The sequence below is a fragment of the Callospermophilus lateralis genome, chromosome 6, assembly GCF_048772815.1.
Source record: "Callospermophilus lateralis isolate mCalLat2 chromosome 6, mCalLat2.hap1, whole genome shotgun sequence".
Taxonomy (NCBI): Eukaryota; Metazoa; Chordata; class Mammalia; order Rodentia; family Sciuridae; genus Callospermophilus; species Callospermophilus lateralis.
The window spans coordinates 119,913,032-120,051,588 of NC_135310.1; the positions used below are offsets into that span (position 1 = coordinate 119,913,032).

General features: G+C 59.4%; 1 protein-coding gene across 3 annotated transcripts; it reads left to right on the top strand.

Moving 5' to 3' along the window:
- Positions 1 to 14,685: 14,685 nt before the first annotated feature.
- Grm4 (glutamate metabotropic receptor 4) lies at positions 14,686 to 108,357 on the top strand. Of its 3 annotated transcripts, XM_076857719.1 has the most exons (10): positions 14,686 to 15,204; positions 50,309 to 50,525; positions 74,640 to 74,775; positions 77,523 to 77,677; positions 79,608 to 79,748; positions 91,720 to 91,920; positions 92,121 to 92,257; positions 95,241 to 96,176; positions 102,138 to 102,384; positions 107,506 to 108,357. In XM_076857719.1, the coding sequence occupies exons 1-10, from the start codon at positions 14,686 to 14,688 to the stop codon at positions 107,553 to 107,555; spliced, it is 2,739 nt and encodes a 912-aa protein (XP_076713834.1). In that variant the 3' UTR covers positions 107,556 to 108,357. The 3 variants fall into 3 exon arrangements, with proteins under 3 accessions (XP_076713834.1, XP_076713835.1, XP_076713836.1); XM_076857720.1 differs by lacking the exon at positions 79,608 to 79,748; XM_076857721.1 differs by lacking the exons at positions 14,686 to 15,204; positions 50,309 to 50,525; positions 74,640 to 74,775; positions 77,523 to 77,677; positions 79,608 to 79,748 and adding an exon at positions 88,215 to 88,282.
- The last annotated feature ends 30,200 nt before the right edge of the window (positions 108,358 to 138,557 follow it).

Consider the following 138,557-nt stretch of genomic DNA (forward strand, 5'->3'; position numbering starts at 1 on the left):
TCCTCCTGCTTCGGCCTCCCAAGCAGCTGAGATCACAGGCGTGGGCTACTGCTCCCAGCAGTCCTCAGCACAGGACGACCAGTCCCTGCAGGGTGGCATGCGACTCTCCGAGCCAGGGGGACACTGTGCTCCCTTCGTGGTTGACTCTTTATCCTGGAAATGCTCTGCCAGGGGACAGTTGTTGTCTAAGCCCCACCCCCGCTCCCGTCCCCGCCCCCCCCATGTCGCCATCTAATGGCCTGGTTTAGGGGAAGCCAAAATTGAAACCCATCAGGCCTACAGGCAGTGGCTGGGTCAACTCAACGTGGGGACGGTTTCCAGGTCTGCAGTCTCTCCCAGGGGCCTTGCACCTTGAGCTCACTTTGATTTATTTCAACAGACGCTAAATTCAGAATTTTCAAAGGCAATTGCCCTTTCCTATTAGGGTTCTTTTGAAATGGAGCAGTCACAGAAGCAGGTTTGTGGGTATGAGTTGCCACACAGCGGGGGAGTGCGCCGGGCGACTTGTTTTCCCTCACTGAGAGGCCAGAATAAAAGCATGAAGAAAGAATCTGCTATAGTAGGAAGGAGTTAGGTCAGATCCCAGGAAGAACTTCCAGGTTATGGAGGTCTGAAGCACAGGCATGGGACTTGTATTGTTATTTTCTCCAGGACAGGACGACCTGCCTCTTCTTCCCTCAGCTGTCTGTGCTCCAGGGTGGAGATGGTGTCTCCATTTCCCCCGGGATTAGCCTGTGCATGAAGGCCTGGTGGATTAGAATCTCCCACCCTGCTCACCCACCGATAGCAGGTCAGCCTCTTATAAAGTTTCTGAATAAGACTCACCACTGAATTCCAGAGTCCTTAGAGAAATCTTGGTCCAGTGGATCTCACTGTGGGGAAACCAATGCTCAGAAGGATTCCTGGGTCTTAGGCGTGGCTCTTGACCCAGGGGACAGGCTTCAGTCCTGTGACCTTCTTTCTGTGTGCCCTTGGGCTTGTTGAGAAGGACAGTTTGGGATTCAGGCCTTGGGGAAGCTGATCCAGGCTGGGAGCCCTGGCTGTGTGACTACTTGAAGTCACTTCCAGTCATTCTTCTTCCACAGTGGGTGGCTACCTGGTCCCCCAGAGCAGGGGATGCCCATGGAAGTTCCATGAGGTGTGTGTGTGTGTGTGTATGTGCGTGCACACCCGTGTCTGTCTGTCTCCACGGTAAGTCAATCAGTCATGACCTGAAAGAGACTGCCCAGGGGCAGAAGAGGGTGTCCCAGCTGGATAAGTCGGGGCCATTGCTCAGAGTCTTGGCTGAGCACTGTGGGTCTGTGGAGGCCTGGGGTGGCCCAGGACAGCGGCCCAGAAGAGCCAGGCCTCCGGCTGGGAACCTGCACACTGGACGCATCCACAAACTCAGCCATCTGCCAGCCGACAGCATTTCTTTTTTTAACCCCTGAAAAATATAGCCTGCCCAGCCTTCTGTGACACAGCTGGTGGCGGGTGGGGGCAGGATAATTATGGCCAGAGTGAAGGCAATACCGCGGCCAGGGGTGGGAGCGAGGTTCGTTTGGACTCTCAGTAAACCGTGGCCTGTGTTATTTTCAGTTTAACTAATCCATTCATCCGGCCATCCATTCATTTATTCAACAAAAGGATATTGAGGATTATGTTGTGTTAAAAATCTCCGTGGCTCTCGCTCACAGGGACCCAGACGCTGCACACATCAGCTCATTCCCTCTCACGGCCACCTTGTGAGGAGGGCCCAGGCCTTAGTTGGCCTATGTGGCACTAACCCTGGAGAAGCCGAGAAGGAACCCCCTCTTTTTAGCAGACACAGCCTCAAGAGAGGACTGATCCTTTGTCAAAACCAAGTCAGGCTGAATCTGAGCATCCCCTGCCCCTCAGCTGGGTGGCCCCTTGCAGTGAACAAGCCCTGCTACTTAACAGTCCTGCTCTGAGGTGAGCACCATCATCCTTGGATTACAGGAAACGGGTCTGAGCCCAGGAAGACGGTTCCCAAGGACATGGCCTCTCCAGGGACGAGAGTCTCCTGCAGGTCCAGAACAGTGCATGCTTGGCTGGGCAGAGCTGCTGGGCAGCAGGAGTCCATGGCCTTCACTTATATTGCCATAAAGAGCTTCGTGCTGAGGTCCAAATGGCCATGGTGCACGCTCCTCAGGGCAGACTCAGTCCTGTGTGTTTTCTCAGTCTGCAAGTGGAGTGGGGCAGGATCTCTGTCAGCGTTGGTTACATAAAGACCAAAGGTGCCCATGAGTGGAGAAACAATCTGGGCCCTTCCATGAGAGACTTCAGACTGACTTGGTAAGTGAGACATATATTTGGGTCATCACATGTGACAGCAAAGACAGGGCATGCTCTGCGAGCAGTTCTTCAACAACTAGGCACTCCTGGAGCTCAGTGTGGTCAGGTGTGGTACCAGGCCCTGGATGAAGGCTGGTGAACAAGCAGGTGGCCTGCTCAGGGTGGAGGCTGGAGGAGGAGCAGCCTTGTGGGAAGGCATGGGCCGTTGGTTAAGGGGCGTGGAGGGGGAGAAGGTAGACCAGTGGGCTGGCTGTTATTCTCAGACTCTCCTGACATTCCTCTGACCTATAAATGGGGTATCTTTAGGGGTTGGGTTGGGAGGATGGCTGAGCACTCCCAGGGCTGGGCACAGTCAAGCACAAGGTGGCCCTCTGCAGGTCAGCTGGGAGGACGAAGGTACTGATCGGAAGGGAAGCCACCAGCTCTATGTTGTGCACCCTCTCTGGGACAAGGACAGTCACACGTCACATCATGACTCTAACTGGAGCCACTTCTGTAGTCTGGGGTGATATGCTCTTGCAATCCTAAAAGGACTGCGCGGCTGCCTCCCTTGCTTCCTCCCCTGCCCGCCTCCAAGGCCAACCCTCTCCTGGGCTATTCCAAAGGCCCCTTGGGAAGGAGGGAACTGAGTTCCAGCTCTGCGGGCTGATGGAATCTTCTCTGGGTTACCCTAGCCTGTGACCAGCCACCTGTTACTCTTTGCAAACCGTTGCTGGAAGGAGACCTTCCTGCTGTGAACCGGCTGGCGCATGTTCCCTTAGCCTGGTAGGGTTCTGAGGTGGTGGAGGGCTCCGTAGAAGGGGTCTACTCCCCCACAGGCTTGGAGACCTGGGACACTTGGAATTGCTTAACTGGGCCTCAGTTTCTCCCCTCCTCATATGCCTGAACCAGGGTGTGAAGATGAACATGCCACATGGGGGCACACACCACGTGTGCGGATGTGTGAGAAGCAGCCCTGCAGATGGGGGTTCTGGTGACGCAAGGGGTCGTGGTAGCGCCCCCTGTGCTTCCCCATGCTCTGCTGTACTTTTCAGGGTGTCAAGAGGGTCTGTTCCCTGACCCTCCACCTCTGGGGTGAGGAGGGGTCTCTGCCATATCTTTGGGGCTGGTGGCCAGGCAGGCGCACCGGGAGGTGTGGGGAAAGGGGGCTTCCGGGAGGGGGCGACAGTGGGATGTGGTGCAGGGGAGCCTTCGGCGGGGCAGGCGTGGCGGGGCGGCGGGGCGCGGCGAGCGTCCCAGCCTGCTGGAGGTGGAGGTGCGGGTAGGGGGTGGGCTCCCAGGTGCTCTCTCTTTAAAAGGCCGGCGGAAGCGCCGGGCGCTCGACCCGCACTTGCAGCGCAAACTTGCCGGGCTGGGCTCGCGCCTCCCGGGTGCGGCAGCGGCCGTGGGCGCCGGGGCGAGCGGCTGCGGCCCCCTCGCCGGTTCGCGCTCCCGCCCCGCCCGCAGCCTCCCCTCCGCGTCTTCCTCGCTCTTCCCGTCTCTCGCTCCCTCTCTCGCTCGCTCGCTCGCTCGCTCTCCAGCGCGCTCTCTGGCTTGCTCTCATTTTTTCCCTGCTGCTGTTGCTGCTGCCGCCGCCGCCGCCGCCGCCGCGGCGCCGCTCTGCGCCCGCACCTCGGCCGGCTGCGCTGGCTGTTCTGCTCCCGCTCCGCTCCCTTCCTAGCCCGGAGCCCTTGGCAGGACCCAGCTCCCTGGACCGTCTCGTCAGCGCTCTCGGGCTCGGACCCTGGGCTCCGCGGCCGCGGGAGTCGGGCTCGCCGCCGCTCCCAGCTCGCTCTCTCTCGCCGGAGCAGCCGCCGAACGCGGCGCGCTTGGCGGCGGCTCCGGCCGAGCGGCTGCAGGCTCATCCCCGCTGCGTCCGGGACTCCGGGCGGCTCCGTGCCGGGCTCGGTCCACAGCGTCAGCGCCGCCCGCCGCGGCCGGGCTCCGGGCACCGCAAGAACCGAACGTCCGGCCGCCGCCTCCCTGCGCCCCCAGGGCGGGCGGGCGCTACCGGACCCCTCGCCACGGCGTAAACCTCGCCGGCTCGGGGTGAGTTGTGGCCCGAGGGGAACGAGCAGAGGGGACTGTGCCCTCCGGCCTCCTGGGGCGCGGGCTGCGGTGGAGACACCGAGGCTCGGGGAGGTGGCCTCCCGCGAGGTCCCGCGCTCGGGGTACCCCGAGGAGAGCCGGCGAACCGAAGCCCTCGTGGCCGGAGGGTGCGGGACCCGGCTAGAGGGTCTCCCCTCGGGGCTGAGACACCCCCCTCCGGATGCCTCCGAGGGAAGGAGTGGGGCAGCGGGTGTTTTGAGGGTCTGGGGGAAAGTAGTGTCGCTGTGGTCAGCGGCTATGTCAGGTTCCATCGGATGGAGGGTCGTGCCAGCTCCCCGGTGGGGGCGGCGGCATTAGCGCGCGGCTCTGCGGAGAGCAGGGCAGGCGGGGGCGCGGGGCATTATTTGCACCTCTCCTCCGCGGTCTCCTGGAGGGAGGGCAGCGCCAGCCTCGCGCGCCTTGGCTCCCATGCCAGGCACCGCGTCCGGCTCTGGTGCCCGCCCCAGCGCCGCCTTCGCCACCGGCCAGAGCCCGATAACCGCTGACCTGCAGCGGCTTAGGGCATCCCCGTAGGTCTGGGGTCTCCCCGAGGTCCCGGGATTTCGGGGTCAGGCTCTCTCCGGACACTCAGGACCATCCTTCCCTGAGACCCTAAAGAACCTGAGTCTCTACGCTGCAACCCAGCGAGGGGAGCGCCCGTGTGGATCTGTGTGTGCATGTGTGTGCGCGCGTGTGCTGGGGGGAGGCCCCTGCTCAGGGGTCGGTCTTCCCCGGCGCCCGCAGGCTGGAGGCGTCCCCTTCCCGTGCGGGGGCGGGGCCGGGAGGTGGAGGACCCGACTGGGAGGGGCGCCCCCGCACCCCGGAGGTCTGAAATCTGTTTGTGCTGAGATGGGGCAGCGGTGGCGGTGGCAGGGAGTCCTGAGCCCGAACGTACGAGCGCCCCCTGCCCCTAGGCTCTGATTGACACCCTCACCCGCTCCCGGTGACTGTCAGTCCTTTTTGGAGGGGCGCCTCGGTTCTTTACCTTCTCTCCTCACCATGCCTGCTCCTGGCAAAGGGAGAAAACTGGCACTTCGGAACACAGACTGAGCTGGGTTTACCGAACTGGAAGACACATGATTGTCAGAGTGGTGGCTGCTCCTCTGTCAGTCTGGAAGGAAGCTGGAGGTGATGGGGGAGGGCATGTTGTGTGTGTGTGTGTCCCCATACTAGATTCACCCCGTCCCTTCTGGGAGAGAGTGGAGGGTTAGGGCAGGCCGGGAGGCCAGCGCTGGAAGGGCGTGGGTAAGGAGCACTCTGGTCCCATAGAGCACTATCTGCAGAGCTCCACCTCACATCCCCAGGCCAGCCCATGGTGGAGGCAAGGAACCTTCATGCCATCTCTCCACTGCTCAGGAGGTGGCCCAGGCCTGCCCCACTTTCTCCCTGGGCTCAGGCTCTGCGTGTGCCTGGAGGAAGAGCTTCCACCAAGAGCCGAGAACTCTAGGGCCTTCCTGAGGTTCGGGAAGTGCCCCTCTGGAGGAGCCTAGAGACTCCTGGGTGGGGCACCCGGGGCAGAGGTACTCTGTCCGTCCTGGGCAGGCCACGGGGCCTGCAAAGAGGGTCTGGCTGCAGTGGGGAGGGGGTTGGAGCCTCTGTTCCCTCTCCCTGTCCTCCTCCCCTCACTTAGCCCTGGGATAGATGCGCCTGCTCACTTGTGAATGAGGAGACCACTGTCTTCACCTCCTCTGGCTTTCATCCTTTTAGACATAAGCTTTCCCCACCTGCCATCACCTTCACATCTTTTAGGCTAACCCCCAAAAGTTATCCCCTCCCCGGAAGGAAGCCAGCAATGTTTAACTTAAAGGATGTCCTATGAACGGTGCGTTTCAGGAGAGGCATATGAGCGGGGAGATGCAGCTTGTTACAGAGCTGGTCCTGAGCAGGCAGCGGGGAGGCGGGGGCCTGTCAGGAGTTGAGCTGCTTCTTGGCCTTAGTGGTCTGGTTGGGGCCGCTCCTCCATCCCCCTCCCTCCTCATCCCAGAGCCTGTGTCTGGCGGTTTAGCTCTACTCTGTTGGAGGTGGGACATCTCTGGGAGAGGAGGTGGTGAGCCAGCCTGTGAGTATGCTATCTAGAAGGGTCAGGGGGCCAGGCCCACCCCTTCCTGAGCAGTCCACGACTCAGCCCCCAGGATGTTTGACCACATGGTTCTAGCCCTGCTGCAGGGGACAGCTGGTAGGAAGAGATGGGAGCAGGACCCATGGGCTCCTGAGCTTTTAATTATAGCTAGTAGACACGTCCTCTCCTTAGACAAGCGTGGAGCAGGCAGCCCCTAATTACCACCCACCCCAAGACATCTACCCACCCTGCTGTCCTCCTCTGCTCAGCCTAGAACCCAACTTTCAAGTGGGCAGGCCACGCTGGCAGCCTGGGCAGCTGGGCCTGCCGGCTGCCGGCTGGAAGGTTATCTCACTTCTGCAGAGTGGCCGCCGCCGTGGCCGCTTGGAGAAGGCTGTGGGGGAGCTGGCATCTGGGCTGGGGCCCTGCTCGCTGGGGCTGGCGGAAGAGATGCTGGCTGGGTGGGCCCACCTGAGGCAGGAGGCTGAGAGGCAGTGGGGGCTTCTCTGCTGGGCAGCTGGCCTGGGGCAGGGGAACCCCAGCTTCCTGTCACTCCCACCCAACCCTAGGAAGAGTGGGGAGGGCTTATTTCCATGAGTGCCAACTCTGCCCTTGTTGCCTGGGACCCTCCAAAGTCCCAGGGGTTTCACTCCTTTGGCGTTGGAGGGCTTGGTGGCGCTCTGCGGGGTTCCTCTGTCTCCCTTGGCCTCCATCTCGGCTCCTCTCCCTCCCCGGGCTGGTGGCTCCTCATTCCCAACCAGCTTCCTTTGTCCCTGCCAGTGCAGGAGTCACAGGCTCTGGGGACGTCTGTCCCCTACTTCCCTGCCTCTCTCTCCTGGCCTGGGCCTGCAGGGATTTGGAACTTGCTTAGAGAAGTGGCCAGCTCAGCCCGCCGGCCGCCTCCTGGCCTTGCCTCCTAGCCTGTGGGCCAAGAGATGCTGTTCCAGCCTGTTCCTGTGTCTTTTGGCTCCTTGGAAAAATGAATACCACAAGGATAGTAAAAACCACCCCTTAAATTAGAGCTGATGCCTCCTGTCGAAATGTTTATTATTAACCTCCCCATTGAGCAATCTCAAGGCTGCAGTGAGGCATAAATATATGTGTACACACGGACGTTAAATAAATCGGGGAACGCAGTGCATAATGACATTATGGGGACCCCATTCAATGAAGGTAGATATTATCAGCAGTAGTTGGGAAACGACAGCCCCTAATGACAGACAGCCTATGCCATTTGGGGCCAAGCAACATGGGTCAGGTTAAGCCACTCAGCTCCCTTGGAGAAGGCCCTGGCCACCCTGGTTGTGAGGGGGCCCTTTGATGGCAGAGTCCAGGAGCTCTCCTGGTTTGGGTCATCTGCATTGAGACCAGCAGCTCTGGGTTCCACCTGGTCCCCCATACCTGGCCTCCCATAGCACCCCTCCACTCCCCGGGCTGGACCTGCTTTCTGTTTGGGGCAGGACTTCTAGTAAAAACACTGTTCTCGCTACAGGGTTATTTGAGGTTTATATATAGAAATGGAGATTGGGACTTGACCTGGATTCTGCAGCTCTGGTGGGTGATTGATCCTCAGATGTCACTCACTGCCCCATCTTGGTGCCTGGCTGTGGTGTGGCCCCTGGGCACTGTGTTATATCCATGGCTGTGCAGGACAGTAGAGCCTGGATGTGGGCGGGGCCAGCCAGCGGCGCCAGGGGCAGTGTTGGGCTTGGGGAGCTCCAGTTTAAGGAGGGGGACAGGAAGGGGAGGAGAGGAGGAGGCTGTGGGGTGGGAAGCTCACAATAGCACCAGCTGCAAACAAAGACGCTTGCCCACTTGGGCTCTGTGTTGGAAAACGAGGGACACTGGTGTCACCAAGGGCTGGGGGAGTTGGGTGGGAAGGAAGGCTGGGGGTCGACGTGGACAAGGAGGTCTGCTAGTTGGTGGAGACCTGGGCAGTCTGAACGTGGGGGCCGGCCCCTGGCTCTGGGAGCAGAGGAAGGCCAGTGCTGGTGTGCTCTGTGCTGTTCTGGGGGACAAGGGCCCGTGTCCTGTCTGACCTTGCGGTGCTCCAGTGCTGGAGCAGTGGGTGAGGCTCGTTCCCACTGTCCTGAGCGGCCATGCCCACACAGGTGGCTGCCCTTATGGGCCTCAGGTTTCCAGAGAAGCCCTGTCTGTCACTATGCTCAAAGCCCTCAAGGAACCCCTTATTTCTTCATCCACTTGGTGGCCCATAAGGGCCTGCTTGGTCTTGGCTAGGTGGCGTTTCTTGCCTTACCCCGTCTGCAGTCCTTCCCACCGCCCTCCAGGTAGCCAGACTCCTTGCGTTTCCTAGCCCTGAAGCTAAGCCCATGCCCACCTCAGGGCCTTTGGACTTGCTGTTCTATCTGGAATGCACTTCTTCCAGATTTCTATCTACGGGGCCCGTGCGTTTCCTGCTCTTTGTTTCTGGTCAGTGTCACCTCCTCAGAAAAGCCTTCCCTGATTCTTCTCTTGTGAAGCAGCCCCTCTGGGTCGTTCCTTCTTCCACTCTATCTTCCACAGCCTGGATCCCCTGAAGAGTCCCACGCAGTGCTCCCCTGGGCCCACGGGTGTGAGTGGGCTATGTCACCCCCAGAGAACGGGGTCACATGGCGAGCGCTCAGCCCACATTTGAATGAAAAACCGCATGGTGGTGGCTGAAGGGGTCACATTCTACATGGGACCACACCACAGCCTTTGAGAACTTGCTGTGAGGCCCGAGCTCCCCTTGGTGGAGTGGAAGCCGCACCGCGGCAGGTCCCCTGCCATGGCCTCCATCTCATGGTGCGGCTGCAGTGCTGGCGCTAGGCAGGGACTTGACTGTCATTCATTTTGTGTTTTCTGTGTTCTGGGCCTTGAACTGGGCCCAGGGAGTGCAGAGATGAGGAGGGTGCTTGTCACATGACCCTTAGTGTGTTTCCAGGTCACCAGGGTCAAAAAACAACATGGCAGGCTCTGCAGGGGCCCGAGGTGATGGGAACTGGGGAAATCAGAGCAGGCTTCTTGGAGGAGGAGGGAGCTCAGCTGCCTTTTGAAAGGAGGGAATCACAGTTTGGGGCACGGCAGGGACACTCGATTCCAAGTCGCTCTCTCCTTAGTTTCCACTGGCATTAAGCTAGGGAATTAACCCCTCCTCCCGCCCCTCCTCCCTTCCTTTCCTTCCATGCATATTTCCCCACCATACCTATTTCTCTAGGGCATCTCTCCCCGTGGCCAGCACAGAACCGGTCACCTCTGCGTCAGGCCCTTACTGTGGCAGAACAGGGAGGGGGCTGCTGGAGTGGAGTCTGGGTTTGAGAGCTCAGAGGGGCTCCCAGTCCAGGTGGGGGAGACCAGTCAGCCTGTGGGGGGCGCAGGGAAGGAGACTGGGGAGCCAGAGCCCTCTTAGAGCAGGGCTGCTCTTCAGAATGAGTCCTTGCTGGTCTGGGGGGTCCAAGGTTGCACCTCCAGCCCATCAGTCCTGAGTTTACTGCCCCAAACCCTGTCCCCAGCTCCACCACTGGAACCTGGCCCCTGTGGTGAAGAATTGTCCGGAGAAGACTCCTGTAATAAGATGGGCTACCTGGGAGGGCTGGTCGACGTCACCTCCCCTCACGTCCCTTGTCCACTTCACCCTGCTGGGGATGCCAGCGTGGGCTGTGGGGGATGGCTGTGCTTCTAGGGTTGGGAGGTGCCAGCTGGTCACACCGGTGGGGATCACACTGGGCCTGGCTTGCTGTGCAGCTGGGGTTGGGGGAAAGGCTCCAGGTGACCAGGATCTGAGCCCTGTCCATTTGGGATGAGACTGTCCAGCAAACCACACCTCTGCCCAGCCAGAGGGTGACAAAGAGAGGCCATTGGTGAAGGAAGGGGAGAGTCCCTCAGTTCCCTGTCACCGTCCCCACGAGGTGTCTGGACAGCTCAGGAGACCCAAAGCCCGCTCTGCCCACCTTCCCGCAGTCCCAGAGCTTCCTGAGCCCCTGGGCAGGCCTGGGCTCTGCACAGGGAGGGTGACTAGAGGTGAAAGGTGCTGTGGGATATGGGTAAGATGGGAGGCGAGAGGATGGGGTTGGGTACCAGCAGGACAAAGGAGCAAGGTGCAGGGAAGGAGGTGTGGGATGTGCTCCTGGCCACCCTGACGGCACCCGCCTGTCTCCTGTGGGAAGGTCCTCAGAAGGCCAAGTGCAGGAGACAGTGACTCTGGCTCTGGCCCCAACCCCGAGGAGCAAGGTGCAAAGCTCTTCCCTCTCTTGATTCTACTGTTTGGGTTTTGTTCTATTTCGTTGGTTTTTGGAAGAATAAAAAGCAGCTCAGTGAAAAATAATTGGAGGTTTAGTAAGTCTCGGTGGTTCCCTTCAGATCTGGTGTTGTTCTGTGGCCTGTGGTTCTGCCTGGCTCGGGCCTGGCTGGGAGGGCAGAGCTACTCCTCGGGGCAGCAGCGATCCCCGAGGCCCTCCACACAGGCCCTCCCGCAGGTGCCAGGGGCCCTCAGCTGGCATGGCTGGGGACTCCCCTGCCCTGACTGTGGCCGAGGGGTAAGGGGCAGCCTGCAGCTGCTTACCAGCTCTCCCCATTCACTGAAGAGAACGTTCTGGAAAACACTGTTAGCCTGGGAACTGTCTCTGTGTGGAGAGGGGAGGATGGCCTCCCTTCCCCTCTGCCCCTGGTCCCTGCTCTCCTTCTAGGCCCTCATCCTTCAGGGGAGGAGCCAGGGAATAGAGGGGGGGGGAAAGAAAAGGCGGGTGAGGCCCCCCTCAGGTGGGCTTGGCTGGGATCTGCAGCCGTCCTGGGGGTTTCCCTGGGGAGGCCCCCCACTCACTGCCCCAGGCTTGAGCTTCCCTGGCTATTTTGGATTTGGCCAGGCTGGTGGGGAGAGTCTAAGGACTGGGGAAAGGACTTAAAGAAGGACCCCCTCCTGCCCGGGCCTGCTCCCCCTCCTGGGCTGGTGGAGGCAGCGGTGGGAAGGAGCACGGGGCGCCTCCCCCGCCCCTGCTCTCCTGGCTTCTTTCACTCAGGGTATTTTTACTTTCCCCTTGTTCCTGTTACATGATCAAAGGCAGGAGGGGAGGCTAAAAGAGGCAGCGGTTTGCCCGGCTCTCTGGAGGAGCTCAGAAAGGCAGGCCCAGTAGGACCGAGGGCTGGAGTGGGCCCTGCTGCGGGCAGGGGCTGGCCCCAGGCCCCAGGAGGGAGGACTTGCAGGGATCCGAGGGGCTTGGGGCAGGGCCTGGGCCTCGGGGCTCTTGGTTCTGACCCTGCGGGTGTCTGCCCTGGTCCTCTCCAAGGCCTCCTGTCCGTGGGTCCCCGTGTGCACCCGCTGCTCAGCTCGGATGTGCGCAGGCCTCACAGGGAAGCCAGCACCGAGCCCCCATGAAGGATCTGGAAGCCTGAGCAGGGCCCGACTGTTGAAGCGGCTGCGCATCAGCCTCCTGGGCTGAGTCTGCCCTGCTGTGGCACACTCTGTCACCATGCCAAGATCCCTCCATTTGAAATTCATGGAAACCAATCACGAACTCACAGGGCATTGGGCTGGCAGGGACTGAAGGACTGGCCGGCTGGTCCAGTGCAGGGAGCTGCAGGGGTGCGGGCACCCTGCACACCCTCACATCCCCGGGTTCCCTGTCACTTGAGTGTGAGATGGGGACAAAAACACCACACGGCTCACAGGGCGGAAAAAACGTAAGGAAGGCACCGAGAGTGGTGCCCGGCAGGCAACTATGCACAGCCATTGGCTCCCTGGGCCCTGTCACTGGACAGACAGTGTCTCCTTGAGCAGACTCTCTCCTACCTGCAGCAGGAAGTCTAGTATGCTTGAATCCTGCCTGTACATAGATTTCTTGATGATTCTATCATCATTATGACGACAGAAAATATGCCCAAGGGGAAGTATAGCCCTTAGACTGAATTTTGCTCCAATTCACCCATTTTACAGATTTTGAAACTGAGGACCAGACAGGCTGTGCCTTGCCTCCAGCACAGTAGTAACAGACTGGAGTTGTGGAAGGGCTTCTCCAGTTTCTCTTTTCTGAATTGCCTGGTGCTGGCATTAGCAACCCAGCGCCCGCCTCCTTTCACTCTGTCTAGGAAAGAGATCTCATAGGCTCATCCACAAGACGGTGTGGGCTCCACCTACCTGGCCTCCCCATCCCCTGTGTTTTGGAAGCATTGGCCTTCAGCCCTGGGTCACTGGTTCCTGGAGATGGTGGCATTATGAAATCATCTTTGGACTCTCTCAGAGCTCCCTGGGTGGCTGAGCTGGCTTCCACACCAGCTTTTCTTTTTCTTTTCTCTGTCTGGCGCTGGCTGGGGATTGTAGGGGAGCTCTCCAGCTGAGCCACATTCCCAGCTCCTTTTATTTTTTGTTTGGAGACAGGGCGTTGCTAAGTCGCCGAGGCCAGCCTTGAACTTGCTGTACTCCTGCCTCAGCCTCCTCAGTAGCTGGGATTACATGCATGTGCCACTGCAAACCTGCCCACATCTTGATTTGCTGGGTGACATTGGAAGAGCCATGATTTGCATTCGGGCCACTGGTTTGCCCGCAGAGTGTGGCTAGAGGGAATTAGTAGCCATACTCTTGGCTCCTGAGGAGCTCAAGTAGAGGGACCATTTCAGTGAGTGAGGTGAGGGTCTGCAGAGGCCAAAGCCCAGGAGCTGAGGCTGGCTTCTGGGATGTCACACCGTGTCCCTCCTTCCTCTTGGCCCGGAACTGGAGCAGTCAGGGCCTCTGTGGGGGGGATGTTGGTGGGGGAGGGCTGGATCCAAGACCTCCACTTGGCCTTGGTGGAGGTGCCATGTCTCTGGGGAAACCTCTCAATCCAAACACGAATCCTTTTTCAGCTCTCTGGGGAAACTGAGGCATAGAATGGCCAAGAGGCATCCTGGTCTGCATTTGTCCAACCCCTGGGGAAGGGGACTCGGGAGCTGGCCTCGAGAGCTGGCCTCCTAGCCAAGCCCTGACTCCCTGACTCTCTGGGTGGAGGGAAGGAGGCTGCTGGTTTTGAGCAGGGAGCCTGGGCGAGGGAAGGAACCCCCGGGGGAAATTAGCCCAAATTAGCAGTGAGAATGAGGCAGAGCTGGTGTTCTCTCCTCTACCCTTGCAGATAAATATTTAATCACAACAACAATAATAATGACGATGATCAAAATAATGTGCAGTAACTCAGGCCGTAACCTGAGCCTCACTCACAGGGAGGGGCGTGGGGAGTGGAGAAGGGTGATCCAGAAAGGAGAGAGAGAGAGAGATCAGGAAGGGGTGAGGGAGCAAAAAGGAGTCGCTGGGTTTTACCCTCTGCCTGGGACAGTTGAGCCGCTGGGTGGGAATGTGCCAGTGGAGGCCCCCCCATGTCCTCATGGATCAGGAGGAAAATCCAGAACCCCGCATCCCTTTTCTCCTCGGCCTTCCCCGGCCTTCGGCGTGAGCTGGGCTCATCTGGGGAACCACAGCCACCCCTTGTTGCCTTCTTGGTTTGTAAGTCCCCAAAGAGTCAAAAGTCTCCGATTCCAGAGCCTGGAGCTGGGAAGCCTGGGGAGTCTCTCTGGGCCTCAGTTTCCCCATCTCTAAAATGGGTTTGGGCACGGCAAAGCTGGCTTCTTTCTTTGGCTCCTGCAGGCATGTTGAGGAAGGCCTCCTCCCCAGCCCTTCCTGCGGTTCCTAGGAAGTGTGCTGTCTGACGCCTGGGCCTCTGATGGCCGTGGGCACTGGCCCTGGGCAGTCCTCAAATGTGACCTAATTTCTGTCTCAAACTCTCCCATTTCAACCAGAGTTGAGCCGCAGCTGGGAGGAAACCCAGTAGAGGAGATTTATGGAGTCTTTGGCGATAACCTCCAGCATCTCCCTCTCCCAGGCTCCTGATGAGAGATCAGAATAGCTAATGTCTTCTCTGGGCTTGTGTTTGATATTCTCTCTCTCTCTCTCTCTCTCTCTCTCTCTCTCTCTCAGGTTGGTAGGAGAGGACTGGAGCTGGTTTCTCCTTGATGCCAGGATACACAAGCTAGGACCTCTCCACCCTTCCACAGTCATCCATGAAGATCCGGCCTGCAGGACTTGGGGATCAGAGCGTTCCTGCTGCCCCGTCGGCCCCTGCCTGCCATCTGTGGGCCTGGACTGTGTGGGCCACTGAGCACTGCCCAGGTGACAAGGAGGAGGGCAGAGAGAGCCCCAGCATGGCTGGCCACCCCTGGCCACCCTTCTGCTGAAGCAGCCTGCCCCTGCGCACCCAGGCTGGAGGACCCGGGGCCTGTGAGGGCTAGGAGGGGCCACCGTTCATGGGTCTCTAGGTATTTCCGAGATGCCTGGAAAGAGAGGCTGGGGCTGGTGGTGGGCCCGGCTGCCCCTCTGCCTGCTCCTCAGCCTTTACGGCCCCTGGGTGCCTTCCTCCCTCGGGAAGCCCAAAGGCCACCCCCACATGAACTCCATCCGCATAGACGGGGACATCACCCTGGGAGGCCTGTTCCCGGTGCATGGCCGGGGCTCGGAGGGCAAGGCCTGTGGAGAACTCAAGAAGGAGAAGGGCATCCACCGGCTGGAGGCCATGCTCTTTGCCCTGGATCGCATCAACAATGACCCGGACCTGCTGCCCAACATCACGCTGGGCGCCCGCATTCTGGACACCTGCTCGAGGGACACCCATGCCCTGGAGCAGTCACTGACCTTTGTGCAGGCGCTCATCGAGAAGGACGGCACGGAGGTCCGCTGTGGCAGCGGTGGCCCGCCCATCATCACCAAGCCCGAGCGCGTGGTGGGTGTCATCGGTGCTTCAGGGAGCTCGGTCTCCATCATGGTGGCCAACATCCTGCGCCTCTTTAAGGTTAGTGTCCGCGGTGGGCCCCGGGGGTGTGCTTCCGCCAGCTGCCCTAGTCCCCAAGGCCAGGGGACCTAGCCAGCCCGTCTCTCTCCTCTCCTCTCCTCTTCCCTTCCTGTCTCCGTGGGAGTCTCCCCTGGAGCCGTGTCTGGGGGCCGGGGTCAGTCCTCTGGCCTCAGCGTGTTGTCCTGTCCCGTGATCAGAGCGTGGGCCCAGCCGCTAGGGCCACGCGGAGGGACCCGGCTCGCCGGCGCTCACCATGGTGCTGACCATGGTGCTGACCATGGTGCTGAAGCAGCGGCCAATGGCAGCCCCGGGAGGGACTCCGTGCCTCCCCGGGGAACTTGGAACCAGGAGGAACACAGAAGAAAGGAGGAGATGGGCAGACAGACAGATGAAAAGACAGACACGTGGGGAGAAGGAAGGGCAGGCGGATAAAAAGAGAGCGGAAGTGGGAACGCTGGAGATTTGCAGGGAGAAAAAGCAAGACTTTTGTTTTGACATTGTTTTCAAATAATTGCAATTCCCAGGGAAGGGATGTTTTCTTCTGGGTAGTTGAGGAAGCCCCTGGTGGCCTCCCTCCCGGCCCGTGATTGTGTTGGAAGCCGCGTCCTGGTTTTCTGGAAGGGTGTGGGGCTGCTGAGCCTGCAGAGCCTGCAGAGGAGGCCGCGGGCGCCGGGAGCTGGGTCTCCATTTCTGGGCCCCGGGCCCTGCACCGAGCCCCCCCTCTTCCAGGGTCTTCCTTCTGCCCTTCCTCCGCACACACCTTTCTCCCTCTCCTTCTGGAACCCCGCCCTGCCCCCTCCGTGCCGCCTCCCTTCCTCTCTACCCGGGGCAAGAGCTGCTGATTTGCAATTCAATTGGAGCCAAGTGCTTCGCTAAGCTGCTAAAACAACTGAAAGCTACCGGGGAGAGGGAAAAACATTACAAGCATTTTACCAATAATTATGTGCCCGCTTCTCTCCCTCAGCCTGCCTCGTTTGCTCTGCGCGCTGGTGTCGGTGTGAGGGTGGAGGGGGAGAGGCTGGGGGGGAGGGGGAGGGGGAGGGGAAGCTGCCGGGTCCCTCCCTCAGGCGGCTGTCAGATCTTGGCCTCTGCAGTTGGCCCTTCCTCTCCCCTGTCTCCAGAGTTGGCAGAGAACTGGGAGAAGCTGCCTGGCACCGTGCAGGGTGGGAAGAGCTAAGGCTGGGTCCCTGTCACCCAGACCCTTCCTGGAACCCTTTGACCTAACTCCCAGGATGCATCAGTACCTGGGGGCATCTCAGGGTGTGGGCCAAGAGGGGTGATGAACGGAAGGAGGGTCTGTACAGGAGGTGGGAGTGGGGGCTGGGAGGTGGCGGCAGAGCAGGGGGTGGGGTGCGGGTCAGGGGAGAAGGAGCAGGCTTGAGTTGTCCTGTCACCAGCTCTGGCTGAGGTAGGAGTTAGCCATAGGCCAGCCTCCCCGCCCCGCCCTCACACAGCCATCAGCAGTGTCCCCGCAGAGCCATGTGGTCCTCAAGTACGGTCCTTTTTCCTGGACTGTTGGTTTTATTTGATGATCTGGATGAAAACATGATTTTAATTTTAAAACAAATGGATGCATTATGAACAATGCCAAATTTGCATGTGGTTCAAAGAGGAAGCAGGGGACTGGAAGCAATTCTGCCCCTGCAGTGGGCAATCTGAACAGTCCCTGGGGACTGTGTTGCCCCGGGTGATCTCTTAGGGTTCCTTGGGGGACAGTTTGGGAATGGGTAGCCGGATCATTCCTGGGATGGACGCAGGGGCAGGAGGGCCGGGGCCTGGTGATGCTGGGCTGGCACTTCAGCTGCCCCACCCAGGCCTGGGGAGGGGAGGTGGCCTGGGGCATCCAGCAGAGGGTCAAGGCCTGGGCCCTCTGTCCCCCTGTCAGGCACAGACCCCAGCCTCCAGGAGGCCATGCTGCTAGGGGCTGCTGGGGGGTCCTTACTTGATCTTCGTATTCAACACCTGAGTCTCGCAGAAAGATGGTAAAGCGTCTGGGCCCAGCGCTTGGAGCCGTGACATCAGTGAAGGTCCCTCCCCTGTTCCATAGGGTGGCCAGGCTCTCAGGAGCTGAGAGGTCAGGTCACTTGATACCTGCAAAAGCTCAAAAAACGGTCCCTCCCAGTGTGAGGCTTTAGAGCGTGCTCCTGGGAACCCAGCTGTTTGGGGACAGGTGCTCAGGACCCCAGACAGGCAGCGACTGTGATTCTGTGCCATCCTCTCCCCATGGCAAGGTGGGGTGGGGGACAGGCCGGAGCCCCTTGGTGTTTGACCAGCCCAGGGCTCCCAGGGCTCCTTGTCCTGTGTCCATCTGGTCAGGTATGGAGGGGGCCTGGCTCCGTTTGGCCTGCGCTTCCTCAGGTCACAGGGAAGGAGTGGGTTGGGGCAGGGGACCTGGCCCCAGGCTGTACAGAGTGAGATGGGACTAGAGGTAGAGACCTGGGGGGAGAAGGATTGGGCAGGGGGGCTCTGCTGGGAGGGGGAGGCAGGGCAGGAGGGAGCCCGAGGAGCCAGCCGGCTGTGGTCTGCATTCCCTGGGTCCCTGGGTCCCTTTTAACAGACTTAATGTTCCAGGCTGGCGACAAGAGTCCTCCTCAATAATTAAACTGGTAGAAGGAGAGGCTGGGTGAGAATCGGGAAAGCCACTCACAGAGGCCCAGAGATTGAACTCTGCAGAGGGCGGGCCCTGGGGGGGCAGTGGGGTCTGCTCCAGGTGTTCCTGCCCCAACCCCTGCTGCCCTGGGCAGGAGGAGGCCCTGCTGGAGCTTGGCCAGAGCTGTGACTGCGGCTTTGGGTTTCTAGTGCCTGGCCCCAAGGGGAGGTCTGGGGTGGGGCAGAGGGGTGCTTCCCTGCCTGGAGAATGCTCAGGGGGTGCAAGCGCCAGAGCTGGACAGGGCCACCTCCCTGTTGAACAGATGTGGGGACTGGGCCCTGATGAAGTGACAGGGCAGGGCTGCATCCAGTCCCCTGCTCCCAGGCTCGGCTCCTTGCAGACAGCCTGCGGAAATAAGCTGAGTTAGAAATGAGGCTTGAACCCAGGCTCTCTCTTAGGGTCTCTTTGGGGACCCGAAGCCTTGACTCTGGAGACCATAGTTCTGATAGTTGACATCCCCGGTCTCACTGCCCCTGCCTCCTTCCTTCATCCTCATTTGGGCCCCTTCTCCCGGGACAGGGAGTAGTGATGGGTGTGAAGAATACCTTGCTGCTGGGGGGGTGGGGTGGTGGCACCTGTCTGTCATCTCACCGGCTCAGGAGGCTGAGGCAGGAGGATTGTAAATTAGAGGCCAGCCTCAGCAACCTCATAGTGAGTTTATGAGCAACTTAGTGAGACCCTGTCTCAAAATAAAAAATAAAAAGGGCTGGGGATGTGGCTCAGTAGTTAAGCCCAGCTGGGTTCAATCTCCAGTACAAAAAAAAAAAAAAAAATTAACCAGAGGATGTGGCCTTTGTGATGCCATGTTTGGGGGACAGCCCAGGTTCTGGAGCCAATCAGACCTGAACTTGAATCCCTGCTCCATCCGAGTTAACTCACCTCTGCGTATCATATCAGTCAAGGACACCGTAGTATGAATGAGCCAACAGGCTCTTTCCCTGATAATAGCCATTATTCCAAGGTGGAGGAACAGAGTGCAGACCCCTCAAGGAAGCACTTTCCAAACTCTGGACCTGGAAGAGCTCGGAATCCAGAAACCATTTTAGCCTCTCTTCCGTCTTGCGTCTTACGGCGGAGGATTTGGGCCGGGGGCTGGCCGCCTGACCCGCCTTCCTCTGCCTCCTGCCTCATTTGTAAGGTGAGACTCGAATCTGTGCACCCTCAGGCGGGGGGTGGGGCGAAGGTCAGGTCTGAGTGCACCTCGCCCGCGTGGTGTCTGGCACACAGTCAGCCCACGGGAAATGTCACGGCGCAGCTTGTAGCGGGGCCTAAAGTCAGCGTGCGAACCTCCACTGATGCGGAAGAGGATGCAGCCAGGGGGCAGTGACAGACGGTGACCTTTGAGGCTGATCCTGGAGAGTCCCCGCCATCTGCTGGGCCTCTTGTGTCTTCCTGCCACGGGCTCCGCACTCGGGGCGACGGACTCAGTGCCAGCTCTGCATTTGGCTAATGAGCATCCTTGCTGGCGCACAGTGGGGCCGGGAGGGGCGAGGAGGCAGCACGGGGCTGGCCGGTGGCTCTTCCGGAGCAGGGACTGATGTCCCAGCCCTCAGTGCCGGGCCCCAGGCTCCGGGGGACCCTGAGAGTCCACCCAACCCTCCCTTGGAGACAGCTGGCCTCGACACCCCCTTCCCCCTGGCCAGCACAGGCCGCAGGTTCTGCTTTTGGAATTCTGAGCTCAGATCTCATCGTGGACGGGGCTACATCTCCCGCCTCCCTCCCAGACTCTTACCTGGACCAGGACTCTCCCGAGACCTCCTCCCTCCTCTGCCCACTCCACATGGCTTCCCCTCGGCCAAAGCTCTGCTCAGGAGCTGGAATGATCTTTCTAAAACCCAAAGGAAATCTGCCTTGTAAGGACTTCCTAGCAGATTAAAATGCAAACTCCTGCCTGGTCCCCTGTGCCGCCTGCCTGATGGCCTGTCCTGGCCGGACCTTTGTCTCTCTCGGCACCCACACCTGTCATACAGGCCTCCTTATGTTCCTTGAGGCCGTGCTGTTGTTCAACCCCAGGGTCTTTGCACCTGCTATCCTCTCTGTCTGAAATCTTCTCTCCCTCTACTGTTTGAAGGTGGATCTTTCTCATGCAGCCTTAAGCTTAAAGGCCTCTCTTCAGAGCCCTCCCTCCCAGGCCCTAGTTATTCCATCTCCCTATTCTCTCCCTTCAGGGCCTTCATCACAGTTTGCATCCATGTACATATTTGTTCCTTTTTGTTTGTCCTTGGCTTCTCTTCCAGAGCCAGGTTAGGGAAGGGCTGCCCCAGGAGCCAGATCCGTGGCCTGCAGTCCGTTTCTGTACGGTCCCCGGGCTGAGGAAGCTCTGTAGGTTTCGCTTTGCTGTTTATTTAGTGGTGCTGGGGATGGAACCCAGGGCTTCACCTGTGGCCGGATGTGGCTCCATCACTGAGCCACGTGCCCAGCTCTATTTTATTTTATTTTATTGTTTTATTTTGAGAGAAGGTCTTGCTCAATTGCTGAGGCCATCCTCAAACTTGCAGTCCTCCTGCCTCAGCCTCCTGAGTGCCTGGGATTAGAGGTGTGCACACCTGGTGCTTTCTATTTTAAATGGTTGGAAAAAAATCAGAATAAAAGGTCATGACATGAGAAAGTTACATGCAATTAAACTTTCAGGGAGTTTAAATAAAGTTTTATGGGAACACAGCCATGCTCACCTGTAGCTACTGGGGGAGCTTCGGCGGCAGCCTTGAGTAGCGGCCTGCTGAACTCAGGTCCACTTCAAGGACACCCTGCGGGCGCCAGGCCTCAGTGGGACTTAGACAGTGTTCCTCTGGAGGGACTCATGGAGGGACAGGGAATGCAGGGAGGCGTCTTCGGCTCCCGGGTCTCAGCAAGTGCAGTACAGCTGGGGTCTTGGGGGCTGTGTGAGTGCTGCCCGATCTGGGGTGCATGTAGTTAGGGCCACCTTACCATAAGGTCAAGCCAGTGTCCCCTCTGGTGGCCCCAGAGTCACTTGGATGTGTTTTCTTCCTGAAAATCCCTTCCCAGCCACCCCCAGAGGCAGGTGTACATTTATTATCTCCATTTTACAGAACTGACAACTGAGGCACAGAGAAGCTAAGCATTGTGGCCAAGGTCACACAGCTAGGAAGTGGTGGAGCCTGGACATGGATCCAGCCTGTCCAGCCCTGATCTATACCCTTCTCTTCCACTGTTCTGTCTTACTCTGTGGGGCCTCTATGAGCCTCAGTTTACTCACCTGTGAAATGGGCATGAGGATATTCACCCAGCAGAAATGGTAGCACATACAAAGCCCTTAGCTTGGGATTTGTTGGTGCTGGAACATATTTGGGTAGACATCAAAATGGGATCTGATGGGAGAGGGACAGCCAGAGCCTGCAGCTATGGGGCCTCTAGACTCAGCCCCACTGGCCCCTGACAAGGCCTCACCTCCCCAAGGCCCCGAGGCTCCACCCACTCCTGTCTGCTATGCTCCTAGCCGGACTCCTGCCCCCTCCACCCCAAACCTCACGGGGGAGGGAGGGGCTTCCGAGGTCCACGGCCCCTTCTTGCTGCAGGGGCTGCTGTGGGAGGAGGGGCTCTTGTGACCCTGGACAAGTCACTGGGCTTCTCAGGACCGCGATGTCCTTGTCTGTAAAATAGGGCCATCTGTGGCTCCTACCCCCTGGGGGAGGCATTGTGAGGACTGAACGAGGGTCCACAGGACATGCCCAGGGCAGGGCTGACCCAGGGGAGCCCAGGCTTTGGAGGCAGCGCAAGCAGGAGGCCCAGACCCTGGCCAGTCGCTCAGCCTCTGGACCCCGCCCGTCCCAGCTGTGACTCGGGCAGAGCCTGGGTCTCTTTCAGGGTGTGAGTGACAACGCAGTGGAGCTGGTGGCGTGCCAGGCACACAGTAGGGCTTCGTGGTGTTGGGCCTCCTCTCCTGCTGACAGAGCACCCAGGGGTGGAGCCAGACTCCTCCTTCGAGGCCCTGCTCAGGATCCAGGAAGACTCTGCTGACCCTCCACGGGCGTGTGGGGCCACTCACGTCCTCCGCGGCCCGTGAGCATGTCCAGGGAGGAGTGGGCTGGACCTCTCTTGGTCTTTCCCCGGCCCCCAGTGCCCAGAGACAGGCAGGCAGGCAGGCAAATCGGGGAGCCAGTGACCTTGGGGGCCCCAGGTCTGTGGGTGCGGGCCAGGCCTCCCCGCTCCTGCCTCCCTTTAGTGACCTACGGGCCCTTCATTTCCCCCAACTCCCTGCACTAGCATTTTGATGACCAGACATGGGGGAGGAGGAGAGAGGCCGCTGCCACTCTGGGTTCCAACTGACCTTCCTGCTTAGGCCCAGGTGTGGAGGGCAGGCAGGGCCTGCACCCCAGTTCCAGGGGGACCTGCGGCCCGGAGCCACGTTGGAGGAGGAGGAGGTGCCTTTAGTCGCTCCTGCTCCTCGGTGTCCCCAGCCCCGCCATCTGTCTGCCTCTGTGACTCCCCCGTCCTCTTCCTCCCTTGGAACCCTCTTTGGTTTTCTCGGGGTGGCGTGGCACGGCCTCCTTGCCCGGGGACTGTGGTTAAGGGCCTGACACCCTCGGTGCACCCTCGGGCCGCCCACCTGTGTGTCCACTTGCCTTGCCCCTTGACTGGCCTTGGCATGGCAGTAGCACTCCCTGGACACCCAGAACCTTCCTCCCATGTGGCCCCTGACCTAGGGGGTCCCAGCACAGCTCCGAGCTCTTCTTGACTGGCCGGGGGTGGTGAGGTCGGCTCTGAGTACTTCCAGGGACGTGGGGGCTCAGGCTGTTCGCAAGGGTGTGAACTTGTTGCAAAAAGGGAAATCGAGATTCTGGGTTTGGCCTGACTGTGAGACCTTGGGCAGCTCGCTCGCCCTCCCTGAACCTGGTTTCCCGTCTGTAAAGTGGGCAGGTGAGATGTTAATGGAATCAGCGCAGGGCAGCGCGCAGCGGGCGCTCAGGAAACCGTGGCTGTGGAAGGTGTCTCCGTGAGGAGGGGACTGAACTCTCACCCCTGTCCCCTCCTTTGGACCTCAGTCTTCTCCAGGCCTCTGGTCACCTTCCAGGTCCCAGAGTGACCCAGGACCAGCCGTGCTCTGCTCAGCCTGCCCCTGGCCCAGCCAGGGTAGAGCAGGCCTCGTGGAGGCCACTGCCTGCTGGGTCGCTGTCCCCAAGGGCCAGCAGGGGATTTCAGACAGCCTGGCTGAGGTCGCTGGAGGGGTCAGCACTCGCCTGTGGGGCCTCATGGGTCCTCCGTGTCTCCTGACCGTCCACTGAGTGTGGACAGAGCTCTCGCCTGGTCCTGTCCCTGGGGCTGTGGTGTAGGGGCAGCTGGAACTTCTGCTGGGGCCTCCAGAGCCCGTGTCCTCGCCGCCCCCAGCTCAGGTCTGGAAGCTCTCAGGATCAGTGGGTCCCCCCCAGACAGCGCTTTACCCCAAGGGAGGATCCCAGGAGGGGGACGAGCCAGGTCTGGGCTGGGGTGTGGGTGGGAGGGGACCTCACAGGGAGTGGAGGCCACCCTTCTGTTCTGTGGAAACGGGGTGTCATGGCCAAGGTGAGCCTCGCGCCAGGGCCTCCTCACGGCCACAAGGCATGCGTGTGGTGTTTGTATTTTTTCACTTCTTTTTTTGGGTACTAGGGATTGAACCGAGGGGCACTCACCCACTGGGCCACATCGCCAGCCCTATTTTTTTTTTTTTTTTTTGTGGTGCTGGTGATTGAACCAGGGCCTTGTGCCTGCAAGGCCAGCACTCACCCACTGAGCCCCACCCCAGCCCTATTTTGTAATTTATGTAGAGTCAAGGTCTCACTGAGTTGCTGAGCACCTTACTGTTGCTGAGGCTGGCTCTGAACTTGTGATCCTCCTGCCTCAGCCTCCTGAGTTGTTGGGGTTACAGGTGTGTGCCACTGTAACCGGCAAAGCTTGTCTTCATTTTAAGAAAGGAAACTTTGCAAGTCTATTGGAAGGCCCCTGGGTGTGTCGCCTCATCCCTCTCCTTTCTCTTCCTTGAAGCCACTGTTGCCTTGTCTTGGATGTGTGCAATTAAAAAAAAAAATTCATCAATAATACTCAGTTCAGGTTTTCGTGTTTTGAGCTTGATAGAAAGGGGGCATATCATGTGCTTTCTGCTTGCTTCTTTTCCCTCAGGCCTGTTGCTCGCTGGTTTGCTTTGTTCCTTTTCTTGGCTGCATAGTGCTCTGCCGTGGGACTCTGCCCCTGTGCATTCACTCCTCCATCCTCCTGTGGTGGTCACCCAGTTGTTCCCAAGGATCTTTCTGGTGTCACAGACGTCTTTGCCCATATTCCCCTGAGCAGGGGAAGAGCTCCTTGCTGGTCATGCCCAGGAGTGGGATTGTAGGCTCCTGGGGGTAAAACCTCTCCCCGGGGGCTGCCAACTCACCCTCTCCACGTTCTGCAGGGGGCTCTCTGTCTTAGAGACCTGCCCCCTGTTGGAGTCCCCCTGGGGCCTGTTCAGGGCTTCCCCAGGTTCGGGGCCTGCACCAGCCCTCTCTGGGGAGCTCCCTGGGGGTTCTTATATTGGCATTTAGTGGCCCGAGGGTCCCGCCCTTGCCTGGGCTCTATGGAGAGCCCCTCCTGGCTCATCTTTCCCTTGCGGTGGGACTTTGGAAGGCGCTGGTCTCTGTGAGGTGGGGGCTGGGGTGCAGGGAAGGCCTCCTGTGGGACACTCGGGGGCCACATTAGCGAGGCTGAGGGGAGCTGGCAGCTGTGGAGGGCATTTCAGGGGAGGGGACAGCGAGTCCAAGGCCTGGTGGCAGAGAGCACGACTGGCTTGTGTGTGGCTCTGGGAGGCTGCTGGGGCTCAGGGGTGCTGTGGCCAAGAGGGTGACAGGCGGTTGCTGGGGACAGGACAGGCATCCAGTGGTGGCTCCTGACAATGAGGCCCGGGGCTGCTGCTGTTGGGGGTGGGGCGTGGAGGGAATGTTAAGTGCCTTCTGAGTACTTTGATTATCTTAATTGCTTAAGTGGTTTCCTAAGAGGGTCCTAGGTATCCTGGGGACACAGACACAAAATCAATTAGGAAAGTTCAACAACCTCTCACCTGCTCCACCCGGCCCTGCCCCGCCCGCCTGGCCTGTCGCCTGGGCTCTGCAGCCTGCTGTGGTCAGCTTCTCTCTCCAGCACTGAGGCCTGGCGGGAGGGAGAGGGTGTGGGGGACTGGGAGGGTCCTCTCCTTTGAAGAAGCAGCAGCAGCAGCCCTGGGGGTGCTGAGTGTCCCCAGGCCTGGCAGTCTTTCAAATCATGGTGTCATCGGAGCACCCACGGCCTGGGGTTCCCAACGCCACAGGACCTGGCCCAGCCGCGGGGACCCTTCTCAGGCCTGCGCACAGGGCCGGAGCCTGAGTGGCCCCTTTATTGAAGTCTTCAAGCGCCAGGGAAGGAGGAGGCCAGGGGCATGTTTACGTCCTCCCTGGCAGCTAGCAGCTGGCTTGGTGGCCTTGCAGTGCTCCTGGGGACGGTGTCACAGCAGGAGGCCTTTCCCTTTGACTGGCTACATCACACTCCCTGGTCCCTTAATGGCCCCAGGTGGTTTCCAGTCTTTTGCTTTTACAGTAAAGCCTCCTGGGTGACTCTGCCTTGGCCACCACGCACAGCTCTGGGGTGGCCCTGACCTGGCGTGGGGTCACAATGCACTTGTGCGTGTCATTTCTGCAGATGTGGCCACCTTGCTGTCCCATCAGTGAGGGCTGAGGGCTGGGCTTGGTAGTGTCCTGCAGCCGGGCCACCGCCTCCGCTGCCAGCCAGGCGGGGGAGCCTGGCCGGGGACAGCCTGTGGCAGGTCCTGACCTAGTCTCTGTGTGGTGGCCTGTGTAGCTCATCGGGAGTGGAATTGCCTCTTTCTTTTGTGAATTCCCACAGTACCCAGAGGGAAGAGGTTTTAGCAGAGAGGTGACAATGTGTGAAAAGCCGTCTCTGCTCCAAACCCAGGCGGGCTGGGGACACCGGGCAGCAGACCCCTGACCCCCAGGAACATCTCCCTGCTCTGGAGGGAGCAGATGGCCTGGGTTTGCTTTGGTTTGTACTGTCGTGTTCCTTTGGTAAATGTTCACTGAGAATCCCCCAGGCCCCTCCTTTGCTCTAGACCAAGGAGGTAGTATTTTCCCTAGAATTCCGTCTATTATTTTCTGGTGCTGGGGATGGAACCCAGGGTCACTTTACCACTGAGCTACGCCCCCGGCCCTTTTAATTTTTATTTTGAGGCAGAGTCTCCCTGAGTTGCCCAATATGGCCTTGAACTTGTCATCCTCCTACCTCAGGCTCCCGAGTCACTAGGATGACCGGTGTGCATCACCGTGCCCAGTCCAGGCTGTAAGTGTATTTTATGTGCACCTTGGGGTCCAGTGCCTGAGTGTGGCCCGTGGTGTTTTGGACTCTCAGAGGTCTGCCGCAGGTGGCTCCTGGGCATTTCTTAGAAACCGTGGTGGGGACATCAGGCCTGGCAGAGAATGTCAAAAGGAAACTCAGGTTCGATTCCAAAAGTTCACAATTTATAACCGTGCGGTCACTTTTTGGTCATTCCATAGGATCTACAAAGCAGTCAGTACAGCTGCTCTATTTTTTTTTCATTTTTTTGTAGCTGTAGATGGACAGCCTGCCTTAATGTTATTTGTTTATTTTTCTGTGGGGCTGAGGATGGAACCCAGGGCCTCACACATGCCAGGCAAGCGCTCTGCCACTAAGCCCCAGCCCCAGCCCTGGCCGCCCTATTTTATAGATGAGGAAACAGGCCCAGAGAAGTCAATGTGTTGGGGAACACCCAGAACCACAGGTGGGCTCAGAATCAGGGTCCCAGCCCCCCACCCCAGAGCTCTGCCCCTACCTGTACCTGAAAGTCACAAACAGGTCCTTCTAGTGGGCCCTCCCTCGGTCCCTCGGAACACAGACAGTCAGCTTTGGGTCCCTATGTGTGAGCGTGGCCCCATGTCCCCCGACTCCTTCCTGGTGTGGTTATAAAAGCCAGTGTGTCTGTGGCAGGCTTGGAAGTAAACAGAAACCCATAAAGAAGCGAGTAAAAATGGCTCAATTACCCCGCTCTCCAGGGTGATAACCTTGATGTGTTCGCGTCCCTCCTTTTAGCCCTTCTGTATAATTTAGCAAGTTGAGATGGCATCCTCTCGGTTCGTAGCCGGTGTCTGCGCTGGGCTCTCGTGCTGAGCATCTCCAGTACCCTCAAGCCATCTCTGGAACGTGGTGTCGAGTGGCTACGGAGTCACCCAGGGGCCGTGGCATCTACGCCAGGGCCATGGAGGCTGGTTGGCTGTGGGTCTGGGGGCTGCTTCCCCACAGTGGCCTCTCCACCAGGGGACATGCCGGTGCCACCTGGGGGCCCGGTGGTGGGGCAGGAGGAGGGAGGGCCCTGCTGACCGGAGCAGCTCCTGAGGGGGTGGCAGGTGCTCAGGTGAGCTCCCTGGGGGGGGGGGAGGTGGCCATGGCAGGTGGCGCGTAGGAGGAGAGCCCGGCGTCCTGGGCGATGCCATGGACGTGGGACAGGGGCCTGGAGAGACATGCCCAGCTGAATTGCTGGCATGGAAGCTGGGGACCATGGTGTCACTTATGCCTGCTCAGGATGAAAGCCCCAAACCCTGGAAATTAAGTGCAAGGTTGTAAATGGAACATGTTGGCTGAGGGAGGTGGCGGGCAGGGGACCATGCGGGCAGGGGACCCAGCTGGCAGGGAGGGTGGTGACCTCCCAGGCTCCTCATGGTGGACAGGTGGCATGCGTGGCGGGGGCCGGGGAGAAGGTGGGAAGGCCCTGGGGCTCCCGGCTGGCATTGTTTGGAAGCCCTTTAGGGCCTGGCCCAGCTTGGCTTGTCACCTCGTCTCCATTCTCCTCCGGGGTCCTGCTCCAGGTCCCTGGGCTCCCGGCTTCCCATCTGCTGGCCTCTGCGTCTGATGTGCCCTCAGAAGACTGCCCCCGAAGGCTGCTCTGCCTCCTGGTTTTGTTCCTTCCCAGTGTAAAAAGGTTGAGGTGTAACTTGTCACCAGTAGAATATTCACGTTGCAGAAGTACTGCCTGAGGAGCCCAGGGCCCTAACTGCTGAGCCACACCCGCAGCCCTTTTAAATATATTAGATTTAGACCCAGGGCCTCGCTGTTGACTTAGGGCCTTGCTAAGTGACTGAGGCTGGCTTTGAACTCACAATCCTCCTGCCTCAGCCTCCTGAGCCACTGGGATTACAGGCGGTGCACCACCGTGCTGGCCCTGATAAGCTCTTATAAATGCCGTGTTTATCTGACTTATCAGCACAGAGACCATTTCCAGTGCTCCGGAAAGTTCCCTGGAGCTCCTCCCGGCCAGTACCCCTCCCTGCTGAGGATAATCACAGCCTGATTTCCGACAGCACAGCTTAGCGCTGCCTGGCCTGAGCGATACTTACAGGGAGGCAGAGAGCGCGTCTTTCCTCCCCGGTTTCTTTGTTCACGTTGCCCGTGTGAGATCCACTTGAGGGGCGGGGGTGCTGGGGGCTCCCTCTTTTGTATTGTTCTGTACTATTCCATTGTGTCATTATGTGGCTGGTTCATAATTTATGTATCCATTCTGCCACTGCTGGACATCGGCCTGAGTCCAGTGTTTGCCTATTAGGAATGAAGCTGCTCCTCTGAACATTTGTGTTTGATTTTAAGTTTTTGTTCAGGGATTGAATCCAGAGGTGCTTAACCACTGAGCCACATCCCCTGATCTTTTAAAAAATATTTTGTTTTGAGTTAGGGTCTCACTAGGTTGCTTAGAGCCTTGCTAGGTTGCAGAGGTTGGCTTTGAACTTGGGAGCCTCCTGCCTCAGCCTCCCAAGCTGCTGGGATCAAATGTATCTTTAAGTGGATGTAAGTGCTTACTTCTTGTGTGTGTGTGTGTTTTAGATAATGCCAGTCATTTTCCCAAAGAGGTTGGACCTTCTTGCCACTTTTCCTTTGCTTTGGAAATCCTACCTGTGCTTTGGGGCCCATCTCAAATGTCACCTCTTCTATCATCCTCATGGACAATGCTGGCCTCTGGGGCTCTGGGGCTCCAAAGGCAGGACTGTGTCTTTCTTCTTTCCTGCTCTTGTCTACAGCACCTGGAACATAGTAGGTGCTCAATAAAAGACAGCATTGGATTCATATGCTGGCATGTGCTGGTAGTTTTGCAGAGGTTATCTAGTGTACATCGCCAGCTAGGAAGTCGGTATCTCGGGCTCCGTTGTTCAGGTGGGGAGACTGAGGCTTGTCCCTAAGGCAGCGGAAGCTGTAGCGCTGCTTGTCCCCGGAGCCCGTGCTCCTTCCACAGTGCCAGGCGCCATGTGTCTGGCGTTTCCTGCTCTTTTCCAGCTCGCCCACTTTAATTCACTAGCCCCGTGTTCTAGTCTGGGGGCTGTTGAAGTGAATCTCGTGGGTGACCCAGTTAGCTGGTGGCTCAGCCAGCTCCCCGAGTTCCGTCAGCTTCGTAGCCATCCTCAGTCTGTGGCCTAGAACTGGGGACGTCCAGGTTGGGCTGGAGGCCGGGAGGCCACAGGAACCACCTGTGTGCCCTTAAAGCTCTCTCCTGCCGTGTCCGACACCGCACCCATTGCCCTTCTCAGAGTCCCTTTCCCTTGACGGTGGCCGTCCCTGGAGGCCTGAGCCTGGCTGCTGAATTTTACCTTTTCTGAGTGAGGAACCTGTGGCCTCAGTTGTGATGCATCTGGGTTCCTCCTGGGCCCTGGGAGGGACCCCTGGAGGGACTTGGGGCTCCTGCTCCGGCAGGTGCTGTGGTGTCTGGGGAGGTGGCGGCAGGCGGAGGAGCCGGGTGGGCCCCACCCCGGCAGGGCTGTCCCAGGGCCCCCGTGGGAAACTGCAAAGGCAACTTCAGGCCATTGATTTCTAAATGGCCTTGGAGAGGCCTGGGCTGGCAGGTGTCTCGGGGCCTGGGCTCTGGACTGAAGTTCAGGGGGCTCCCGAGGCGGCTGTCCATGGTCCTGGAGCAGAATCCGCCCGGGAGGCTGCAGCAGGCCGTGGTGGCCGGGCGCTGGTGGCTGCCCTGCGGTTCTCTGGCAGCTCGTCGTGGGGGGAGCTGGGCGTGTGGCTGGGCAGACGGCGCGGGCGCCTTGATATTTTAATTGAAGCCTGGAGACACGGTTGCTCTCTCTGTTGCGCTAACAATGTAGGACATAAATAATTCAGCGGTGGCTGTGTGGTGGCTGCTGCCCTTGCCCATGGGGGTGGCCACATGTGCGCTTGCCCACACAGCTGGGCAGGCCAGGGACTGCTGCTCTGGGCTGGTGGCCACACCAGGGCCGGATGTGGCTGTGGTACAGGGCCCTGGCCACCTCTCCCCCTGGTGAATGGCTTCCTTCCAGGCAGCCCTGAGGGGAGGCGAGCACACCAGGAGGCCCGCTGCTCCTGGGTGCAGCGATTAAGTAGCACTTAGAGGTCCCTTGGTCCTCGGAGCAGCCCCCAATGCCAGTGACTGAAGGAAAGGACCCTCTTAGTGGGGCTGCTCCCTGCGCTGAGTGTGAGCTGGATCCTTTGATTCAGCAAATATTTCTGGAGCTCCAAGGTTGTGCCAGAAACCGGAGCAGGTGGTGGAGGGGAGGGACTGCCAGAGTGAAAATCTGGGTCCCTCCTGGGCGGGGAGGTGTGACAGGCACGTGATCAGTCACGGCTCCAGTGGGGGCGGGAGGTGGCGGTGGAGGTGCAGGTGAGCGCTGGGAGCTAAGAGGGGGGGGCCAGTGGTTCTGACAAGGTGTGCATCCGGTGGCTTCCTGGAGGAGGTGGCTGGTGTCCTGCAGGCAGAGACGGAGCCATGACAGTGCTCTCAGCAGAGGGTGGCTAATGACAGAGTGTCTGGCCTGATGGTGGCATGGGGGGGAGGTCAGGGGATGGGTAAGTGGTCAGGGGACTGGGACAGATGGAGGAGTGGGGCTGGGGCCAAGGGTGATCTTGACCCTGCAAGGTGGTGCCCTGCTTGGATTTTGGGGCAAGAATATTCTTTTGAGGGTAGAGTGGGGGGGTCCGTTGGAGGGTGAGACCTGAGGCTGAGAGGGTGACCAGGAGGCTGATGGAAGGGTTTGGAGTGGAGGTGACGGTCTGCAGCACAGTGACGTTCATTCATTCCGACACCAGAGAGTTGGTAAATGTCTGTTATGAGCAGATGTTGGGCAGGTTGTGAATCCAGCAGCGAAGAAAACGGAACATACAATTCTTGCCCACATGGAGCTGACCCTCTAGAGCCGGGAAGAGACAGTAAACGTGGTAATTCAACTAGTGACAGGTGCCATAGAAGAAAATTTCACGGGGTCAGAGTTTATAGGGTGTTGCAGCAGGGGAAGTATAAAAGGGCCATCAGGGAAGCCCTGGGAAGGGACGTTTGGACAGGGACTCAGGTGTGTAAGGAAGGGAGCTGGTGGCCGACTGGTACTTTGGATAAAGGCTATAACTGAGGCAGGGGTGTGCTTGACCTTCATAAAATTGCTGAGGCTGGCCTCAAACCCGTGATCGTCCTCCTGCTTCAGTCTCTTGATTACAGGTGTGCGCCACTGCACCTGGGACTCAGTGCTTAGTGACCAGAGGATGGCCCTGGCTAGAAGCACACCTGGGCTCTAAAGCAACAGGGAAGAGACATTTGGGGAGGTCCAAGGAGCTGCCAGACAAAGTCAAGGGTGTGGGTGCAGCCCTGGCTGAGAGGGTGATGCCTTGGGGTGCCGGGCGCCCTAGGCCAGGGAGACGGGGTGGGGTGTGAGGCACGTGGGGGGCGACATTCCTCAGCACTTCCTCCCACCAAGAGGTTGGGGCCAGGACGGGGCTTCTGGCTGGGACTTCCATGGGCACCACCGTGTCCTGACTGGTCGGCGTCTGGGGTAACCAGGGCCGCCAGCCCCGTGCAGCTTACAGAGCCGTAGCAGGGCGGGGAGAGGAGGGGGAGAGGGGCCTGTTTAATTTAATTCCGTGTTTTGTCGCTTGTTGGATAAATAACCTCCATTAAGATGGAAGGTGGGGGATGGACAGGGAGAGGTCTGATCAATTTCGAGCTGGTCTCCCATTTGTTCATTTTCTCCAGTTCAGCAGGATTATCAAACAAACCGCAGCACCCTGTCTCCTCCCTGGGCAGCAGCTGGGCACGCAGGGGTAACCTGGGGCCCTTCACCCGTTACTGAGCCTCAGCTTGGGAGGAGGGAGGACCCTTCCGTGTCCCCAGGTTTCCGGGGAAGGCCCCACTTCTTGGTAAGGGCCCTCGTGTCCCCGAGGCCTGATGGAATATCTGGACACACAGGAAGTGGAACAGGTGGGGGCCTCGTACCCTCCCCAGCAATGCCCGTCCCCTGGGTGGGCTGTGCCCAGGGAGAGGGCAGGGCTGCCAGCTTGCCCTGGGGGTCGGTCAACAAGCCAGGACACAGCCCTGGTGTCCCTGCTCACATCCTCAGGTCACCATGCCCCCAGCAGCTGCCGGCCCCTCACACTCTGCCCTCATAGTCCCTTCTCCCCTGGTGGAGCCCAGCCCTGCAGAAAAGCCACCCCTGCTGGGGTCCCCAGGGAGGGCGGGTCAGCCTGCCCTGTGCACAGATGTCCGCTGCGTTCCAGCTCCTCGCAGGGCAGAGGGTGGGCAGCGAGACCAGGGAGTTCCACGCTCTCCCGTGTCCCCAACGCGCCTGTCCTGAGGGCGCACGTGTGGGTGCTGTCAGGGCGCGTCCCACCCTGCAGCCTGGGAGTGTGGGACGTGGGAGTGCCCCCAAGGTGGTGTCGCAGGTGTCCTGTGCTCCCTGAGGGAACGCGCCTGCCCTGTGAGTTCTCTGAGTGCAACTGAGTGTGACTCACTGTCTGCCGTGTGTGTGTGTGTGTGTGTGTGTGTGTGTGTGTGTGTGTGAAGGCCCTTTGGTGTGGGGACCCACCTGGCGCCTCCACTGGCTCCTGGCAGGTCGGCCTGTGTCTCCCTCCCTGGCCCCTGTGCGTCAGCTCATGCCCTGGAGTCTGAGGTGGGGACGTCTGGGGTGTCCGTCAGGCCTCGACAGCCCCAGGGATCCCCTGGGAGAGCCGTCCGAATCTGCTTGCAGCCCGGGGACCCAGGGCTCCCCCCACAGAGGCTGCTCCCCGAGGCCCCTGACCCTTCCCAGCCGCCTGAGTGGGACCGTCTTGGTGTCCCCAGCCCCAGGCCTGCGCTGGAGGAAGGCTGGTGGGGAGCTCAGGCAGGACAGGTGGCCCGCAGCCCAGGCCGGGAGGGCACCGTCTTGGCCTCCAATGTCCCCGGGAGTCACAGCCCACACCCAGGCACAGCAACGGGGAGGTGTGTCACGGAAAGTAGCAGAGGGACAAGGGCTGTGGGTGGGGGCATGGGGAGCGAGGGTCTGCTTTAGGTGGGATGTTCAGTGTCACCTGCCTGAGAAGCCGTGTGTGACCCGAGAGGTGATTGGAGAGGACGGGTGAGGAGCCTGCGCGGCGGAGCTGGCACGCGCCAAGGCTGGGGGGCGCAGCTCGGGGCCCAGGGCTGTTCCCAGGCCAGTGGGCAGGGGCAGTGGGTGGGGTTGGTGAGCGGGGAGGTCAGCAGGCGGCAGTGTGGACGCAGGCCTGGGCCTTGCTTCCCGATGGGGAGGGTGGCGTCTGGTGAGTGGCGCTCCTGCCTGGGCGGGTGGGCATGTGGCCGTGGGGAGGAGGTGGCCAGTGGCCGGCAGGGCTGGAGTCGGGAGAATCCAGGGGCCCGGGGCCTCTCGGTGGGCAGCACGGGCGAGGTCTCCATGGCTCCAGAGAAGAGCCCTCAAATCCCACGAGGGGGACAGGGGGCAGATTTCAGTCCCCCAAGCCCAGAAGCCACTGGTGCTGAGTGGGCTGCTGCGGGCAGAGGCAGGCCACCTCTCACGTGAGGCCCCGTGAGGGACGCCGCAGGGGAGACCCTGGCCCCAGGCCTGAGGGTCTGTGGTTAAGGGGTGCCTTCCAGGTGACATGGGTGGCCGACTGAGCAGCTGGCTTTCAGACCTGGCAGCCAGAGCAGGAGGCCGTGGGGACCCGGCAGAGCCTGGCTCCTTCTGAACGGACTCCTGGGTGCGCCCTGGTGCGGGCCTGGGAGGCCCCCCAGCTCTGCTCTTGAGCCTGCCCCTGCAGGGCCCCCTGGGGCCTGGGTTAACTGGGGGGAGGCCTGGGGCGGTGGTGGGACCGGGGGAGGGGCCAGGACCACTCGGCGCTTCCCTCGAAGAGGAGTCACTTAGGCCACCGGTTGCTGGAAACTGGACTCATGGGCCTGGGCAGGAGCCCGTGGGCCCCCTGTCTCCCCCCTTGGTGTCTGGACAGTGTCCAGATGTGCTGGTAGCCCTTGCCGCGGGTGGAGCGGGCTCGGCCGTGGGGACACGTCTCTGCCCTTGGCCTGGAAGGGCTTGGATTTTAATCAGCGACGGAGTGAGGAGCCTTTGAGTTCTCGCCTGGAACTTGGGGACGGTGATGTGCACTGGAGGGCCCTGCTGGGATTGGTGAGGGGACACTGGAGGGGCTGTGGCAGGGCGGGGCCCCAGGGGCACACCTGAGATGCAGATTGTGGCCCCTCACCTGGGACATCACCCCGGGGCCAAGGGAAGGTGGAGGAGGGAGCCGGAGCCCCTGGAGCAGGCGTCTCCCTGGGTGGCCAGGGCCAGAGCCACAGGAGACCTTCCGGGTACCAGCAGGGACTGTCCTGCCCCTCGCCACGTCCCAGTATCTGGCACACAGATGGACGGTGACCACCGAGCCACAGGAACGTTTGGAGGTGTCTGCAGAAAGTGGGAGAAGGAGGGGGTCCTGGGCAGACCCCCACCCCAGGACCAGCTGTGCCCCTCAGGGGAAGCTGGGGCCTTCTGGGCCGGGGCAGGGCGTCTGGGCTGAGGTCCCCAGGAGCAGCCCAAGGCGTCCACGCTGCTTCAGGCCCGTCCTTATTTCCTCTGTGGGGGCAGCATGGTGTGGGGCTCTGCCAGCTCTGAGGCTGTGACCAGGGCCACTGTCCACCTGAGTGTCTTTGGGTCTCGTCTGTCAGCTGGGCCAGGTGCTCCTGCCCGCGCTGAGAGCAGAGCCCAGCACACAGTAAGTGCTCACTAAACGCTGGTGATGGTCAGAGTCGTTGTGCCTCCGAGGTGAAGCGCCTGGGCTGCAGAGGGAGGAGGGTCTTGGCAGCGCTCAGGCCATGAGTGACGGACGGACCAGGCCTCAGGGTCTGTCCACTGTGGCAGCCCAGGGAGCTGCGGAAGGCTCCGGCAATGGTGTGAGAGGCAGGGTGGCCTCCTGGGGAGCTGAGGAGCCCTCGGAGCCTGGTTATCTTGAAGAGGTGGGTGGCCCCCAGGGGAATGGGCAGCTGGCCCTGGAGGACTTTATAGTTTAGCAAGGGTTCACCATTTTTGTCCAGGGAGGAGACACCTGGGGGCCAGGGGGCTTGTGGGGAGGGTCCTGCTTCTCTTCATCTCTGTGGATATCCCTGGTCCAGGCCACTGTCGCCTCTTACCTGGACCAATAAGTACCCTCACTGTCCTCCCAGGGCCCCGTCTTGCCCTGAGGTCTGTTTTCTGTACAGCCCCCTCTCACCCTGGATCTCCCTCCCCTCTGTGTTTTGCATTACAGTCCCTTGAATCTGTGGGCTGTTGGCCTCAGGGCCTTTGCACTAGCTGCCCATTCTTCCTGAGATGCTTTTTGAGCCCTCTTCACTGGGTTATTGCTCATGTCCTTCAGATGTTAGCTCAGTGTCCCTATCCTGGCCACCCTGGTCAGATTTGGGTCCTTATTCAGGCCCTCACAGCTCCAACACTTCCTGGATGTGGTGATTATGTGTGTGTCCTTGTGTGCGTCCGGTTAGAGGCAGTCTGTCCCACTGGACTCAGCTCCATGAAGATAGGGATTTGTCACCTTCTGCCTGCTATGACACCCGGTGCCTGCTGTGGAGCCAGATGCCTGGGGACACTCCATAGGTATATTTTCAGGGCACGCATGATGGGGTGGGGGACAGGGCCGCCTCCCTTCCCGGGGCCCAGGGGCCCTCATTCCACAGAGATGGCCTTCTACAGCGTCCCCCAAGGAGGGCCTTCCTGGGGGCCTGACAGAGCAGGGGGCTCCTGGAACCTGAGGGCAGTGGAGGGGTGACCTGAAGGGAGAGAAGCCCCCGGTTCCTCCTCCCCTGGCTCCAGGTGAAGTGCCTCCGCAGGCTGGATGCTGGGGGGGCAGCCCTGCCCCGGGGCCACGGAGGTGGGAGGGACGGAGGGAGGACCCGCTCCACGGCTGGTCTTGCTGGCCTGCTGCGCTGGGCAGGTCTGGGCTCGCTCGCTCGCCCTGGACAGGGCCAGTGGTTTCAAACGTTAGAAGCTCAAACTTTTCTCCAAGAGAATCGTGTTGGAGACCCGCTGTGGGAACCGGGCAGAAGCAGCCTGTGTGCGGGTCCGCCTGTCCCCAGTCATCATTCATCTTTACGGGGAGCCTTCCCAGTGAGGGCTGTGGCACCAGACACTGTCCTGAGTCCTGGGGTCATAGCAGTGTGACGGACATTCCACGCTGTCCTTGTTGGGCGGACGTTCTAATGGGGAGGCTGACCATCAGCAGGCTCTGTGAATGAAAACCACTGGTGCAAAGGCCCTGGGGCGAGCTCCTGCCTGGTCAGCTGGGAGGAACAGCATGGAGGCAGGGAAGGTAGAGGAGGTGAGGTCAGGGCCCCAGCTGGTAGGTCATGCAGGGCCTCGTGAGCCATTGGCAGACTTTGGCTTCCAGTCTGGATGGGACGGGAGCCTTTGAGGAGCCGAGAGACTGAACTAACTCAGGTTTTAGCTGGGTCCTCTGGCTGCCCTGTGGGAATGACTCTGTGTGTGTGTGTGTGTGTGTGTGTGTTGGGGGGTTGTGCGGGAGGCAGGAGGCCAGTGAGGAGGCCGAGGAGCTGTGTACCAGCCCAGTCAGAGGAGCCGGGGCCGGCCCTGGGTGGCTCTGGCTGAGTCAGTGAGTCGTGGCTGGATTCTGGTCTATTTTCCAAACACAGCCAACATTTGCTGATAAATCAGATTTTGGGCATGTGAGAAAGAGGGCCCGAGGACGTGTCCAGCGCTTTGGCTGGAGCAGCTGGAAGGACGAGGGCAGCTCCCTGGCTGGGCAGGGCTTCCCGAGGACCCGGGGCTCAGCAACGCGGCCTTGGACCTGCAAAGTCCAAGACACTCCTTAGAGGACCCAGGGGACCCGGCCGCTGGGTGGGGCCTGGAGGGCTGTCAAGTGGGCACCCTGGTGAGACTCTGGGCTCTAGGTGGCCTGTGAGGCCGGCAGGTGGCATGCCTTGCCCCAGGGAGCCAGTGGAGGGATCACAGAGGGCAGTGGGCACCGAGCCCTGGGGGTGCTGGGTCAGTCGGGAAGGGGCAGGGCCAGAGGAGGAGGCCGAGGGGGAGCTGCCCGGAGGAGGAGGCACCCGAACCCAGGGAGGAAGGACCACGTGGGTCATCAGCTCTGCAGGGCTTGTGGGGACGGGAGTCCCAGAGCACAGCGTGGCACCTCTGGCGCAAGGGGACCACCTGGCCCGCCCGGCTGCACCTCCTTCCCTCCCCAGGGCTCAGGTCCCCTTTCCCTGGTGGAAGCTCCCAGAGCCCCAGTGGGACATCCTCTGAGCCTGCCTGGGCGGCCAGCGGGCTCTGAGTGGCCGTGCTATAAATCGTGGCGAGCGATGGCTGTGACTTTTATCGGCTCGTGGGCTCAGCAATGTTAACACGTCCCATTATATCACATTACACCAACGCAGCGCGATGTATTCCACGCGCAGCGCATTAACTGGACTTGGCGAGCCCTGGGCAGACGCTGGGGGATTTTCTCTGGGCTGGCCACACCCACATGGCTGGCGCTCTTTGTGTGAATGGTCATCAGGCACAGTGACAGCTGCCCTGGCTGCCTGGTCCCCGGCACCTCCCACCCCTGCCCCTGTGTCTTGCAGCCTGTGGGCTGAGTTGCTGAGGCTGGCTTTGAATTTGCGATCCTCCTGCCTCAGCCTCCTAAACTCTGGGATTGCAGGCGTGTGCCACTGTGCCTGGCTGGAAGAGGCTTTTGCAGGTGCGTCCCACCTTGTGGAGGCCCCTCCCTCTGTCCTTACCTGGGCGCCAGGCGGGGTCATCAGCTCCCACTGAACAGATGTGGGGGCTGAGGCACAGAGACCCCATCCCTGAGGAACGGGCTGGGGGAAGGCCAGTGGGAGGACCCCTGAGGGCCCACCCTGGCTGCTTCCTGGGGGTTGGGGTGGTGTGGACACTGGGCAGGAAGCTGGGGTGAATGTGGGCAGAGCCAGGCAGGGAGTGGAGGGGCAGCGCTCAGGTGATGGAGCAGACAGACCCGAGTTCAAATCCCACCTTGCCCCTTGCTGTGTGATCTTGCTTCTGTTTCCCTGGTCCTCGGTGTCCTTGTCTGGAAAATGAAGGTGATGAATAGCGTGTGCACCCAGGCTGTTGTATGAGGAATAAAAGAGATAATCCATGTGAAGTGCTGGGCATGCAGTAGGTGCTCATTAAACGCCAGCTACTATCCTGTTGGCATCACCACAAACATCCGAGCTGCCTTTTACCTGCTGCCTGGAGCAGCCTGCACAGCCATCCTGAGCCTGGGCCCTGGTCCTGAAGCCTCCCTGGGCGGTCCCCAGCCCCCACTGCCCTGGGTCATTTGGACGTGGCCTGGCCCCCAGCAGCGTGTGCACAGGGCAGCCACAGCTTGGCTATCAGAGGGTCTGGGGGTCCTGGAAGTCCTCTGCTCTCTGAGAGGCAGCTCCTCCTCTGTCAGTCGGGGCGAAGGCTCTCCACCAGGGGCCTGGTGAGGGTTAATAATGGGACACGTCTGAACCAGCCGCGAGCACTGGCCTGTGCCCCAGGTCACGTCACCGCTCTGTCCCTCTTGGCGCACTTCTTAACATCCATTGTCCTGTGTGACCCTCACAGTGAACTTGACAAAGCCCAGAGTCTGGTGCCCACTTGACAGATGAGGAGACTGTGGCCCAAAAGGTCAGTGACTTGCCCAGAGTCACACGGTGACTGCTCCTCAGCTCTGGGAGCCTGGGCTTTGAGCCCTCCCTGGAGAGGGTGCAGGAGGTCCCCCAGCCACCCGGTGGGGCCTCCCCTCCCACCCCTCCCCCTCCCCATGGCCCCCCTCCTGCCCCCCCACCCCCATGGCCCTCCCCTCCCGCCCCTCCCCCTCCCCATGGCCCTCCCCCCCTGCCCCCCCACCCCCCATGGGGCCTCCCCTCCCGCCCCTCCCCCTCCCCATGGCCCCCCTCCTGCCCCCCTTCTTGCTCCACTCTTGACAGGTGCGGGGTCAGCATGTGAGGCCTGCGGAAGCGAGTGTGATGTATTGATCTACATTTCGCTTATGAAATAGGACAAGTGCTGATTTGAGGATCTTGTTTGCTCCCTGCCCGCTCCTATCCGCGGTCCCCTGCGCCTGCCGCGGCTCCTCTTTGGCCCAGCGAGCAGCTCCCCGCCCCCCTCCAGCCTCGCAGGGCCGGGTGGGGCCTTCCCGGGCTCCTAAGGAAACCTAGGGTGTCAGGGTGAGCTGAGGACTGAGCTGCGGGTGGCCTCGGGGACTGTGAGCGCCAAGCCCTGCAGCCCTGCCCGATTCAGAAAGGCCTGGAAATTAATCCAGGCGTCCCTCCTTCTCCTGATAAGGGGCCGTGGGCATGGGCCGTCCCGATTGCTGTCCCGGGGCCCCCTGGAGGCAGGGATGCCAGAGGGAGGGTCCCGCTGTCTTGGGGGTGGGGAGACGGGCTCGCAGAGTGTCACTCCTGTGCTGGTGGAGGGGTCGCTTCCCTTCGGCTTGCCCAGGCACAGCCTCAGGCCCCGCAAGGGTGCGTCCAGCTCTGGGAGGTGCTGAGCCCGGGCTCCTCGCCTGTTCCAGGACTGAGTAGCCCGGTGGAGCTGGTCCACGGCTGGGTGCCGTTCACTGCGCATCCTTCCCGGGCCCAGTGACACCACAATCCTGGCCAGGCCCAGATCCTCAGAGAGGGAAGTCAGGGGCCACCAGCCCCCTTGAGGCCTGGGGTGGGATCCGTGATCCTAATTAAAAGCCTGGATTCAAAAGGCTTGGTGATGGGATTTCTAATTAAATCAATTTCATCTCGTCTGGGAGACAGAGGTTTGCATACGATAAGCATGAAATTAATAATTATGTTTATAAACTAGCTGTTGCTCAGAGCAGAGCCATTGAGACACCCCCTTGGGGTCCTTGGCCCCCAGCCCTTTGGGTTGGAGACAGATGGGCCACTTCAGCCAAGGTGACAGGCAGGCGTGGAGGTGGGGCTTGAGCAGGGGGAGGAAGTTGGGCTGACTGTCCTGCTGCCACCCTAAGGATCCGCCCCACAGGAGGGGTGGGCCGCCCTGGTCACTGGAGGCTCACCCTTAGCCTGTACTTGTGTGTGTGTGTGTGTGTGTGTGTGTGTGTGTGCATGTGCGCATGCCTGTGTGTGTGTGGGCCCATCTATGGAAGGGGGGCACTGAGGTTTCACATGAAAATTAGTATTATGGGCTCTGGAGTTAGTCCCCTTGGATTCAAATCCTGGCTGAGCTGTGTGACCTTAGGCAAGTTGCTTAACCTCTCTGTACTTCAATTTCAGAAAAATGGAGAGAGCAAGGAGACCTACTGCATAGGGTTATTATAAGATTGGAGGTGTTAAGGTCTATAGGGTCACTTAGGATAGTTCTTGGCATATAGGAAGCATTTATGAAAAGTTATGATGTGGATGCTGATGGTAATTGTGTGTGTGTGTGTGTGTGTGTGTGTGTGTGTGTGTGTGTGAATTTAATTCAGTTTGATTCATCCCCAACCACCCTGGCATGATGAATACGAACCTGACACATCCAGGCTCTGAGGTGGAGATAGATCAGTCATTCCTGGCCGTCCCAGAGCTACAGCATCATGTGTATAAATTAGCTGTGTATAAATTCTGGCTATATCTGTCAGCACAGGTGAGGTGATGCTGCTGTAACAACCAGTCTGCAAACCTCTGTGGCTCATCAGAACCTAAACTTGGTACTTGCTGTATTACTCGTCTTCCCAGGTTGGCTGAGTGCTCTGTCCCTGTTTCCTTAGGGACCCAGGTTGGGCTTGAACCTTGCTGGTGACAGTAGCAGGAAGAATGTGGGCCCTGCAGGGTCTTGCACCTGCAATTGAACGTTCTAGCTCAGAAATGACATGCATTTTCTGCTCCCAGCTCTCTGACTGGAAGACCACAGGGGCAGAGAGTTGTAGTGTGGCTCACGTGTGCCAGGAAGGCGGGGCTGGAAGTGCTCAGCCGCTGCCGCGACTCCCCAGTGCTCATCATCTGTGGTGTGTGTTCAGTTCTTATTGATGGTCTCTCTTAGAATCAGCTCCACGAAGGCAGGGGTTTGGCTCTGTGCTCACCCCTGTGCCTCAGATAGGGCGAAGCCCACAGTAGGTGCTCAATAAGCCACTACTGAGCGAGTCCATGCACAGGTTGATAGGGCTACTGAGCGGCATGGGAGTTTGCTGAGAGTGTGCTCAGCGGATGGGCAGTCGCGGGAGCAGCCGGGGTGAAGGGATCACAGGGGTCTTGTGGCACCGTGTATTGTCTCCTGTGATGTGTCTGCAGTCTGGCGCTGGCGTGTGCTCTTGGCCACAGTGGTCTCGCTGCAGGCCTGGGGTGAGAGAAGGGGCACTGGTTACAGGGGCAGAGGAGGGCCAGGGTCCCCTCTGGGACCAGGCTGAGTGGAGGCCCAGCTTCTCGACTGACTTGGGGAAAAGCAGGACAGGGAAGGCTCCGTGCCCCGGGGAGGTGACAGCACCAGGCTCCCAGCAAGAAGGCTGCAGCAGAGTTGCTTGGGTGGGCCTGGGCGGCCTGCGTGATTGTGCTGGCTCATGGCTGCCCGCCCAGGGCCAGGCGGGGCATGTGCCAGACCCAGAGTGGCCAGAGACTCAGGCTGGGGTCCTCAGCTGGTCGATGTCCACAGAGCAGAGTGGTAAGCTCTGACTCACGATGGGCTGAGTCCCTAGCGCACCACCCAGGCTGGCCTGGCGCGAATGCCTGGGGACTTGGGGAAGGTGGCTGGTGCCCCTCAGCTGGCGCCAGCGGGTGTGGGGCAGGGGAGGGGAAACCCCAGTGACTGGCCCTGGAGGCGCCCTGGGAAATTTCCTCATCTGGGGCCTGTCCTGTTCTTCCCCAAGGCCACCAGGGGTGCCAGTCCACCCCTCTGCCCAGGTGCCCCATCCCCCGGGCCCGGGACCCACTTCCCGTGCTTCATGAGTGCGCGAGACCCCCTTGGGTTGTCCCACACCGTGTGTCACTCTTGCTTGAGCCCCAGAGTCCATGTGGGAGATGGCTTGGTCAGTGCAGGGTGGACCTGCTGCCCTCTGCTGTCCCCTGAACCCTCCCTGCTGTGTCCCTCTCTCTCTGGGGCTGCCCTTCCCAGTGCCCTGGCCCCCTTGGCCCCATGGTGTCCTCGTCACACCACCTGGAGCCCTTGGCCCCAGGGGGAGTCGGAGGATCAAGTTTTGGGACAGGCCTGTCTACACCGCCCGCCCTCCCTGCTGTCTGTGCCGTGCCATGACCCCGGGGGCTGCTCGTCCCTCGCTGCCATGCCTGGCCCCCTCGTCAGGGGCACCCACTCTGAGGACTTGGTTCCAGTGCCTCCCTGCCCTCTGGCTTTCCCCCGGCCCCTCTGCTGCCCCCCAGGGCCCAGCACCCAGCCCTCCCCCGGGAGTGCCCCAGCTCCGTCCCGGCTGCCTCTTCTCCTCCCCCCTCCTGAGTTTCCCTGGGAAGTGTCACCTGTGCTCGCCCCTCAGCCACACAGCCCCCGAGTCACTGTGGCCTCCTACCCCCACGTCCCTGTTCCCGCCAGCTGTGGTCCTCTGGCCCCCGTCCCTCCAGACGCCTCACACCCTCGTACCTCAGAGGCACCCTGGGACCCCCGTCCCCCATCCTGCCTGTCCCTCCTCCTGGACCCCTCCTCAGGCCTGTTTCCCTGCCCTGTGACCATGGTCCACACCGGGGTCATCTTAGACCGTCCCACATATGAAGGTCCCCGGTGCTGTGAGTCTCCCTGCGTCACCTCCTGAGCTGCCCGTCTCCCCCAGAGCCTGCTCTGTCTCTAGTGTGCCCATAGCCCCCCGCCCCGGGCTGCCAGGTTTGTCCCTCCAGACGGTCCCCACTGAAGGCCAAGGGCTGGTCCTGCCACCTGTTTTCGGCTCGATCCCCCCAGTCTCCCAGGGCCTTCCTTGGCAGGGTCCCCGAGGAGGGGCCTGTGTTGGCAGGCCAGCTGGCTCCCGGCCGTCCCCCACTGGCCCCTGGTCCCGGGGCCCTCCCTCTCCCCTGGCCGAGGGAGGACTGTCTTGGTCAGCAGCACAGAGTTGGCTCCCCGCCGGGTCGGCTCTCTGAAGTTATTTAAGTCTCTGTGCTCAGAGCCCCAGGGGCTAGGGCTCCTCAGGGCAGGCAGGAGGGGACAGGCCGCCCTGCTGGGGTTTAGGGGGGGGTGGCCGTGTGGCGGCAGGAGGGGCAGCGGGCGCTGCAGAGCCCCTCTGGGCCCGGGTCTGGCGCTGAAGCCCCTGGGTGGGGGCTGTGGGTGCCACAGGCGGAGGGCGCCTGGAGCTGGCCCTCCCCTGGCCGCTCTGAACACGCAGTGGCTTTCATGTACCTGAAAGTCGCTGCCTTTCATCTGTGAAGAAAATAGCTTTGCTGGGAGCCGGGATCAGGCGGGCGGCCGTGGGCAGCCACCCAGGCCCGAGCCAGCCCAGGCAGGGTCCCCTGCTCCTTAGAGAGGGGCTGCAGCCTCGGGGATGGGGTTCCCAAAGTTAGCTTGGGTCCTGGGTGGGCTGGGCTGGGCTGGTGGCTCGGGGTGGTGGCTCATTCTGTGGCTCCCTGGCCTGGCCTCTGGGCAGCAGAGGAAGGCAGGCAGAGGTGGCCGGGCTGGGCCAGGCCAGGGCCGGTGGACGGGCCAGCCAGCAGCTTGTCTTTGATTTGGTCTTGCTGGGGATGGAACCCAGGGCCCCGCCCGAGCCAGGCAGGCGCTCCACCACGGAGCACCTTGGCTCTGCTTCTCTGGGTTGGGAAGCTCAGCTCTACCGTCTCTCTGAGCCTCAGTCTCCTCATCTACGAAATGGGCACTAGGGGCCTAGCCCTGCCTCCCTCTCTAACCTGAAGGTCTGGCATTTGCCGAGGGTCCCCAGGTGCCAGGCTCTGAGCCCTGCTGGCGTACTCCACAGTGCAGCCTCTGTTTCTGTGATAGCCTCACAGAGGAGGGAACCGGGGCCCAGAAAGGTCGCCCACTTGCTTCTGGTTGCACAGGTGAACAGCAAGACTGGGCTGCGACCCGCGCGGGCTCCAGAGTGCGCTGGAGGCTTAATTATGTGCCAAGCACCGGGGAGGGGGAGGGGAGGCGCCTTCACGCTCAGGCTCACGGGAAGAGCAGTGTGGTTCCTGGCAGATGGCCCCTGGGGTGTCCACAAGGCAGTGGCCCTGGGTGTCGGGTCACTTGGCTCTGGGCCCTTGGGGGGGTCAGGGTGAGGATTTGACCCTTACTGCTCTGGACGCTTTTGGCTAGAGCCTCAGCCTTCTGAGACCAGGGGACTGTGCCCTGGGTGGGCTCTGGGACGCTGTGCAGGCCCCTCCTGTGCTGGGTGTGGGTGTGGACTAGCCGCTCTTGAGGGCCTCAGATTCTGCTGCTCTGGGAACCAGTGACCAGAGCCTGAGCTGGCTCTGCTTGTGCGTCTGTCCTGGTCACTTGCTCGGTCGGGGCAGGGGGCTGCTGGCCAGGCTGGTGCAGCCTGAGAACAGATCTGGTCCTACGCACAAGTGTGTGCATCCACAGTGTGCACACGTGTGGGCCTTTGCACGGGCTATTCCCTGTGCCCGGAACCCCCTCAAATACCCACGTGGCTCCTGCCCTCCCCCTCCTGGGATCTTGGTTCCAGTGTCACCCGTCAGAGGGGCCTTCCTGATCCCTCCCCCTCCCCTGCTCCTCCTTACCTCATTTATTTTCTCCCGGCACCAAATTCCCACCCAAACCCTCAGGATCTCCTATTTCCACCCTTGGGCTGCGTCTAGTCTGGAGCCCTGGTGGACAGGCGCCCACAGGGCCCGGCTGTGCTCTATACCTGGCGAACTATGCCTGGCGGGCCGGCGGTGCTGGGGACGATCGTAGAAGGAAGGAACGAATGTGCCGGGCCCTCAGGCGCTCGGGGCGCACGCTTGTGCTCACGCACACGCGCACACGGATGCGCTGGGTACCCATCTTCACTGTGCCCAAGGCTGAAAGCAGCTTCTGTCTTGCCCACGTGCAGGGACCTCCTTCACTCCAGACGAGAGGGGGGGAGAGGGGAGGGAGGTTGATATACACGCCCTCCTCCGTCCCCTGTCACCCCGCCCCACGAAAGTCACTTGGCATCCAACTCTCCCTCCTAAGGGGTCCCAGCCCACAGGGCACATTTTTTGGGGGGAAACTGGGGATTGAACTCAGGGCACTCGACCACCGAGCCCCACCCCCAGCCCTGTTTTGTATTTGATTTAGAGACAGGGCCTTCCTGAGTTGCTTAGGGCCTCACTATTGCTGAGGCTGGCCTTGAACTCGAGATCCTCCTGCCTCAGCCTCCTGAGTCGCTGGAATCACAGGCGTGCACCACTGCGCCTGGCTCCACAGGGCACTTTTTGCACAAGCACTTTCAGCTCCCTGTGTGGGTATCTCCCAGGATGCAGTCGGGGTGGGACGAGTCCAGTTCACCTTTGCATCTCCCAGTGTGGCCCGGCCCAGCACAAAGGGGAGCTCAGAAGTCCCGTCGGATTAACAAGTGGCCAAGAATTGTAATGTCGGGCCGCGCCTGGTGCCCCTGGGGCAGGGGCACTTGGTGCTGTGGGAGGCCGAGGGCAGGGCCCTGGGCGGACTGCCTTGAGGTGGCGCTCTGGAGCTGGGTCTGGAGTGTGGGGAGATGAGGTCATGGGCTCAGGGGTGGAGGACGACGGTCGGAGAGGAAAGAGGAACAGACAGGAGGACGTAGAGCAAGATGCCCATGGTAGGCACATGCTGCTGGGCTCTTGCCCCACGAGGGGGTGAGTGAGCCACGGGCTCTTGGCGCCTAGAACAGCAAGCAGCACACAGTAGGCGCTCATTGTGGGGCTGGGAGAGGAGCCGCTGCCTGGGGTGCTCTGCCCCCGCCCTCTGGCGCTGCTGTCCTGAGAGCTGGGGCGGTTCTCTGAGCAGAGTGCAGACGGGGCGTCCCCTCCCTCGCCAGCTGGGCTGCAGGACGGCCGAGTGCAGGGCGTGGCGGCACCCCATACGGACCAGTGTGTCCCAGTCACCAGGTGGCTCCAGACCCACAGTCGGGCACAGTGACCCTAAGGCAGTCCTGTCCCCACGCCACTCCAGGATGGCAGGGTGCGGGGAGGGAGCCCTGGAGATTCTCCCAGGATGTCCCCATGACGGTGACAGAGAGCTGGGCTGGGAGGGCAGGCGGAGAGGGAAGTCCTGGGAGGAAAGAGGCCCAAGAGAGGCGGGGAGGACAGCACCAGGGACTGGTGGGGCATCCGCTGCAGGAAGCAGCGCGGGAGTTTCCAGGGTGACCCCGTGACCCTCATGGCCTCAGGCCACGGCTCCTGATTCATCCCATCTCACAGCTGGAGAGACGGAGGCCTGGGAGGGAGGTCGCTCACCTGTTTCCCTCCTGGCGAGTGGAGGGGCCGGGATGTGAACTTGAGTGGTTTAGTTCCCACATCTTGGCTTGAAACCGCCTCCGCAGGGAACGGGGGAGGCTGCAGGGGAGGAGCTCAGGCATGGCCGGGGCGGCTCAGAGCCCCAATTCCCGCAGGCCGACAGCAGACTGCAGGACCCCACGCTGGGCTCCCGTCCTGTGTGGGAATGGGGCATGGGCAGGGGGCCGTCCACCTGGGGCCCCGCTGAGTGTGAGCCTGGGTCTGAAGCCACTGACCACCGTGGATGCTGGGAGCTGCGGGCAGCTTGACCAGAAGAGGGAGGCGGCTGGGAAGGAGGAATGTGGGGTGAGTGAGAAGCAGCAGCCTCTTTGGGATAGGGCTGATCCTTGAGACCTGGGTCCAGTCCCGACGCCTGAGTGGGCCTCCCACCCCTCCATGTCCCGGGCCCTCATTGGCAGAACCCCTCAGAAGTGGGACAGGCTTCTTCAGGAGGCCGGTGGAGACCTAGGTGTGTGATTATCACTCTGTGCTGAGGACCAGGCAGATAGATAGTGGTCAAGTGAGAAAGTCAACGCTCTGCCGAGGCCTGGCAGGGCGCCTGCAGAAGAAGCTGGGCAGGGCGTCTGGCCTCCTCCGTCTCCACCTCTTCTCCAGCTTCAGCTCCACATTCAGGGCGTTTCTGTGGGGAGGGGCGGCCCAGGGGTGCATTTATTTTGATTTTATTTAAAAAGTCTTTGTTTAGAAGATGGACATTTCGTCGGGGCCTGGTGGCACACTCGGGGAATCCCAGTGACTCCGGAGGCCGAGGCAGCAGGAGCACAAGTCTGAGGCCCTCCTGGGCGACCTAGCGAGACACCCTCTCAGAATAGAAGGGGCTGGGGTCGTAACTCAGGGGTAGGGCGCCCCGGCTCCAGCAGCACTCGGTGTATATACAGAAAGACACTTCAGACACCCAGGGAAGTTCAGCAGAGCCACCAGCCCCTCGCTCCCGTCACCGGGCACGGCCAGCCCTTGGGCGGGTGGTATCCTGTTCATCCCGCCCCCGCCCCTTGCCCTGGTTCCTTTGAGGTGGATTCCAGGCCCCTGCATGTCACCTCATCCCTAAATATTTCAGCACAAGCTCTGGGACAGTGACTCTCAATTGGGGACAGTTTTGCCCCCTCCCTGGCGTCACTGGGCCTCCTGGAGACATCTTCAGTTGTCACAGCGGGGGGGGGGGGCAGTTGCCACTGTCACCTAGGGGGTGTAGGCCCAGGATGCTGCTAAACATCCCGCAGGGCGTGGGACAGTCCCCAACAAGGAATGACCCTCCCCTCAGGGGCCAGCAGTGTGGAGGGGGAGAGGCCCTGCTCTAAAAGGCAGGGTCCCCGAGAACAAAGAAGGCCACCATGCCACCCCTCCTTCACCCTCTTGATGAACAGCCTCTGCATTCATCACTGAGTAGCTGGCCAGCTCACCCCTCAGAGGGAGCTGTTTCCTCGCAGAGTGTCCTTGGGCTGAGGGTGGTGTTTTGGGGCACTGCTGACACATGTCCAAAAGGTGACATGTGTACTCACATTTATTTGAGTGCGCTGCTCTCTGCACCGGTGATGTAGGTGCCTATCCTGTGCAGGAATGGGGTGCGCCTATCCTGTGCAGGAATGGGGTGCGTGTGGGGGGCTCTGCATTCTAACAGACACTGGGTGTGAGGTGCATGGTCCACTCAACCCTGCACGCAGCCACCTGGCATCTTCCCCTGGCCATCTAGCCTTTGTTCCAGGGCAGTATGAGTACATACGCCTCCCCTCCCACTCATTAAGCACCTGGCTTCCTCGCTGCCATTGTTTTTACCTGGCCATGCCTTGAAGAACCATCCAGAGCAGCATAGGGAAAGTGGCCTCCTCCTTTTTCATAGCTGTATAGTTTTCCTTGTGTGGCTAGGACTTCTCTTAAACATCCCCTCTTGATGAACATGTATGTTGTTTCCAAAGTCTTGCTCTGACACATGGTGCCATGTGAATAGTGTTGTGCATACTGTTTTACCTAGACCACAACAGCTCTAGGGAGAGGCCTCAGGAGTTAACTCTCAGTTGCTCAGAAAACCCCCCAAAACCCATCAGCTGTCTTTCCCCCCCTCCATCCTCCTCCCTGAAGGTCCCAGAGATCCAGACCTTTCCCACCAGGCAGGGAGAGGGGAGACAGGGTGAGGAGAGGCTGTGGGGGCCAGCAGGGCCCAGGGAGGGCGCCTCGTGGGCTGTTGGGCCAGGCCCTTTTGGTGATGGGCGTCCCCAGTGCAGGATGGATCCTGTCCATCTTCCCTTTAGCCATTTGACCCTTTTAATGACAGCTAGACCGACTGTGTGTTGACGCTCCTCTTCCTGCTTCGCTGCAGCTGCCCCAGCCTCTCCCTCTGCTGCCCACCACCCAGCTGTCCCCGGGCCCCTGTCACTCCCTGACATGAACGCCTTCCTCAGCCTTCCTGGGGCTGGCTCGACTCAGCCGTCACCTCCCCCTTGCTTCTTGCACACCAGCTGCCCTGTCCTCTGTGCCCTTAAGGGTCCTCATCGCTGGGGTGGGGGCTTGCTGTGTCCCCCTCCCTCCAGGATGGAAGCTCTGTGAGTGTTTTGGTCATTGCTGTGCCCAGCACTTAGCACATAGTAGGTGCTCAGGAAAGTCTCTGTTGAAGTGAATGAGGTGGAATGGCTGGATCTCGGCGTGGGGATCCTAGGTCAGCAAAGCCTCTGCCTCCACCGGAGGGAGGGGAGCTGTCTGATCTGGGAGGTGGTGCCTGGGGTTAGGGACACCCCAGGCATTGGCCAGGTGGACAACCACTAGTCCAGGATGCTCCCCCAATCCTCTTACCCCGGAACATTCCTCTGCTCTGGGTTTCCCAGGACCCAAAGTTCTGGCCCAAGTTTCTTGGCCAGGACTGGATCTTAGTGATTTCTTAGGGGGTGGAACCTTAGGTTCAACAGCAGCACAGATCAGTGTGGCCACTCCCTCCACCTGTCACCTGGACACTAAGAGCAGGGGGGAGGGCACAGGAATTGTGAGCACAGACGTGGGGGGGGGAAGGAGTGGGGATGCCCTGGGACCAGTGGGCTGGGGCCTCTGGGTCACTGGGGCAACGGAAGGTGGCAGGATGAGGTGGCAGAAGAGGGTGGTCCACACTCCCCTTCTGTGTCTTTGGGGACATTGGCCACAACTATAAGAGGAAAGGGCCACTTAAGGGGCCCGAGTCTCACCCCTGTGTGGGGAGTGCCAGGGGGTGGTGGGGCAGGAGGTGCTCTGTGGCTGGGAGGGCTGCGTCTGCCCTATGGCTGGTGGAGAGGCAGGCCTTTGCCCTTCTGGGCCCTGCGTCCAGGCTGTGGGGAGAGGACTTCTTGGAGTCCCCCTGCCCTGGCCACCTGGGCTTCCTTCTGTGGGGTGGGTGGGGCTCAGAGCAGCTGGAACCTGGGCCCAGAGAGAGCTGTGGGGACGGACTGTGGGTGGTGACCAGAGAGGCTGCCTGGGGACAGGGGACGGAGCAAATGACCCCTTAGGGCCCCTGAAGGCTAAACCATGGCACCCACCTGGGCACATCCCTGGGTCGGGTGTGTGTGGGTGTCTGGGGCCCTCAGTCCCAGCACCCCAGGGAGGCCGGCTGGGAGAGTTTTGGGGGGAGGGGTTTTGGGTGCTGTTGTGACAGTCCCCTCCCACCTGGGGTGGACAGGATCCCATGAGACACGCAGGAGCCCGCAGCCCCGGGGCCCCGGCTGGAGCCAGAGGCTGGGCTGACTGAGCGCTGGCACAACCTCTCTGGGCCTGTCCCCTCCTCTGTGGAGCCGGGTCCTCTCCTGGGTGAGAGAAGCAGTGCCGGTGGGGCGAGGGGCGGCGGGTCCCGGCGGTGGGGACGGGAGGGAGGTGCCAGCGCCCTCGTCAGCAGTCCCTCTCGCCCCCAGATCCCCCAGATCAGCTACGCCTCCACAGCCCCCGACCTGAGTGACAACAGCCGCTACGACTTCTTCTCCCGCGTGGTGCCCTCGGACACATACCAGGCCCAGGCCATGGTGGACATCGTCCGCGCCCTCAGGTGGAACTACGTGTCCACGCTGGCCTCGGAGGGCAGCTACGGCGAGAGCGGAGTGGAGGCCTTCATCCAGAAGTCCCGCGAGGACGGTGAGTCACGTGCAGGGGTGTGGGATCCTGGCACCGTGTGGCCCTGCTGTGATCTCTGCCCTCTCCCCCCACCCCGGCCACTCCCCCAGTGCCTCCGTCTCCTGGGTGCCTGGGTTTGGGGGGCTCCCTGGCGGGTGACTCCTGGGTGAGGTAACGCCTTCTGCAGACATGGCTGTGCTAGTGAAGGACGGTGCGTTCCTGGTGTGGACGGTGGGACAGCAGCTGTCCTCACAGGCAAAGGACAGGAAGGGGCAGGTAGGCATGGAGGGCCTGGCTTAATCAGGTGCCGGGGACCCAAAGCTGGTGGCCCCTGTCAGAAGGGCGGGGAGTTTGGAGACCTAAAGCTGAGCTGCCTTGTTGTGGTGCTGTGCTGCTCGGGCCTCCGTGACAGCGGTGTCCCTCGGGTCAGGAGCTCTGGCAGGTGCTTTGCATCACCTTCCCCACTGAGCTCAATGCGTCACCTAAACTGCTGTCCCCACATGCTGTGACAAAGCTGTCAGGAAGCCCCAGCGTAGGTCAGCGGCTGAGATAACAAGGGTGACACCTGGGGGGGGCCCCAGCCTGGACCCTGACCCACCCTGAGCTGAGTGGGGCACTGAGGGGGCCGCCTGTGGGGCATGCGTGGCAGGCAGGTCCCTGTGTCAGGACAGCCAAGGGCCGGACGCTGGCTCCTAGAGGCTGTCCCGAGGGGGTGGTCCCCCTCCTGGCAGCCCAGGTCCCTAAGAGAGGCCCTCTGGCCCCTCCTGGCCTCTCCCTAGGCCTGTCTCCAAATAGCTCACCTGGCGCTCTTGACCTTGGTGCTGGTATCTGTGCATTGATACGCGCGGCCCAGGACTCTGATTGCTTTTCCTAAGGACCCGAGTGTCTGGAGGCTGGCGCTGGCTACACCCTGCGGGCATAATCCTGCTGTAAATCTCCGATAAGCCCCTTTAATTGCAGGGCTGAGGTTTGCTTGGGTGCCTGCGACCTGGTGCGGGGAGCGGGGAAGTGGGGCAGCACGGAGGGATGGCAGGAGGGCTCCAGGCCACGCCCACCCGACCTCAGGCCACGCCCACCCGGCTCCAGGCCACGCCCGCCCCTGCTCGGGGCCTCTCCCACCCCACGCAGGCAGAGGGACACAAGGCACTGGACCGACCCCCTCCCACCTCCAAGAGGACTGGTGGTCAGCACCCTGGTGGAGCCACAGCCCTCACGCCCGGTCCCTGTCCTTTCCTCGGCTACTGGGATGCGACTCTGCACCTCCCTCTGGCCACCGCTCTGTACAGACCCCTCCCCTCCCAGAGCTTGAATTCTTCCCCAAAGGAGCCCACTGCCTTCTCTGTTTAAGGGACAACCTCTGCAGGATTTAGAGACAGAGGTACTGTCTCAGGGGCTGGCTGTGTTCTGTCCTTGGCCCAGGAGACCTAGAGGTCCCCCAAGGACTCACATAGCCTGTCCCCGCGCATATGCCCTGCACCGCTGTCCTGGATGGTCCTTCAAGGTAGGCACTGCTGACCCCACTGGGCAGCAGAGGAAGAGCTGGGGCACAGAGAAGCCAAGAGGGATTTGACCCTGGCCACAGGGCCGGAGGGCTCACGTGGTTTTGTATCCTTGTCTGCCCCCTCTTCTCCCTCCACTGTCCCTCTTGCTGAGACCCATGTGGACCAGCCTGGGTGTGAGTGCTGGGGTGTGACGGGGACACACACATTCCAGGGTGGGAGAGCCACGGCAGGGTCGGGGTCCGGGCATTGTGTGGCTAAAGGTGAGACTGCGCGGCATTTTTCTTTCTTTTTGTCCTGGGAATTGGGAAGCTTTGGCCCTGGGTGCTTTGTCACAGAGCCACCTCCCCAGCCTGTTTTATTTCAAGATAGGGTCTCTCTAAGTTGCTTAGGAACGTGCTAAGTTGCTGAGGCTGGCCTCGGAACTTGTGATCCTCCTCCCTCAGCCTCTGAGTTGCTGGAATCCCAGGTGTGGCCTCCTCACCTGGCTGCTGTTTGATTCTTCCACAAGCATCTAATCAGATGCTGGGGAGTTAGAAAAACTAAAGCCCTCAAGAGTTTTACAAAGGGCCCGGCATTCGAGATAAACAAGAGCGCGAGCTACTGCGCCAGCCCCAACGTAGCCCTCCTGCCCTGGAGCCCCTCCAGTGCCCCTCCCCTGGGGACACTCCCACCTTGCTGAGGGCCTGTTTCCCCAGTTGGCTGGGCCTCCCGTGTCCTCAGACCCTCCTGCTGCTCCCTGTGCCAGGGTGAGTCATCCTGGAGCCCAGCTGGGCCTGGCCCCGTGGATGGGCATCCAGGTCCCCCATCCCCACCTGCTAAACGAAGTCTGATTTGGAAGAATGTCTTTGGGTGGGTGAAAAGAAAAGGAGAGAAAGCGGCGCTCCAGCTGGCCAAATTGAAATCAGAATTGAGCGGCTGGTAGAAAGAGGCCGCTGCACCTTGTAGCCTAATCCCTGCAAAAGATTAAAGATGTCTTTGGCCGCATATGGTATTGATTCGTCCTCTGAAGTATAAATCATCTGTGAGTGGTTCAGAGGAGCACGGGAGGGGAGGGAGACAGGGAGGGCACGTTCAAGGGCTGGCGTTGCACATCAGAGTGGTGGTGAGCAAGTCCCAGGGTCTACCTGGGCTGGGCTCCGGGTGTCTCAGAGGAGCGTTTTTATGATCTTCTCATAGGCGAGGAAACAGGCCAGAGAGGGCAAGTGGTTTTCCCAAGGTCACACAGCCAGAGTATGGGGGATTTGGAACAGGAACCTCGCTTTGTCCTTTGCAAAGGGAGTTCCCTGATGGCCCCTGGGATGGCTCGGTGCTGTCATGAATCCTGTTGACAGCCGCATGCACCCTATGTATTTATCTCCACTTTATAGTTGGGCAAGCAAAGGCTCAGAGTGCAGTGAAGGCTTTGAGCCAGGCCGACAGACCAGGCCCTTGGCCGCACTCTGCCTTCCTACCTCGTATCACAGAGGCCGCGCTGTGTGGGGGTTCAGGCTCCTAGGACAGGCCTGCGCTCCAGGGCAGCTACTTATTGGCTGTGTGCTCCTGGGGAAGTCACTCAGCCTCTCTGAGCTCAGATTTCTCCTCAGGAATATGGGCTAGGATGTCAGAAAGAGATGAGCACCGGGCACCTGCTGGTGGGGACTCGGGGATGAGCCCTGGGGCTTCGTTTTCAGGGTCCGACTCCCTGGGTCCCCGCCTGCCCTGATACCTGGCCACTGCTGGAACCAAGGGGGTTGCATGGGGTAGGGGCACCGGAGGGGGCCGGGCGGTGCTCTCACCAGGGAAGCACACATGGCCAGGGGTGGGGACGAAGCCACAGGAGCCGGGCAGAGCTGGTCCTTACTGGAAGGGGGTGCAGAGCCGCTAGCTTCACGGTTGGGCAGGGCGGGACATGTGTGGGCGTGTTGGGGACGGTGTGACTAGGGGCTGCCTCCACGGCATCAGTGGGCACAGCCGTGTGCGCCTGCGGGGTGGTATGTGGTGCACCTCCCCCGGGTCTCCCCTGGGTGGGCAGAAGCCCCTGGGGAGGGGCTGCAGGCAGAGGTGAGGGCCCGGCCAGGGCTGGGGTGAGAGGCGCAGAGCGGCCTGGGCTCCCCAGACAAGGCCCGTGAGTCGCAGGCGGAGGAGAGACAGGTGGAGAGGGCCTGTGCAGAGGTGGCTGGGTCCCTGAGGCCCCTTCCTGGGCACCCTGGGGACGGCAGCATGCACACCTGCGGCTCCTCAGCCCTCTGCATCCCCGGGCCCTGCTGTGGGCCTCAGTTTACCCGCTCCGGTGCCCCCACTCCACAGTGAGGAACCCCAGGGCTCAGGGATGTCAAGGGTCCTGCCCCAGGTCACAGGGAGCATGCGTGTCAGAGCCCGGGGCGCCTGTGGGTGGCGGGAGGGATGTGCGCGTGGGAGCCTCTGTGCACGGCCCGCGGACCTGCTTCACGGGTGTCCACTCACGAGCTCTCAGGCAGCCCCACCTGGGAGGAGGCCAGAGCGAGGCTCAGAGACCACACGGAAGGCAGAGGGACAGGATCTTGATCTAGCTGAGGGTCTCCCTAGCCAACGAGCTGTCCCACCTCGGGTGCATGTGACAAGGACACAGGTGACATTCTCCATAGGGTCCCCCTGGGAGTTGGGCTCTGGCCTAATCAGGTGGGTGAATCCAGTGCTCCAAGGCACGTTCACGCTGAGCTCCTGGGGGCCGAGGTGGCCCTTCTAGGCGGGCGGAGGGAGCAGGCTCAGGCCTGCTCTTTGGAGGACATCCTGTCCCCTGCACAGCACAGGTTCTGAAGCCTCACCTCCCAGTGTCCCCGAGTCCCCCATTGGTATTCCAGAGACGCTGGTGAGTCAGGCTGCTGCTCTGACCTCCAGCTCCGGCGCCCGGGGCTGAGCGGCAGGCTGGGAGGCAGGCCGGGTGGCAGGCCGGGCGGCAGGCCGGGCGGCAGGCCGGGCGGCAGGCCGGGTGGCAGGCCGGGAGGCAGGCTGGGCGGCAGGCCGGGTGGCAGGCTTGCATTCTGATGGCCTCTGTCAGTGGAGCAGCCACTGGGAGGCTCAGAGCTGGGCCGGGGGCTCCTGGCCCTGGTTTCCCTGCTGGGATGGACACCACCTGCTGAGGCTCCTGGGTTGGGGGGAGCTTGGCCGCTGGGAAGAGCCGTGCCACCCAGAGGGGCTATTTGTGTTTTGGGGGAACCTCTGGGTGCCCCTAGACCCAGAGTCTCCTAGGGGTGGGAGCTCAGATCACTCGCTCCCCTTCCTGCTGCCTCCCCTCCCCCTGCTCTGGCCACACCAGCCTCCGTTCTGCTGCTGTGGTGCCAGGTCCAAGCCAGCCCCAGGGCCTTTGCCTGGTCTTTCCCTGCTCATCCACGTGGCCCACGTCCTTAGAACGTCCAGTCCCCTCTGCAGACAGGCCTCTGAGCACCCTACATAAACCGCCTCTCCGTAGCCCACGACTCTCCACCCTGTACCGTACTCCATTTTTCTTTATAGCACTAAACTAATAACTTTTTATTTGTTTACGGTCCACAAGGGCAGAGACTTTGCCTGTTTTGTTCCCTGCTGCACCCCCAGCATCTAGCCCAGCCCCTGGCACATAGTAGTTGCTCAATAATTGTTGATGGCTGATCACAGGATCTAGCCCCCACCACGTACTTCTGTGGCCCTCCTCACACCCTGGGCCTGAGAGGTGGCTGTCCCAGACCACAGAGGGACAGACCGAGGCTGACAGTGCTCAGGCTCTGTCCTGGGACCCCCAGCCTCCTCCCTGCTGGGCTCTCCGGCTGTCCCCCAGCCTCTACTGACTCATCAAGGACAGAAATCCCCTCCCAGCAGCAGTGGGCAGGGAGCGGGCCTCGGGCCCGTCAGAGGCTGGGTCAGGTTCTCTTGTTGGAACACGTCTTCTCGTTTCCGCTTCTGAGCCACACTGGACGCTGTGTCCTGAGGCGTCGCCTGTCCTGGGGGAGGGGGAGGAGGAGCCTCCCTCCGTGGCGCTAGCTCCCAGCAATCTGGCTTCGTGGGTTTATGTGGCACCTGCGGGGTGCCCAGCCCCTGTGTCAGAGGACACAGCTGAGGGCCCTACTCTTAGGGTTCCTCAGGGGACATGGTGAGCACGGAGGTGCTCAGGAGAGCCGGCCCCAGTGGGTGACGGGATGTGATGTTCCCTGTTGGAGTGGGTGAGCGCTGTCCTGGGCTGCCCGGCTGGCAAGGCGGCTGTGCAGGGCTGGGCGGGGGCTCCTGGACAGGCAGAGAGAGACGGCGGGCCAGGCAGGGGGACAGCCTGAGCAAGGGCCTGGAGGTAGGAAGGAGTAGGGCAGCGGGGACCTGGCGAGGGGCCTGGCCTGTGCTGGTGACCCCAGGACAGGCGCACCAGGTGGTGGGGCTGGGGGGCTTCGTTTAGGCCAGCCCTGCATTCGGAAATCTTTTGGCACTCAGCGGTGCCTGCTTGGTGGGAACGTGTCAGTGCACGACATCCACACCCCTGTGCCCAGCCCGCTCCTGCCCAGCCCGTGCCCAGCCCCTGTGCCCAGCCCATGCCCAGCCTGCTTCTGCCCATGACCTCAGCGCCCCTCCCTCAGACTCCCGGTTGCCTTTCCTCAGGCGGAGCTGCGTCCCTGGCGGAGCAGGCAGCTGTGGGGACCTTCTCGGGCTCACTGTCATGTCTGCCCTACGTCCCCTAGCTCTGGGCTCCTGTGGCCAGGAAGGGCCAGGACCCCACTCATCCCCGTGCCCCACCTTCCTGTGCACAGCGGGCCTCAGGAGATGTTTGTGGCATGAACAGATGACCAGCGCCTGGTCTTTGGGCAAGTCGCGGTCTCTGTGACAGGTGTGGGGGCGCCAGCTCGCCCCGGGACCGGCCGGCTCAGAGCAGGATGTGGCCTCGCAGGCTGAGGCCCCAGGCTTCAGCAACCAAAGGTTCCTCTCGGCTTGTTCCCTGCGATTCTGGTTCATCCAAAGACACCCCCAGACATTTGCTGCGACTGTATTTAGGACACTCCCCCAGGGGGTGTTGGGAAGGGAAACACCCTGAGCAGTGGGTGGCCCAGGGGCCACTTCAGGGCTTTGTGTTTTGGTTCGGGAATGTGTGTGTGGGAGGGGGACAGTCGCATGGGACAGTGCCTGGCGCACAGTGGTGTCCTGCTCCATGGCTGTGGCTGAGGTTGGCTCAGGTGGTAGGGGCCGGAGAAGCAGGAGAGGCGCTGCTGCCAGGCCTGGCTTGGTGTCCACGGGCCGCCCAGGGGCTCAGCCGCTCGAGGCCCAGGTGCTGTGTCCTCTGACCCTACACCCTCCACATCCTGGGTCCCACCGCACAGCCAGTCCCCACCGCTCCAGAGCCACCCTGCGCCTGAGACTCCCTGTGTCTTCCTGTCCCCTCTGCCGCCCATCCATCCCTCGCCCTGGGGACATGAAGTGGGTCTGGCCCCAGCGCCCCCTGCTGAACCGCCAGGCCCACCGGGCGCAGCTAGTCCCCTTGCCAGCCTCGGAGATTGGCAGGCGGCTGTCGTTAATGTGACTGCGCAGTGATTGCAGGTCAATCCTGTCCCTTCGTGAAGACGAGCCCCTGCGCCTGCCTGGCCTGCCCCGGGGACTTCACCCGTCTGCTCTGATTTCTCTGCCACTCTGGCCAGTGGCAGAGCTGACACCTCAGGATTCTGTGAGTCCCCGGGGCTGGGTGTCCCTGGGCCCCGCTGCGCGGCACCTTTTCCGGCACTCCGCGCCTCGTCTCCCAGGTGTGGGTCCTGGTGGGGACACGCTCTCTCGGCCTGTGCCTCTGAGCTTGGTGGCAGTGACAAGAGGAAGATGTCGGAGGCTGAGCTTTTTTTGCTCTGAATTTGCATCTCTTCCTCCTGGATGGACGGATGGGACAGCAGCCTCCTCCTGACCTCCTTTGTGAAGGTGTCCCTTTCCCCTGGGGTTTAAACCCTCTGCTGGTTACGGCCTCACGGCAGCTGTGGCCTTTGGAACCCGGTCCTTCTGGTGGAGTGAGGGTTTCCCAGCCCAGGTGCTGCGGCCAAGGGACAGCTGGGCCAAATCCCTGCCACCAGGAGCTGCGCTACTTTGGACAGCGCCTCAGGCCATGTGCCTGACGGAGACTGAGTTGACACATGTAGCCCTTAGCACAGGGCTGGCACTCCTGTAACGCCCCGTGTCCCCAAAGGTGTCAGTTGTTATCATTATTAACCAGAGTAGAGTGAGGGACCAAGGGCCCTGAGCTGGGAGTGGGGGCTGAGTTCTAGTCCTTACTCTGGCTCTGGGTGGCCGTGTGACTCTGGGCTGCTAACCTTCCCTCTCTGAGCCTCAGCTTCTTCACTGATGTGAAGGTGCTGGATCAGGGGACCTTGAGCGTCCATGGTGGAGGTCTTTGCAGCTCTTGAGTTTCTCTCTCTCTCACCTAGTGGGGGCCCAGGCACCAGGTTGTCCCTGGCTCCCTGTTTGTTCTTGGGCCCAGACCCGAGGCCACAGGGTAGCTGCCCCTCAGCAGCTGTCTCCTGACACCTTCGCCTCTCTGGTCTCTTTACTGCTGATCCCTGGAGCCTGTCTCGAACCCCACGTTCCTCTTCCTGCCCCCGCTCCCTCCTCATGCTCACCGGAGCCTATTGGGCCGGGTCTCCCAGGCTCCCTCGGGACAGGGCCCCTCCAGCTGCTTCCCTGTTGTGAAGAGCATCTGCTGAAGGCCGCTGCACGCTCGCCCCAGTGCAGGACCCGCTCCACCTGATGACTCTGGGCGGGGCCAGTCCCCAGCACCGAGCCCCTGTTCCGAGCCCTTGGAGAAGTGGCAGGAGCAGCGCCCTCTGGGGCTCTGGAGAGCCGTGGACCCAGCATTCTGTCCTGGCCTCCCCTTCTCCCTCCTGCTTCAGGGGGCTGCCGAGGGCCAGGAGGGGGGTCCGCCAGCCCGGCCTGTGCCTTGGGCAAGTCCCTCCAACGAGGAGCCCCCAGTTCCGCATCTGCCAGACCAGGAAGGGGTCCGTATGCCTCCCTCCGTGGCCCATGCGTGTGGACACACGGGGACACCACAGCCCCTCCGCCTGTCACTCTCTCCATCCACCCTTCCTCCTCCCCACGTCGACGCTCTGCTCACGGCCAGGAGGAAGAGAGGAGGGGCTGCGGGTGGCAGCAGGGGTCATGGAGGAGCTGTGGCTTCAAGTCTGAGGCTCAAAGACCCTGGCATTGTGGGGAGTGTGGGGGGGAGGGGGAGAGGGAGGGGGAGGGGGAGGGGGAGAGGGAGGGGAGGGGGAGGGGGAGAGGGAGGGGGAGGGGGAGGGGGAGGGGGAGGGGGGCTGCCCCAAGGGGAGGCGGCTGGTGGGGAAGGGGTGGGTGCTCCTTCCTCTGCTCATCAGCCTTTTTATGCCTCGCCTTGGCGCAGTCATTCATTCATGTGCAGAATAAATATTTACTGAGCACCTGCTGGATGCCAGGCCTGGGACAGGGACACTGGGAGTGCTGCAGGGGATACACAGATGAAGGCCCTGGCCCCTGCGGTCACATCCGAGGAGAGGGCCAGAGGCATCCTGTGATTGACAAGCCAGGACAGGTTTACTTAATGGAACTTCAGCTAGCAGCCGGTAGACATGGCTATGAAGGGGGATAAAGCAGGGTAAGTGGACAGAGGGCCGAGTAGCCCTGCCTTTCTGCAGAAGTGGCATTTGATAAAGTCCCAAAGGCAGTGAGAGGTGAGCCAAGTGGAGACCTGTGGGAAGAATCTGTGGGTCCAGACCAAGCAAGTGCAAAGGGCCTGAGGTGCAGCCTGCCTGGCATTGGGGAGCAGCCAAGAGCCAGGGGCAGGATGAGTGAGGGAAGAGAAGAAGCAGAGGGGGGACAGGTCACATGGGGCCTTGGGGGCCACTGTGAAGAGTTTGATTTTTGCTCAGAGAGGGTTGTGAACAGGACATGAGGACATGAGCAGACTGGAGTTTAACAGGCTCCTCTGACTCTTGTTTGGGAGTAGACTGAGATCTGGGCCACTCAGGAGGCCACTGTGGTCATCTAGGCTACAGATGACCATTGGATCAGGGGTGAAGGCGGCATGAGAAGGAACATATTTGGGGTGCATTTTGTGGCTTGAACCTACAGCCGGCGGGCCAAGGCCCAGACTCCTGCTTCAGCACCACGGACAGCGGCTCTCCCCTGCCCAGGGCCCGGCGTGCTGGGAGGTGCTGGTTGGCTCCAGCCCGTGGTCAGTGGTCAGTCCGCGGCTGCTGAGCGGAACCCCAGCTGTGAAGCACAGGTTCCTCCCCCTATATTTTGTTATCAACTTATTTGTTACCCACGGAGTTTATGTCTGGGCACTGCTGTGGCCTTCTGGGGAGTGCAATTCTGAAGCTGGGGTGAGAGGGGGTGCCCTTGTCTCCAGAAACCCCGCATCTCTGGCTAAACCGCAGGCCCGGGGAGGGAGCCAGGGTGGGGCTGGGGAGGGGAGCCTTCCTGGGGGCGTCCTGGGAGGGTCTGCAGCTTCTTCTAAGCATCAGGCTGGATGGCCCCTTCCAGAGCAGCAGGTCCCTGAGGTGGGTCCCCCAGGGGAGGCTGTCCCTAGGACGGGCAGACTTGCTGCGTGTCCTACAACAGGCCGCTGGTGCCCGGGGCACCCGGTCTGTGTCTGTGAAGTGGAGATAATTGTGTCTTTGCGGTTATTTCAAGAATGGCCAGAGCAGGTGGGTTAGCTTCAGGAAGCCCAGGCTCGGGCTGAGGCGGGAAGGGGCTGCCTCCGAGGCCTTGGGCGCCCACATGGGCACGTGGCCCCTTCCTGGTCAGGGCCTTGCTCCTTGCCTGCCACCGTCCTCGGCTCCCCCCGGCTCCCACCCTGCGTCGTCTCTGTGCCCCATTTTGCTGTAGACAGATGATCATATGGGTATTCTATGCAAATTCTCATTTTTAATGAGCCAGAGAAAAGCTAACGATGTCTTGGGGCTCAGGGGAGGCCCTGGGATGGGGGAGGAAGTGGGACAAAGTGACAAGCAGGAGGAGAGAGGAGGGGGGAGCTGAGGGAGCCCCTGCCGTCTCCCTTCTGCTTTTACAGAGTTGGAGCTGGGGGCCCCCTTGTGGGTCACCCAGGAAGGTGGGAGGGGGAAGGAACAGGGAGACGTGGAAAGGTGGGGGGAATGGTTGTAGAAAGGGCGGCAGGTGAGGCCCTGGCCCCGGGCTCTGTTTCCCGGGTGTGAAATGGTAGCAGGGACCAGGTTGGCTGGGAGGAGCTAGTGGGGGCTGGGTAGTTGTGAGGGGCCAGCAGGGGAGGGGACAGAGAGGAGACAGAGGATGGCAGGGGCGTGAGCCAGGAGGAGCTGAGCTGGAGCTGGCCCCAGAGGCCTCTGGACATGGGCCCTGTGAAGTCACCAACAGCTTGCTCTTTCATTTTGTCTTTGGCTCGTGGCCATCGTCCTGCGCTTCCTGGTAGATGTGAGCCCCACGAGGCGGGGTTCTTGTGTGTCCTCTTTGTGGCTGTCCCCAGCATCTAGGACTGTCCTGGCCCTGGGGTGCTGGCGAGTTGCTGACTCAGGGGCTGCTGGCAGTGCATGTGGCCCGACTGGGCCACCCCCCGCCCCCAGGCTGGAGGTGTCTGTGCACAGAGGCACCGAGTCCAAAATTTTCCATAAGCAGGAGAGCAGCCAGGGGTTCTGCTGCCACCTAGGGGAGGAGGGGCCTGGGGACACCCAGAGGGCTTCCTGGAGGAGGCAGGGTTCTGAGCTGAATCCTCAAGGAGAGATGGGAGGAGCTTGCAAGAGGAGAGGCTTCTGGGAAGGACGGAGAACTAGACATCAAGGTGGCTCCAACAGCAGGTGGCACACCTGGTGTGGCTGGAGACAGCAGGCGCTGCTTGGGTGGGCGTGATGGGGCTGCACTGGAGGGTGGCTGGGCTCAGTCCTGCAGGGCCTTGGGACGGGCTGAGGAGTTGGACTCGCTGAGAGAGCGGGTGGGACTGGAGTGTTGGGGGAGTGGGGGGCCAGGCGGCCAGGCTGGGTGGTGTCAATGGGAAAGGGGTGCGTGGGGTTAGGCCCTGGGGAGGTGGGACCGCCCTGGCACTGAGCTCTCTGGCACTCCCGGGCCAGCCCAGAGAGGGCCTGGTTAGTGTGTGGGGGGCATGGCTGTCCCTCCCTGGTTCCTGGCTTAGGTCAGAAAGAAGCTGAATCATCGGTCCCGCCCTGCCCTGGGGCACGCAGCAGTACAGGGCACGTGAGATCATTATAACAATCTGGGTCCCTACTGATGGTATTCAGTGCCCAGGTTCCCAGGATGTCCCTGTATTGCATATGGACACGTCCACGGTAGGGAAAATCATGTCACCCCAAGTGTCTGTGGAGGGAAACTACAAGGGGCCACTAACCCCTCCCCAGCTCTGTGGGCAGGAAGGGCCCCGCCCCTACCTTGCCCTGCTCTGGGAGCCCTCCTCAGGCCCACCCTGGGCTGCTCTAGGACCTTGGCCCGGCGTCCCCTCCTGTCTGGTCTCGGTGTCCCTGCTCCCAGGTCCGGCCAAGCAGGCTCTGGGTCTCAAGCCTTCTGCCAACAGGACAGCGGAGCCCAGGGCCATCGCTGGGGGAGGGGTGGGCATTTCTTCCGCTCACGGCCCTTGTCTGGGCCTGAGCCCCGGACCTTGGTCCGTCAGCTCTTCTAACCCGAGTCACAGGCGGCCCAGGGGCTCCGGAGGGTCTCCCCGGCTCCTGGGTCCGGCAGCCTCTTCTGCTCTCCGGCCTGTGGAAGGGTGTCACCCTAGCTGGCATCCTGCCCCCAGGCTGTTGGGGACACTCCTCCATCCTGGTGGCTCTGTCCTCCCTCTGAGGCGTGGGGAGACAGCATCATGGTCCTGAGGAAGCTGGTTCTAGTGGGGCGAAGGGTTCACCCCGTTACACTGGGGCCATGGCTCCACCCAGGGCCTGGCTCCTGCCCCACCCTCCCACCTGCCCTGGCCTGAAGAGGAGCGGGTTGGAGGACTTCATCTCCCACTGCCTGCTGGTGGCGGGTGGGAGGCGGCCTGGCTGCCTGCGTCACTACCCCTCCGCCATCACTCTGCCATCAGGTTCCACTCTTGGGGATGTGAGCTCCTAAACATTTCATCCTGGCCAAACCTCAGGCCCAGCTGCGGGCCCCTGACCTGGGCTCTTCCCCACTGGCCCGGGCTCCTGCTGCTGGGGGGCTGGCCAGGGGTCATCTCCCCTGGGCCCCGCCCCACGCAGGGCTTTCTGCCACCCGCCCAGCGCTCCCTCCTTCTCCCAGGCGTCAGGCGGGCAACGTGGCTGGAGATGAAGATCAGTTCTGCGAACACTGATTGAGCACCTCCTGTGTGCCTGGCACTGGAACCTGGGGAGTTGGGAATGAGAAAGACCCAGTGTCCCCTTGAAGGGACTCACGGGCCAGTAGAGGAAGCTTACAACAGTGTGATAATAGCAAGCACTTACTGAGTACTCCCGTGCCTGGAACTGTCCTACACGTCTTATGTATATTGACCCATTGTTCACACTCTCTTCTGGGGAGACAAGAGCCAGAGTGGTTAAGTAACTTGTCCAAAGTCACACAGCAAAGAAGTGGTCGAGCTGGGGTTTGAACCCTGGCCACCAGCTTCCAGCTCTCTCCTTGAAGCAGATAAGTTATGAAACTGACCACTATAGAAGGTGGAGGATGGCAGGTGACTGGGAAGGAGCTGGGCTCTTTTGTAGGGGGCGGTGGAGAAATCGGGGGTCCTAGGCAGGTGGAGTTGGGCAGGTGGAGAAGCTGAGGCCCTGCTCCCTGCAGCCCCGTCCAGGGCCTGGGTGGGACCTCGGCCACTCTGGGCCTGTGTGGGCCTCAGCAAGTCCCCTGCCTTCTCTGAGGGGAGCCTGAGAAGGGGGCTCCCTCCGTCACAGCGAGTGCTACGTGTGGCCGCCACGGCCAGGGGCTGGGCTGGGCTGGGCCTGGGGTGGGGCCCTCAAGAGCCTGGGACTGGCCACTTCCTGTGCCACCCCACCTCCAAACACTTCCCTCCAGGCCCCTGCCCTATTTTTTCTGCCTTCCTCACTTCAGGGATGTTCTGCTCAATGGGTTTGTGTTTAGATATCAGGTCGATCACTCCCACTTTCCCTTTGCTCCTGGTCTAGCGCCATGAATAACGCGCCTCTGAACAATGCCGCCCTCCTGGTGGCCTGGCAGGGTCTCCCACTGCTGGCCTGGCGGGAGCCCCAGAGTCCCTGGGGGCCTGTCTTCACCTGCACCCTGCTGTGTGGGGCAGGGTCACCACCCCATTGTCCAGGTGGGGAGGGGGCTGCGGAGGTTGGCTGTTTCCAGGACTCAGGAAGGTCCTGAGATGGGACCTGGGCCGACTGTGTGGGCTCGGGCTCTTGTGCCAGCTCTTGGTACCTGTGTTCCCCCCTCTTCTTCCCTGGCCATCCTTGCTCCCCCAGATCTTCCCACATGGACAGAGCTGGGCCAGGCCAGAGGGACGGCCACTGTGAGTCTCCCCAGCCGGCTGGACATGGCTCCTCCTGTCAGCCTAGGACCCTCCCTAGCAAAGCAGGGGAGGTCCCTAGGCCTGGAGGGGTGGCCAGGCTCTGAGAGGTGCTGTGGCCCCAAGGTAGCCCCAGGCCTTGCTGGATGGGCAGCAGGGGACCTGCGTGGGAGAGGAAGTCGGGGGTCTGGGCAAGGTCACCCAGCAGTTGGGCCTGGCTTGTCCCCCCTTGCCTCTGGCTGAGGGCAGCTGGACACAGGCACAATATTCATGCTTTACGATATTTACACTCAACCCCTGGGCTGTGTCGGGATCCACCAGGTGGGAAACGGGGTGACTGACCCCTCTCATTGTCCCTTAGCACCTGGGTCTTCCTGGTACCTGGTGAATCTCTCACCAGAGGACCCACTGCCTGCCACGGGCTAGAGTCACCTACAGCAGGGAGGTGACCATTCCACCTCCTGCCCTTCTCTGCCCACCCCGCTGTCCTCAGGTTGGGTGGGGACGGTCAGCTTGCTCACACTGTGCTTCTTTTGCCAATCTGTTTTCTGAGCACTCACCACAAGTGATTTGCATCTGGGTGGGAAAAGTGACCCCCACAGAAGCAGAACTAAGGAGGACCCCACGTGTGTGAGGTGCACCCCTGCCTGGGGCCAGAGCCCACAAGTGGCCCTGGCAGAGCAGCACCGAGTGTGGGTTATTGTGGGCCCAGAGCCCTGTGCAAAGTGGATGCCAGGCACCAGTGAGAGCCCAGTGCCCGTGTGTGACAAGGTGGTGGCTCAGAGAGGGGACAGTAGGGCCAGGGGCAGGAGCAGACAGGCTGGTGATAGAAACCAGGCCCGGGCCACCCTCCGGATGACCTGGAGCTCTCTGCAGACCCAGACCCACTACAGCGGGGACCACCCCTCCCTGGGACACCCACCCAGCAGCCTCCAGTAAAGGGGCGTTGGCTCAGGGCCTGGTGTCCTCCTCACCCTGCGGGGACACAGCCCTGCTGCCCGGGGCCCATTGTTACATCTTCTCAGTCACTGACCCTCGAGTGGCCGTCTTGGTCCCTGTTCTGAGAGCTGCTTTGGGGAAGGGGCTGCTGAGGGCCTGGTTTTGAGGGTCGGAGGGAAGGGGGTGACTCCGAGTCCCTCTGAGTCCCTCTCTGCTGGAAACCCAGGGAGCCGGGGACCCCTCCCCACTGTGGTTCCAGTCACCCCCCCTCCCAATCTCTTTGCAAGTTGCCCCCTTCGTGGTTTTGCTGTAATGTAGATTTTTCCGCTTGATTTCCTAGGATTTGTCTTTTCATCGTTTTTCTCTATTTTTGTTTATTTATTTATTTATTTTGGTGCCAGGGATTGAACTCAGGGCCCTTCACTAACTGAGCCACATCCCCAGCCCTTTTTTTGTGTTTTTAGAGACAGAGTCCCACTGAGAGTTGCTTAGGGCCTTTCTAGGTTGCAGAGGCTGGGTTTGAACTCATGATCCTCCTGCCTCAGCCTCCATTTTTAAGTTTGAAAGGATTTTGAAGAAGATGGTGAGGAGAGGAGATGGCTTTCCGCAGGCCTCCAGGGCAGCTGGCTGGGCTGCCAGGGGCCGAGCCCTACTGTACCTTGCAGGTGGAGGCAGAGAGCGCTGGGAAATTGCTGGGTGCCCTGCAGGATTTCTGTCCTTCCTTGTCTGGCGTCCAGGGTCTGAGACTGGCCGGGGACTGAGCAGCAGGCGGGGGGTCCGAGTGCGATCCCTGGGACTGCAGCCAGAGAGGGAGGGTGGGGAGACCCAGCCTGTCCCCGTGCCTGGCCAGGGTACGTCTCAAGGTGAGCAGCTGAGAGAATAAAAGGATCTGAAGAAACCACGCGAGAGACGGAGAGAGATGCCCAAGCCTAGAGGGCCTGGCCGCCAGACCGTCCTGTGGCCCAGGGCAGACGCTTGTCCTGTGAGGCCTCTCTGCCTGCCCAGGCTGACGGTGCCAGGGTGGGCACAAACCACACTTGAGAGCACCTCGAAGGCAGAGGACGGTGGCCTCACAGTGTGGCAGAGTGGACTTGTTCAGACAGGCAGAGCGGGAGAGCCATGCTGGGGGACAGGGCAGTGCTGGGCAGGGAGGGACCCAGGCAGAGCCGGGGCTCAGAGGGTCCTGTCTGCCTCAGGCTGGAGGGAGGAGCCCTCCTGCACGTAAACCCAAGTCCCCTGAGTGACGAGGGGGAAGGCCCGGGCACGGGTAACGGCAGGTGGTGGGGGACGGGCGTGGATTCACTTTAGCAGAGTCCTCCGGAGAAGGTGGGATCAACACGCTGCAATCCTTGGTCCCTCGGTCCCTGACAAGGCAGCAGCTCCTGGAGAAAGGCCAGGGCTGAGTTCAGACGCAGCCCCTGCCCCTTCAGCCACGTGGCCACCCCAGCCTCCCCGACGGGGTGTCCTCTGCAGCCTCCTGCGCACCATGAGACCTCTCGGGTGCCGCTCCTGTTCCGAGGTGCTTACTGTTCACCCTCACCCTGGGGTGTGGAGGGCCCGTCCTCTCGGCTGCATCCCAGGGTCCAGCACTGGGCCAGGCACATGACAGGTGCTCAGTGAACACTTGCTGGTCAGTGAAGGGAAGGGGCGGCATCACTGTCCCTTCTGGACTTGCTTCCCTGACCGTGAGCTCCTGAAGACGGCTCCTCCCCTACGGGTTCTTCGGGACTAACTGTGCCAGGAACAGAGTGGAGCCCTTTTCAAAACAAAACCAGAAAGAAAGAATGAAGGATAAGTGGACGTGCAGACTCAGCTCCGCCCTGGGGAAGCGACCAGAGGCGGACGCACAGATACGCCCGTGGCACCGGGAACCCTGGGAAGGGTCACTGACCACACATGGAAAGGGCGCGGGGACCACAGAAGGCGACAGGACCCCGCAGCAGCTCCGCTGGCGGATTGTCTGTATCATGTCACTGTCAGGAGGCGCCTGGGGTCAGGGGCGGTCGGGGGAGCCAGGGGCTCCTGCTCCTAGGGCCAAGGGCTAATGGGCAAGAGCCACCCTCAGGGAAGGCAGGGTTTCAGGAGCCGATGGCTGGCAGCAGGAGGCCGGGCAGGCCTGGGGGAAGGCGGCGGGAAGGCGCTGTAGGTGCCCTGGGCCACAGTGACTGTGCGGTCCCTCCCACAGGCGAGCATGGCACGGGGCTCAGGGGCACCAGGAGCTCTCGGTCAGGCAGCACTGCTCAAGGACTGGGTGCCCTCGCTGTCACCTGGAGTGTGGCTCAGGGTTCGAGCCCTCACCTGACTCCCGCGGGCCCTAGGTTCCAGCCCAGAGCTGTCCACGTGGACCAGCAGGGGACGGGGCTCAGCGGCGAGCGCCTGCCTGGGATGCGCAGGGCCCTGGGCTCGATCCCCAGCACCACAGACAAAAATAAGCAAATACAGGCATGATGCCCCCCCCCAAATTTTTAAAAAGTATTTATTCTTAAGTTACAGGTGGACACAGTATCTTTATTTTACGTTTTATGTGGTGCTGAGGATCGAACCCAAGGCCTCGCATGTGCTACACAAGAGCTCTCCGCTGAGCCACAACCTCAGTCTCCCCCCCCCAATTTTTTTTTTTAAAAAGTCAAACTTTGGGGATCGAGTGGAAGCCCCCCAGGAGCCCGCTCAGCTCTGGTCCTTTCTTTTCCTGCCTTGCGGTCACCATGGTTCTGAAGCAGGTGGCTTCTCTGGGGTCCTTGTCTAGCCATTCACCAGCACTTCTGAGTTCCCACGGTGGCGGAGCAGAGCCTGAGCACCAGGGAGCTGCCCGCAGTGGCCAGCCCGCCCGCAGCTGTCCCGTAGGAAGACACCTGTGTGTCCCAGGGATGAGGGATACCGACGTGGTCTCTGGATTTTACGTAAACAGGACCGGTCAAGCTGCCCGTGCATTGTTTGAGTCCATTTTATGTTTTGGAGACCGTCCAGCTGCCACGAGAGCCACTTCAGTCATCCTGACTACCTCACGTCCCACTGGGGGACATGCCCGTTTGTCCCTTCTGTCGTTGAACATTTAGGTGTTTCCATTCCTCTCACAGGCTCGGAGGGGGCGGTGGTGAGTGTCTCTGTGTGTCCCATGCCAGGTGACAGAGGTTCCCTGGGAATGAAGGGGACGGGAGGGACTGGCAGGCTCCCAGCACACGTGAGATACGGCCACGAGACCCTCCAAAGTGCTCTGAAGGACACTCCTTGATCAGGTGTCCAGTTGAGAGATGGCACCAAGGACCAGCCAATACTGATGGGTGGGAGCACAGGGAGAAGGGGAGGTGTGGAGGGGCGCAGGGCTGGGGCAGCTCCCGTGGGGAAGCGGTCAGTGGTGCCCAGGACCTAAATCTCCTGGGCAGGGATCACGGCCTCCTCTGCCCAGCTGCTGTGTGCCCCTGGGTAAGGCACAGTCCCTCTCTGGCCTCAGCCTCTTAGCTCTCCATCCAGCTCAGACACAAGGGCCACCGAGATCCACAGCCTTCATGTGCTCGACTGTCCTTGGCAGGTGGCGGTGGCTTCCTGCCCCTGGCCCAGCAGGCAGAGGCCATGCCTTGGCTGGGCTGTTGGAGCTGGCAGCTGGCATGTGGCAGGTGGACTCTGGTCAGGGGGCTGAGTGGGCAGGGTCCTGGCAGCGAGCTCAGCAGGAGCTGGGGATAGGTGTGAGGGGCTCTCAGGGGGACCAGGAGGGCCTGGGGCCACAGGGCACCGGCCCAGACTCCTGTACCCGCACGGCCCTGGACCTGCCCTAAGACAGCCAGGCTCTGTGGGGGTTTTTTATTTTTTGGCATCGGGGATTGAACTCAGGGTCCCTCGACCACTGAGCCTCATCCCCAGCCCGATTTGTATTTTCTTTACTGAGGGGGTCTCACTGAGTTGCTCAGCACCTCCCTGTTGCTGAGGCTGGCTTTGAAATCATCATCCTCCTGCCTCAGCCTCCCCAGCCTCTGGGATTACAGGTGTGCGCCATGGTGCCTGGCAGCTCTGTGGGTTTTATGTGCTGGTGTTGCTGCGGGCTGGACTCCCGTGTTCCTGTTGTACTGATGAGATCCTGGAGGGCGGAGGGCGTGGGGGAGGCCGTCCCAGGAGTGTTCACGTGGTTCCCATGGTGACGTCCAGGGCCTGGGGGCAGGAGCTCTGCGGGCTGGTGTGTGGCTTGTGGTCTGTAGTGTGTGGGCTGCATGGGATCGTGCCCGTTGGTGGCACTGGTGTGTGCATCCGTGTCTGTGTGTGCCCACGTGTGTGCACACACCACCTAAACAGCAGAGGCTGCGGGAGACCGGCCTGGAAACCCCTGCCCTTGTGTTGGTAGTCGCTGTGGGGGGTCTTCACGGCTGCGGGCTGTGGAGGACAGGGTGCTTTCCAGCAGCGGGCAGGGGCTGAGACGTGGGCGGCCCCTCAGCCCGAGGGAGGCTCTGGGCACTGGCAGGGATCACAGTCCCCCTTACTGGCAGCGTGACCTTGGTCAGGCTGTGGGGCACCTCGGAGCCTCAGTTTCCACATCTGTAAGTTGGGATATCGGCACCTGCCCCCGGGGTGGGCAGGGACCCCCTTAAGACCCAGCTGCAGAGTGGAGCCAGGCATGTGGTGGGTGTCGGTCAGTGCTGTCCCTGAGGGCCACCTCAGTCCTCTCTGGCTGTGGCCAGGAGCAGTAGAGGCTGAGACTGTGCCACCACTAGGAGCTTGTATCCCCCGGGATTGTCCCTGGTGAGCCACCCCTTGGTCCCCACTCCCCTGAGCAGCCACGCTGACACTGGGCATGAGCCAAGGGTCTCGCATCCTGGGGACGGCAACGCCGATCTGAGCGCCCCTGCTCCAGGCCCCCGGGTTCCCTTGACCCTACACCCTCTCTTCCCCACGGGACGGCTGAAAGGGGACCCTGGAGCCAGACGGCCTGGGTTCCCACCCTGGCTCTGCCCTTGTCTGTCTTCACAGTCTTGGGAAGCCCTTCACCCCTGCCTGTGTCCTCACCTATAAGCTGGACATGAGGGGCTGGTGCCACCTCAGACCCGAATCCACGGAGAAAGGACAGACTGTGTCCCACCTGCCTCGGACGCCTGTCAGCCAGGGGGCCTCCCGAGCTCTGCGCCAAGGCCCGCCTTCTAGGACCCCATCTCTCCAGGACCCCCTCCCCGCCAGGACCCCCTTCCCCTCTAGGACCCCCCTCCCTCTGGGAGACCCCCTCCCTCCAGGACCCCCTCCCTCCAGGACCCCCTCCCCTCTAGGACCCCCTCCCCTCCAGGACCCCCTTCCCCTCTAGGACCCCCATCTCTCCAGGACCCCCTCCCCTCTAGGACCCCCCTCCCCTCCAGGACACCCCTCCCTCCAGGACCCCCTTCCCTCCAGGATCCCCTTCCCTCCAGGATCCCCCTCCCTCCAGGACCCCCCTCCCCTCCAGGACCCCCTCCCTCCAGGACCCCCTCCCTCCAGGACCCCCCTCCCTCCAGGACACCCCTCCCCTCTAGGACCCCCTCCCCTCCAGGACACCCTCCCCTCCAGGACACCCCTCCCCTCTAGGACCCCCCTCCCTCCAGGACCCCCTCCCCTCCAGGACCCCCCTCCCTCCAGGACACCCCTCCCCTCTAGGACCCCCTCCCCTCCAGGACACCCTCCCCTCCAGGACCCCCTCCCCTCCAGGACCCCCCTCCCTCCAGGACACCCCTCCCCTCTAGGACCCCCCTCCCTCCAGGACCCCCTCCCCTCCAGGACCCCCCTCCCTCCAGGACACCCCTCCCCTCTAGGACCCCCTCCCCTCCAGGACACCCTCCCCTCCAGGACACCCCTCCCCTCTAGGACCCCCCTCCCCTCCAGGACACCCTCCCCTCCAGGACACCCCTCCCTCCAGGACCCCCTCCCCTCCAGGACACCCCTCCCCTCTAGGACCCCCTCCCCTCCAGGACACCCCTCCCCTCTAGGACCCCCCTCCCCTCCAGGACACCCTCCCCTCCAGGACACCCTCCCCTCTAGGACCCCCTCCCCTCCAGGACACCCTTCCCCTCCAGGACCCCCTCCCCTCCAGGACACCCCTCCCCTCTAGGACCCCCTCCCCTCCAGGACACCCTTCCCCTCCAGGACCCCCTCCCCTCCAGGACACCCCTCCCCTCTAGGACCCCCTCCCCTCCAGGACACCCCTCCCCTCTAGGACCCCCCTCCCCTCCAGGACCCCCCTCCCTCCAGGACACCCCTCCCCTCTAGGACCCCCTCCCCTCCAGGACACCCTCCCCTCCAGGACACCCCTCCCCTCTAGGACCCCCCTCCCTCCAGGACCCCCTCCCCTCCAGGACCCCCCTCCCTCCAGGACACCCCTCCCCTCTAGGACCCCCTCCCCTCCAGGACACCCTCCCCTCCAGGACACCCCTCCCCTCTAGGACCCCCCTCCCTCCAGGACCCCCTCCCCTCCAGGACCCCCCTCCCTCCAGGACACCCCTCCCCTCTAGGACCCCCCTCCCCTCCAGGACACCCTCCCCTCCAGGACACCCTCCCCTCCAGGACACCCCTCCCCTCTAGGACCCCCTCCCCTCTAGGACCCCCTCCCCTCCAGGACACCCTCCCCTCCAGGACACCCCTCCCCTCTAGGACCCCCCTCCCCTCCAGGACACCCTCCCCTCCAGGACACCCTCCCCTCCAGGACACCCTCCCCTCCAGGACACCCCTCCCCTCTAGGACCCCCTCCCCTCCAGGACACCCTCCCCTCCAGGACACCCCTCCCCTCTAGGACCCCCCTCCCCTCCAGGACACCCTCCCCTCCAGGATCCCCCTCCCCTCCAGGACCCCCCTCCCCTCTAGGACCCCCTCCCCTCCAGGACACCCCTCCCCTCTAGGACCCCCCTCCCCTCCAGGACACCCTCCCCTCCAGGACACCCTTCCCCTCCAGGACCCCCTCCCCTCCAGGACACCCCTCCCCTCTAGGACCCCCTCCCCTCCAGGACACCCCTCCCCTCTAGGACACCCTCCCCTCCAGGACACCCTTCCCCTCCAGGACCCCCTCCCCTCCAGGACACCCCTCCCCTCTAGGACCCCCTCCCCTCCAGGACACCCCTCCCCTCTAGGACCCCCCTCCCCTCCAGGACACCCTCCCCTCCAGGACACCCTTCCCCTCCAGGACACCCTCCCCTCCAGGACACCCTTCCCCTCCAGGACCCCCTCCCCTCCAGGACACCCTTCCCCTCCAGGACCCCCTCCCCTCCAGGACACCCTTCCCCTCCAGGACCCCCTCCCCTCCAGGACACCCCTCCCCTCTAGGACCCCCCTCCCCTCCAGGACACCCTCCCCTCCAGGACCCCCTCCCCTCCAGGACACCCCTCCCCTCTAGGACCCCCCTCCCCTCCAGGACACCCTCCCCTCCAAGACCCCCCTCCCTCCAGGACCCCCCTCCCTCATTGTGAGAACACAGGACCCTCAGACTGCACTCGCGTCCCAGTACTTGGGGACCCAGGCACGGCCTCCTAGCTGAGCTGCGGCATGTGCTGGAGGGGCAGGAGGGACCAGCACACAGCGCCTCTGAGGGGCTGTCGCCCAGAAACTTGACCTGACAGTTTCTCCCCGTTTGAGGGCAGTTAACTCCAGTCCCCTGCCCCTCCCTCCCAGAGCCAGGTGGCCATCTTCCCTCCCCCGCCCCTGCTAGCCCAGCCTCTTCCTCTGTCCATCTGTCTCCCCAGATGGGGGGAGAAATGTCGCGGTTGGCCCACTTTCTCACTGGAAGGAAACCATATGGAGGGTTAGCTGGAGCCCAGGGCCCGGCTGCCGCCATCGCACATGGCCACTCCCCTGGCTTCCTGGGGCGGGGTGGAGAGGGGCTCGTCCTGCCCAAGACCCTGGCACCTTCTCCCTCTGCCCAGGACCTCCCGGGGCCATGCTCTTCTCTGGTGCTTGGGACTTTCTGGGGTCTAGGAGAGACCAGGGAGCCGTGTGTGTGTGAGAGAGAGAGAGAGAGAGAGAGAGAGAGAGAGAGAGAGAGCGCGAGCGAGAGCGCAATAGCACACACCTGTAGCCTGGGGTCCCACAGGGGGCCTGGCCCAGAGCAGCCACCCCCTGGACTCTCTCCTTGGGCGGGAGCCCAAGACGGGAGGGTTTGACAAGTGACACCCCCCACCCCGCCCTAAGGCTCAGCTGGGTGTGGTGGCCTTGGTGCCACATCCCTGTCACAGTGTGGAGTCGGGTGCTGCCACTTCCCTGGGGGCGGGGGTCAAGGTCCTTGAGCGCAGCCACCTGCACAGAGATGCCGGGGGTGGGGGAGTCTGCAGAGGGCCTAGGTGGAGCCTGGGGGCGACTGGGCTGGCAGCCGGGGCCCAGCCACGTGGGTGCTTGGGGCATTGGCTGGGCTGGAGCCAGCCCTGTTTTGAGAGGGACCCAGAGGAGGGAGGGGGCACCCACTGTGAGCCCCGGCCACAGCACCAGGGCCTCAGCCTTGTTCCCAGAGGCCCCCACCCTGCGGCCCAGTAGGGTCTGTTCGCTCTGGTGCGTCACCCTCTGACTCCAGCTCTCCCCACCTGTCAGGTGCAGTGTGACCCAGGTGTCCACAGTGCTTCCACACCAGGGGGTCAGGGGCATTTAGACCCATGAAGGACACCCACCCTCGGCCACACTCGAGAGGCCCGTCTGAGGCCTGGGAATTCAGACTGAGGCCGGGCTCCAGCCATGGTCACTACCTCTGCCCAGGGCCCGTGGATGGCCTCAGGGACAGGAGCCCAAGAAGTGTGTGCATGTGAGCTTGGGGACACTGATGCCCAGGTGGCTCTCATTCTCAGCGGATCTTCTAAAACCCCCTCTGAGATGGTTCCAGTAAAAATGACCAATATTTGCTAAGCGCTTCTTGTGTACTAGACGCTAACTGTATTTACATGTATTAGCTCATTTATTTTATAACCATCCAATGAAGCACAGAATCTCATTATCTCCACTTTATAAGTGATGTGTCTCAAATACATCACACAGCTGAGGTCATACAGCAGTAAGCAGCAGAGTGGAGATTTTCCTTCTTTTGGTACTGGGGACTGAACTGAGGGGTACTTTATCACTAAGCTACACCCCTGTCCTTTTTATTATTTTTATTTAAGACAGGGTCTCACTAAGTTGCTGAGGCTGGCCTCAAATTTGCAATCCTCCTGTCTCAGCCTCCCGAGTGATGGGGGTTACAAGTGTGCACAGAGGCTGGGACCTGGGGGCTGAGAGTCAGGCTGGGGACCTTGGACAGCCCCCAGCCCCCGTCTCCTGGTGTGTGTGTGGAGGGGACAGTGGGGGGACTCAGGCTCCCCCACCCACCCAGGCTAACCACAGACTGTCCCGCAGGGGGCGTGTGCATCGCCCAGTCGGTGAAGATACCGCGGGAGCCCAAGACGGGAGAGTTTGACAAGATCATCCGGCGGCTCCTGGAGACCTCAAATGCCAGGGCTGTCATCATCTTTGCCAACGAAGATGACATCAGGTGGGTGCCGGTGGCAGTGGGGTGGGCCCAGGATGCACAGAGGTGGGAGTGGGCAGGTGGGTGTCAGAGAGGGGAGAGCTTTCCGGTGGGGAAAGCTATTGGTGATGGCCACGCTCCCCACCCCGTTCCCACATCCACTCTGCCTGCCAGGGAGGGCAAGCAGGATGCTTCAGTGGAGGGCTGGAGGCTATGGCTTGGGGCCAGGCTACCTTGGTTCTCATCCTGCCTACTAGCTGTGTGACCCCACTTGAATTCTTAACCTCTCTGGGCCATTTTGCTGCTAAAAATGTGACCTCATGATGCCTGCCTGCTAGTGTTCGAGAGCAGAATGCAGGAATGTGCGTAAAGGGCTTACGGTAGGCCTGGCATGAAGGGGGTGCCAGTACACATTGGCCACCTCACTGTCCCTCCCTCCTTTCCTTGGAGCTCAGGACAGGGAAGAGTCTGGGCCAGGTTCTAGGGCTGACTGGCTTGGGCACATAATCACTGTGGGCAGGACGGTCCCCTCTGCGGGCCTCTGTCTCTGTGTCTGCAGACCGGGAGCAGGGGCTGTGGCTGCCTGGACATACAGGGCAGAGACCCTGGGCCTGTCCCTCTCTGCAGGCTCTGCTGGGTGGGGATGGCCTTAATGGATGACCTCTGGCCACCCGTCCCAACCTTCTCTTCCTCTTGGTTTTTCTTTGGTCACTCCTCCCTGAGCCTGGTGGCCAGGTCAGGTGGGGTCAGGCCCCAGAAATGCCCTGTTTGGGGGGAGACACAGCTTCTGCCAGGGAAGGGAGGGGGAGGCAGCCCCTGCCCTCGGGCCTCCAGCCTCTGCACTCACGGCCCAAGGCTGCCTGGGCCCCCGGGCAGACCCCGGGCCCTTTTCTTTTGGCAGTGCCTGGGGTGGAGCCCAGGGCCTCCTGCCTGCTCCACCCCTGAGCCACACCCAGCCCTGGGACATTTTCCTTTCAAACCCTTTTGGTCACTTAGTGAAGACCCGGTTCTGGACTCCTGAGTTCCCACGACACAGAAAATCCCCAGGGACATTTCCAGGTCTGGGGAGGATGGGTCCAGGAGGGAGTTCTAGAAGGTCATTGAGGCCTCAAGAGCCAAAGGACCACCTCTGATGGGGAGTCTCAGGCAGGGGAAGGGGTTGTCCTCGGGGCCCGGTTCTGACAGCCCCCAAGGTTCACAGAGGCGGCGTCTGAGGGGAACAGGTCCCTAACTTCTGGCTCTGGATGTTACTGATGCTCCCAGCCTTGCCTGAAGCAAGGGGGCCCCTTCTGAGCCACCGGTCCCTGTCCCTGCTGTCACCACTCCCCAAAGCCAACCGCTTCCCATACCCCACTCGGCCATGCACCCTGTTCCAGGCCGCCTGCTTTTGGGGACACCTTCAGCTCAGCTCACCCGCATGCTGGGAGGTGGGGGATGAGGCTCAGTCCTTTGTCCTAGAGAAGAGGCCCCAAAGGGAGGGACCCGAAGGGACTTAGATTGGCTCCAGAGCCGGCTGTGGGCGGTGTGGTGGGAGGCAGGTCATTTCTGGAAACCCACATGCATTTCCAGAAACAAACAGAAGTAAAAATAAACCCAGGTGGCTTTGCAGGGACAAGGGCTGGGAGCTCTGGTCACGTGGGCTGAGCGGATGCAGGTGGTATTAACAGGCTGTGGGCAGCCTGGGCAGGGGGCTGCCTGGCAAGGACCTGGAAGGTCAGGAGTAGGGAGGTGAGGGGTGAGGATGGGCCACAAGGCCACCTCGGTACCGCCTCTGGGGCCTGCAGGGATTTCTTTCTGGAAGCCCCAGGGGCTCCTGCTCAGCTGCACAGGCCCTGGGCACAAGGGTGGGCAGTTACTCACCTTCTCTCTGCCCCAGACCCTCCCATGGGGGAGCTGCCCACTCCTCTCTGGTTTTCTCCTTAATTCCTGCATCCAGTGAGCACCCGTGGACCACTGTGGGCTCCTTGGTGCTGTGCTAGGCTTGGTCCTTGGTTTAAGACCACTGTCCATGGCCGGGCGCGGTGGTGCACTTCCCAGCAGCTAGGGAAGCTGATTCAGAAGGATCATGAGTTCAAAGCCAGCCTCAGCAATGGCGAGGCCCTAAGCAACTCAGTGAGACCCTGTCTCTAAATAAAATACAAGATAGGGCTGGGGATGTGGCTCAGTGGTCAAGTGCCCCTGAGTTCAATCCCTGATATCCCTCGCTCCCCCCAAAAAGACCTCTGTTCATGAGGACGGGGTAGGGGGTGAGTACCAGGCAGCCTTCCCACCACCCACCTGGGCAGGGTGAGGGGAACAGCTCTTTGAGGGACCTGGACTTTGGGCACAGAAGATGGAGGATGGAGAGGGCACTGTGTGCAGAAGGGTGAGGAGGGGGTAGTGGCGGGGTAACCGTGTGACAATGGGTATGATGTAAGGAGGGGCTAAGGAGCATGGGGTGGCATCCAGCCAGGAAGGCATGAGTGCGAGGGGACAGGGGCTGGCAGATGTAGTTCTGGAACTGAGTCAGACAGGGGCAGGTGTGGGTCTGGGGAGACAGGTGTGGGTTTGGGCACAGGCCCGGGCCAGGGGAGTAGCTGTGGACCCAACGGCAGGTGTGGGCCAGGGCTGGGGGCTCCGTGGGTACAGTCAGAGGGCTCAGGGGGCATCGGCGGGTGGCCAGGCATAGTCTGGGGGAAAGCCTGGGCTGTGGGAGAGCATGGTGTGGGCTGTGGCCATGGTGGGGCGGCTGTGTGGCCAGACACGGGGCCGGGCCGGCGTGTGCTCCGCAGGCGTGTGCTGGAGGCGGCGCGAAAGGCCAACCAGACAGGCCACTTCTTCTGGATGGGCTCTGACAGCTGGGGCTCCAAGATCGCACCTGTGCTGCACCTGGAGGAGGTGGCCGAGGGGGCCGTCACTATCCTCCCCAAGAGGATGTCCGTGCGAGGTAGGCATGGCGCTGGCCTTCCCACTGCCCGTCACCCCAGACTGATCTTGCCGTCCTCCTCTCCTTCCGTCCTCTCTGCCCCATCTTTCCTCCTCTGGCCTTGGCCCGCAGCCTCCTGTGTACAGTGGCGCTGGGCTGAGGAACCTCGCAGGCCACGCTCAGCACAGCCGAATTCAAGTGCAGATTCAGGACCTTCATCTTTTCTCAGATACTTCTGGGTGTGGGAGGCGTGTGGCACGCTCAGGAGGCTCCTCTGTGAAGGGTTCTCCTCCCCCCACATGATTCCACCCTTCTCCCATCTGGGAGAGTCCTCTGCCAGCAGGGTGGGGAGCTGCCAGCAGGCTGGGAGACGGGGTGCCTCCAGAGCCTGCCGAGGCTGGCAGGCCTCTGATGGCCTTGGGCTGGGCTTGCCCTGCATTCCCTCCTTTCAGGGCAAAACCCACAGTCACCTTGGATAGGGACAAACTGCTCTGGCAGAGCCTTGCAGGGTGCTAGGCATGAAGTTTCCATTAATGGCCTGATTTGGCAGGGACCTTGCGGTCTCGCCACGGGGGAGGCAGGCTCCTGGCCTCCTCCTTTGCTGCCCTCTCTCTGTTCATGGGAACCCAGCGTTGATGGAGCGCACGCACATCTGCCTCTCCGTCAAACTTTCCAAGAGACTGAGGCCTAAGGAGGGGACAAGCTCAAGGTCATGCAGCAGTGTCCTCTCTTCACCCTGAGGCACAGCACGCACAGGCAGCGGAAGTTTCCACACCACCCCTCTCGGTCCCAAACCTTAATAAGCACAAAATGACAACAGCCCTGGCTTCCTGGTGCCCTCAAATGCTAGTCGCCTTTCAGATACCACATGGAGTGTTCCCAGACTCTGTGATGCCCCCCTACCCACGCTCCTGGAGGAATATAGCAATGCTCAGAGATTGGCACCTTTGGCAGTGAGTAGCAGAGCAGATATTTGAACACAGGACTTGCTTAGGAAGTACCTTTTGTCTCTGGGACATTAGAGAAGCTTTTAGAACAGTGGTTCTCATCTGGGGGTGATTTTTGCCCCCAGGGAAGTTTGGCATTTCCTTTGGTTGCCACAGTTAGGGGGTGATGCTTCTGGCATCTAGTGGGTAGAGGGTTGGGATGCTGTTCAACATCCTACACTGCACAGGAGAGACCCCCACAACCTGACCCGAAGTGTCACAGAGCAGAGGCAGAGCAGCCCTGGGGCAGGCCAAGCGTCGCCATCCCTCAGGGGTTCTTCTCCTGCAGCTCTTGATAGTCACTGAGCTTCTGTTTGGACCTTTCCATGGAGAGGGTGCTCAGCACTTGATGTGGGTGTCATTGAGCTTTCAGATGTTCTGGCCTGTCCCCAGCAGTTAGCCACCTGGGACAGGGGACTCAGTGCTGCAGAGGCATCTGGGAGGAGGGAGAGGGCACCACTCACCAGCAGCAGCCTGCTTGGGCTGAAGCAGGGCTGTGAGACTAGCAGAGCACGAGAGGAGAAGGCTGCATCTGCCACCAGTGGGGACATTCTGGACTTGAAGGGGAAGATCCAGGTCCTGGCCTTGCAGTGTGCCCTGGGTGAACCCCCCTTCTCTGGCCAGGGCTCCTCACCAGCCTCTCTGCCTTCATCTCGGGACCCCCGGGCCGCTCCTTCTCCCAGAAGCCTGCTGTTAGCATTTGGGTGGCTTCAGGCTGCAGGAATGTCCCTGTCAGCGTGCTTCGCGCCCATAAAGCAGCAGCGTAGATTACACATGCTCCCCCTGGGACTTAATCCAGCTCTTTTTCATTTTGAATGAAATGAAATGTTCCCAGTTTTGTTTTTGCCGGCTGGCCCTGGATCAGAGGGTGTGCGCTTCGCTCCCTCTCTTGGCCTGGGCCACCTCTGAGCGGGGGCCCGCGGGGGAGAGCGGGGTTGGGGCTCTGACGCCCGGTTCCTCCCCAGGCTTCGACCGCTACTTCTCCAGCCGCACGCTGGACAACAACCGGCGCAACATCTGGTTTGCGGAGTTCTGGGAGGACAACTTCCACTGCAAGCTGAGCCGCCACGCGCTCAAGAAGGGCAGCCACGTCAAGAAGTGCACCAGTGAGCACGGGCCTGGGGCGGGGCCTGCAGGGCGGGGCCTGAGGAGGCGGGGCCTGAGGAGGCGGGGCCGGTGGGGCGGGGCCTGCCGGGCGGGGCTTGGGGGCGGGGCCTGCTGGGCGGGGCCTGAGGAGGCGGGGCCTGCTGGGCGGGGCCGGTGGGGCGGGGTCTGCTGGGCGGGGCCAGGGCCAGGGCCCTGAAAGGGCGGAGTTGCAGGGGGAAAGCCTGGCAGGGAGGAGTCCAGGGGGTCCCAGAGCTGATCACCCTGGGACAGGGGCAGGAGTCTCCTGGGCCGGAGGCGGGAGGCAGCAGGTGTGGAGATGAAGGACAACCTGGGGGCGGAGTTGGGAGCGCACGGGCGGGGCCTGGGGGTGGAGCCACAGCCAGTTGAGGGTGCTGTGGTGGGCTTAGGTAGAGCAAACCACTGTGTCCTCTCGGGAGACAGTCAGAGGGGCTCCTCGGTCTCTGCAGGGGCCCCCTCCAGCGTGTGCTTTGGGTTTCATCTGCATATCCCTAGCCCTAGTCCAGTGGGACTGAAGTGACCCCACCCGCCCTGTGTCCAGTCCTGGCACGCAGTGGTCTGGACACTATAGAAACCACTCTAACCCCTTGGGTTTCTCTCAATCACTCAACAAACACCAGCTTGACTCCCAGGACGCCCTGCCCCGGCGCTGAGCATAGTGGATCTAGTAATGAACGGAAGAGTCAAAATTCTCTTGGAATTTTTATTCTAATGAAGAAGCAGATGATAAACAAGATAAATAAGTGATAGACTATTTCCGAAGGGAAATGTGCAGGAGAAACAAAACGGATAGGAAAAAGAATGGGCAGGCTGTGCGGGGAGGGGAACTGCAACCATCAAGTGGCCTGGGAAGCCCTCTCTGCAAAGGAGACGTCTGAGGCTGAAAAGAAGAAAGAACCGTACCTGGTGGAGGGGCAGCGACTGGTCATTTTTCAGGTGGGAAAAGGGAGGCCCAGATGAGGTGAATCAAGGGACCTGAATTCCCACAGAGGGGAGATGGTGAAGCGGGATTTGAACCCGGGTCTGAGCTCTTGGCCTTCAGCACTCAAGGTAGCAAGATTGTTCACTGGGGGCGTTTGGATGTGGCTGTGGGTGTGCTCTGGGTCTGGGCAGCTCTGCAGCAGGACCCCTCAGTGACATGAGAGGGGAACTCTGGGTGCCTCCCAACCTGAGTGGTACCTAAGTGAGGGTGAGGAGCTCTGTCCTCTTGTCCTTTCACTCTGCCCACGCAGTGTCAGCAGAGGCTCAGGGGGGCCAGGGACAGGTTTCCTGGAATCCTTGACAGATGCTGGTCCACCAGGGCCAGGGGAGAAGGAGCCAGAGGAGGTGGGGGGTAGTCAGTGGAGGGTGTGCTGTCCTGTGCTGGCCCTGGAGACCCAGGCAAGCTCACAGCCCCAATCACTTTGTCTGTCTAGAGCCACATGGTCACAGAGGCTGAGCCCTCAGGCCAGTGTGACCACATACCCAGGTTCACTCCTGTTCTGGTGTAATTACGGAGAACAACCTCTTTTTCAAAGTGCTCCCAGTGAAGTGAAAAACTGTCCAGACCCCTGATCCTAGGGATGGGAATGGCATGGGGAGCCTGGCACGGGGGGCAAGATTGGCAACTGGGCCTCCCGGCCCCAGCGCCTAGGCCGTCCAACTTACTGTGTGTGGGACGGAGGGGAGAAGGCCCCTGTGCAGACCTGGGTGGGGACTTGGAACCCTTTTAGCACCCCTGAAGGGAGGCACTGCTCCGCCTGTCAGAGCAGGTAGGAGAGGGGGACCTGGGCTGGGTTCTGAAGAGGGCAGCTTTGTCCCAAGCCTCCAGCCAGCCTGGTGACCCTCTTGAGCCTTTGCTTGCTCACCTGAGAAACGGGGTTGATGGCGAGCCAGCCCAGGGGGTGTCTCTGCAAGGAAGGGATCATTAATGGAGGTACTTGCTGAACTGTAAAATGGTAGCTCTCAAGCCTGGCTGGGCCTGGAGAGCTTTTAAAACTATTACCCCCCCACCCCCTGTCCCCTGCCACCTGGCCAACTCAGCCAGGACCTCAGGGGCTGTGGATATTTTCTCTGTTCAGCTCTCCGGGTGATTTTAATATTTTAATATGTACCTAGGGATGGAGCAGTGGTCCCTAAGCTTTTCCTACATTGCATCAACAGGGGATCTTTTAAAAACACTGACACCTGACTTCTACCCCTGAACACTCTGATTTAATTTGTTCTGGGTACATTTGAACAGCAGGATTTTTTTTTTTAAAGAACCCCAGGTGGTTCTACTGTGCAGAAAATTGGGGATTCTCTAACTCAGAGGAGACCTGAGTGGTGGGAAGGAAGCAGAGCCACCCAGAGGACGGCAGCACCCCAGGCTCCAGAGGGTGCAGCACAGGGGTGGAGGGAGACACGGTGGACATGAGGAGGATGGAGGACAGCACCTTGCAGCTGACCGTATCTTCTCGCTGCCTGTGGAACTCCATAGAGGCTGGTCCAGGTTCTTGTGTGGCCCACGTTGGACACAGTGAGCCTGCCCATCTCTGGGGGAAGCGAGGGCCAGGGAGCCACTGGGAATGTGTGTGGGACCTGGGACACTGAGATCTGGTGCTGGTGCCCTATGTCCTGCCCAGGGGTGAGCGGGAAGAGGAGGACAGGAGGACCCCAGTGCTGGTTTGGGCACATGGGAGGAGGAGCAAGGGAAGGACCCAATCCTGAGTCTAGATCCAGCCCTGTCTTCTCCCTGCTGTGTGACCTTGGGCAAGTTATTGAACTTCTCTGTGTCCCAGATGCTTGTCTGTAGAACAGGGATGTCACCTCCCATCTCCGGGGGTGGTTGTGAGGATACAGCCCATAACGAGGCTGTCTGGAAAGTGCTGCGTGTGGCAGGTGCTGATGGAGGGTTGTCCCTGTCGACAGAAAGGAGGAGCCGTGGGATCTAGACAGGCACTCGGGTCATGTACTAGCCTGTGTTGTACCAAGTCTGTGTGTCTGCTCTCGTATCCTGGAGGAGGGACTGTGCCACCCCGAGGGGCGGTGTGATGGTTACAGGAGTGGCACCCATTTTACAGAAGAGAAAATGGAGGCAAACTGTGAACGTCACTTGCGAGAAAGCTGGCGGAGCTGACTCACAGGCAGGACGACTCCCGGCCCTGCCTCCCTCCCTGGTCCCTCCTGATCCCTCTCGGCCTCCCTCTGCCCCCTCCCCCCAGCTGTGGCCGGGAGCCCCTGACTCCCGGGTTCCCCAGCGCCCCACAGTCCACAGCCTGCCTGTGCCGGCCCAGCAATGCCATTCCTGAGTTTGTCCCCTGCTTTGCCAAATCCATTCCTCCTCCCCTCTGTCAGCAAACGGGCTGGTGACCTTCGGAGAGGGTGGGAAGGACCGTCTCGTCCAGCGGCTAACACTCGGGGAGATTCCATCCATCCTGCAGGGCTGTCTAAAGTCGGCTTCCCCTGGGACGAGGCTTCGAGGGGAAGCCATTTATTTGGGAAGGGCTCCCAGGAGCGAGGAGAGGAGGAAGCAGCAACTGTGACATTGAGCAGGTTACGGCCGGGACACCTGGCGCTTATCCCCTGGGGACGGTGGACAGAGGCGTAAGCTCCCCGTCCTCCCCTGGGTGTGTGAGCAGCTGCCCGTCACTGGGTCACTGGGTGGCGGTCCCCGGGACCTCAGCCTACCCCATGGCGTGTGAACCGGCTGCTGGGCCCAGAGAGCCTCGGGACAGGGCAGGTGCCATGGCCTGGGGACTGTGCAGCCCTGGCTGTGCATCCTGGTGCTGCCACCTACTAGTTGGGTGGCCTCGGGCAGGTCACCTCTGTTGCCTCATCTGTAACAAGAGTCTGTCCCCCCTGCCCAGCACCTCCAGGGCCGTCCCCGCAGGGCACTCCCTTCCCCACAGCTACCCGGAGATGGCGCTGCGCTGTGGGGTGCTCACCCCTGGGCCGCCCACACCTAGGCGGGGTCGGGGTCACCATGAGGGGCCTCTCAGCTGCAGAGCCGGTGGGGGGACCGCCTGCCGCCCCTCCTCCCAGCCCATCCCTGGGAGCCCAGAGCAGGGCTGGGGAATTAAAGCCATAAACAAGGCAGATGTGGCATCCGTCTTTTTGACAGCCCTGCCAGCCAGGTGATGGCTGGGCGGAGGAGGCACGGTTTACGAGGAGACAGGGAAAATCTACTGCCTGCTGCTCCCGGGGAGGGGAGCTGGGGGGGGCGACGGCGTAGGATGGCTGGGGATGTGTGGGGGACGCCAATCACCCCGCCTGTGCCAACAGCCACAATAACAACAGTAATAAAAATGGAAGAATAATAACAGCGAATATTTACATAGCACCGTTAATTGAAGAGTGCAGTTTGTGCCTGATTCTGGGGTTTGGCCTTTTATCTTTACAAAAACCCATTTCACAGACAAGTAAACTAAGGCCCCAAGAGGTTAAGGACTTGCCCCAGGTAGTAAGAAGCAGAGCCGGGATTTGAACCCCAGAGCCATCTGGCTCCAGAGAGGCCCCCCCCCCAGGCCAGCTGATGTCCCAGCCCCAGGTCACCCCAGACTCTTTTGCAGAATCTTCCCAGCTCCACATCCCCAGAGGAACCAAGGGAGCCTCCCTCCTGGGGACAGGAAGGGACCCATGTTTGGGAGCACCTACTGTGCACCTTCTATGAACCATACGAAGAGCCTACTGTCACTCAGGCCTTCAGCTGCATGGTGGTGACAGGGATCCTGGCCCTGCCCCTCAATGCTCCTTCTCACCTGTTTAGCCAGGAGACCAACCAGCACTGATTAAGAGGCTGACTATGTGCCCAGCCTATGCTAGGCTTGGTCAAGGGGACAGACCTGCTTTGGAGAGTCCCCCAAGCCCTGCAAATGGCAGATAATCTGGCCTTGCAGACAAGGTAGCAGAGGGTGGGGTGGCCTGGCAGCCAGTGTCATGGGCTCCAGGGCAGGCTATCCATGAGGCCAGAGGAGGACCCAGGACTCCTGGAGGAAAACAGAGTACTGAGGCCGGGCATGTTGCCTCTTAAGTCAGGAGGTGTCACTGAGGAGGCAAACCTTCAGAGACAAGGAGGCAGAGGAAAAATGAGACATGTGGGAATCTAGGAGAGAGCATGTCAGGTAGAGGACAGCACGTGCAAAGGCCCTGAGGTGGGCTCAAGCTCAGCAGGTCTGGGGAGCCGTGAGGAAGCACTGAGCAGAGCAACAGTGGGGACATGAGGTCAGAGAAGTGGGGAGAATCACGAAGGCCGAGTGGGTAATTTGAAGAGCCTTAGTATCTTTCACAGGATGAGAATAGCCACTGCAGGGCTTGAGAGAATGGAGGGGACCTGGCTGCTGCCTGCGGAGGAGGTGGGGCTCAAGGGCAGAGTGGGAGACGGTGAAGACACTGGTACTACGCCCTGGTGGGCGGTGCCAGGGCCTGAGGCAGGGGTGTGGAGTTTGCTGAAGAATTTAAGGGGAGAGAAAGGTGACAGGAAGTCAAGGGTGTCTCCAAGGTCCCTGGCCCAGTCTGCAGGTGGAATGGCCACTCTGCCTGAGATGAGCCGCGGGAGGAGGAGCCGGCTGGGAACTTGGACGGTGAGGAGGTGGCAGGGCACAGAGGGGGCTGTTGGGAGAACCCAGAGGGGCCAGGGCCGAGCCCTGGACACGGGGAGGCTGGGGGCAGGGCAGGGGAAGTGGGGGGCAGCAGGAACTTGAGCATGGGGTTCTGGAGGTGCAGGGAGCCTCGGGGAGCCCAGGGAGAGGAGGACCTGGGCTGGACCACTGGACTTGGCCACTTGGGGTCCTTGGTGACCGCCGTGAGCTCAGTGTCCTTGGAGAGGCGGGTGCAAAGTCCAGAGCTGGTCGGGAGAAAATGGAGCCGAGAAATTGCTGCCCGGGATTGAAGCAGCGGGAGAGGACAGGCGGGGCCCGGGCGGCGGGGGTCCTGGGGATTTCCACGCTGAGTGATGGGGGCTGTGCGGCCGGGGTGGGGGTCACCAGGACACAGATGGGCTCTGCCTACGGCTGTTAGGGAGAGGTGGGCTGCCTGTTAGGGAGAGGTGGGCTGGCCCTGGGGCAGGGGGAGGCCTCGGAACCAGGGTGGGGTTGGGGACCCGTCTGTCCTGGGCTCTGGCCTGGGTAGGTGTCAGGTGTGGCCTCTGCTGCAGGTGTGACTCCCCTCCTGTGGCCCCAGGTGCCATTCACTTCACAGACAAGGACACCGAAGCTCAGAGAGGCTGGGGATCTCCCTAGGCCCGGCCAGAGGTGGACGGAGGGTGATCATGTCCTGCTTCTCAAACTGGGGTCTGTGGGCATCTGGGGACGGATCCCTGCGGTCAGACTCTTTGGGGACCCAGATGTTTCGGGAGGATCCATAAGGTTCACGGTTTCATTTTGAGGGCGTCCTGAAGTGACTTCCACCAGCTCCAAAGTCCCCAGCTCTCTGCTGAAGTCATCATTTGCAGTCACTGTCAGAGTCACCGTCAGAGCTGGGACTTGAGCTCTGAGGCCAACCTTGTCATCCTGGGTCGTACCCGCGGGGACCCACAGGGTCGTTTACACTCTAATGCTTGCAGCTGGCTCCAGGTGGAGGAGCCGGCTCTGCCCCACAGAGCCCCTGGGCTGGACGGTGAGCCCCTGGCGGCCGGGTCGGGCCTCCGCTGGACATACTGCGTCACCTTCCTGAGCTTCCATTTCCTCATGAAATGGCCACCCCGTGTGTGCCAGCTGTCCCCCCAGACGCTGGGGTCCAGCATCCCCTGGGACAAGAGGGAGTTGGTATGGATCTGGGGCCGAGTTTGGGGGACAGAGCTGGGGATGAAGGAGGGGCCGAGTGGCTTGGAGATGCCCCAGGGTCCAGGGAGGGACCCGCAGAAACGTGGTGTGTCGCCGAGAGCAGGAGGGTGACCGGCCCGGGATCCCTGGCTGGGGACTTCGGGGAATCCTGGGCAGGATCAGGTGACAGTGATCCTGACCGCAGGAGCAGGACTGGAGGAGCCTTCAGAATGCCCTGGTGGGTCAGGGGGCGGGAGGACGGCTCAGCCGCGGCAGGAGGTGGGTGGGGAGGAGGGAGGCGCCCCTCTGCCCCTCTGTGCAGGCCACTGGGTCTGGTCCAGTGCACTGGGCATCCATCCCATGTCAGGCCATGTGGGTCAGCACCGGGGCCAGCCTGTGCCAGCTGCACAGGACAGGGTGGGGAAGCCACGGCGGGAGGTTGGCCTCAGGGACCGGGCATCTTCCAACAGGAGAGAGAGGGGGGCGAGGGGAGCTGTCTGGGCACAGGTGTGGCTCTGGGGGCCACCTCCTCGTCTCCCTCAGTCTCGAGCAACCCCTCAAGGCCAGTGTTACCACCTGGGCCTCACGTCTGCGGAGGACACAGAGGCCTCAGGAGACCGCTGCTTGGCCAGGATCCCATAGCTGGTCTCCTGGGGGCATCCCGGGCCCTGGACCTGCTCTCTGACGTTTCCTCAAGGGACAAAAACTGGTGTGTGTGTGTGTGTGTGTGTGTGTGTGTGTGTTTGCAGAGGCAGGTTCATGTGTGTAGGTGTGTGTGGTGTGTGCATCCATCTACATCTGGTCTCACTCAGGAGCATGTATATGTTTATGCAGATGCTGTCGGTCCCCCGCCACTGTCCCCAGTACCTCAGCCCTCACACCCTGTGGTATGAGTAGGCTTGATGCTCCTGGGGGCATCCCTGGCCTGAGACTGACCAGATGGGGTGACCCTGAGGTGCCCTCTGCACAATCTCCTGGAGGTCCCCAGCGGGACTGACCCCCACCTGGTTTTGGCGACCTTGCCTCCCAAATAAGACACCTGCCATGTTGTGTGTATGACTTCCGTAAATGCGTGCAGGTTCGTGCATTGGCTACTCTGCATGCGTGGATGCGCGTCTGGGTGGCTGTTTTGTGTACCTGGTGCGAGGCCCCTGCGTGCACCAGCAGACCGCGGCTGGCCAGGGAGCCGTGGGGAGGTGACGGGGAGACAGGGAGGGCTCTGATTATTTCAACCTTGAAAACTCATTTCAATTACAATTTACAACCTGCAGACAAAGGCTGCAGTCACCGTAGTAACCACAGCTCCAGGGTTTGACGGAGAAAATCCTCCCGATGGTTCCCCGGCTGGCTGTCACCCGTGGCGGAGCCAAACACATCTCTGCCTCACTGTGCCCCGGGACACAATTAGGACATCTTCAAACTGTTGCTGCTGTCAGTGCCGCCATGTGTCTGGAATTTATCTCCCTCAATAACTCTCAGATATGCCAGTCGTGCTCCTTCCCAGAGCTGCGGGTCCTGGGCTCCAGGACCCCACCTGCCCACGGGAGGGAATGTTCTAGACCCCTCCCTCCACTGCTGCCTACTGCCTCTGGACCTGCCGCAGTGCTCCTTCACCCCACTGAAGCCTGGCCAGGCAGGGGCAGGGCCTGGACCCCAGGGGAGGGGCCGGGGCAGGGCAGGGCTGTTCAGGAAGTGGACTCCTTTGGAGTCAAAGAGATTTGGGTTCAAATTCCCTCCTCTTGGCCTCACCGTGGGAGTGTGCTTCGTCTGACACTGTTGGGTGCTGGGGGTTGCAGGTGAGGGGCCCCCGGGCCTGGAGTCCAAGCTGCCATTTGAAAGAGGGCATGGGGGGGGAGAGAGAGAGAGAGAGAGAGAGAGAGAGAATATGCATGCTCATGGCTTGGTGTCCCCTTTGCAGGGCACTCGCTGCCCCCGGTTGTCTCATGTAACAGGATTGGCCTGGAGACAGTCAGGCCAAGGCGGGCAGCTGTGCAGAGGTCTCCGGGATCCCCGGGCCGCACCACCGGGAGGCCGGGCGCGAGGCTGCTGAGGGTCTGCAGGACCCCGGACCCCTTTTTGCAGGAGCCACCCCAGGGGGGGAGCGCCTTCTTGGCAAGGATGCCCCTGGGGGATGCCCACCCTCCAGCAGCAACCCTGGTGGCTTTGTGAGCCCAGCAAGAGACCTGGAGGGACCCAGGAATGGAGATTCAGCGGGGGCCTCTGAGGAGGGACCTGGGGGGCAACCGGGGAGAGGAGAGACCCAGGATGGCTTAGTGGGGGAGCTGCATCTCCCCAGAGGGGAGCCAGCCTCTGTCACCTGAGGTGTCCTTGGCCTTGGGAGAGTGCTGTCTCTTCCTGCAGCGGCCGGCCGCAGCCTCCCACTCTGTCCCTGCTTAATAATTGATCTCTTCTCCGCTGCGTCGGGTGTGGTGGGAGCTGCCGGAGCGAGTGCTGGGGCTGGGGGTCGGGGTGCACATGGGGTCTGGCCTGGCTGCAGGAGTTGCTTTCCAAGGGAACCTGCCCTTTGGGCACAGGTTGTCCCTTTTCTTTCTCTCTTGGCTCTTCAGAACCTGGGGTCAGAGGCCTTGGACAGAGAGGCAGATGGAGAAGCTGGAGAATGTGTCTCAGGCTCGTCCCCTTCTGTTTGTGCTTGACCTAGAAATAGTGCTGCTGAGCTCGCAGCGTCACATCAGAAAAGAGGCCTCGGGTCAGATGCGGCCCGAGGGAGGCAGGGTGGGGTCTGGAAGCTGGGAGCACTCAGCAGTGGCCAGAGGCCCAGCTCCCTGGCCGTGTGACCGGGGCTTCCCTCTCCAGGCCTCGTCTTCTTGGATGTAAAATGTCAGTGGGGCAGGTGACCCCTGGCCCCAGCGTGGCGAGTCTGTTATTTATTTATGTCTGTGGTTCTTTGCAGCTTGGGGAGTTGACCCCAGGGATGCTTGACCGGCTGAGCTACATCCCCAGCCTTTTTTATTTTTTATTTTGAGATGGGGCCTTGCTGAGTTGGCCTTGCACTTCCCGTCTCCCCGTCTCCGTCTCCTTCCAGAGGAGCTGGGGTCACAGGGGTTGTTCCACGATTTCTAACATCCACCTGGCCATCTGTGAATGTCTAACCTGAGCTTGGCCGAGCAGGGTGTGGGCTCCTGGCCGGCAGGTTAAACCCAGTGACCAGGCTGGCCGAAGGGTGACGTGCCACAGGCCAGTCAGCCCCGTTCCTGGGGGTGGTGACTGTCCTTCCTGGTGTGGGGGGGTTGGATGGTGGGGTAGGTCACAGGGAAAGGCAGTGGGAACTCTGCACCTGGGTCTGCCTCTGAGATGTCCCAGGCCAGAGACGGACACAGTGACTTCTGGAACCCCGGGGGAATCAGGGCCTAGTGCCAACACTGGCCCCCCTGGGAGCTGGGGGTGGGGCTTATGAAGGTCAATTTCCTTCTTCCGTCCTTGAGAGGAGACTGTGGGCCCGGCAGTGTGCAGAGGCTGTGGCCTTGGGAGCGAAGCCAGGCTTCCCCAGGGCTCTGTCCACCTCCTCTTGTCTCCCTGCCCTCGTGTCCTCTCCTTGGTGACCCCAGCCTTCCTCTCCTGCTCTCCCCACCTGCTGCCGCCCCTCCCTGTCTAGCGTGGTGTACAGGCTCGGGCAGGAGTGTCCGTGTCCAGGTCCCGCTCTGTGTGCTCCCACAGCGTTGCCAGCTTCTCTGGGCCTCAGTTTCCCCCTCTCTCTGGTGGGTCCATGACCCAGGTCATAGCATTGTTGGGAGGTAAAGCCCGTCGCCACCCAGCCCAGGCCTGGCCTGTGGCAGGTGCTCATTAGGAGCTGGGAGTGCTAGTCATTGGGGCCCCTGGCAGAACCACCTCCTCCAGGAAGACCTCCTGTGCTGCTCCAGCCCAGAGATCTCGTGGCCACCTCAGAGGCCTCCCTTGTGACCGCTTGCACTCAGCATTACATGCTGGTCGTCCACTCTGTGCCCAGTGTTTCTGTACCTCACCTCACTGCAGCCTCATGCCTCTGGGGCAGTTATGATCCCCTTTCTATTGACAAGGACCTAGAGGCCTCTGGCAGCCAGGAGTATCGGGGGTGGCCAGCACCCCACCAGATAGTTTCCTGCTCAGAAGGTGTGAACCACCTGAGAAAAAGAAAATCTGGAATAATTAGTAAAGAAATAAGAGCCAGAAGTTAGACTTAAAAGCGAAGATGGCCTGAGAGGTCCTGCGGGCCCACAGGAGCCAAGCTGGACAACTGGCAGCTGCTCCAGCTCTTGATTGACAGAGCATCCAAGGCAGGATTAGGCTTCAGGGGCGGAGTCTTGCTTGGTGGTGTCCAGCAGTCAACAGGTTGATGGGCATCTTGGAAGCCACACCCACCTCTGAGAGGCCCTGGGGCTGTGTGGCTTCAGCGGGTCACCCGTGTCCAGTGCAGCGCTGATCCTGGCCTAGCGGAGTAGGAAGTCACATGTAGTGGGCAGTCGGTCTCAAAACAGCAGGGTCAGCTGCGCTGACCAACACCAGACAGTCCTGCCCAAAGGCTCCATGTCGATTTGGGTCTCACATATTTCATGCATGGCTCCTGGCACAGGAGCGTCACACAGCCACGGTGCAGAGCTTGGGTGGGCACCGAGGACAGGTCAGACTCTCGAGGCCTGGAGGGCTGTGACAGTTGACAGTGAGGGGGTGATGGAGGCCGTTCCCCATTTTGCCAAGTTCTCCCACCCCGGCTCCTGGGGGAGGCTGTTACTGAGGTGGAGATGGAATGGCCGGGGATGATGGTGACTCAGGTGTCTGGAATGGCTGGAAACCACTGAGGGCATCAGGAGACCGGACAGTCTCCCTGGGCCTCCGTGTCCCCACCTGCAGCCTAAGATGAGCTTGGCGTCCTCTGGCTGGAGTGGCTGTCCGTGGTGAGCTGCTTTGGGAGCACAGCTCTCCTCTATGACAGACACAGTCCTGTCCTGGCTGTTCCTCAGCCTGAGAGGTGCAGCTGCTCCACACCCACAGGGTGGCAGGTGACGGGGCGTCCTGGCTGTTCTGGGGTCCCGGGGAACCCAGCCATGAGTGGTGCTGTGGCAGGACAGCGCAGGCTCTCATCTCCTTGGTGCCCTGCAGGACCAGCTCCCGGGGTGGCAGAGCAAGCCCTGGTGTGCACAGACTGGCTGGGCCACCCCTCCAGGCCCCAGCTGGCTGCTTGGTTCCACTGTGAGATGGGGGGACTCATAGGCACCCCATCCTGGGGGGCTCTTTGCAGATCGCGAGCGCATCGGGCAGGACTCGGCATACGAACAGGAGGGGAAGGTGCAGTTTGTGATCGACGCTGTGTATGCCATGGGCCACGCGCTGCACGCCATGCACCGAGACCTGTGTCCTGGTCGCGTGGGGCTCTGCCCCCGCATGGACCCTGTGGACGGCACCCAGCTGCTTAAGTACATCCGAAACGTCAACTTCTCAGGTGGGGACATGGCGCAGGGCACTGCTTGACCCCGGGGTCCTGGGCCATGGAGGTGGGAAGGAGTCCTGGGGCTCCTGGGTGGGAAATGGGAGTCTCCTCAGATACCTCCAGGAGGAGGGACCCCGAGATGTTCCACGGAGGGCCCCCCCAGAGATGTCTCCGCCTCTGTGTAGAGGCTCAGCGAGACACCCCACCCACAGGCATCGCAGGGAACCCCGTGACCTTCAATGAGAATGGAGATGCCCCTGGGCGCTATGACATCTACCAGTACCAGCTGCGCAACGGCTCTGCCGAGTACAAGGTCATTGGCTCCTGGACCGACCACCTGCACCTCCGAGTAAGCGGGGCGGGAGGGGCCTGTAGGGGCTCACACCATCCCAACCTGTGGGCAGGCACCAATGGAGGGCGTGGCTGCCAGTCGGGCCTCCTTCCCAGGGTCTCTCCCAGACCCACACCCCAAAATAGAAAAGGGTGTCTGGAGTTTTTTTGGGGGTGCATACTGGGGATTGAACTCGGGGACACTCAACCTCTGAGCCCCATCCCCAGCCCTATTTGTATTTTATTTAGAGTCAGGGTCTCACTGAGTTGCTGAGGGCCTCACCAGTGCTGAGGCTGGCTTTGACTTGGGGTCCTCCTATCTAAGCCCCCTGGAGCCACTAGGATTACAGGCGTGTGCCATCGTGCCCGGCAGTGCCTGGAGTTCTGCTGCCCGTTCTGTGCCTTGTCCTCTCCCACGACTCAGGGGTTTCCAGGCTGCTCCCCAAGGGAGCCTGGGGGCTCTGGAGAGAGGAATTCACACACGCAGACCTGGCCAGAGGCTTGGCAGGAGGGGCCATCTGGGGAGTCTGCGTCTGGACAGAGAGTGAAGTCTCATGGTGGGGCACAGAGAGGCCCGGGGTTTCTGGCATTGGCCGTGGCCAGGGAGTGAGTCCCCATCCCTTCAGACCACGCTAGATGGCAGTCATTTTTCTGGGTTCTCCTAGTCACACCTTCCCAGCTCACAGAATGACCCAGGAATGCAGTGGCTTTACCTCTAGCCCTCAGTGTCCCTATCTGTGAAATAGAGGCATGTTTGGGAAGAGAAAATGTCTCCAGTTCCTTCCTTAGGGACACCTCTGTGGACATGTCGCTGCCCTGCAAGGGTGAAGGGGTGAGCTGTGCTCTGGCGGGCACAGTGTGACACCTTAAAGGCCAGACTGAGAGACCATGCTGGGAGAGCTTCATGGTGTCCCCATGTCCTCCTGCGACACTGGCTAGCCCCCAGCACCATGCAGTCCCTTCTAGGCCAGAGGACACAGGTCAGGAAAACCAGCCCCGGGGAGGCAAAGGAGCTCTCCCAGAGGCACCCGAGCCTCCTGTGAGGAGGCTCCTGGCTGTGAACACACAGAACAGGGCGGGGGCACTCAGCAAGGTGGAGCCCGACGGGCAATGGAGGTGTCTCCCTGGGGGCAGAGGCAGAGCAGGCCGGCTGCTGGTTCCTGAGCACTGCGTGCACCAGGGCTGTCCTGAGCACGGTGCCTTCCTGTGAGGGTGGCAGCTCCGAGGTAGGCACTGTCATTGTCCCCACTGCCCAGATTGGTTGATGAAGGAGGGGTCTGTGGAGGTGGCCCTGGACTCCTCCCCGAGCAATGCAAGCCCTTGTACTCGGCCTGGCCATCTCCAGGGCCCAGCCTGGCCCAGCCCGTGATGCCCTCCTGGTCCTTGGTCCCCCTTGCCTGGAGGCCCAGATGGCGGTCAGCTGCTGGAGCAGCGGGCTGGCTGGGCCTGGCTGCTTTCTCCTTAGGTGGCTTTGGTTGGGCTGCACTGTGGGCCCTCTGGGACCCGCGGGGGAGGCTTCTGCTACCTGACACTGTCTTCCCCAGGGGCTGAGCTAGGGCGTCTCATTACAGCCGAGCCTGGCTGCCCAGGTGTGGCCATCTCTCCAGCAGCCAGGGCAGCAATGTCCTGTCCTCCTGGAGCTGCTGTTTCCATGAAGTATTAAAATTGTCCCATGAAGACCTCCAGGGGACTGCCCTTAAGTAAGGAGGGGCAAGGTGCAGTCCTACCTGCTGTGGGTGAGTCAGATGAGAAAACGAAGGCCCAAGAGGCCAAGGTCCTCTTCAGGGCTGTGAAGTCCCTTAGCCACAGAACCGTGATCCTGGGACTTGACCACCTCTGCCATCCTTTCCCTGGAACCACGGAGTTTTCCAGAACACCCACCATCGTCCTGTGTCTTCCCCTGCGGGGGACTCAGTGGGCAGGGATGGTGAGGGCCTTTTCATTCCTCCAGACCCTGTGCTGGTCACTGCTGTCCCTCCGGCTACTGGGGTGACACATTTTGTAAGGCCCAGAGCCACAGAACAAATCTCTTATAAAGATTCTCTTCCCACCTGCCACGAGGCTGGCTCTGGGTTCCCTGCTGCTTTTCTCTGCTCTGAAACCCTCTGAGCAGCCCCCAAACCACTGGCTACATTTCTCGAGGACCACCCCCAACTTGGGGCCAGGTGGCTGGGCTCCCCCGGGAACGAGCTCCCTGGCAGCTGCTGGTTTAGAGCAACGCGTTGAACCAGGCCCCGAGGTAGTCGGGCTCCCTCTGCCCTGCGCGGCCCTCCTCGGCTCTTTGGGGCCACGTGTTTACTTTCCAGATGTTGTGGCACTTTCAGCAGGGAGCGACAGCACTCTGTGACTTCTTTGCTCCCAGCGTTTGTATCTTCAGAGACGTGGAATGTGAGCAGTGCTAATTTAGAGCAGGATGTAAGGAACGCTACCCCCTGGGCGCCGGTCCAGTGTCCTCTGGTTAAATCCTGGTTCCTCCTACTCTCTGCGCGGCCTGTTCCCTCTGCCCCTGGGCGGAAGCCCCACGGGCTGAGCTGGGGCAGCGCATCTCCTGCTCTGAAGTGCCTGCCAATCATGGGCTGCGGGGGTCCTGCTGGAACACAGATCCCGGGGTGGTCCCTGGGGTGGGCCTGAACGTACATTTCCCTGGGTGCTGCTGCAGCTATTGCTGGCAAGGCCTCAGGGACTGGGAATCAGGATGCTGAGTTCTGTGCCCTGCTGTCAAGCCTCCGTGTGACACTAGGTTGTCACTACTGCTCTCTGGGCGCAGTGTCTCCATAGGAGTCTTCAGAGTTTTGGAGTCACTTGGGCTGCCCCCAGGTCAGTGTCTTGCCCGGAGCTTGTTTAACTCCAGCTGTCCGATGCAGTGAGTCCTGGTGGGATCCAGGCAGCTGCATTTTGAGCCAACTCATTGTCCCATGTAGGTGTGGGGCACCGCCCCGTGGGGTGGGCGGGGCGCTGGGTGGCACGTCCTGAGATCCACTCTGTGGTGCTGTTGTTGCCAGACAGAGAGGATGCACTGGCCGGGGAGCGGGCAGCAGCTGCCCCGCTCCATCTGCAGCCTTCCCTGCCAGCCGGGCGAGCGGAAGAAGACGGTGAAGGGCATGCCCTGCTGCTGGCACTGTGAGCCCTGCACGGGGTACCAGTACCAGGTGGACCGCTACACCTGTAAGACCTGTCCCTACGACATGAGGCCCACAGAGAACCGCACGGGCTGCCGGCCCATCCCCATCATCAAGCTCGAGTGGGACTCGCCCTGGGCAGTGCTGCCCCTCTTCCTGGCCGTGGTGGGCATCGCTGCCACGCTGTTTGTGGTGGTCACCTTCGTGCGCTACAACGACACGCCCATTGTCAAGGCCTCGGGCCGCGAGCTGAGCTACGTGCTGCTGGCGGGCATCTTCCTGTGCTATGCCACCACCTTCCTGATGATCGCTGAGCCGGACCTGGGCACCTGCTCCCTGCGCCGCATCTTCCTGGGGCTGGGCATGAGCATCAGCTACGCCGCGCTGCTCACCAAGACCAACCGCATCTACCGCATCTTCGAGCAGGGCAAGCGGTCGGTCAGCGCCCCGCGCTTCATCAGCCCCGCCTCGCAGCTGGCCATCACCTTCAGCCTCATCTCCCTGCAGCTGCTGGGCATCTGCGTGTGGTTCGTCGTGGACCCCTCCCACTCGGTGGTGGACTTCCAGGACCAGCGGACGCTCGATCCCCGCTTCGCCAGGGGGGTGCTCAAGTGCGACATCTCGGACCTGTCGCTCATCTGCCTGCTGGGCTACAGCATGCTGCTCATGGTCACGTGCACTGTGTACGCCATCAAGACGCGCGGCGTGCCCGAGACCTTCAATGAGGCCAAGCCAATCGGCTTCACCATGTATACCACCTGCATCGTCTGGCTGGCCTTCATCCCCATCTTCTTTGGCACCTCGCAGTCTGCAGACAAGGTGCGTGGGGGGGGCGGGGGGGAGAGGGGGTGGATGGAGGGCGGGGGGGGGCAGGGGGGAAGGGGATGGATGGAGGGCGGGTGGGGGGTGGGGACACGGCAGCTTCCCAGGCTGCCCCCCAAGCTTCCTGCTGCCCTCTCTCTCTGGGGTGCAAGTCCTTCCCCGGGTTCTGGACTTGCCTCCTCTTCTTCTTTCCCTTTTCCTGCCACTCCACCTTCTCCCTCTGTATCCCTCTCCTTCCTTCCCTCTCTGTGTCCCCTTCCCCTTCCCTTCCCCCCCTTCCTGCCTGCCTGGCCCTCCCTTCCCCTCCCCCTCTCCTCCATCAGCCGGGAGTGCTTGGGACTTGGAGGTGTGACGTGTCTCAGGGGCTCACTTCCTCTCTAGACAGCCCCAAGCTGCCCTGAGGCCCAGCAGCCCGGGCCCTGGCAGTGCCAGCTGAGGGCCGTTTGCCTGGCCTGAGGTCTGCACACTGAGGCCCCGGTGGACTCTGCCCCACACAGCCCCGTGCTGCCTGGGTAACTGGGAAGGGCTGGGAATCACTGAGGCCAGGCACCCTGGCCGACGAGGATCCCGGCTCCCGGCCTGGGCTCCCGTCTAAACGTGGGCTCTGGGCAAGGCGGCTGGCCTTGTTGGCCGGTTCTTCACCATGAGGTGGGGCCACGAGCCTTCCTGCAGTCTTCCCAGGCGCTGTCACAGTGTGAGACAGTGAGTGCAGACTCTAAGGAGTGGGACTGGGGACGCGGGCAGGGCGAGGGACCAGGTCAGAGAGGCGACAGGCCGATGGCAAGACCCAGGGGCTGTGGGGGGGACCCGGCTCCCGTGAGCAATCAGAGAGCCCCGAGGGAGGGCACACCTGGCCACCTGGTTCAGGGTTAGGAGTACGCCGGCTGCTGGTGGGCCCTGACCATGTGAGATGGGAGCAGGGGCTGTGAGGAGGTCGCTGTGGTGGGGGGCAGGAAGTGATGGCAGCAGAAGTGGCAGACGCAGGGGAGTCTGGGTGTCTGGAGAAGAGGTGGCAGCTTCTGGTGGCTCGTGCCCGGGGAGCCCAGGAGTCGTGATGACTCCAAGGTTTTGGTCCAAGTGACTGGGAGGACAGAGTTCCAGTGCACTAAGAAGGGGGAGGTGACAGGAGGCTGTGTGGGGCAGGATCTGGTGTCCTTTGGACATGCCAAGTTTGGGGCACCTACACATGTCCAGGTGCAGCTGTCACATCAGCAGCTGAGAGAGGGTTGACTTCAGGTGGAGACATAACTGGGGACTAGCGTGAAGCTGGGGGCCCAGGCGTGAGCTCTTGGGGATGCTTGGCCTTTAGAGAGGCACTGCAAAACTGCCATGGACGGGGTACCTGTCATGTGCCACCAGGCCCTACTGCAGCTGGCAAGAGTAAGTATCACCACCCCCACTTATAGACGAAGACATAGGCACAGAGAGGTAAAGTGACTTGCCCAAGATCACACAGCCAGTAGATGGCACAACTGGACTTGAACTCTCTCTGTCTAGCTCAGGACCCTCCCTCCCCCAACCCCCACTGCCCCTGCACTGCAGCCCTGGGACACTTTCACTGCCCTGGGACATCCTTGGTAGGCGCCCACTTCTTTCCCTTAAGGGCAGGAGCTGCGTCCTTCACCTAGAATCCCTTGGACTTTGCTCAGGCAAACCTGTAGTGTGTCTTCTGGTGGCAGGTTTGGGGACTGGGGAGCCCCAAGACACAGACCTTGGGCCTGGCAGGGAGTGGCCTGAGGTCTGAGACCAGGCCTGGCTTCAGTGAGGGATGCCATGCCCCCGAGTCTGAGCCAGGTCACTGCCTCCCTCCCCAGCATACAGTGGGACCCAGCTCTGTGGCCCCCACTGTGGGAGGCCCTCCTTGCTAAGGGCAGGAGTAGGCATAGGCCCCATGTCCCTCTGTGCCCGCCAGGTCCCTGGAGCTGGCTGGGTGGCTGGTCCCACCTACCAGGAAGTTGCAGCTTGAGAAATCACCCTGGGCAGCACCAGAGGCCTCTTCCTGCCTCCTTGAGGAGCCAGGACTATGGGGGCCGCAGCTGGTGGGAAGCCCGTGCCTCCCCTGCAATCCCCTCTGCTGCCGCACTCCCTCCCCAGTGGCTCCGGTCATCCCAAGTCTCAGGACCCTCTGCCTTGGGCTGAGGGCCCAGCATCCCCTCCCCGTCTCCAGGCTGCCCACCCGTCTCTGATGCCTTCTTCCTTAGGGTGCCTCAGCATTGAACATGAAAGAGCCCAAGATGATCCCTTCACAGCCCCACAGAGGGACAGAGACTTGAGTGGACCGTCCAGCTCCACCCATGGGGGCATGGACCGTGGTAGCCACCCAGTCCCTCTCTGGGCCTCTGAGTGGCACGGTGGTGGACATACGCTCTGAAGTCCCTGTGGGTTCGGGCCCCAGGCTTCTTAGAGGCTCAGGCAGCCTCCGGGCTGTGTCTGGACCGTGTCACTTGCACCAGAGCTAGGAAAAGCCCCTGTGCAAGCAGCAGATGTGGCCACGGTGTGCATGTTCTTGTATGGGTCAGTGGGGGGGTGGGGCGGTTGTCAGGAGTTGTGACGCAGGTACAGAAGTGTGTGTGGACAGGTCTGAGTGTGCCCTTTTGTGCACGTAGTTGGGCAGTGTGCATGCCGAGGGGTTCCTAGCTGCCAGTGTGCGTATAAGTGTGCAGATTGAGTGTGTGTTCCCAGAAGTGTATTTGCATGCAGATGTGCAAGTGTGGGGGTGCAGTTGTGAGTGGGTACACACAGGTGACTGCACAGCTGTGCTGGAGTGCACCTGGGTAGCGGGTGTCTGCGGCATGAGTGTGCACATGTGAGCTCAGAGGTGCAGGAGTACAGGTGTGCAGTGCGACAGCATGTGCGAGGAGCATGGTGTGTCCCAGGGGTGCTGGCTGAACCGGGCCTGTCCCTGGAGCGCAGGTGCTGACGGAGTGGAGCTGTCTTGCCGCTCTGCTGAGCGGGCGGACGGATTTCCCAGCATTAGCCCGGATTTCCAGGGCTTAGCACGGCAGCCCCGGGCATTACCAGGGCTGTCCTGAGCGGGCTTTCTCCACTGTACTGGTGACTGCTCAGCCAGGTTGGGGCAGGACGTGGTGGCGAAGCCAGCCAGGGTGTGTGTGGGCTTATGGTCTGGTTCTTACAGATTCTGAGAATCTTTGTCCCTAGGGGGTACCCTGGGAAGAAGCCGCGAGCAGCAGAGCTCAGCTCCCTGCCCAGCCCCTGGCACTGACCCCTGGGCCTCCCATGAAACCCGCAAACATTACCTATACAATGACTGCTCTTTCTGTGCCCCTGCCTCCACCAAGTCCAGGGTGGACAACCTCCTGCACTCTGGGAGCCGGTGGCTGGTGAGGATTGTGCAGGGCTCCTCATGAAGGTGGAATGTGACCAGGGATGGTGGAGGTCAGCGTGTAGCCGGCCGGGGATGAGCTGCGGGAGAGAGCTGAAGTCACCGCACTCCAGTGGCCGCCTCTCCTTCTGCCTGCCTTAGGACCCTCCTGGTCCCTCAGGGGTAGCTGCTGGGTTCTGTGGGCCCATTGCTTCTCCGAGAAGGGTTCACCTGCCACCACCTCCTGGTGACCACGTGCACCTTCACATAGGGATGCCAGAAACAACCCAAGCCCGAGGCAGGCTTCAGGGGTGCAGGGGGGTGCCAGGTGCTGGGGTAGGGAGAGGAGCTGTGGTGGGCAGAGCTGGGGTGGCTAAGGGAGCCTGGAGGGCTCATGCCGGGCCCAACAGGTTAGAGGGCGCCTTTGCTCTGTTTGGTCTCTTTGTGCCTTTCCTGTGTTTTGTCATCTGATGGCTCTCGGGCTGGAGGACAGAGCAATGCAGAGCGCCACGACGGCTCAGGGTTAGCACCACTTTCAGGGCCCTTTGTGCAGAAATGGTTCAGAATTCACGATGGCGGCAGCAGGGCATTAAACCACTGTGGGCCCTGCCTAGCACCGGTCCCCATGAAGTCAGATCTGCCTGTTGAGGCGCTGTGCTCAGAGTGGGGCAGACTTGCTCAGCACCCCATAGGCCAGGGCGGAGTGGCACCTGGAGCCCAGCCCCAACCCCTAACACAGCGTCTGCTGCAGGCTCACTCTGCCCAGAGAGGCTCCATCCCAGCCTTGCCAGCTTCTATGGGCCCAGGTGCAAAACCTCCCATCAGCGAGGTGGAGGCAGGGGGGGTAAGATGGGCATCTGACCTTGAACACAGCCTGTGCCCAAGAGCCCCCAGGTGAAAGCAAAGACAGCCCTGCCCTTGGGGAAGCTCCAGTTCAATGAGGGAGACACAGTTTGTCCCCGGGGACCTCCCAGTTGAGAGGGAAGACGCAGATGACAAAGCTGTTCTCAAGCTGCCAGGTCTCCAGTGGTCTGTGATCCTCCTCAGGAACCTGTCCCCCAGGGCCACCTGGTCATCCCCGGCCTGTCCTGCCCTGTCCTGCCGGGAAGGGAGCTCTGTGCTGGGGTGAGCGTGGATAGTGGGTGAGGACTGGGGCTTGCCTGTGTCTGGGGGCACATGCTTACTGGGGGACAGACGAATGTGACTGTGACTGTGGCTCTGTGCAGAACAGTGGAACAGCCTCTCCACCTGCCTCCCTGATGGAGCCTGGCTGCGTCCAGGCCAAGCTGCCAGCAGACACAGGGAGTTGAGGGCTGCTATCTCCTGGGCTTGGGGGCATTGAGGCTGTGTGCCAGGCCCGCAGGTCTTGGCACCTGTGACTACTTAGAGCAGGTTCCATGTGGCCTCGCCATCTGTGCTTGGGTAACCTCATGGTTGGGTCGGTGTTGTCACCCTGGTATAGATGGAGACACTGAGGCCCGAGAGGGTGACTCTCCCGTCAGACCCTCGGACCTCCGGGAGGGGTGGCTGGGAAGGGAGGTCTTTGGTTCCAGTGTCATGAGGCGCTTGTGAGGCTGGGGACAGGACACAGGGAGGAGTATGACAGTGGGACATCTGGCCCCTATCCCCAGGGGCCACTGGTGGGGCCAGGGCCCATGACCTCAGGAAGCCAGTCCAGAGCTATGTCCCCCACTGCTGGTCTGGGTGCAAGTGAAGGTGTCCCTGAGGGCCGGGAAGCCTTCCTGGGGAGGCAGCCCTGGGCAGGGCATGGGCCATCTGATCTGAGGATGGGGACGCTCGACCTCCTCCACACCCGGACCTGGGAGGCGCAGCTTGGGTCTCCCCTGGCACCATCCTGGCTGAGAGGCCAGAGGGTGGTTGAGGCCTGGAGCCCTGGAGGGAACCCCAGGCTGGGGGCGGGGCTGCTGGGCCCACCGGCCCTGCCTGGAAAGCGCCACTATTGAAGAACGGATTACCCGACACCCAGATTAATGGGCTTTCATTTTACTAAACATCTGTCACCGTTAGCGCTGGCACACGAGCGTGAAATGAGCTTTGACTGTGCTGCCACCGCTGTATTGTGCCGGGTGCCGTGGGTTCCATGCCAAGGGCCTGCTCTCCCAGGCTGGCACTTGGGGAGAAGGACAGTCACTGAATGAGGGGCTGGTCTGCAGGTGGTGGCACAGCAACTTGGAGTCATTTCAAGGTACCAACAGGTGGTTGTCACCCTCTGCCCTGTTCGGGGGACCATTCCTGAGAAGGTCAGCCATGGTCCCATAAGGGGCCCTCCTCAAGGATGTCCCCCAGCTAGAATGCAGCTGTGGCAACGCCGTTGTGCTCACCTGCCTGGCAGGGTTCCCACGCTTAGTGTTAGGTCAGGAGCTTCACCCAACAGCCCTGAGGGGCGAGTGCTGGGATTATGGTCCCTGTAGGGCACAAGGACCTGACTTGCCCATGATCACAGCTGGAGCCCAGATTGGAGTCCAGGAACTCTGGTCTAAAGTCCAGCTGCCTGAAGCCAGCAGACACAGGCAGGTCTGTCCCCTGAAGCAGACTCCGGGGTGGGTCCTGGGCAGGGTCTGGGCCGGGAGGCCCTGGCAGAGCTGGCTCTGATGCTGCCACCCGGTCACCTGCAGCTGTACATCCAGACGACGACGCTGACAGTCTCAGTGAGCCTGAGCGCCTCCGTGTCCCTGGGAATGCTCTACATGCCCAAGGTCTACATCATCCTCTTCCACCCGGAGCAGAACGTGCCCAAGCGCAAGCGCAGCCTCAAAGCCGTCGTCACCGCCGCCACCATGTCCAACAAGTTCACACAGAAGGGCAACTTCCGTCCCAACGGGGAGGCCAAGTCCGAGCTCTGCGAGAACCTTGAGGCCCCAGGTGAGTGGCCCCCCCAGCCCCGCCCCGGCCCCGGGACCCGCCCAGCCCCACCTCTTCTGGGGAGGCACTCCTGGCCACGGCCCCTGGCTGCCATCTCTGGGGGCACTCGGAGCACCCCCAGGCCACAGACGAGCACCAGTCCGTAGGGGGCTCAGGGAGAGCTTGGACACCAGGCTGAAGCCCTGCTGTCTCGCCCGTCCTGGTGGCCTTAGGGGAGCAGAGTCCCCTGAACCCTGTGCTGCCCGCCCCCTTCTAGTGGTGGTAATGCTGGCAGTGGGACCCCGGAATTGCCCTTCCAGTCCCTCAGGGAGGACGGGTTGCTCAAGGGGGCCCTGTCACTGGCCGTTTGGTGACCTGGGAGGGGCTCTGGTGCCAGAGCAGCTGTAACACCCCACTTGGCTTTGTCCAGCAGCCCCCTAGCAGGGCCCTGAGAGATGGGGACCCAGGACATGGGCCGGCCAGGACAGGTGAGTGAGGGGCGGGCTGGGCTTTGGGACCTACAGAGGCTGAAGTTCTCAGGTGGCAGTGTGACCCAGGGGTCGTCAGGAGGCTCAGCAGGGGCAGGTCATGCTTGCTTCTCTCCAGGACGAGACGCCTGAGTCGCAGGACCCAAGCCGCAGACCCAGGATGACCGGAGGGAGGGCAGCAGGGACCTCGTTCCCCAGGGCGGCCCGGGTGAAGGGCTGCAGAGGGAGGCAGTGGTGCCTCTCTTCCTGGTGGAACCCGCCCTCGGCCCTCAGTGTGGGGAGCAGGGCAGCCAGGGGCGGGGGCGGGGTGCGAGGACGTGGCAGGACAGGTCCCCGTAGTCGGGCCATGCCTACTCCCTGATGCTCATGTCCTGCAGGCACCCGGAAGGCGGCACTTGACATCATGTGTTTACAGATGAGGACCAGGAGGGGAGGTCACCGAGCCGCCTGCTGCCTCTGCCTTCTCAGACAGATGGGCTCCTCTGCCCGCGCAGTCTCAGGGCCTCCCCAGGCCTCACTCCCAGCTGCTCTGGGGCCGTGTGGAACAGAGAGGTGGCTGTAGTCACTGCAGGCCTTGGCTCCCTCCCTGGGCCTGAAAGTGGCCCAAATGCAGCTCCTTCTGCATCCTCCCCCACTCAAGTCTTGGGAGGCTGTTGTCGGGCCGGGGTCAAGAGCCCTTCTTCCCACAGGTTTCCACCCTGGGGGACCTGGGAAGAGGCCCTGGGCTCCCTCCCTCTAGTGCTGGGGAAGGTCCAGAAGTGACCTTTTTTTGGTACCAGAGATTGGACCTGGGTGCTTAACTACCAAGCCACACCCCTAGCCTTTTTATTTTAAATTTTGAGGTGTCATCTTGCTAAGTTGCTTAGCTGAGCCCAGCTTGAGAGAGGAGGCCCTTGGTTGGTGATTCACCTCACGGTTGCGAGAAACAGGAGACCTTCCGCCCAGGCTGGCTGGGTGCTGCCCATCCTGAGACCCTGGATGAAGCACCTTCCTTACCTCCTCAGCCACGTTTAGTGCGTTGACAGAATAAATCGTAACTGAAAGGGAGGCAAGTCTCCTCCACTTCCAAATGGGGCTTTTCCCTCTCAGAGTCCTTTCCCCACTGAGTGATCTTCACAGGTCCTGAGAGGCCCTGGTTGGGCGAGAGGTTTGATCCTGAGTTGAGGCTCAGAGAGGGTGTATGGCTCTCCTGAAGTCACACAGCAAGATGGCGACTAGCAGACCCCACCATGGTGTCTTTTCCTTGGCTCTGACTCACGAGGCCTCCCTGTCTATGGTCCCCACCTTCTGTGTGGAGCAGTATGCCTGGCTCCTGACACCACCCCCTTTGATTAATACCCTCATGAATCTGGTTCCCTCCAGTCCTACCCTTCCTTACCCCCACTGTGACCCTGGGCCTCCCCTCAGGTGCCTCCCTGGCCCTCCATACCAAGATGGGAAAGGGCAGAGCGTCCTCACAGGACTTCCACTCTGGCCTTCCACTTTCACCTGGATGTCCAGCATCCCCACGCCAAGCCCTCCCCAGGCCTAGCCAGGAAGGGCCTAGAGGCAGAGCCCTTCCTGCACCCACCCGGTTTCCCTCCTCCAGGCCCTGAGCCTGTGCTGGGGCAGGACCTGCTGTGCCTGTGGGCTTCACCCCAGTGCTTCTGAGAGCTGCTTCCAGAAGGGGACAGTAATGGTGCTGCGACAGCCAGAGGGGACGTTTGGGGGCAGGGGCCTCCAAGAGAGCTGTGATGGCCCAACACTGACATTGTCTTTGCGTCTGCTTGGCTGGTTGCCTGAAGCAGGGGCAGCATCCTGGTCCCTGCTCCTGCGGGGGACGGCTGAGAGCTGGCACCCTGCCATGGAGGCCGAGGTGCCCTGGCCCTGGCTGTCTCTCAGTGCGGTGACAGGGGTCATGCAGGCACCCAGCGATGGATTCCTGGGACAGCCAGACCGGAGGAGTTCGAGCAGGAGAGGGGAGGTGTCACTTTTGTGGAGCAGGGACATTTTTCACTCTGTCACTGGCAGGCCGCGTATCTTTAAACAAACAACAGAATAAATAATTGAGGGCCTGATTGCAGGCAGATTGGGCGCGGGGACATGGGGCAACAAATGGGGACTGTCAGCTCACGCCTTGTGCCACCAGCTAATTGTCATCTGAGCCTCCAGTTCCTAGAGAACAGCAAGGAGACCTGTCATCAGTCAAGGGTGGCCGTGGCCCTCTGCCATACCCCTGCCCCTTCACTCTCCTGAAGATGCTCCACAGTGTCACTGTGCCCGTTGTCAGTGTGGCCTCTTGCCCTGCCCTCTGCCCAGCGTTCTATAGGCTCTGGAGCGTCTAATCCACCCTTGGCTGGGAGCCAGCCATGGGGTTTATCATCACCCATTTACAGATGGGCAAAGTGCAGCTCTGAGAGGGTCACTTTGACATATGGCCTTTGGCAGATGCTGTGGCGAGGCCAGGGCTGGCCAGGTCCCCCAGCTCCTGGGCGGACTCTCTTTGAGCCTTGCGTGTAGCTCAGGGGCCCAGGTGGACACACGGCTCCCATTTTTTGGCTGGTGAGACTGAGGCTCACCTGAGGGACTCAGGCCCTGGCTTTTAGCTGAGGGCCGCCTCCCCCGGGCGCCAGAGCCCGTGAACTGGCCTTTCTAGAGGACACCATGGGGAAAGCCTAGCTGTCCCTCTGTCCTGGTGCAGCAGGCTCAGCTGGCGTCCCCTGCAGCCAGGGGTCTAGATGCTGCTGAGCGTTTCTCCCACCTGTGAGTCAGGAGCTGCTGGAGGGCTTTACAGGTTTGGAAACTCAATTTTCTCAGTTCACCCGGGAGTGACGGAGCCCACCCTGGGGGGCCGCTTCTCAGTGACCGGGCCTGCTGCGGGGGTTGGCAGAGCCAGCCGCAGTCTCTTTCTGACCATGGGGGCTTGGGAGGGGTGGAGGAGGTGGTTGGCAGCCCCTCAGGAAAAGAAGCCTCAGCAAAAGGGGCCACCACACTTGCTCTTGCTGCAGGCAGGGAACAGACCCAGCCAAGCAGGGGGCGGACGGTGACTGTTCATCCTCTGCTTGAACACTGCTGTGACAGGCACGCTCCCAGCTCTGGCCAGGAGAGAGCTCCTCTAGCCAGGCTGGAATATGGTCCTCCTGCCTCCCTGCTGTTCCCATGGTGGCCCCAGCTCGCCCCTTCCCCTCCACACACGATGGGCCCCATGGACACAGCAGTGCTGCCTGTACTCGTTTGGTTAAGCTGCTATGACAAAAAGGTCCCAGAACAGAACAGAGACTCAAATCAGACCGATGTTTGTTTCTCTGTGACCTAAGTGTACCGGATGGGGGTCGGAGTGGGGCCCAGGTTCCTTCCATCTTTTTCTTTTGGCTCCCAGTGGGTTGAGGCTAGCTGACCACAGTGTCCATTCTAAGACGGGCAAAGAAGAAGTCCAGGGGACACACTCTGCTTTAGTTAGAAGTTTGCACAAAGTCCCTTCCCTCATCTCATTTGCAAGACTGTAGCCACGGGAGGCCCCACTTCGCTGCCAGGGAGGCTGGGTAACGCAGCCCCCAGTGAAGGCAGGCAGGCAGGCGCACTGGGGGTGCCTTGCAGACCAGCACACTGGTCTCCGGGCTTCCTCTTCTCTAGGCCAGATGTCCCCCTCCTCAGCCGGCAGGTGTGCTTCCTCTTCCAAGCTGACAAGAGCCCAGCAGAGGGTCAGGGCAGCTTCTTCCTTCTGAGCCTGCAGACAGCCCCTCAGCGGGCAGCAGTGCTGCCCCTGGTGACTAACCACTGAGACAGAGCCTGAACCCTGGTGGGACAGGACAAAGCTGAAGTCTGGCTAGAACCCTTGCTCCTCTGGCCTCAGTTTCTCCTCTGTCAAATGGGGTGGCACTTCTTTGGCCTCCTCACTAGGTGCTGTGAGTTCTGTCCTCCAGTATGGTAGGGGACACTCAGGTCAACATCCTCCAGAGCTGACACTGGACTGGGATCTGTGGGGAGAGGGCTCCGGGGGCTGTGGCCAGGAAACAGGAGACACCCAGAGGTCCAGGCCATCCCCAGTTGTGGGGTAGAAGAGTGACAGGCGGACAAAGAGGTCTCAAGACTGGAGGAGGGAACGGGGCGCCAAGAAATGGAAAGGATGAGGCCCAGAGGCCCGGGGCCGGGGCCCTGCAGTTCCTTGGGGCAGAGGGCCACTTCAGTTCTGAGGCAGTTTTCCTCCAGAGCGAGGCGCCCTCTGGTTTTCACCCCTCCCACCACTGCCCCCCCCATGTTTAAGGGACACTCCTCACAGTGCTCTCCCACAGGGCTTGTGGTTGTCTTCCGCAAGACTTCCCCTCTGCGGGAGTTCAAGGTCACACAGCTGCACCACCAATAAGATCATGACATCAGTATGTGGTGGGGCCAGGCAGTGACAGTGGCTCGGTGGCCTCCACAGTGGAGCTGGGGGGTTAGTGAGGCAGGAGGTCCTCAGGACAGCAGCCCTGCCTGGGCAGGGGTGTGGAGGTGGGGACCCTGCGGGGACAGTGGACGTGGTGCTGGGAGCGGGGTCAGGGTCAGCAGGAGGCCCGAGGCAGGCGGGCCGGAGCTGGGGGCCTGGGGCCTGGGTGGCAAGCAGGGCGCCATGTGGAAGGACAGCTGAGGAAGGCGGCCCCTGACCCTTGACCCCCTCTGGTCTCTCTCCTTCCAGCTCTGGCCACCAAACAGACCTACGTCACATACACCAACCATGCCATCTAGCTCAGCTGTGGAGCCCAGCGGCCTAGGAGCCACGCCCCACGGGGAAGGGCACCCAGCTAGAGCTGCTCCTGAGGGCCCGGCGGGGTCCCGCCTGCCGTGGTGCCCACGGACGTGGCTTGGTGCTGACGACAGCGGAGCCCCCAGCCATCGCTGCTGGGCAGCCTGGGCAAGCCAGGCGGGCGACCGGAGGCGGCTGGCGGGCGGGGCTGCTTCGGGCCACAGGAGAGCCTGCGTCCTGGACTGTCACCGCCAGGCCCGAAGCACAGGGGCTCAGATCCTGGGGCCCAGCGCTGTTCTCCCTCCACTGCCTCATCTGTCCTGTTGGTGACTTCTCAGTCTTGCCTCTGTCCCCACCTCTGCATTCTCTGGTATCGCCATTGTTCCTCTGCGCGTCCCTGTCACCTGGGTTCTCAGCTGCTTCTCTACCTTCTCTTTCTGCCCCCCATCTGCTCTGTCCTGCTCCTCTGGCTTCCCTCTCCGTCCCCTCACGTCACTTCTTATGCATTTTTTTTCTGTCCCTCTCATTCTCCTCCAGTCCCCCACCCCGCCATCCTTTTCTGATCCACAAAATCTTCCATGTCCAAAAGAGAAAAAAAGGAAAAAAAAAAAATCAAAACACAAAAAAGCCGAAACAAAAACAAATCTTGAGTGTGTTGCGAAGTGCTGCGTCCTCCTGGTGGCCTCTGTGTGTGTCCCTGTGGCCCGCAGCCTGCCCGCCTGCCCCCGCCTGTCTGCCACGTGTCCTGCCCGCCTGCCCGCCTGCCCCTCCTGCCGATGACACGGAGTTCAGTGCCTGGGTGTCTGGTGATGGTTACTGATGACAATGTGTAGCGCATGATTGTTTTTATACCAAGAACATTTCTAATAAAAATAAACTCATGGTTTTGCACCTGGGCTCCATCCGCTAAGGGCCCTGCAGTGGGACCAAGGGCTCAAGCCACAACAGGGGGCCTGGAGTTAGGAGGAGCGGCTGGGTGATGGAGATGTAGGGTTGGGGGCTGCAAGGGGCTGCTTCCTGGGGCGGGGTGGAATCTGGGGTGCTATGCGAAACCTTGGGTGCGGAAGGGCCAGGTTTTCAGGTGGGGAACAAGGACATTGCAGGACATCCCGGAAACTAGCAGCTGGTGGTCCTCTAGTGAAAAGGATGCCCCACCCCTGCCCTGCAGCCCTAGGGGGAGGCCAGCCCTGCCCTCCTTTCCTGTGCCTCGCCCTCACACCCAGCCCCCAGCCCACCCCATAATCTGAACCTCTCCCTCCTTTTCTTCTGGAGAAACTGGTCCCCACGGCGCCTTCTCCTGCTGGTCTTGTCTCCAAGTCCTGGCCCTAAGCCATGCGTCCTGGAGGCCTGCACATGGCGTATGTGGCGCACAGGTGTGGTACGAGGCTCCCCGCTGCGTTGGTTTGTTCCCACTGCACCCAGTGTGCGCGCTTGTTTGTCTTTCATGTCTGTCTGTTTAGGCCCAAGAGGGTGAGTCTGCATTATGACCCTGTCTTGAGGACCTGTCCCAGGCAAATGACCAGCAGGTCTGGAAGCAGGGAAGGGGGTGACTTAGGGGCTGGGCCCTGCCAGTGGAAATTATAGAGCTAGCTACACAAAGAGGTCACAGCTAGAGCCCAGGGTGCCTGTGCCGCCCCCTGCAGCACCCCTCCCTCCTCCACAGCCAGCTATGGCCAAGGGACTGGAAGAACCTGGGCGGGGACCTGGGCAGGGACCAAGTAGAGGTGAGGCTGAGACACTGAATGGTGCCAGGTGTTACTGCCCCTTAATGAGACTGTCCTTAGCCCAGGGTGTCCCATGCAGCTGTGCTCAGGAAAACTCTCCTCCCTCCACAGGATCTGTGCACTTAATATGTGCTCAGTCAGTGTCTGCGTAAGGGAAGGAGAGGAGGGGTGTCTCCGCTGATCATCTTGCTTGTACAGGATGGTCCCTGAGCCCTCAACCCAGAAGGGAGTCCTCCAGTTGCGGCGTAGTCACAGATAGGTTGCCAGACCAAGGTATTTGCCAGAAGCTTTCAGGGTAGCATTGGCACGGCGGGGGAGGGTTGGATGCAGAAGGGCTGTGACCAGCTTGACCCTGGGATTCCTTGTAGCACTTGGGTCTTGGTGCCTTGCCCTCTCTGTCCACTCCCCTCTTGAGGTGACTGATGCTCTGGGGCTCAAGGCTAGACAGGCGGTGGTCTGGACTGCAGCCATGGATGTGATGTTAGCCCAGGAGCAACCCCCACCATGTCTGTAGGGCCCACATCTAGCTTCCAGGGGAGAATCGGGGGTGCTGCCCATGGGCTCCCCTCAGCACTCAGGAGGGCAGTGGAGGCTGAGAAGGAAGCAGAGGCCAACATCCAAGGTCTATCCCATTGGGGAGGAGGGAGAGGAGGCCTGTGGGGACTGGGTGCCCTGCTGGGGCTCAGCCATTAGGCATCCTAGCAAGGGTTGAAGCTAGCCTACTGGGGGCTCTGAAAAGGCACAGATGAAGAGCAGCTAGGCGCCACCCTCAAGGGGCTACAGTCCTCTTTCAGTGGGGAGAAACAGCCCTGCCCTCGGGGGGGGGGCTTCCCACCTAAGTAGGGTGGCAGCCCCCAGGGAGCCATGCTGAGTGAAGAAAGGCTGATGTCCCAAAGCCAAATCACTATGGCAATGAGGTGGGTTAAGTAGGGGGTGGGCTTTGAGCCCATGAATAAGGGATGCAGAGAAGTGTACAAGTTCCATGTACGAGGGGACAGGGACCCTACAGGTCAGCCCTGCTGAGCAGGATGAGAGGGTGAATGGGCAGGGGTGGGCTGAGGTGGCCAGGAACACCTGCTCTGAGGCTGTGGGGGGAAGCCCTGTGGGTGCCTCCTGGGCCAGGTGGCTGCTCCTTTCTAAATTACCAATGCCTAGTCTCACAAAGAACACCTCGAAGAGGTGGACAGTTGCTCAGTGTCTTTAGGACTTTATATTTCAATGAAATGGGGGTTGAAAGATGGACAGGGAGCCAGCAGCACCCAGAGGTCTTTGTGCTGTTTCAGGGTCTAGAGTCTCCCCTCCCCAGGAGCCATGGGGCTCCTCAAGCCAAAAGGATGGGGCCAGTAGGAATTCTACTTCATGGCACATTTTCTTTAATTTTTTGGTAGTGGATACTGGGGATTGAACCCAAGGGTGCTCTCCCACTGAGTTATATTCCTGGTCCTTTATTTTTAATTTTGAGACAAGGCCTTGCTAAGTTGCTGAGGCTGGCCTTCCTCCTGCCTCCGCCTCCTGAGTGGCTGGGATTCCAGGCATGCACCACCATGCCCGGCCTTCACGTGCACTTGCTGACCACCTGGGGAACACTTAGGCAACATGAATGCAGGGGTCTCCCCAGGACAACACATCTGGACCCCTGTGGGAGAAGCAGAGCATGCTCTGGAAGCTCCCTAGAGAACGGGCTGTGCGGCCAAGTGGCCTGGGTGTGGGCCAAACCTTGGGTTTGTGAAGCCAAGGAAGGAACAGCAATGTCCCCACACCAGATCTCCTGGGACTCACCCCCAAGACTGAATTGCCACCAGCCCAAGCAGAAGCCCAGGAGCTGCCAGACTGCTGGCACCCAGGTCCCTTCCAGCGCACATGGGATGGTTCTGGGTTCTAATGTCCTGTGGTCTGTCCCTCCTATTCTGCCTTCTCAAGCCCTAGAGGTAGAGGCAACATGGGACGGAGACCTGGAGCCAGCCTCCCTCTGCATATCCGCACCATGGCCAGCTTGTACCCCACCAAGGGCATCTCAGAAGCCCCCAGGCAGAAGCTCAGCCTGTGCTCCCTTTGGCCCCAACCTCTCCAGCCCCCAGCTTCCATCTCCCACAGAGGGGAAACTGAGGCACCCTCGATGAAACAGAGAGCTCCTCCTGCCTTTCTGTCCTGTACCGCCTTGGCCACCCCCAGGGCTTGGCCCTGACACTCTGAGCCTCCAGGGGCTTGGGTCACCCCCCGAGACAATCCAGCACTGAATGACACTCAGTGCCAAAATCTCACTTCAGTTGGCAAAAGCAGCAATTAGCATCTAATGAGGCTTCTTGCTTTATTTTTAGGTAGCCTCCAAGGCCCTGCCCGGGTAACTCACCCGCCTCGCTCGGCAGATAATTAAAGCATGTCACCATAATTTGCCTTTTTTCTTTTCTTTTTTTTTTTATAAAGCCCCATAATTATGTTTTTATTGCAAGTGAGGAGGGGGGGGAAGATGGGAGAAAGGAAACAAAGAGAGGTGGGGTCTGGCAGGAAGTGGGGCTGGCCCCTGAGCAGGCTTCTCCTCCATCCACAACCAACCCCTCTTCCCGCCCCACTCGGTGCAGCTACCTCTTGGGGGCCACTCAGCTCTCAGGGTTCCAGTGAACTTCGTGCCCAAGCCCCCTCCCTGTGAACTCTCCACCCATAATTTCCTCCCCCTTTCCTCATAAAACCAGTCCCAGTATGCTGAAGTCAGCCAGCGGCCAGGGAGGGACAGTGGAAGTGGCAGTGGCTATAACTTGATTCTTGAGCTGGGAATGGGCACAGGGGAATTCTTTCCACTGTTCTCTTTCTGCTTATGTTGGGAAATTTCCATAATAAAAAGTTAAGTAAACTCTGCTCCAGGGGGGGCTGCTTCCTGCGGGTGGGTCTGGAGTCTGCACCCCATCCCTTGTCCTTTCTGGGGGGGGGGAAGGGCTATCTTTATGGGCCAGAAAATGCATTTCTGTCATTCATCTGGGGCATCCAAAATCAGACTGTCAAGCCCGCAGGCCAGCTAGAAACTGCTGACTTGGTTCAAGGGAGTCCACTGCCAGCTTTGGTGCCTTAAATTCTGCAGTTAAAGCCTTAGGCTTTTGATCCAAGACACTGTCACTCAAAGCACATCAACCACCTGGCAAGAGAAATGGAATCAGACCTGAACACATAGTCACCTGAAGATGAGGGACAAGGGACAGGTAAGCTTTGAAAGAGCTCTTAGATTACCCTAACCCAAGTAGCAGCCCAGACCACTTTCTGAATACCACCTTCACCCTAGACATCATGTCACACTCAATCTATGTGCTCACTGTCTCTGTTCCTTACCAGAATGCTAGCCCCACCAGGGCAGAGACCTGTGTCTGTTTAATCACAGCTGAATCCTGGGGCCTAGAACAGAAGAGCAGGCAGGCAGTAAATACCTGCTGAGTGACTGAATTGGATGAGGGCAGCAGGTTGGGGCCCCAAGAGGGACCTAGCTAGTTGTACCCCTGACCCCAGCACTCACCTCTATTTCTGAGTCTCTGCCCCAAATCCAATGGGTAATTTCTTCACTTGAGCTTCCTAAGATCTTCCCCAGAGGCCTAGGAGAGAATGGATATAGCATGATGGTCACTGGGTAATAACTGGCTCCCATGTCCCTTTTGAGGATGCTAGGCACCCTGGAGTGGAAATCAGAAGATTCCCAGATCCTAGGTAAGACTCTGCATCAATTCTGCTGTGTGCCCTTGGGCAAATTACTTTCCCTCTCTGGGCCTGTTTCTTCAGCCTTAAAATGAGGAATTGAGCTCCGAGCTCAGAGCCTGAGTAGGCTGCCAACATTCACTCAATATTGAAAAGGGGAGGTGACATCAGATAAGAGTCTTTTGGAGCCAGTTGCCATAGAAACTGGGACGAAAGGGGTGGGGGAGGAGCTAGAGTATGCAAATCGGACCCTTCCTTTGGTTTCCCCAGCCTAGGTTGTCTGTGAGGAGGAAGAGGCTTTGCTAATGTTATGGAGCAGTGGAAGAGGTAGAGGAGGACAAGAGGAGAGGGGTTCTCTACACACTGCAACACCTTCACTAGACAGTAAAGAAAACAAAGAAGTAACTGTCTAAGCTGGATGGGGCCCCAAAGACCATCCTGTCTCCATCTCACACACACACACACACACACACACACACACACACACACATGAACAGGGGAGGAAACTGAGGGCTGCAGAGTCAAAGGCTTGTCAAAACTTGAGAGGCTTCAGAAAGACCCTTCTTGCATCCTGATTGGCTACCATTGTCTCACCTCCCTCCCACCAAAAGTTAAGGGTTCTCCGTGTTGCTGAGCCTGGAAACACTCTCCCTGATGAGCTTATGAGTTGCTCTCAGAAAAGCAAGGAGAGGAGCATAGGGGTAGGGAGCCACCTTGAGCATCTAACCCTGGGGTGATCGGCTGCCCTCAGCACCTGCTAGGTGTGGCAGGAAGGAGGCAAACACAGAAGCAGCCCACAGGGATCTGGGGCTAGAGACCCTGGCTTTGGTCTGCTGGGTTCTGTCTTGGGCATGGGAAGCCTCGTAGCCATCTGAACTTCACTTGCTGCCTCTGTGGAACGAAGATTGTCATATCTACAGGAAGTGATCTTAAGACCATAAAATCACTGTGACAGCCAGGCGCAGTGGCGCAACCCTGTAAACCTCAGGAGGCTGAGGCAGGAGGATCGCGAGTGCAAAGCCAGCCTCAGCAACTCAGTGAGACCCTGTCTCAAAATTAAAAAAGGGCTGGCACTGGGGCTCAGTGGCTAAGCGTCCCTGACTTCAACCTCTGGTACCAAAACAACAAAACAAAAGCAAACCTCTGTGAGAAACCAGGAGAGGGGCCCTACCCCGGAGTCCAGCTGCCTCACCTTCCAGTACGGACGCTCCCTCCTTCCAGCCGACACGCTCTCCTGTGGTTCTGCGCTTCCTTCCTCCTGCCCACTCCTCAAATTCTAGGGCCCCTCTGGGGCCCCAGGCCTGAGTCCATCCCCTCTATTCTTCCACTTCCAAACTTCCGCGGCCCCTCATTAAAGAGCGCGCTCGGGGCTCTGCCCACACTCGGCGTCCTCCCTGACAACTCCCAGCCTCCTCGGCGGGCCGCAGCCACGTGCCTCTGCTAGCCAATGAGGTGTAGGCGGAAGTGACGCCGCCACACGTGCCTTCTTCCGCTGGACAGACGTGGAGTTACTTGAGGCCAAGGAGGCGCGACGGCATGGGGATCTGGTCCCAGGGCCAGGGCCTCTGCCAACCCAGGATGACCTTTCTTTGAATAAGAATGAACTTCTGCGCTTCGGTGCCGAGATGTCAGGGTTTCGGTGTCACTGAGCGACAGCCCCGCCTATCCTAGGGGCATCAGATGAGTGACAGCTGCATGCACCTCTCCAGCCTCGGCCTCCCCAGCACCCCGCAGGCTGCGCAGACCTGTCTGCGGGGGGACCCATAGTCTTCTCCTGCTGTGCCTCTTCCGGCACCCCATGTCCCCCATCGGGAGATCAGCAGCCAGCTCACCAGGAACCTGCACACTCCCCGGACCCCTCCCACCTGTCATCGGCCGCCACTCACTGCCCTCCCCCGTGCCCACAGCCCTCCTGGATTCACGCCCTGCCCTTGTCCCTCCCTCGGCCACGGACACAGTCCAGTATTCATTTCGGCACTTTTTAAAGGGTGGCTCTTTGCCGTCATCTTATCTCCGTCCTTTGGTATAGGAGGCGTCTCTTCCCTCTGGCTCCTCATAGGGCTCTTTGTCGCTAGTTTTATTAAACAATTTGATTACGATGTACCTCTGTGTAGGTTTCTTGTACTCGGATTTCGTTGAGCCTCTTGGATCTCCGGGTTTATAGTTTTTATTATATTTGGAAAATTTGGGGCCATTATTTCTTCAAAATTGTTTCAGTCTCCCCTTTGTCTCCCCTCAACCGGAGACTTCTATTACACACATATCAGTCCTCAGAAGTGTCCGGCAGCTCATTGACGCTCTATTTTGGGGGTTCTGTCTGTGTTTCATTTTGTATTGTTTCTATTGCTCTCTTCAATTTCATTAACCTTTTCTTCTGTGTCACCCAATCCTCTGTTGATTGTATCCAGTGCATTTCTTTTTAAAAAATCTCAGTACTGTAGCTTTTATCATTAGAAGCTTGATTGGGTCTTTTTAATATCCTCCACATCTCTAGTTAAAATGCTCATATCCCCCCTCCCCCATCTTCTTGAACATATGGAATACAATTATCAGAACTGTTTGAATATCCTTGTCTACTAATTCCGCCACCTATGTCATTTCTGGGTAGTTTCAATTGATTGATTTTTTTTTTTTTTCTCATTATGGTCCTCAGCTTCCCCCTTTGTGTACTAGGTAATTGGTTACCGGGTGCCAGGCATTGTGAATTTGACTTCATTGGGTGCTACTTATTATTGGGTACAAAGAAATCTCGAGCTCTAACTGGAGTGTGGTTGTTACCTGGAAATAGTTGGATCCCTCGGGTCTTGTTTTTCAGCTTTGTAGGGACCTGAGTGGCATGTCCTCCAGGGCTCCTTGTGCCCACTGGTAGGCAGGACCTGTGCCCACTCAAGGTTGTGCCCTGTGAATTGTGAGTCTTCCCCTGTGGCTGGTGGATTGCGGGAGCTCTGGGAAATTTCCCCTCCAGCAGCCTCTGCTCATTTCCTTTCTGGAACCTGAGGCATTGATTGCGTTCAGGGGAACACAGGAAGGGCCTCTTGGGTTCTGTCCTCTCTGGACTTTGTCCATGACCCTTGGCCACTTCAGACTTTCTGGTCTCTAGTGTGGGCTTCTCTGCCTGTGTCCCTGCTCCTGTTCCACAGGCTGAGAGCTCTCTGAGCACTAAGGGGGACAACAACTGTAGGCTTACTTCCTTTGTTTTCCAATCTCTTAGGGCTCATGGTCATTTGTTGCTTAATGTCTAACATCTTGAGAACCATGGTCTCATGTATTTCCTTTCTTTCTTTCTTTCTTTTTTTTTTTTTTTTTTTTACTTGTTTCAGATGAGAAGGTAACCTGGTGCCTTTTTAGAGATCGGCTGTGCCCCCCCCCCAACATTAATATGTGAAAACTATCCCTCTAAAGTATTGATGTTAGGGGGTCAGGTTTGGGGGAGGTATTAATTAATTAATTAATTAGATGAGGTCATGAAGTCTGAGTCTTCAAAAGTGAGATTAGCACCCTTGTAAGAGTCCTGAAGACCTTGCTTCTCTCTCTGCCATGTAAGAAGATAGAAGTAAGCTGTCTGCAGCCTGGGAAGAGGCCCTCTCCAGTACCTGAGCATGCTGGCCCTAACCTCTGACTTCCAGACTCCAGAACTAGAACAAATACATTTCTGACTTTATAAGCCAACTAGTCTATGAGAATTTGTTATAGCAGCCAGAATTGACTATGACAGCCCCCGTACTCCAGTTCAGTTAGAAGTGGAAGCGTCCTCCTGTCCTTCTAAGATGCAGATCTGATCAGGCCATTCACCTGCTCATCTGAGGTTTCTCACTGCCCTTGGTGTAACAGCAAGAAGGGCGAGCTCAGTGTCAAGCACTATTCTAAGTTATACATTCATTGAATCATTTAATTTTACAATGACTGTATGAGGGAATACTCTTCTTGTTCCCATTTTACAAGTGAGACATCGAGACTCAGAGAGGCTGAGTAATTTAATCAATTATGTGCAGGAGGTGGTGGAGCTGGGAGTTGGGCCCAGGCATAACGACTTCAGTCTCCACCCTCAGCCTCCACTTCTTGCTGCCTTTTTAAGATACACTGGGCATCTTCTTCCTCGACCACGGCTTTCTCCATTTAGTTGTTTTTCAAGTACCACTGGGTGCCCAGGGCGATTGTTAGTTCCTGGACACGTGGGTCGAGTTGGAAGAAATCATTATGAAATATGGAGTGGAACCGTCCATATCAGGAGCTCAGAGGAGGGCCCTGAGTCCATTTCCTGCAGGAGTGACCTAAGCAGATTCCCGCAGGATGGAGGGTTACACGGTGGGGGCAGGGAGGGTTTCAGGGATGGGCAAGGGACAGTGGTGATAAATGACATATTTGGGGAAAGAGACCAAGTAGGGTTATTGGGAGGAGGAAGACGGTCACTCAGTGGTGAGAAATGAACCCGGACAGGTGGACAAGGGGGTGGGGAGGTGCTGTGTCCAGTGGCCTGGGATCTCTTCTAAGGAGGGAGTGGCCTGGCTGGGGCAGTCAGTCGGCTTGTTCCCTCCATGTACCATGGATTGGAAGGGCCTGGCCTGGAGACTGGGCCCTGGTAGGAGGCTAGTGCCACAGGCCTGGTGAGAGGTGAGGACCTGAGAGGAGGCACTCGATTGGATGTAGAGGTAACTGAGGGGAAAGAGTTGGGGGCAGTGGCTGGGTTTGATGCCTGGAAGGTAGAGCTGCTGCGAGAATAAAGACTTGTGCTTCAAAGTTGTATCTATGAAAGGAATGGGAATGCACTCTATTTAACTCTTCCTTTTCTCTGGCTGGGATACAGATGTGATGGCAGGAGCTGGAGTAGCACTCTGACCTCAGAGATTGAGGCAAGTGTAAGGAATGGCAGAACCACAGTATAGCCTAGAAGCACCCTGGTCTGGAATGTGCATGTGAGAGAATGCAATTTCTGTTTGTTTAATACATTTCACAGTCTCTGGAGAGCAGCGTGGTGTGTACTTGAATTCTATACCACTGATTTTCTACCATGCCATTTCCCGTCTTGACCTTTGCCTACCCTGTGTCAGGGCTGCCAGCTCTGGCACACCTGCCTGGACTATGGACACCATCAGGTCCCATTCTACCTGGGTACTCCTTCCTCTGGGGGCAGTCTTTCTGCTGTGCCTCTATTATTTGACCCTTTCTTGTGCACCAGCATCTCAGGGATGTGAACACCTTATTCTCTCTCTGTGGTCGGTGCCTCCTTTACGCAGTGGCTCAATCTATATGTACTGATGGATACTTCGTGTGTGTGTGTGAACTGGGAATATAACCCAGGGCTGCCCTACTATTAAACTACACCCCCAGTCCTTTTTATTTTTTTATGTTGAGACAGAGTCTCACTAAGTTGTTGAGGGTGGCCTCAATTTTGTGATCCTCCTGCCTCAGACTCCCAAGTTACTGGGATTGTGGCCTTGTCCCACTATACCTGGAAATACTTGTTTTTTTTTTTTGTTTTTGTTTTTGTTTTTTTTTTTTTTTTGGTACCAGGGATTGAACACAGGGGCCTTAACCATTGAGCAACATGCCCAGCCCTTTTTATTTTTTATTTAGAGACAGGGTCTTGCTGAGTTGCTTAGGGCCTTGATAAATTGCTATGACTGACCTTGAACTCACAATTCTCTTGTTTCAGCCACCTGAGCCACTGGGATTATAGGCGTGTGCCACTGGGCCCAGCCTTGGTGGAATACTTCTGAGAAGTGGGTTCAGACAGCATGACGGGCGTTGAAGGATGGAATGGGCTCGCTGTGTTAGTTAGGTGGTCTGGGCTGTGCTGCCAGGGATTTTCCTTTGTCTACACCACCTACCCACATGCGGCAGGGAGGGGAGCCTGCTCATCACAGTTCCTCAGGGACCATAGATGGCGGGGCCTCTGCCATCTGAGACACCGTGGGCCCCACGAGTCCTTCTTGGCTGTAGAAGACATGGAGGCCTCAGCCCTTAAGTGCTTCCACTTGGGAGTAACACAGGTTTTTTCTGCTCATCTGTCATTGGCCAGAGTGAGTCCTATGACCACACTGACCCCAAGAACTAAGGCTAAGTAATCCCATTTGCCTAAGAGGAGAGAAGTGGAAATACTGATTAGCCGTGTTGATCACCACATGATCCAGGGTTAAAAGGTCCCACAATATTAAAAACATAGTCCAGGCGCAGCAGGGCCCGTTTCCATTCCCCAGTTACCTATCCTTCAACATACGTTTTACCATGTGTGGCCATGAAAGACAAGGTTCTTTGTCTCCTGGAGCTTAAGGTCAAGTGGCAGACAGTGGGCAGTTACTACTCAATAAATACACTCAGATACAGATAATTTCAGTTTGTAATAAGTACTCTGAAAGAGCTTTATAGGCAAAGAGAGCAGCATGTGCAAAGGCCCTGAGGTGAGAAGGGGGTCTGGCATGTTTGAGGAACTGAAGGAGGCCTGCAAGGCTGGTTCAGAGTGGTCGAGGATGTGGAGAGGAGGATACAAGGGAAGTATCCAGGAGGAGGAGGAAGAGGAGGAGGGGGAGGAGAAGGGAGAGGAGAATGGCGGAGGGGAAGGAGGAGGGGAGGGGTCACCATCATCCTGGGAAGGGGGGATCAGCCTTGGCTTCCCTTCCCTCCCGCTGTGGTCAGCGCATCAGCCCCTCTGATGGCTTGCCTTAGGTGTTCCCATCATCCCAATGCTTCTCATTGCTGGTCCAAACCCCTGTCACCCTTTATCTGAAAACCCCTTAATGGCTTCTGGCTTCCTCTCTTGTCCAAAGCAGACAGAGGATCCTGTGAAAACGTAAATCGGCTCTCCCCCACCCTGCTTCCAGCCACCACACTGGAAATGAACCCGAGGCTCTGGCCAAGCCTGTGAGGCGCCCTGCCCAGCCTCATGGCCTGCCTTCTTCCTCCCTCCAACCCTCGGCCTCCCACCCTCTGGAGGGCATTTGATTACTGTTCCCTCAATGTGGGGTGTTCCTCCCCTGTCCAGCGGGTCTCCTTGGAAGGTTCTTCCTGGCCGCCCACAGCTGTGACCACTGCCCACTTCAGGCCGCTCAATGGTGTCTCCCTCTGACATGGCCACGTTTCCTCATCTCTCTCCCCAGAAGAACATGGCTCTGTGCTGGTGGGACTTTGCTCTGTTTTATATCGAATGTCCTGGACCTGAACAGCACCTGCGCGTGCAAGATGCTCTGTAAATACTGATTAACTGAATGATTGGAGGGAGCCTGAGGGTCTAGGCATGGCCGAGAGGACGGACACCTTGCTTTGTTTTGTTGAGGGGGAGGCCAGTTGGGATTGGCTGGCATTTGGGTCTCTGGAGTGAAACACTATGTACCTCAGAAGAGGCTCCACTGCTACTGCTTCACCGAAGGCCCAGAGCAGAGCCCACTGTGCTTTTCCCAGTGGAAACTGAGATGTCAAATCCCACAATTTGGATTTTTTAAATTTATTTTTTACTGGGGATTGAACCCAGGACTGCTTAACCATGGAGCCACATCCCAGCCCTTTTTGTATTTTATATAGGGACTGGGTCTCACTAAATTGCTTAGGGCCTGGCTAAATTGCTGAGGTTGGTGATCCTCCTACTTCGGCCTCCTGGCTTCCTGAGCCAATGGGATTACAGGTGCACAGGGGGAGTCCCACAATCTGGACCCGGAGGCTGCAGCTTGCCTGTTAAATGTGCTCTTCAGTCATGTAAAGTGGGAGCAGCTCTGCCCGCTGCGCCCTCGAGGCCTTAGAGAACGGCTGCAGTCTGGCTGGGCACAAATAACCAGGAGGTCACAAGCCACTTGTAGGTTCAAACAGGAACTACTTTATTGCCCGAACCCAACGGGAACTCAACTGGAACTCCATGGAAACTCCGCCAGAACTCAAAAGTAGCGGGCACCCGAGGTAGCAGGAGCCGCCTTATTGCTGGACAGCAGAGGTCCATATACACAACTGAATACACAGCTTGTTTCAATTTAGCATCATCCAGTTACAGCAATCAGTCATTATCTTAATAATTATACACAGTTTAACTTAATTATCATCATCTTAATGGCTTTCTGGAGTTACCTCTCAACCACTCTTCTGGCAAAATGCCAGGCGCCATCCTGACTTGGTTATGGCTCTCAACAGAGAACTGCTTTTCCCTAAATGTAGAAGACATGGAGGCCTCAGCTCTTACGTGCTTCCACTTGGGAGTAACACAGGTCTTTTCTGCTCATCTGTCATTGGCCAGAGTGAGTCCTATGACCCCATCGACCCCAAGAACTAAGGCTATGTAATCCCATTTGCCTAAGAGGAGAGAACTGGAAATACTGGTTAGCACTGTATCCCTGTGAAGTCGAATAACCCAGACTCTGGGAAATGTATTTTGGGGTATCAGGATTCTAGGCCTCACACCATCTGTTCATTCATTCAACAGGTCAGTACTGAGTGCCCGAGCAGGCCAGAGCCTGCCTGTCAGCGGGAACAGGCTGATGCTCACCCTGGAGGCGAGAAGGGAATGTTTCAGCAGCAGGAATTGCTTAGGCTTGGGCTTGGAGTGGGGACCACGCTCTGTCTGAGGCTATGAGCCAGGGAGGTGAAGAGGACCCAGAAATCTGAGGAGCCCAGAGACTGTGGAATCGGGCTTTGGCCTCATAGAGTCAGGCTGGGGCCACAGGAGGGTGGGACTTGGGGTATGAGAGCCGTTGCTGTTGGGGATGTCACACACTCTCAGAGCTCTCGTGATTGTCTCTGGAACCTTCAGTGATCCATTTTCCAGGCTCCCAGCTGGGGTACATGGAGAGGAGATGAAGAAGGCGATGACCACAGTGAGCTGCAGGCTGGGGCGGCAAAATTAGGTAGAGGAATGGGGCATGTGTGTGTGTGTGTGTGTGTGTGAGCTCTGTGCTAGTCTAACAAATTCCAGAGACAATCAACTTATAATGAGAAAAGTTTATATTGCCTCACAGTTTTGGAGGTTACAGTCTATGATCTAGTGACCCCATTGCTTTGGGGTCTGTCTGAGGCAGGGACCAAGTGGAGCAAAGTCCCACCTCATGGCTGGGAAGCAAGAATGACAGACAAGAAGGGCCTGGGGTCCCCCTACCATCTTCAAGGCCACACCTTCAGAGACCTGAAGACCTCCCATTAGGCCCCTCCTCTTAAAGGTCCCACCACCTCCCACTAGTGTTACTCTATTCATTTGTTAAAGGGAAACAAACCTTTAGCACATGGGCCTTTAGGGGACATTCCAGGTCCAAACTATAACAGAGTGACAGTGGGTATCCTGAAAATCTCCTACTGTAGAACACCCAGAAGTGCTCCATAAACTGCAAGGCTGTGTTTGTAAAATGAATGAATAAATGAATTTAAGGAAATCCTTTAGGGTCAAAGAGGGTGCTGGAAGCCTGAGTGTAGGGGACTCTGAGGCTGTGGGAAGACCTCAGGTTACTCATGCATTTCCATGAGCCAGATCAGAGTTTCTCAACAGCACCACATTTGGCTTTTGGGATCAGGGTATTCTTTGTCATGGGGGACTGTCCTCCCTAATAACTGTAGGGAGTTCAGCATCATTGCTGGCTTCTACCCACTTGATGCCAGCAGCACCTCCCCTCCCCAGTGTGACAACTAAAACCAAGGACATTTGTCTCCTTGTGTACTAGATGGCGGGGGCTCTTTAAGCTCGTGACCATAAGCCCACCCTCTCAGGGCTTTAGGTGAGCTTTTGCATCACCTGTGTGTTTGGAGTGGTGGAATTAACTCCAAGTGTGTTGTTAGCATCTGTCCAGCTGGTTGGAATAAACAAAAGTTAATTCTCTTGGGACGTGCCCTGAACTTTCGCTGTTCTGGATTCCTGTGGCTAAAGCCCAGCTAAGCTTAGTTTACAATACAAAATTACAAAGCAAAAAAAAAAAAAAAAAAAAAAAAAATTGTTCACAAATGAGTCAGTAAAAAGAACAAATGGGAGAATTAAACCTCCATGACAAGATATGGAAATTATCAGGTCCAGACTATATAAATACAATTTATTTAAAATAAGATGTTTACAATGCTTAAAGAAACAAAGATGCTATAAGAAAAACTAGGCAAATATGAAAGCGAACAAATAGATTCAGAAATGAAAATAATAATGTTGAAATGTAAAGCCCCACCAAAGGGTTAGACAGCATATTAGATACAGTTGAAAAGATAGTTAGTGAACTGGAAAATAGATTTGAAGAAATCATTAGCCATAATGCAGCACAGAGAGACAAATAGGAATAAGAGGAAAAAAGATCTGAGATACAGAATGAGGAGCTCATCTAGGAATTAGAGAGACCTTTAAAGAATTGGGAAAGGCAATATTTGATATGTTGACTGAGAAATTTTTCAGAATGATAAAAAAAAAAAAAGACAAATCCTGGGAAGGAAACATGAAGAATTCTAAGCAGAGTAAATAAGGAGAAACCCAGACCTAAAACATCATAGGGGAACTTGCAGAAACCCCCAAAGAATATCTTAAATACACCTGGACAGAAAAAGTAGGATTACAATGATCCCAGGACTGATCTGTGGGATGTGACCACTGTGCTCAGGGTGTCCAGAAATGACATAGGGAAAGGGACCGCAGGAGAAGTGCTGGGCTACTGGTAGTTTGAGCAGGTGGGGGTTCAGACTGTTACTGTTAAAAATATTTCTAAAATTTGATCTTAAGGGTTCCCTCAAGCTGGGCCTGGTGGTTTTGTGTCCCTATTCATGGCCCTCTGGGTACAGGTACATGTGGGGCACACTTAGTAATCCTGGACTGGGGCTGGGGGAGCTCCCTTGAGTCTCCAGATAGGAAGGGCTGGTTTTGCAGACAGCAAGGGCTGGGGAGGGTGGTGAACATGAGGGAGTGGGAGTTGGGGCACCAGGAGTGGCCTGGGAGAGACAGAGAAAGCCTGGGTGCTGAGTCCTAGACCTCCAGAGCTGCTTGTGGCTCTGCTCCCAAGGGACCCTGGAGGACAGTAGGGGCTACTTCCTTATCCACAAAGGCTTCAAGGAGGAGGTGACCCACCCCAAGATGAAGCTGGGCTGAGTGGGATGGGGAAAGGTGGGTGGGTCAGGGGTGTGCAGGAAGTCCCAGAGCTGGGAGAGAGCTGCCCAGGGAGGGTGCAGAGGGGAGTCCCCAGGGAAGCCCTCATTCCTGGATAGGGAAGTATCTCCTTTGGTCCCCCCACTACCCATACACACCTCCTCCTCCATTCTTGCTATGAATTTCTCACCAAACAAGCTCCATTAATTGTCTAATAACCGGATTAATTAAGGACGCTGAAAGTAAACAGCAAGAAGGTAATTTGCTCCTGATTACTGTGTAATTGCAGAAGGATGAACTCATTTGCATATGCAAAGAAGGCTCCAGACCCAGAGAATGACAACCGAGGGAAGTAACTGCGTCTCTGACCCCACTCTTCCAGTTCTCCCTCTACCTCTTGTCTCACTGCAAAGCTGAGCGGCCCGGGGCTCCCAGGCACAGCCCCTTCACCTCACAGAGAGGTGGGTCTCACTAAACAGCGGCTGGGAATTGCAGCTTTGGTCATGCCTGAGTGACCTTGGGCATCAGGCCTCCCATGTGCCAGCACCCAGCCTCGGTTTCCCCAGCTGGAGAATGGCCCACATTCTTACATGGCCTTAGGAGACCTAGGAAGACTTAAACTAAGGATGCACGAGGGGCCTTTGGCAAAGCATTGGGCAGAGTCTTGCTGGGCCTTGTTTATACCCAAGCCCAGGATTGGCTAGCCTGCAACTTCAAAGGAAGGCCCCTCAGAAGCTGCCTCCTCCGGGAAGCCCTCGGGGATTGCGCGCCCCCCCCCCCTCCGCAAGAGCTGGCTTTCTTCTGGGGTCGCGGGTGGCTAGACCCATGTATCTGGTGGCCTGGGGGGTGGGGGCATAAGGATCCCTCCTTTGCTCTCACCGAGGCTAGGTTCAGGTTTGGGGGCGCTGTTTCCCACCGGGGCTCCTCTGCCCCCCAGTGTCTCAGACTCCAAATTGTTTTCTGATGACGGCCTCCGTCTCCCCTGAACTCAATTTGCGTTTTCAAAGCAGCTAATAGACGCATTAAAAAATCCATTTTCACTCGGGATTGAATCTGACTGAGCGAGATCAATCTGCGGAGGACCCCCCTTCCTCTCCCCTCCCCAGGCCACCTCGCGTCGCCATGGAGACGGTGGAAGCCGCCCCGCCCCAACGGGTTCAGGCTCAGCCTACCCTGCGGGGCGGGCGCTGGGCTCCGGGACGCGCCTCCCGCCCTCCCCACCCCGCACCCGTGCGGTTAGCTCATCTACACCCGGCACGCATCCTCCCGGAGCTCAGATAACCCGAACCCTTCCAAAACAAGTATGCGAGCGGGGGTGTGTCTGTGTGGGTATCGAACGGAACCCCAAACTTTAGCCCCACCCACTGTCCCTATCCTCAGCCCACTGGGGTAACTGCATCCCCTTTGGGTGGGAAGTCCATGGTACCCGGGTTCAAATCCTGCCTCTGCTGCTCCCTCGAAGCTGTGAGACCTCGTGCAGCGCCGGTCCCCCTCTGGTCCTCATGTCCCCTCTGGATCAACTGTATCAGTTCCTCCTTAGACTGGGGTGAGGGTGAGGAGCCATGCTTGGGACAGCAGAGAAAATAAATTTCAACTGCACACCTCTTTGGGGAGACAAGTTTAACAGCACATCCTCTGGATGGAAGACAGCCTCTCCCTGACACCCTAACCCTGGGGAGCCCCTAGACTGACCTCTGTGAGCTGGGAGACTGCTGTGCACTGATTCCCAGCGGTAGGTCCCATGTGAAGGCTGTGGAGTCATCAGGAGGAAGGGGGACCCCACATGCCAGCCTGGCTTCCTGGGGCTGAATCCTGTCTCCCCCACTCACTAGCGATGCGATCCCCGCGTGTTACCTCCTTGCCTCCTTCATTCATCTGTGAAACGCCGCAGTCATGGACAGACTTCTTGGGGTTCTCTGGGAGTCTTTGATTGCGCTGTGCAGAATGTGCAGGTCAGGGACCTGGGTACCGTGGGGGATGAAATGCCACAGACCCTGCCCGCCTTTGTCTCCCCTTTCCCTCTGCTCTCCAGGGCCAGCCCCAGCCAGGAGCTTGGCCTCCTTTGGTCCTCTTTCCAGTTTCTCTGGTGGCCTGAAGCACAAAACAGACCAAGATCTCTCTGGTTCCTTCTGTGTTCTAGTGTTTGGGGAGCAGGATTTTCGTGGGGCCAGGGTCACCCTGTGCTCCCTCCGTTCTGCCCTCCGGCCCTCTCTCTAACCCCCAGTCCTCTTGCTTTTTGCTGTGGTCTCTGGAGAGGCCCTTAGTGGACATGGGGGCTGGGAGCGGGGCAAGGAAGGGGAAAGGAGGACGGAGCCTGGACTGGAAGAAGCAGGTTCTGAAGCTGGAGGGACCTGGGGGTGCCCAGGCCAGCACCACCGGTGGCAGCAGCGATCTCATCCGTGAGCACCGTCGATTTTGTGTGACTCAGACCGGCACTGCTGTCCCTCCAGGAAACAACAACAACAACAACAACAACAACAACAAAACTGCCTTTGAAGGGGGAGGAAGGTGCTCAGGTGTCAGTGTGTCCCCAAGTCTGCCAGAGCTCTCCCAGCCTCTGAACTTGTCCTCCCTCCATAGGAGGTATACACACACACACACACACACACACACACACACAGAGGTGGGGCTCACCTTGGGACCAGGCTCTCTAGAGGGACTGAGATATTGGGATGGGCAGAGTGACATCAAGTTCTCTCAGTGGCCCCCGGTGAAATGGGTTCTCATGGGTTTGGGGGTCTGGCTTTGAGACTGGGATCTGGGCCCCCCTGGAGCAAGCTGCTTCACTTCCAGGGCCTTAGTTTCCCTCCAGCCAAGTGGGGCCGTGAATGTCAGACCAACAATAACAGTGGCTGCCTTGAAAGAGCGTGTGAGGATCCAATAAGGTCCTCAAAACTCTTGAAACCAGCTAGATCTTCCCTCCTGGACGGGGAGGGCAGGACTGGGCTCCCTCCCTCGTGTGTCTACCAGGCACTCAATGATGGGGGTGAATCTGAAACACCAGAGGCTCCCGGGTGCCTGGGCCTGAACTCAAGTGGGAGACGGAGAGAAGAAAGGGTGGAGAGGGAATGGGGCTAGAGGTTGTTAAAGAAATCGTGACTGTCCTATAAATATAAAATGAATACATGTCAAAAACTTCAACCCATTATTGAATGAGAGAACCAGCTAGATGCTACAACTGGTTCAAAGGAGACTCCAAAGAGCAGATCCTTATATAGACTCCCAGGAAATGAACTCACAAAGAGATGACAAAACGGGCCAATATCCACAGGTCAGTGATGGCACTCTTACTAGACAAAATTCATTTGTATTTCTGTGCAAAAGAACCATATACTTTATCCATCAATTTTGTACAACTTAAGAGTCGTGAAAGTAGCTCCAAGGTGAGGAAAGACAGAGTCCTTATAGAATCGGGTCCCCAAGCTGCGCCATAGAATGTGGTCTTCCTCTCATTTCAAAGACTTGCCAATTTTTTTTGTGGGTGGGGAATGAGAGGTGAACTGAAGAAAGGACCCAGGAGCAGGACCGAGGACTTAGCAAAGATACGTATGGGATCTCTGGAGGTTCGCCCCCAGCCTCCCTGGACTTTGGGGCTTTTGTGAGGAGAGAGCTGGAGCCCCAGGTAGACTCAGCATCCCAAACTTACTTTCCTTTTTTGGTGGCACTGGTGATGGAACCAGGGATTCTTATATGCCAGGTAGGCGCTCTACCCCTGAGCCACAACTCCAGCTCCCTCTTTCCTCCTCCTCCTCCTCTTTCTCCTTCTCCTTCTTCGTGCTGGGATGGAACCCGGCTCTTCCACTGAGCTATATACCCCAGTCCTAATTATTATGTGAAAAAAATCTAAATATAACCTATTTAAAGTACGTGAACATCAGTCTATAGCTTGATTATTTCCAGATTATTTTATTCAGTAAAATATTTGGGAGATTCATCCATGTCGTTGCATATGTCAGTAGACTGTTCCATTTTGTTGCTGGGTGCTCTTCCATTGTATGATCGAATCGCAACTTAATCGTTTTATCCTTTAGGTTCTTTCCAGCTTTGAGGGTTGTTCTGAATGAATCCGCGGTGAACACTCTTGCACATGTATGTCCTTCCGCAGGCATGTGTGCACGTTTTGATGGATCTCGAGTCAACCCCTAGCAGAGGGCTTGCTGGGTCATGGGCGAGGCACATGCTTAGGTGGGGTAGATAGATCCAAATCGTTCTCCAAAGTGGTTGCATCAATTTACAGTCCGCAGCATGAGGGTCCCAGATGATCTGCATCTTCAGAGCGTGGGTGCATCATGGCGTCTCACTTTGGTCTCAATTTGCATTTGCTTGGTGATTAATGGTGTTGAGCACTTTTCCACAGCTTATTGAATATTTGGATATCTTCCCTTGTGATCTGTCAAAGTCTCTTGGCCATTTTTCATAGACTTGTTTGTCTTTGCTGCTTCGATTTGTAGGAACCATTTCTTTCCAGAGTTCTGTTGGCTCCGGGAGGGAGTAGGTATCTCCTCCTACTCTGCGGCCTTTTTGCTGTTACTGGTGTCCTTTGATGACCAGATGTTTTGCATTTCAATGAAATCCAATCCATCTCCTCTACAAATAAGATCTCCGTGTTATGTTTAAGGAATCTTTTTCCTACTCCAAGGTCCTGAAGATATGCTTTGTCTAGATGTCACGTTCTTGTCTACATCCTTTATTGTTTAGCCATCCACATTAAATCTATGATCCATTCAGAATGAATTTTTGAGGAGCTGGGGATGGATGTAGCTCAATGGTAGAGTGCTTGCCTTGGGTTCGAGTCTCAACACTGAGGGGAAAAAAAGCAAGCTGTATACATGGTGTGAGGTAGGAGTCAAGCTTCACCCCCCACCCGCCCCCATTCAGTTGCTCCAACGGCCCAGCACCATGGTCAAAAAGGTAATCTTGTTTGTGCTGAATTACACGAGAGTCTGTTATAAATCAATTGATCATATCCGTCTGGGTCTATTTTTGGATTCTCTCTTCTTTCATATTTTTTGTCTCTTCTTAAGCCAGTATCACAATGTCCTAATTGCTTGAAACTTTACAGAAAATTATAAAATCATGTCATTCAAGTAGTTCATCTTTGTTCCTCGTGGTTGTCTGAGTCACTGTAGGTCCTTTGCTTTTTCACACACACTTCATTTTATCTTATTATCCCACCCCGTCCTATCCTGTCTTCGCGCTGGGGCTGGAACCCGGGCTGTGTCCCTCCATGCTGAGCACATCCTGAACCATGCCCCCAGCCTTACATTTTGGAATTGGCTCGTCAATTTCCACCAAAACCTGCTAGAATTTTGATGGGCATGGTGTTGAACCTACAGATCATTTTAGGGAGAATCGGCATCTTACCAATATTAACTTGCAGTCCAGGAGCACAGCGCGTCTCTCATCTATGAATGCCTTCCTTAGCTCTTCTGGCGTCTGGGCTTATCCTTGAACCCCGCTGACTGTGGCCCTTGGTGGGAATTAACTTTCAGCCCTGTGACTGCCGTGAGGCAGTTTGTTATGTGGCTTCATCCCTTCAGACCCAGCAACTGAGGTCCCAAAGGAGGACAGACGGAAAGATCTAGAGAGGAAGCCGGACAACCAGGACCCAGCCACAGGCCTGTCCCCAGGAGAATCTGCTCTAGGGAGGAGAGTTGGAACCGGGTGAGGCGGACAGGCTCACGACACAGCCCTCGAACCTCCCAGAGCACGGGTTCTGTGAAATGGCAGTTGCGAGGAGTGACCATTGCAGGGCATCTATTAGGTGCTCAATAAGTGCTGCTGAGGTATATTTTTTCCTAAAGGAAGATGGATGCCACCAATGTGGACACAAATTGAAACCTCTCCACGGGTCTTGCTCCCCCCCACCTTCTAGGGGCCAAATGACTGTGTACCTTAATACCAAAGAGATGTAGAGAGGTGACAGCTGTCTAGGGCCCCCAGGGGCCTGGCCCAAGTGGCGGTTGACCTTGAACTCCTCTTTCCTCGTGGCCTCTTGCTGTCTCGGGGTGTCCTTGCATCTTACCCTCCACTCTCCCTCCAGGCCTTGGCACCCTGGCTCCCTCAGCCTCAGGCTGTTGGGGGTCAGGTGCCAACAGGCCGAGCCTCAGGCTGTCTGGAGCCCCCCACCAGGGCTGATGGCCCTTCCCAGGCTGGTCACCAGGGCCACCTGCTCAGGCATCCCTCTGGGCTGGGCTTTAAGTGCTGAAAGGGGCTAATTAAGCCCTGGCGACTGGGCTCTGTTTCCTAATCACTGACTTTCTGCTGACAGAAGCAGCTTCTCCCCAGACTCTTCTTAAAGGGGGCAGACCCTTTCCCTACCGCACATTTTAGATACAATTACAATAAAGAGTGATTTTAAAATACACTTTACTAAGCACTTTCCTTTCTTATTTAAGAAACACTTTTATAGCCCTTGTCACGCTAAGCACCGAGCAGATCTCTCTCCAGGCCTCGCCCTACCCCTGCTCCCACCATGGCCCTCCTACAGGGGGAGGCGCCTCCTGGGTGATCAACTGCCCACGGAGAGCGGGGACAGCTCCTGGACTCAAACACAGTGTGGCCTTGGGTGCACCCAGCTCTGGGGCCTGGGCAGCAGCCTCCAGGGGCTTCATTTTAGGAGCCCCTGGGGTTTTCCCTGACACAACCCTTCTGCTCCACCGTAAGTGCTCTGGACAGCCCAGTGACCAGCTGCCCCCGGGGCTGGGGACAGAACCTGCACCTTCAAGGGCCTGGGGGGTGGGTAGGAAGAGCCCAGACTTGCCTGAGTCTGGTTCCAGGGGATCTAGACTGGGGAGCCCGGTTCCGGGCTGTCAGGCATTATGACGTTTGGCTTTGAGTCAACAACCCTTCAGGGGACTTGGCGAGCAGCGCAGACGGTGCTCTGGATTCCTGGAACGCAGCAGCTCCTGTGGCTACCTGTTCACCAGGGAGGGCGCCAGGGCTGGCAGAGGGGGTCTGGGGCTGGAGGCTGGAGGCTGGAGGCTGGAGGCACTCCAAAGGAGGAGGCCCCAGGGCAGCCTGCATGTCCTGCTCCCCTGGAACTTGGTGTTTCATAATCCTTCCTCCTGGCTGCTGGGCTGAGGGGAGGGGAGGGGACATGCTCCAGGGCCACAGCTCGGTTGCCTCAGGCCTTTAGCATCTGGGATTCCCACGAGGGGCCACAGAGACCCCCTCCTCAGACACTTTTGCTGTAGCACGTTCCCTGGATGCCCCATGGCCCTCCCTCTCACTTCCTTCCAGTCTCCTCCCCTGTCACCTCCTTGGAGAGGCCTTCCTTGACCACGGCCAGGAAGAAACCCCCACGGTCGGGGCCTCTGCGTGCTGGCTTTGCCTCTTGTCACGTGCTGCGAAGGCCCCACACCGACCTGCTGCCTTTTTATTTCCTGCTGTCTCAGCCCACGGGTCGGCGGGCTCAGGAGGGCAGCGCCCCTGGGCCTGCTCCACAGGCGCTGACCCAGCCCGGGGGGGGGGGGGGACCAGGTTATGCTGAAGGACCCCCGAGCCAGACCTGCAGCCTGCGCCTCTGGGCCTGTGTCTGGATTATATAACGGGTGACAGTGGCTGCCCTCCTGTCTGCCCAGGGGTCGTCTGCGGATGTCAAGACGGGCTGAGTTATGTTGAGGTGATGCTATGGTTTGGGTAATAAGTGTCCCCCAAAAGCCATGATTGAAAGCTTGGTCCCCAGCCCGTGGTGCTGCAGGGAGGTGGTGGAGTCCCCAGGAGGCGTGGCCTAGTGGGAGGTCTTCAGGGTGTTATGCTTGAAGAGGGTGGGACCGTGGCTCCCTCCTCTTTTCCTCTCCCACTTTCGGTCATGAGGTGGGAAGGTCTGCTCTGCCCTGCCTCACCATGGGCCTAAAGGCAATGGGACCAATTGATCTCGGACTCAGACCTCCTTTTGATCGTGGACTCAACACTGTGAGCCAAAATAAACCTTTCCTCCTTATAACTTGATTGTCTCGGGTATTTGTTATAGTAACGAACAGCTGACTAACCCAGGTAAGAAACTACCCCAGGACCTCGGGGCTGGGCTCTGGATTCCCTGTGTCTCTCAGCTCCTGGTGACAAGGAAACAGCGAGAGGGTCATGGGGCAGTAAGACACATGGGTGGTCTTTCTGGATCTCTCTCTAGGTTGTGAATCCTTGGATTTACCCTCCCCTCCCCCAACTCAACCCCAAGGGCTTTGCATCCTGGCATGGACAGCTGTGTCTTCTTTCAAAGGAAGCAGAGACAGGATGTTCTATCAGCAGGAGGCAAGTCTGAAGAGGCTGCAGTGAACCCAGGGCTTGGTTAGGAGCTCTCTTCCCTTTTCTCTGGTTTACTGGACCAAGTGGTAAACCAAGTGGCTATGCCCAGGCTTATGCTGGGCTGGAGCCAAGCCCACAGCGGGTGGACATGGGGTGTGGGGGGTGCTCACCCGGAGAGAGGGCTGAGGGCTCCCTGGAGGAGCCCCCTGAACTGAATCTGGAAGGAGGAGCTCAGTGGGGGTTGGGAACCTCAGTTCTGGAGGCAGGAGTGGGAGGGCCTGGGCTCTGGGCAAGGCTTCTCTGCAAATCCACAGGGAAAATGCACCCCTGCCCCATGCCCAGGACACATTCATAGCATCAGGGACAAAGCCAGCCTGGGGACTTACCTCGGCTGCAGAGGGGAGGGGCTCACCCTGGAGTTGGACAAGCCTTTCTTTCAAAGTTAGAAATGTCTGACCCTCCTAGCCAGGCATCCGCCTGTTCCTGAGGGCCTCAGCCCCTCACAGCCCGCCCCCCACGGGCGGCCTGTTGGAGAAGGCACATCGCCCCGTCCTTACTGTAGCACCTACCACAGATGCTGCCACGCCAGCCACGGGACCCAGTCACTGTTTCTGGTGGGAGAAAGAGCTGGACCCAAAGGACTAGCAGCCCAAGGAGCAAAGGGTGCAGGAGGAGGGTGAGTAGATTCTCTGGGAGGACCAGGGGGTGTCATGAGGCTCTGAGGGGCAGGGGGCTCTCGGGGGATCTGATGGATGGACTCACTGAGCAGGTGGGTGAGGGTCAGGGCCTGATGGGCAGCTGATGTTCAAGGTGATGAGGGGCGGTGGACAGTGGGGTTGCCACCTTTGGATGCTTAGGGCAGCTCCCCAAGTACTTCAATCAAGGCTTTCTCTCAATCAATGAACAAGCAGGCTGGCGTCTGGGCAAGACAAAGACTGCTCTGTGTATGGCTTTTTTTTTTTTTTTTTTTTTTTTTAAAGTACTGGAATTGAATCCAGGGAGCCACATTCCCAGCACTTTTTATTTTATTTTGGGACAGAGTCTCACAAAGTTGCCGAGGCTGGCCTCCAACTTGTGATCCTCCTGCCTCAGCCTTCTGAGAAACCGGGATTGTAGGCATGTGCCACCACACTCAGTGTGTGTATGGCATTTGGACATGGCTGCACCACTGCCACTGGCATACGCTATTAGCAGGCAGGTGGATTTGGGTGGTTAGAAGATGGGTTAGGGACAAGGGAGCCATCTTTTCTCTAAACATTTTACCCACCACCCAGGTTCTCCAATCCCTAGATTTACTTCATTTCACGTCTCTCCATCCTCCCATCCATCTTATTTTTGATGCATTTCAAAGTTGCAGACATCCTTCACGTGCACATCATTAACTAGAGTTCAATGTTTGTTTACAGTTCTTTTTTGTGCTCATTTAGAGATGCGTAGAGATGACAGTTACACAAAATGAAATGCACACATCTTAACTAGATCATTCCGTAAGCTCTGAAAAATGTATGCATCTTGTGATCCAACCTCTGTCAAGTCACAGAACATTACTGTCACCTCAGAAGTTCCCCCTTGTGCCCCTTCCTGAGAAATGCTCACTGTACATCTTTTCCTGACATCCATCCTCCTGGTTGAGCACAAGGCACCCCCGTCCCCCGTGAAAACTACATTTCCCAGTCTTCCTTGCGGCCAGCGTGGTCATGTGATTAAGTTTTGGGTTTGCAATGTAAATAGAAACATGATGGGGCAGCCTCTAAAAACTTTCCTTAAAAGACATCTGGTGTGCCCTTGGCCCTTCATCTTCTCTCTTCCTTCCCGTCGCCTAGAACAGAGCCCTTATGGCCACCATTGTGGGTCATGACCAAGGGGAAACATGGGGAAGGTGGAACGGGCTGGACGGACCTGAGTTTCTGAGCTCCTGTGGGACAGAAATATCCTGGATCCTCCAGACTGTGAGAGAGATAAACACCTCTCTCGTTTTAGCCACTGTCAATTACGGTCCCCAATATGGTTAAACCAAGTCTGAATGACGAACATTTAAATGTATTGTGTGCCTGTGGTACCTGTTCAAAGAAGGGAACCATAATGCAAAATTCAACATAAACTAAATGAAAAGACCCTCTGCAGCAGAGGTGGCAGCCTGTCCCTCCCATGCAGCGGTGGAGTGGGAGAATCTCGTGTGTTCTGTTAGCTAGCACACAGGATCAATGTCACATGGCAGGGACCCAAATGAATAGTGACTGAAACAAGACAGAAGTGTATTTCTCTGTACATAAAAGCCAGAGCCAGCTGGTCCAGCAGATCAGGGACCCGACTCCACCTCCCATATGGAGTCACGGCACGGATGTGTTTGGGGTTTCTGAACACAAAGCCAAGATGGGGGCCTCACTCATGCAGAGGTGGCCAGGGGACACTGGCAGCCTCAGCGGATGGAGGTAGCTCTCTAGTGCACACTGTGGCCACCCCTGGGTGACCTGTCTGTAAGCCAGGCAGGGGCTGCTCCTGCCCACAGCAGACACTTCCCCGGGTGGTGGGCTCCTAGCCTCTGGCATCTCGGGGCTGCACCAGCTCCCCACTGGTGCTTGTGTCCTGGCTCCAACTTGCCATTGCCATCTCTGTCCCCAGGCACTCCTGTCAGGCCTCCAGAGCCCCCTCCCGGGGGTTTGGAGACAGTTCTCTTATCTGGCCCTGCAGCAGGTTATCGGCCCCTCGCTGACATCTGGTGATGTTGACACACCAAATCTTAATCTCCTTAGGCCACCCTCACTTGCAACTGTCATATTCCACACCCGCTGCCCTTGCAGACTTAGCTCGTGCCTCTGATCCTGACTGTCACATTTCCACTCCCCTCTGGGCCAAGTCCAAGTCGGCCAGTTTGCAGGGATCTGAGCCTTGGCTGCTAGTCCTCACTCTGGGGCCCAGGAGGCCATCGAAGGGCTGTTTGGGGAAACCATTCCCTAAAACCACCCTTGGATTTGGGCTGTCATCAGACCTGTGCCAATAATAACTCAGTAGTCGCGGTAGTAATAACAACAATAACTAGAATTTCTGCTTTCTAAACACTTACCAGGTGACAGAGGCTGTCCTTAGTCTCTCTCAGGTAGGGCTTGTTCTCTCCCATTTCATAGAAGAAGAAACTGAGGCCCTAGATGTTAGCAAGTCCTTCAAGGCCACATAGCTCAGATGAGGGCTGGGGTCTAGGCCTGGCTCCCTCCAGAGAGTCTCCTGCTCTGCAGTTTTGTCTTCCCAAAGCCCTGAGAGAGGCCTAGAGTTCAGTGTGACTCTGACACTAGGATCCTTAGTCTCGCCAGTCCAGCGTTCCCACGTAGAAAGCCGTGTGTGAGGCCCGGGATGTGGCAGAACCCTTAGTCGTGCTGTGACCTGGTCTCTCTTACTCTGACTCCTGGGCTCTCAGGGTTCCCAGGACCGGGGTCAGCCTGCCTGGTTCACAGTTGCTAGTGCTTCTGTTGATGGACACACCTCAGAAGGACCCAAGGGCAGGAAAGAGGTCCTAGGGCCTCCTGAGGGAGGCAAGGACGGAACGGAATGAGGACAGAGAGAGGTGTGGACATGGGTGGGGACGGGACGGGGCTGGAAGCTGAGCCAGGAGGAGTTTCAGAGCAGGGACAGGTGGGGGGGACCCTGGGCAGCACACTGCAAACACAGAGGCAGGGGACATCAGGATTTGGCTCCTGTGTGAGCCACTCTAGGCAGAGGGTGTCCTGGTCCAGGCTGGCTCCAAGTCACATCTGCCCCCCACTGTGCACCCCAAGGCCGTCCCCTGCCTCCTGGGCCATGGGCCCTGTCTTCCTCAGGCCTCTGGAAGCTTCTCCGGTGGCCGACGCTGGGGCTCTGGGTAGCTATGCACAGCCTGTCCTGACACCCCAGGTGCTCGCCCTTCTCCAGCAGCACTGGGACAAGGTGGGGGTCGGAGGAAATGTACACAGATAAACCTGTCAGTCCTCCAGTGCAGCCTGGGGCTGGGGCGGGGTGGGTGGCAATTTGGAGAGCAAACTCTGGGCTGTTTACCCGCGGAGCTGCTCGGGTGGTTATTTACTTTTCTGTGATTCTGGGAGGGGGGAAAATGAGACCGAGGGCCTCAGGGGGCCTTAGCAAACAGAGGAGGCACCCGGGTGTTAACTGATTCTGTCAGCCGCTCAGCCTGCCTTGTCTCCCAGAGGCCATTGGCATGCATGGCCAGTCTGGGGGAGCCTCAGCGAGGACACGGAGGGCCCAGCCCTGGAGCCGGAGGGAGCTGTGGAGGTCAGAGAAGCTGCGCCACCACCCACCGCTCCGCTTTCCGAATGAGATGGCCCAGAAAGGGGAGAGAAGATCCCCAGAACGGGATGTGTTCACAGGGCCCAGGCTGGAGCCCATGGGGGGAGCATTCTGGACAGGGAGGTGGCTGGTGTCCCCAGCCCCTGGAAACTCCCAGTCAGGCTGGGTCCTGCTGCTGGGAGCACCGGGGTCCTTCTCCAGCTGATGGACAGCCCTGGGCTCCAGTCCCAGGCAGGCTCTTGACTGGCAGGGTCTCTGTTTGTCTGACCACAGGGCAGGGGTGGGGACATCTGACTGGCTTTGTGACTTGGAAGGACTGACTGGAACGGTGGGTGCCACCTTTTCCCTACCTGGAGCCTGGAAGTGGGCTCGATTCTCTGAGAGCCAGAGGTAGCAGAGCGAGGTACCCCTGTCCCCTCACGTGTGAAATGGGTACGACAACTAAAGCACCTGCCACAGGCGTCCTCGGGAGGGCAAATGAAACTCCCAGGCGGCGCTCAGCAGGGCCGCGTGGTTTTCTACAGGTTCACTGGGCACCACCGTCATCCCCAGCACAGTGGTGGCTCAGCAGCCCGAGGCGGTGTCCCCACACTGTGCCAGCAGCCCTGGCATACAGCTCCGCCACATACTTGCAAGAAAGAAGAAAAGAAGCCAATTCCCCTAAGGCTGTCCTTGCTAAGCCAGTCCCAGGGATGGATATTGAATACCCCTCCTGGAGCTCCCATCTTCTTAGTATTCTGGAAAGGGGGGAAAGGAGAGGCACAGAGCAAGCAATTTCTGGAGAGGAACAGCCATGAGCTGACATTGCTACTTTCTTTCCCACAAAACATGGTTTTATTAGAGGAAAAACCAGAGCAGAAGACCTGTGGCTCCCCAGTCTTGGGTATCTGGTGGACATTTCTAGAAAAAGAATGAAATGAGGGAAACCACCGACAGGATTAGTTGTCAATGATACAATCTGAGCCCGCAGGCCATCATAGGAATTTTGGAAAACGTCTCTCTGTTACTACGAGCCGGACAGCAGCTCCATCCCTGAAAGGCTCTGATTTCCCAAGGGCCAAGGTGGGCATGGTTCCAAAGGTGAAGGGTCCGAGTGTCAGGTGGACGGGGATCTTAATATAGTACAACAGGAAAAGTTTGTTAAGTTTGTAGATTCCAGGAAGCAAGCAAGCCCCATGAAGCTGCCATTTGCTGAGGCCCCGTGTGGGGTCACAGAAGAGTGCCCCTGGTGACGGCCAAGGCTGGCACCATCCCTTTACCCGCTCCAGATGTGGGAGGGGCCAGATGTCCTTAATCCACTCCAACCAAAACAACATATTGCCGGGGACGTTAATGGAGAAGCAGATAAGAGAGTCCAGCTGTCTTCTATTAAGTCAGACACTTGAGAGATTTACAAAACTGAAAAGCAATCCAGCTCTTCTCTCATTTTCAAAACATCTTTTACAAAAATATACTTCTTGCATGAACATGAACTGAGGTAATTGTTTTTATATTAAATGAGTCCATAAATGAACATTTAGAAAAATTTCTATTTTAATAGCTAATGTGACATTTATCTATTTATTTGTTTTGGTATTGGGGATTGAACACAGGGGTGCTTTACCACTCGGTGATATCCCCAGCCCTTTTTGTTTAGAGACAGGGTCTCACTAAGATGCTTAGGGCCTGGCTAAGTCATTGAGGCTGGCCTCGAACTTACAATCCTCCTGCCTCAGCCTCCTGTGTCACTGGGATGACAGGTATGCAACACTGCTTCGGGCCTAATATGACAAATATTTATAAATCAACACTCTGGGAGTCCTCAGTAGGAATGAAAAGGGGTCCTGGCACCAGATGTTTGAGAACTAGTGATCTGTGTATGTGGGGTAGGAACAAGCACACAGCTGTTTGCAGCTGGTCAAGGGCTGATGTTTGTGCCCTGGGTGGAAGAGGAGGCACTGCTGTGAAGTGGAAGGGTGAGCCGGGGACCCCAGGAGGAGGCGTCCTCATAACACGGACAAGTGGTGACAGGAGGTTTCCAGGTGACTGGAACTGAGAGGCTGGCATGAGCCCCCCTCCCAATGGCA

Excerpts from the sequence above, each read along its gene's own strand:
- Grm4 (XM_076857719.1), top strand. The coding sequence starts at position 14,686 with ATGCCTGGAAAGAGAGGCTGGGGCTGGTGGTGGGCCCGGCTGCCCCTC. Across the intron at positions 74,776-77,522 it reads GCCAACGAAGATGACATCAG|GCGTGTGCTGGAGGCGGCGC; the intron begins GTGGGTGCCGGT and ends TGTGCTCCGCAG. Across the intron at positions 96,177-102,137 it reads CCTCGCAGTCTGCAGACAAG|CTGTACATCCAGACGACGAC; the intron begins GTGCGTGGGGGG and ends GGTCACCTGCAG.